Source organism: Achroia grisella, unplaced genomic scaffold (assembly GCF_030625045.1).
Source record: "Achroia grisella isolate CSIRO2021 unplaced genomic scaffold, CSIRO_AGI_Agris_v1 utg540, whole genome shotgun sequence".
Taxonomy (NCBI): Eukaryota; Metazoa; Arthropoda; class Insecta; order Lepidoptera; family Pyralidae; genus Achroia; species Achroia grisella.
Window position 1 is genome coordinate 1,936,821 of NW_026712925.1, and position 116,609 is coordinate 2,053,429.

The window sequence follows — 116,609 nt, forward strand, 5'->3', positions numbered from 1 at the left end:
TTAATTGATACGTTACGTGATGCGTGACGGTAAAAATTATCTATAGTTATCTATTATGATGGTGAAATATTTAATATTAACAATATCTAACATGAGACTATCATGTACATAAATTATACATATTGATTTGCATCTATCATATCTATTTTATCTTTTATTTTTATAATGCTTTTATAATAATATATCGTTTTCTATAAAAAATATTATATTCATTATTATCTCTTAGTAATAAACTTCCTTATTATTTTGCAAACAAATTGTTTAATACACACTATAGTTACTAATACCCACCAAGAAATGTAACTACGAGTAACCTATACATAATTTGATGTCTAATTTACAAAGTATTGAAATATTTGAAACTTTAGCGAATAATAAAAAACATACCACGTAATGTATTATATAATTATATTATATAACTATCATCTAATTGTAAAGCTTAATTTTTTTTAGTATATCGTATCATATTCTTAATTTAATCTTATTTCTCGTCTATCAGTAGGCAAAAGTTTCATACCAAAATCTATTACTTTAGGTATTCAACTGTCCAGCGAATTTAGCATCTCACCGACGTTGGCACAAGCCCCGAGTCCCTGGTGCCACCAAACGCAGAGAAGCACCATCCACAGATCCCGGCCGCTTTCCTTGTCAGCAATGTGGAAAGTTGTTCAGAAGACAAGCCTATCTGAGAAAACATCTCTTAGCCCACGAGCAGCCTGAAAACGAGCCCGAAAAGGAACCATCTGCATTTAGGCAGGTTCAGGCGGAATATTCTACTTTCCAATCGGTTAGTAATGGTAAAAAATTCTTGGCATCATTAGACCATCCTACTACTATAATCAATTCTCTATACGATAACGAACAATTTACGTGGCACGATATTTCATCATTATTACTCTATTAACTTAAGACACTGTACATATAAATATATTGTAGTGCAAATATTTGTGTTCTCTCGAATAGCCTATTGATACTCATAATACAATAGAAATTGGCAAAGTAACAAAATTAATAACTTAACGTAATATATAGCTAATTCATTAATTGGGATTTTTTTTGGGTCCAAATAATTATATTGCACAGATTTGACTTTAATACTTCCTGTTCTCTAAATAGGAACCAAATCGTGACAGCAATTTCAACACGTTTTGGAACAAGATACCACCACCTCAGCAAGAGATGAACTGGGAGGAGCTCCGCCCTCGGTGCGTATCGTCCTGTTCCTCAGAAGACTCGAGGAGTCTGGATGTAACGGGCTCGGAAGATGAAGGTGGGGGTTTAGGAGATGGGTGACGGCGCATATTGCGGCCAGTGCCGCGATTCCCCACTTATGCACCTCTCCCTAATGCTCTTTACGCCTACACATCTTCGTACACTAACGACACTCACTTGTATTTTTCTTAGAAAAATATATATGATGAGCGTTTAGTATTGTTATTATATAACAGATTTAAAAGTCGTAGCTATTAATCACATATCATGGTTAGATGTAGTATATACTGTTATAAAAAACACATTATTCGCATCAATTTTAGATTTCCACATTAAATTAATAGGTTTCTAAGCCTCGTCTCTGAGCTATTTGATTGAGTGTTATATCTATATTTTTAACCAAGTACCTTACCCTTTCACTGTCCAGAGTTGATCTACTTAAATAATTGTTTACTTAAATAAGCAGAAACATCCTAAACAATTTCTTTTAATATTTATATCTATGCATTTATTGCTATCAATTATTTTTTCTATTGACGTTTAAATATCAGGTAAATAAACCTTTATTTATTATCTTCATCTTAGCTTTTAATTCTAAGAATTATATACACACTTTGTAATATAACATGTACATATCACGTAGCTAATATATTTAGTATGTTATTACAAGGATATTTGTATTGTAAATATAACTGTGATCTCCTACAGCAACATTCCAAATTTCACTTATTTAAAGCTTGTTAAACATGGCATGTAAGTATTAGTATTAATTTTTATTATCACATTAAATTAATATTTATTAATTAAGGTATAAGTAACATATTTAATGTAAAGGTATTTGTTACAAGTACCTTTTACTTATATATTAGCTAAAACGCTTACCTATCTAGATTTTAATTAGTTCTCTTAGATCGTTTGCAACGTTGTTAACTTTTAGATAGATCACCATACCGAAGAGTACACGGGTTTATAATATTTCAATTTTTATTTATATACATAATATTAAAATCCAATCAAATCACATTTTACAAGTAATAATATCTACAGATCGAAGAAATAAATTATATAATATTTGTGATCTCTTTTCAAAAGTCATATGTTGGTACAATAAGAACAAAATGTCGAAAATTAATCTATAGATTTGGATGAAAATCAAATTTTGATCAAATTTCAAGTTATTTACGGGCACCCAGTCAATATACAATAATTAATTCAGACGTTGCTATCATCATCATCATATAGTTTCGATCCGCGACTTGTGAAAGGGTCGTCGCAATCGATGCATAGGCATATTTTTAGATGCACGCCACTCCCTCATAAAGTTTTCAGTGATAGCTGTTCATCGGAATTGAGTCCAGTCTGTATGTAAGTGGGACATCGCCTAACCACCATGCCTATTTCACTGCCTAAGTTACAAGTTCCAACAATAGACTGACATGAAAAGGTCACCTGTAACGCGGAAATAATCAAGTAATAACTCTGCTTAGTTCAGAACTATCTGGCAGATGTAGTATCTCTATGCTACAGTACTTATCTTCTCATAAACGTACGTCAATAATTTTAATTGTTTTTCGTTCTCTCTAGCCATAAAATAACAATTACCAAAGATATTCTTATATTAAAAAATTAAAAATAAAAAAAATACAAAAATATAGTCGAACTTTTCTTATACAAATAAATAGTTTATTTCGGAGAAATCTAGTCATATTTCATAAAGATACAATTTGATCTCTTTTAATAACTAGTCATTATTATTCTTTAAATATTTACCAATTTAAAATGTTAGTTTAGACAAAATCTAGTCATGTTTTATATATTAAACAGTTTGATCTCTATTCAAAACTAGTCTTAGTATAATATTTTTAATTGATACAAGGTTAATGATAAAGCTTACTGAAATTACAGCATATAAATCATATTTTGAATGGCAACGTATGAGTGGTATCATGGTTATCACACGATAATGTGATATATGTGGTGCTGTTCATGTATGTCGACGGATATCGCTTCCCATCACCTTGTTTGCCATTCCAATTACATTAAAAGGAGGCCGTTATATAATAATTTTATATAAGAACAAATATATATTATATATCATATATATTATATATAATATATATGATATATAATATATATAATATATATTTTTTCTCAGATATTCACTTTGTTTCTTTGCGAAATTTATACAGTTTTCATTACTTTTTCCTTTTGGCTAGGTAACCTTTACTGTTAACCCTGTATAACTCTTATACCAAAAACTTATGTATAAATCTAGTCAACATTTAATATAATTCAAAAATTATTATAACAATTATTTTAAATATTACCTATTTCATAGTTAATATTTAAAAAATAAGTAAAATCTAGTCAGTCTGTATAATATTTGATCTCATTTTAGTCGTTAAACTAGTCATAAAAAATAATATTATTTTTTAAATCTATAAATTAATAATAACAACAGGAGTTAGTTCTCTCTGTCCCCCAAGTTTTTATTTGTATTTTAGGTATATCCTAAAGACATTTTTTTTTAATTAATTATTAAATAATTAGTCCTTGAAATATTTGATAAAACAAAGAAAGGGATACTTCTTTTTGCAGAGTGTGGTTAAATCTAGTATAAGAGTCTAGTCATCAGTTAAGAATTGTAGTTGTCAAACTGTACCTTGTGATCGTCATAATATTTTAATCCTTCTTTTTCTAGTCATTTGTATATTATAGTCAAAATATTCTAAGTCAAATATTAATTTAAATTTCTAGTCACAAATCGATATATTATTTTTCCTGTTTTAATTAATTTACCATTTCATAAATCTTGTGTCAACTATTATTAAAAATTATGTAGTATTTAAAAATAGGTTCTATTCTCATACGTGGTTTTCAAAGAATTTATACATTAATAACTATTTAATATATTAAGCAATTTTTTGGATGTCGATAAATATATATCCTTAAAAAATAAATAATAAATAAAGTTAATCAGTTTACTTATTTTAATTGAATAATTCATCTGGTTTATGAAAGTTTTAGACAATATTTCTCGGGTACTGCAAAAATCGATTCCACTTTTCTGTACATTTAGTTTCATTACAAAATTTTATAATAATTAAATGTAGTTATAATCAGATTAATTTCTATTGACATTTTTATTAACAAACTAAAGATCTTTTTGTATCGATTGCGACGATGTCTAGTTACTCATTAATAGAGTTTATATTTATAAACACGATAGTAGAAATGATGATAATTCATTTAGAATGTATTTAATACGGTGGAAAAAATAATTAACAACGTTGCAAACTTACTTAAAATGTTTAATACAAATATCACATACTTTTACCTAATAATGTTTGTATAGATTACTATAGATAGTCAAAGACTATTGTAAAAATATATGTAGTTTCTAGTATACATTTAGTACGTACGTACACTTAGGTATTTAGTTTAAGACTCAAATTAAAAATAATCATATACCAGGAAAAATAATTAGTGAGCCCGGTTGCCCAGGTAAACTAAGTTTAGTAAACGAAATTTATATATAATACAATGTTCACGCATATTGTAATATTAACATGTTTCTTTTATGAATAATTAATTACGTTCGTAAGTGGGGAAAAAATGCATGGTATAAAATAATTCATAATCTAGTATTATAATGAATATTTTAAATATATCTATTAGTAACAGTGTATATAAACATTAAAAATGTGTCAAATAAGTAGCACACAGCTATAAGAAAATTAGATCGAGCAAAATAGAATAGAATGATCGGACAGACTTTTAAATTTTAATTCCAATACTTTCAATTGCTTGCATATAACGTAGATAATAACAATCTAATTATATGACTACTACAACCAAATCGATGATGTAAGATATAATAAATTTAACTATCCGATTATATTATAACATTTTTATAAAAATTATGCATACAACTCAAATTTTGTGCTCTAGATATCAAGAAACTAGTGTTGTTCTTCATAATATATTTACATTTCAAAATTAATTACTTAATTTATAATTATTGTAAATAAGAAAGTGTACCTATCGTAAGTTATTATTTTTAATGTACGAGGTGATAAGAGTATAAGATAAATCTCTATTGAGTGAAATCTAGTCAGTGTGTTCTTTGCAACGCGTTCCAAAATTTTGTATATAAAATGGCGCCAGATATTTTAAGTATAGCATTATTTTAGAAATAATGAGGTAATTATTATTTTCTTTCTTTTATTTAACTATATAATAATATGTTGATTTATATATTTGCTGTGTATTTCAGTATCAATGGTGGGACAATGGATTTTAAAATGGGCAACAGTCTTTTTAAAAATTAATATATTACTAATATTTTAGGTTCACTAAATATTCCGAAATTTATTTTAATATTTAAAAGAGTTTTGATAATTATTTTTCAAAATAAATTCTGAATTTTTAGGGTTACAAAACAGTAGGAAAAACTGCAACCCAGTTACCTACGACTGTAATAAATCTGTCTGTTCATTCGTACAATACCTATATCTGTAAAATAAGCGTCTTCACAATAATAAATTCAGCATCTTACAGATATAATATTTTTTATGTTAATATTATATTTCAAAGTCACTTAAATATATTTTTTATAAATAGGTAAATAATTCATTTAACATATTTTTACGGACCATTCAGATTTGACATTAATTATTTACGTAACAACCTACTATATTGTGTGTTTCTTTTATTTTATTTAAGTTAGAAAATTAATGTTTAACATATTAAATGGTATAGATTTAGAATCGTCAATATAGATGTTTATTTTCAATATGCTTACATTATACTAAATGTTTAAAATATTTATTTTATTTATATTATGTAGTATTCAAATACTTAAATTATCTTAAAATACACTTAAATATTTTATTTATTCTTATTATTATAGTATTAGAGAAGATTGCATAAAAATAATTAATAATGCATATTTTATTAGATCCCAATGTAATGAGTAGTTTGTTGAATGAGTAGTAATTATTATATTACCTATATTATATGTAGATTTTATGTTTTTGTGGTAAGTAGTTAATAGTAAAGTGTAATTACGTAGTGTCTTAAGATATTTATCACCATAGACTATTATTAAATAAATGTCCATTATAATCAGATGTTTTAATTACTTTACGATATCAGTACCTACCTATAAAATTAAGAAAATTCTATCAATTAGGTATTTATCATTAATCAAAAGTATATTTTATTATTTACATTAATTATTTTTATATTTTAATTCTAAATTGAAAACAAGTTGTTGGATAATTAAAATTTAAAATATTATGGACTGTAGATTTTGCTGATTGAACAGACAAACTTTAAACAGTATTTTTTAAAGTTTGTCTGTTATATGTCAAATAAAATATGAATGATGGTATCGGTAGTCTAGCAGTTGAGCACATCGATTTACTTCCGATTCGTCCGATCGGGTTCGATTCCTCGTTTGTTTTCATGAGTACGATTGTTAGTATTTGTCTGAGTATTTTCACATAAATATAATAATAATAATGTCACACATAACACAAGCTTTACTTATCTTCGGACTAGATTGCTCTGTGTAAATTATATTGTTATTGTAATATGTTTATATAACGGAATGAATAGCCGGTTTGAACGCAAGTTATAAATTGTCTATTATTGCCATAACAATAAAAAATCTATGCTATAAATACTTAAAATATATTTATGTTCAAACCATTTAAAACGTAGGTTTACTAAAAAAATACCGATAAATTTATTATGTATTAATAATAATAACCCCCAGGACAATTCACACAACGCCATCTTGTCCCAAGCTAAGCTGAACTTGTTTTATAAGTAAAATTCCACTAAAATAAAATGCTTAAAATACAACAACCAATCCATACTCATGAAATTAATAAATTATTGATTAATAAAATTTTAATTAGCACCAAATAGAAAGTACCGACTTTCTATTTGGTGCTAATTTACTTTGATATTCCACCTGAGATATTGACAAGTCATCAATATTATCAAGTACAGACACAAAATATAATAAGAAAGAAAAGTATACAGTAATAATATACATCAGCTGTATTAATCTAGAATAATCTAATAATTTAAGACGTAATGTAGATGTAGACGTAATATTTATCTGTCGACTTCGTAGATATTTCGGTACGTATTTCAAATTTTACGCTTTCCGAATGTAAGATAGTATATTATAAGTGAGGATGGGTGATAGAGTGTGCGATCGTAGTTGACGAATAATAAAATTTTTGTAAAAGTATATAGAAAACAAAAATATAAATAAAAGTTGTATGGACTTATTATATACGGAGTACAGGTAATAACTTAATTTAAAGTACAAGATTAGTATTACCGTATTACCTATGCATAATAAATAACTAAAGCATTGACTGAACAATCGAATACGTTGCCCTTACTATTATTCCCTTAGATTATAATCACAATAGCTCATCTAATTAGAGATGATTGCCTGACAATAATTATGCAAGATGTTCTCATAAAGTGTTAGTTACTTCTTGTCCCAACTTCAGTTTAACATCACTATTCTTGCTGTAAATATGAAGTCATTGTTTTTATTTATTCTTACAATATCAAAATGCCACATGATGAAACAGATGAGAGACGAAACATCAACGAAATTATCAACTCTAATAAAAGATGTCCCATCCAAGAATGAGGGAATACAGAGAAATAATTTGCGAATGCCACCGAAAATACCATCACAGGAAAATAGTCGAATCTATTTAGAGGATGTTTTGTTTGCTTTGAAAAATCAGAATTGGACAACTGACGAAGAGCCATGTTTAAATCAAACCCTAGTTTTAATTAAAAGTTTACAAAATTTTACTATGTGGGCAGTGTTTAGTAAGTTAATGTGTTTATTTATGTTTCTACATTTATGATTAGTTAAATAGTAAAATATTAATATATTGTATTAACTACTTAATAGATTGGGATTCTATATCGTCCCAGCCTCTTGGACTTTTGTATGGAAATCGGTATCAACTTGGCAATTTCGATGAGTGTATTAACACGCCTTGGTCTAACCTTCACCCTGAACTGAAAACACAATACTGTTTGTCAGAAATAGTCTTAGAGAGGACGGATCATTTTGTAAAGAAGAGAAATAAAAGTCACGAATGGAAGTATCCTTATGGATCTGTACTGGATTATTTGCAGGTAATCTCTTCAGTTTAATATATCATCTCTCTTATGTAAATATTCTTTATTGCACTTAAATACATTTATAAGTAAATTAATTACAGCTAATGTTAACAAAGGAGGACTTATCTCTAAAAGAGATCTCTTCCAGTCAACCCAATAGAGCGTGGCATAGGAAGTGTTGAGTGGGTTAAAATGTGCAAATTATATTTTTTATGAAAATGTCAAAATAATTAAAACTAAACATAAAAATATAATGTCCAAAATACAGATACTAATACAATATACATAAAGATAAAAAAAAATATATATATATATTAATATATAATATGTACTTGAATACCTAAACAAATAAAATTACATTTATAATAAATATATAATAACCATAAATATATACTAAATCAAACAATAAATACTACAAAGATATATATACAATGATGACACTAATCACATAGCAGTAGAAAGGTAATATGATTTTAACTTTTTCTTAAAAGAACCACTAGATGGACTTTTTTGAATCTCCAAAGGGAGATTATTCCATAGCTGAGCAGCACGAAACGAAAAGGAGTTACCCATAAACTGAGTTCTACTGTTAGGAAGTTTAAGGATCCTCGAGTGGTTTTGGCAAAGGCGTTTGGGACGGGAAGAGGGGGGTAACAATTGAAAGCGGGAACGAAGGTAGGCGGGAGCATTAGGATTATTAAGAATATTATAGAGCATGGATAGGATATGCACATTATGCCGAATACGGATTGGGAGCCATTTTAAACGAGCGCGGAAATCGGAAACGTGGTCATATTTGCGTAAACTGAAGATAAATCTTATAGCTAAATTTTGTAAGCGCTCTAGTTTATTTAAAAGCTCCTCAGTCATATCTAAGAAGCAAACGTCGGCATAGTCAAGAATGGGAAGTAAAATGGATTGCGCGAGCATAATTTTGGTGCTGAAGGGAAGAAAATATTGGAGACGTTTGAGAGAGTGATATGAAAAGTGTATTCTTCTACTAATTTCGTTGACATGGGAAATCCATGACATAGTACAATCCAAAATAAGTCCTAAATTTTTAACCTTGTCAGTGTACGCTATCTCAATGTTGTTGTATATTATTGGGGGTACCAAAGACCAATCCAACTTGTACCTTAGTCTGCTACTACCAACAATCATGGCTTGGGATTTGGACGGATTAATAATGAGACCGAAAGATCTAGCCCACGATTGAATACTCAAGAGATCACAGTTTAAAGCTTCTACTGTTTGAGTCACTTCCGACAAGGAGAAGTGACGGTATAACTGCAGATCATCTGCATACAGATGGAAGGGAGAAGTAATGACTCGAGAAATATTGTTAATAAACACTGAAAATAGTAAAGGAGAGAGTACACCGCCTTGAGGTACACCAGCAGTTAGAGAAGTCCAGTCTGAGGAACCATCACTGGTTCTAACACACTGCTGGCGACCGAAAAGAAAAGAAGAGAACCATTCTATAACAGAATTTGAAATGTTAACGGCACGGAGGGCACCAAGGAGAATATCGAAATCAACAGAGTTGAATGCACTGCTGAAGTCCAATAAAATAATGGCAGTCAATTTGGTGTCATCCATAGCCTGCCGTATATCCTCTGTAATATTAAGAAGCGCCCCAGTAGTGCTGTGGAAGGGACGGAAGCCTGACTGGAAAGGACATAACAGGTTATTGGTGGAGAGATATGTATAAAGTTGATTATGGACAACGGATTCAAGAGCTTTGGAGAGTAAAGGAAGAATAGAAATGGGACGAAATTGGGAGAGACAAGTAGGATTACTTGTTTTGGGAACTGGTATGACATAAGCCTTTTTCCATTGTGATGGAAAGACATTGTTGCTGAGTGAAAAGTTAATAATGTGAGTAAGCACTGGCAAAATGTCATCCAACACAGGAAGGATCATATCAAGGCTTATGTTGTCACTACCGATGGCTTTAGAGGAAAAAGATAGAAGGATTTTCTTAACAGCATCTACTGGTATTGCACTGAAAGTAAATGAAGGGCAATTGAGTGGAGCAAGACTTGAAAGAGTTGAAATAGAATTAGCTTTAGTGAGATTGCTAAGAGTGACAGGTGAGGAAGAGAAGTGCTTATTTAAAGCATTGAGGTCCAAGTTACTTTTAAAAGAATCAGTAGACTTGCTCACTCCTAGTGATTGAAGAAATTTCCAAATTTGAGACTGATTAAGGTTTTGTATAGTTGAATGAATGTATCGGCGTTTAGCATCCCTACACATTCTGTTGCAGATGTTGCGAAGCTTTTTATACGTTTCAAAATTAAATTGTGATCTCTCTTGTTTATACCGACTTTTAGCTCTGTCCCGCTTGGCCATAGAGTATAATAAAAATTAATATTACCTGTCTTTATTTTAATTCGGACTACACATATGACAAGTGGTTATGAAATGGCAAAGAAAATACTATCCTGACAAATAAAAATGTATAACTTTATCTCTATTTTAAAAAAATAGAGAGATGCAAGAGAGAGGCAATAATTTTATGAACTACGAGTATATAAATTAAATGTGTGATGTATACAAAACTTAATGTTAGTGCTACAGTTTTTTTATCATATTGTAACATTGCGTTGTAAAAATATAGTAACAATTTACGTTCATTATAAACATATTTTTTAATTATTATTTATATTTTTTCACCTGTAAACATACAGTTTCATTTTAAAAACTTATGTTTTTTATTATTATTTGAAAATGCGCGTGTATGTTTATGATATATTGTCTTTCTTATTGTTTTTATTTGCACCGCCTAAAATTTTTCTCTGCGTAACCTGTGGTTAACCGTTAAAAAATAATGTATAGCATTAAGTACGTCTATGTATATGCATATGTATTTTGTATATTGACGTCATATAAATAAATAAAATAAAATGACGGCCTGGTTTAGCACACTGCCTTACTTCCGATGATTCGATCGGTCGGTTCGACTCCTTGCACGGTACACGAACATTTGTGTTCACGAGTATGATAGTTTGTATCGGTTTCGGTGTTTTCTAGGTATATGATATGTATGTATTTAAGAAAAAAATATATATCTATGTATTTGTATTAGTTATCTAGTAGATACCTATAATACGAACTTTAGCTAGCTTAACTCGGGTGTGGATGACTTATTATTATTATTAAAATAAATGAATGATATTACCAGGATAATTTTTTTTATTGTAAATATGTATTACTTGTTGTTAATTTATGTATAGCACCGGCCAGCAAACACACGTGCTCTCAATGAAATAACATGGGGTGTGTGCGTTCCTGCAAATTGTGGATCGCAGTCTGTTGAACGTCTACTATCGACGATGCTCGCTCACAGCCACCTCGGAGTTGCTGGCATTCGACCAAGAATTGCAGTAGACACGCCATGCCAAAAGATAAACGACTCCAGGGAGTATGACGTACTATTCTTTTCGTTCATGTTAGTATATTTTAATTTTTATTCATATACAGTACAAATCTGATTAAACCACCCTTAATAACCAGGAATCTGTTGTAACGACTACATAAAAAAATTCTATATTGAATCAATGAAATAATTATATATATTGTTTATAAAGACTCAATGTATGGTCAGACGTAGACACATTTCATGTTTCCTTGAATGTCTTTATATACAGTTTCTATTGTACGTCGTTTTTTTTAACTTTATGTTAGTACAAATCGAGCAAAAGTTAAAAATAGCTGAAAAGATTATCATAAAAATTAATTAAAAACGAATATTATATACCTAGATTGTTTTTAAGTGAATTCACAACCGAAATTGTCTGCATTGATGGAAATTAGTCTACTGAAGATCTTCATAGCTCACCACCATATATGTACCCGTATATGCAGAGTAGTTCCATAATCAAATATTAAAAAAATCAAACAATTAAAGTTCAAAACAAACATTAGTCTCTTCAATGTCTTAGTCTACAATTTTCTTAGATAATATTTTCATTAAATTAATATCAGCCATGTCATTATAATACATGAGATATGTGTCAAAACGAGTCCGTCCGTATGAGTCATTACTATTTATCTAATATTTTGATTGTTTTTATAAGTTTAAAAATCGTCATTAATTTAATTCATTCATTATACGTAAAAATTTGATACGTGTTTTTGCTCCGTGCTCTACGAACACTTATCAATATAGATCTAATTACTAATAAATTAACTTTTTCTTTCAGGATTATCCTGACGCTTTTAGTAACAGTATGCTGCATTTGTACAATTCTAAATAACGGAAAGAAAGATAATTCTACTAGTAAGGATACTATTTTTAGTATAAATAAATAATAATATATATATACTTCATCCGCCTACGCTAACAGAATGCACTAGTGGAATACCAGGGAAGAATGATAAGATTATCATGAAATCATGTCAGTTAGCTCCTCGTGGCGAATTCATCAGGAATTAAACCCTACATTGCTAACCATGGGACTACTAATCCCGTCTTTTTAACTTGAAAGGAAAATCCTTATGGAAGATCTCCATAAGGTTTTTCCTGCCGCCCCGGAGGAGGTAAATGGGTACTGCCGGACTCCAAGCTGTTGTCTGTGTCCTTTTCTTAACCTTTTATCAGAGTCACGAGAATGTGTGAACGGAAGATTATTCTTCCGTAACCCTGAAGGCAATCCCCTCCCCCCTACATAATATATACCAAAGTTTTATAATAAAAATTATTTAATATTTTCAGTGAACAATATCATAAAGGTATTTTGTTTAAGAAAAAATGCAAAGGATTTATTGAAGGTTAATAAGGAAGGCACCGAAGTTCTATATGGCATTCGTTTCTTGACTATTTGCTTCATAGTGATGGACCATCAGATAGGCATCCAGAATGCAGGACCAATTAGTAATGGGTTGGAAGTTGATCGTGTAAGTAATAAGTTCATTAGTTCAATGTAAAATTTTATATACAGATGCAACTTTTCAAAGAATTATCTTCTAATATTATAAATAATAAGTTGGTGTCTTTAATGTGGATATAATTTATTTAATAAAGATTTTGATAATTAGTGTATATTAGTTGTTACTAAAAATTTGTTATACATAGAAATATATTTTTTAAAGGATGCTCTATCAACCACGGGGATGTTCGTGGTGCACGATGATCTGTTTGTAGACACTTACTTCTTCCTCTCAGGGTTTCTCTTAGCAACTGCTATTACAAAATTAAAGAGAATGCCAAATGTTTTTATGCTTCTACTCAAGAGATATATCAGGTAAATAATATTTTACAGATTTTTATGGAAACCTAATTGTTAATTAATAGATATGTTATATATCGCTGCTAAAAATTAATACTCAATTGAAAGGACTTAATGTATAATTTATTTGCATATTGCATTATTTTGATGATTACTATATATTTTTTGATCTGTGAATATTAAAACAAATTATCTGATCCATCGTAGAATTTTCGATTATGTCCCGTTACTATAAAATGCACTTTACAATACCTCTTAATTTTGAAGGCGATTAAAATGTTATATCTAGTTTATACAACAATAAGCAAGAAAACTTCGATGGTTAGCAATATCAACATTATCATTGTCTTGCTTTTATCCCATTATTTGGGATCACGGATGGTGAGCAATATATATAAACAGATTTATACCTTACCATTATAGTAACGAATAAAAATGTATGGAGTGGCTAATACTTTCACTGTGACAAAGTAATAACATGTTCACATTTTCTTCGATTTATTGTACTTTGTAGCTCTTCGTATGTTATTTTTCTTAGGTTGACGGTTGCGTTTGCTGTGGTTATATTTTATTTATGCGCTGTATATCCGTACACGGGGTCGGGCCCTTTGTGGAACCGAGTTATAGCTGGCGAGACAGAGAATTGCCGCCAAAACTGGTGGCTTAATCTCCTAATGGTCAACAATTACATCGATAGTGAACATATTGTGAGTACCAACAAAATTATTTTTAGTATACCGGGAGAAAAATGCGACTTTGATCTTTCATTCGTAATACCATATATTATCTGTGGTAATACCTTTCTTAGTCTTTTGGTAGTACACTTTATGTATAATAATAAAATTGATAAACTTTATACATACATATAAAGAAAAAGAGAAATTTCAGCTAAAATTTACGAACTTTAATTAGACTGTTACTGATCTGTTAAAAATGTTAAAATTAATTATGATTTCAAAAGTCTGTATCAAACTAAATCAAATCTAAATATCTTGAATTGTGTAGTTTAAATCTATTTATTACATAAACTTATGACAAGTTAAATCTACCTTTATATTAGTATATATGCAAACTAAAAACTTCATATTTCCAGTGTCTAGTCATATCTTGGTACATTCCTTGCGACTTCCACTTCTTCTTGGTGACTGTGTTGGCCTACTGGGTATACAAGAGTTCCCCCCGACTTGGTCTCGTTTGTGCGGGTGCATTAGCCGTGGCCTCTATAGTTGCCCCCGCAATACTAAACTACCTCAACAAGCTGCCCCCCGTTCAGCTTTTCAATTATGAGTGAGTATTGTAATTTTAATTACTTTATCAATAGTATCTATAAATGCAGTGAAAAGACAGTCTCACATTTCAAGTTAAGAATAAATTGTTAGATAATAGGTATAACAGATATCTATGCCTATCTTCTTGTTATAATCTATCTTCATACCAAATTTTATTAAGCCGTTTGTTTGTCAGCCGTTGATTTGTGAAAAGTTAACAGACAGACATACATTCCTATTTGTTATATTAATGAATACTCATAGTATAAAAAAGTAAGTGCCACTTATTTTAAGCGTTGTAATTACTATTTACAAGTACTGTACGTACGATTAAGTCTGGAAATATGCTATTCTACTTTAACTTTACTATCAGAAATTATAATATGTAAATGACTAAAGAGTTCCAAATGTATATAATAACATTTGGAACTCTTTAGTCATTTACATGTGTGAGATATTATTGAACTACTGAACCTCAAACTCCATTTGTTTACATAAAGTAAATTTTGCATTTAGCTATATATAGATTTCAAACGTAGGTACTTATTTCACATTCACGCTATTTGCACAACATGGAATAGAATCAGTGTTACGACGTAGAAAAAAACTATAGACACGTTTAAAATTGCATCAATAGCGATTTAATTAATTATGTAGTCTTTATGTACAGTCGCATGCAGCTAAATGATGGTAAATATTATTATGGATTATTAGATAGAGTATAATCATCGTTCTTGCCTCGCTATTATTTAAAGCCGAGTGATTAATAATGCGTAGCGATGGCAAGAAATTTGAGCATAGTTCCAATCCTTTTGGAATAATTTATTCATGTACAATATGTTCGTCATTATTGCAAGAAAAAAAATATTATTTTGCGATTGCAATTAGAAATATAAATCTTATGAGAAGAATAGTACCTACCTGTGCCCAACAGTAGAATATGAATGTATTACCAGGATATGTTAATAATAAGTAAACATACATGTAATGTTCATAAATATCTGGAACTGCATGAAATAATGATAAAAATATTTAAAAACGAATATTTATAAACTATCTATTGTAAATAAAACAAATTCATTAGCAACTTTTTTCAAATTAGTAAGGAAAGTTAGTTAAGCAAAAAATCTACTTTAGTCTATGGAAAGTTTTGAAGGTGAACGCTAATATGGATCCATTTATAATATTGATACTATTGCGTGGTGGACACCTATATAGTGTAATAAGGTGTTATAAAGAATAATTAAAGTGTTATATAAGTAGGTAGGTATCTACCAACGTTAGTAAATACTAGTGTCAATGTGAAGAAGTGCGTCAAATACACCATCATTACGACATGAGAACACGCTGTTGATTCATTGCCATGGAAATCTATGAAGTGATTCTCTATATATCCTCTGTCTACATACCTACCACGCCTTGCATAATTTCCTTGTAATTGTTTCGATCTATTGTTGACTACTTTACCATCATTAAATACGTAGCGTAAGTAAGCTTTTATTACATTAGTTGAACTGTTGACGTAGTATACTGATTACCCCTGTACGACAGGATATTTTTAAAAACAATGAAAATATATAAATCACTGTAGAAATCTAATAATTTTCCTGTTTATTCTATAAACCGAGCTGAAAATAATTACATATGTACAATACTATTATGCATTGAAATAAATAACTATATATATTTGCTCTCATCTTGAATCTCTATATAATTAATAATATTATCTCTTTTTACTACTTGTTAGTATTTTTGCGCTAAAGTTTTACTTTTTTAATGTACACTTTATAGACAACGGAATTATATTAAAGTACTATGTTTGACATTGTAAACTAAAATGTAGACTAAAAATATAGTCTTACAAATTATAACATCATGATAACATGAGTTTATTAACAGTGGAATATTAAAATTCAACAACAAGTAAAAACTATCAAACACCTCATTTAACTGTTACAATGTTTCGATTCTTTCAAATTAAGAAAAGAGCTCAATACCTAAAGAAGAGTTAACAGAGATTTTGCGTTTTTGTAAATATGGTAAAGATTTCATTAAAATTATTTATTATAAGACTGTGCCCAGTGGCATTCCTTGGGAGAGGCCTATATTCAGCAGTCGACTGCAGTGGGCTGATGATGATGATGAAGACGAGACAAGAGAGATATTATATTTCATTATGATATCTCAAATTTATTCTAAAATTGTGAATAACTATGTGCCTATAAGTAAATAAGTATTTTTTTTTTAATTATACCCACCTTTCTGCGCAGGTTTGTGTCAGATCCTCGAGCCAGTGAGCAGTTCCATGTCACGTATATCAAAAGCCACGCGAGGTATGCAGCATACATGGTTGGTTTTGTTAGTGGCTTTTTGTTTGTGCGATATGGATCTTCTGGAAACGATAACAAGATAACTAAGGTTTTTATTTATTTTCTACACTTCTTCAATACAATAACAAACTACCCCGACTTACATGCAAAGGTCGTGTGGTTCAAATGTGGGCAACACCAATAGCACTTTGTTGACCTCGGAGGTCTAGCGGTTTAGCATTTCCGATGATCGCTTAGATTTTTCTCACGATGCACACATTTGTATTCGTGACTTTAATTATTGTTATTGGTCTGGGTAGTCTATGTATATTATGAATACATTAAAAAAATATATATTATTATATTGCTGTGGAAATAGTCCAGGGTTATTATTGTTATTATTACTCGTTTTTCTGGCGCACAAGTAATGTTTGCAAGCATCGTTTATCCCAGGGATATACGAAATCACTAGGTGTATTCACTAATATCGTAAAGTGGAAAGGTTTCATAGTTTAGTTTGTAATGAAAGGGATAAAACTTGAATATAAATCCAATTATTACTATTCAATGCCTAACATAATACTAAACTGACCTTTAAGTCAACTTCGTTGGTACATTTGTCTGCTTGTTTTGTAAGATAATAATAATAACTCTTTAATCAAATAGAAAAGTACATTAAAAACATCAAGATTTGTTTTGGTTGAAGGGTGAGTGAAATTAGCAGTAAAGAAATATTACCTAAAACCTTCTTATCTGTCGAAATTGCAATGGATAACAAGCATGGTTATTTTGGTGGGATATCCATGTTGTGCTGTTTATTATAGAAAACAGTACCATCAGTTGGGCTACCGGCATATTTGCTATTCAATTACATCATAAAAGTATGTTTTCAGAAATGGTCGGTGTTTGGTGCTTTCCTGGCTATGTTAGTAATGTTGCTAGTGATGATCAACGGAGCTACATTCCTCTGGCGTGAATACAACCCCATAGAAGGCATATTGTATGCTGCTTTCAACAGGCCAATATGGGCGTGCGGTGTCTCCTTACTTGTCTTCTGTTGTAGCTGGGGTAATGTCCGTGAGTACAATATTCCTTCTATTTTAAACTAAAAAAAAATTATACGTGAAGCAAAAACTTCCGGGCACACACAATATCTCATAATATGAGAAATGACTGAACTAAACGTTAAAGTATAAATATTGCCATAGATTATGTATGTACATAGGCCCGAGAAGATATATTTTATTTATTTATTTAAATTTAATGTGTATGATACAGAAGATAATATAGTACTACATTTGGCGGACATAATCATAAATACTGCAGTTAATAATTGTTGGTGCAAATATAATAAATAATAAATAAATTATAAAGAAAACATAAAATATATAGGGTGTAATAGTATATTACAAAAGTATATTAAAAAAATTAAGTAAAACTAAACCGAGTGTAGAACAAGAAAATTGTGTATTTAATGTTATACTTTCTAGATTCTGTCACATACCTTTAGTTCGGAAACTAACGCTAATCTAAGAGTAAATCAATGAACCGCGATTATCGCAATTAGTTAGGGTTAAGGTGAACTTTTTCGTTTAATACAGTGTTACTGCCACTGTAAATATATCTGCATGAAATAAACGCAGTAGTAAAGTCATCTAATATTAGTATAGTGACTGTACCTATCTAGTGATGCTTGTGTATATTCAAGAAAAACACACAAAGTTATGTGTTTATAAATTAGTATTATTATAATAATCACTAAGTTATAATTAAGGGTATGTCAAATCAAAATAAGTTAACTGAAATATAAATAGTCATTTTTTTTCAAATAACTCTTTTAATCTGTAAATTGTAACAATAGATACATTATGCAGAACCAATATATATAACTATGAATATGATTGTTTGTATGTTCGGGGTGTTTCCGATGTATATACATAGAAAACATTTAATTTATCAAGATTAATTTTTGACGAAGTCTTTAGTGTATAAATGGACGAGCAGAGCCGGGACGGATCGCCAAATTAAAAAATTAGATTGTCCGTGCAGTCCGGAAGCGAAATTGTTGTTGACAAGTATTTAAGCGTGGCATATCGAGGTTACTTGTGACCTGAGAGCTGGTAGCTGCTATTCCCAGAGGTTAAGTATGCCCATTCAAAGTGGCAACGCTTCCAGTATCTCGAGTACCCTGCCTCGATATGCCGCGTTGGTTTACTATGACTATTTTTGTAAATGTTTATATATGAAATTATTTATTATATGAGATATAATGGTTTGAGGTAGATTGGATATTTAATTTTGTTTGTTTGCTTTGTTTTCAGCGGTGGTGAAACAATTTCTGTCGTGGTCCCCATGGGTGCCGCTCAGCCGACTTACTTACGGCATATACTTAACTCATACGTTATTTATTACACGTAACGTGTTCATAGCCAGGAATCCTCGTAATTTCGATGCATTGGACACGGTAAGAAATATATCTACTAATTGAATATCTTTTCAAATAGCTCAATAAGCCAAAAATTTGAGTAATAAAAATTATTATTATAAACAGTTTTTTCTCAATAAGTGTAGTTCAGGACTTCTGGAGCGGCTGAAAGCCAACTCCCGCCTGACGGATAAGACTTTAGTCTGAGGGCACCGCTAGGGTTTCGATTCGATCGAATTAGACGGGGGATCGATAGGAGGGGTAAATACAGATATGATAATATTATACAGTTAAATCCATGCTAATAAATGAAAATGTGTGTTTGTCTGCCTGACTGCTCACTTGTTACCTTTTCACGGCTAAATGTTGAAATTTGACATGAAGATAAATTCTATCACCAGATTGGTAAATCTCAGAAAAGCAGCGCGCAGAAAACAGCCAGTTTGATAGTTATTTTAAACTAATTGTTATGTTTTTTACATCACAGCTGAATGCTGCAGCGGGAACTATATTTTGGAGTGGCGTGAGTTCACTTCTAATTTGGTTATTGGCAGAAGCGCCAGTGAACAATTTGCTTCAGCTATGGATTAAGTCCATGTATGTATACAATATTTAAATTTATCCGTACCTCCTTAAATAAAGGTAAAATCTATTATAACTATAGTATCTCTGGACAATTCACACAACGCCATCTACTCCCAAGCTAAGCAGAGCTTATGTTATGGATACTAGACAACTGATATAAATACATTTTTTGTAAATGCTTACATAATATACATATAGTAGATAACACCCAGACCTATACAAACAATCATACTCATGAATACAAGTTTGTACCATGCGAGGAATCGAACCCGCGACCTTTGGAAATAAAGCGGCGTGCAAAACCGCTAGACCATGAAGTTATTGAAACTAATGTCAACTATTACAGTTTTCTCTCACTTTCTAAAAAAAGAATAAAAGTGTTCAATAGCTACATAGTTTATTTATTTTTTCCCTAAGTATTTCCGTTTGAAATATTAGTATATATAGTGAATATAATTCATTAAAACTTAGTTAAATATTAGTTATTTTAAACATTTAAAATATTATTTTAATAATAAACAAATATTATTGAATTTTAAAATAATTACATGAACAGAAGTGACTTTTTACAGATAAACATAATCAATAACATCTCTTTATTACGTAGGTACATCGAATAAAAACATTTTATGTTTTTATTTGATGAACCTATAGTATGTTGGAAAGTGCTAGACAAAAGTTATAAATATAGGTTATTGTTACTTGCAATCTCCTATAGACACATAAATCTAGTATATATAAATACCATACACATAGATAATGCAAAATTTTCATTTTACCTATTATCTTATTTCAGGACAAAGAACGAAAAAAAGACGATGAAAGAAGAATCTCCTGAGAGTCCAAACACAATAACAACAATTTCGACTAGCGGCTTTGATAATTTTACGCCAACTAACAAATATTTATCGAAAATTTAAAATATTAGACATTTTTTAAGAAATACTTTCTCATATTATACTCCTCTTTTTATTAGGTTTTATAATTGTATTAGGATTATATCTTTAGGGTTAATAAATATCTAAGTAAAAAATATATTACATTAATTTTTATATCTATCCATTTATCGTCCGTTGAAGCTGTAAAGGCCAACTGAAGCCAACAGCATTGGAGTAGTCCGAAAAAACCTATCAATACGCACGTGTCTAAGCTAAATCAAACGCTATATGTTATAAATCCTACGGATCCTATGCCAGTTATTAGGCACGTAATTACTGGGGAGCACCATCGATGTTAACGTCACCACCATCATCACTTTTATTAATATTCTCATTAGAAAACTTTTTTTACTGAACAATAACCTTTATTTTCATGCAGGTAAAGTTTACAAAAACTAGGAAGAAGAAAAATATTTTATTTAATAATTATATTCAATATTGAGCCTCGTTAAATATATTTCCTAAACAGAAATAGGAGTGATAGCGCTTTCGTAATATTTAAAACTAGCTGTACATGCGACTTCGTCCGCGTGGAATTTGAATTTATTTTTTTAAAATAAAAGTACCCTAAAGTCCTTATTACATTAACTACCTACCAATAAAAGTCCCGTCAAAATCGGTCCAACCATTTCAGAGATTAGCCAGAACAAACAGATAGACTGAAAAACAACGGTTATTTCAATATTACTAACACTCCAATTTTATTTATACATCTAGCAGAGCCATCTATAATAAATTCTAAGAAACGCCTGTGTGCCCAATTAGCATAATGGATTATAAAATTCTGAAAGGGACACATAGATGGCGCTAATACCCGTTTATTCTCCAGTCATTCTTTTATTTTGCTGAATATAATTTCACTATTATGAATAGCATTTGATATTCAACCTTCATTTACAAGTAAATTGAAAATGTTTCTCGTTAAAATTTCAAACGAAATGTGTGTCATTATACTATCAAAATTATTTCTTATTGCTCATCCCGAGGGTGTGGCACGCGAGATCTATGTTATATAGTAAAAAATGAAAGCAATGCCGTCGTAATCTGTTGCATTTTATTTATGTAACTTACTAATAGATGGCGCTAGTTGGTTCAAGGCGCTTTATTTTTCTTATTTAAACTTAAAACATAGGTTAGTTTCATTCCAATTACACATCAATTAGATTTCAATTAAATCAGGTATTATTATGTGGCAATCAATCCTCTTATCTGTGATTCTACTAACTAATTTAGCTTAGTTCTACCAGTATTCTAGTAGGCAAGTAATCGCTTACAATTTGTGTGAATTAGGAACCATTAGTGCATCAGTATGTAGCCTTCAAGGTAACCTATGTATAAAATGTTTTAATCCCTCCGATCGATACCCCATTCCATTCGAAATTATGACGGCCGGTGCCTAGATTCGAATTCCAACTGTGCCCTCAAATTAAAATTGTAATCTAAAAACAGGAGAGCAGTTGTGAAGGCCATAACTGTAAGTAGAATCTCCACCCATGTTTATCAGCACATATGAATAAAGTGATGAACGTTATACAGAGTTTAAGCTGCTTGATAGAATTTGAGACTGGTTATAAATACAAATGTGCATGTAAATGGTCTCAGAATAAAAAAAGCTACGAAGAATCTCAAAAATGTAGAAATTATAGCCATACGGCCAAACAAAACATGTGGCTAATGTTTAGTATTGAATAGTATTTTCTATATTATCTTATCTGTGATTGTACTATATTGACTTATTTATATTTTAATAAAGAAGCATCACTTAATTTATAATACCTTCCTCTTGAATCACTCTATCTATTAAACAAAACGTCTTCAAAATCCGTTTCGTAGTTTTAAAGATTTAAGTATACATAGGGACGGACAAACAACGACAGCGACTTTATTTTATACTACGTTATAATTATAATTATAATATTTTATAAATTATTGTTCTTTTATTTAAGTGACATTTTTCTTTTTAGTTAAAACAACTGCATCAGCTATTAGCACTTATTCAAATGCAAGCAATGACTACTTGACTACAATTAGCGTCTTTGATCACTTAAGTGGGTATACGTAAGTGTTTGAAATATTTTCCACTATAATCTCAAAATTGTCCAATTTTACATAAGAATATCAGAATAAGTAGTTCTATTTTACATTCTATTTACATTTTATTTTATATTCTACACGAACTGGCACAAAGCTAATATTTATACAACAAATGCAATTACATGAAGACCGTATATTTCTATAGGCAACTCAGAACTATGTAAGTACCTATGTAATTTACAAATACTAATCAATGAGTACTATAAAATTACCATAGAATTACCCAAAATCCCTACACAAAAAATAGATTTATTGGTATCACAATGGCAACTTCAATCTATTGGAGACAAAGTAAGATAGTGCCCGCTATTACAATTTTGTGAACTACTGTGTGTACTTAGTTTAATAAAAAAAAGAATTATAGCTATTATACACACACTTTTGTGGAAAAAATAAGTTTTGTCTCCTTATATAAACATGTTTTATTTATAACATTAATAAATTGCACCAGTACAGTATGCCAGTTATTAATATCCTGATATATTAGTGTTGACGGAAACATGTCCACAAATATGACGCAGACTGGATAAGTTTTCATTAATAACATCCTCAATAGGTATTTATCTTAGTAGGTATGACTAGGTACTTATTTTGTCTGTAAATTGCGTGACGACGTGCCACAAAAAACTTACAATGATAACATTATTAGTTGCATCTTGTTATAGCTACCTACCTAGTTACACAAATAATGTATACATAGGTATGTTGAATACTACATTAGATGTTTATGGACTAAAATCTGGATCCAGCTCCAGCGAAGCGCAACTGTGTTTGGCAACATCAGCAGCCAACTCAACGTCGTGGTACTGCCAGTATATAATGACATAATTGAGGGGGGCCTCGCGAGGTGCGGGGGACCGCGGCGCGGGACGCATGCGCGGGTTTGACGGCCAAGGTCGAGGCCGCGCGATTCTGCCGCGCGCCGCCGCGACGGCTGGTCCCTCTCGCTTGCCTTCTGGAAACTACTGAGGGATAAATGCGCAGTTGACGTCGCGAGTGATCCTGTATCCTGAGTCCAGATCATCACACTAATAAGGAACAAGAATACAGGTAATGTCACAAGTACTTGAAGATTCACGACGGAAATGAGGAAAACCATCTATTGTGTAATGTTTGTAATCATGTTTGTTATACATAGGTATGTACAGCGAGCGGTAGCCTTGTTTTTGCAGTCAAATATCTTCGCTTACAGAATTAATTTAAATTTTGGCTCACGAGTAGCTACGTATTAGGACTATGCGGATATGTATAGCTGGTTCTGCACAGTGAATAAGTTGCATGTACATAACTATGCTCATTACTCGCAAAATTGGTCACCTCACCTTGCGCACTTATTACTTACACGTCTCACGTCATCACGGACGCTAATCTTCCGAACAAACAGTTTTGTTTGTGCCACTGAAATTACAAACTTGACAATATAAGTAACAAGGGCACTACTATGACAATATTAAATATAAATTATTATGTGGTTTAGATATACATATATATAGGTATATAATTTAACTATACTGTACACAATAAAAAAAACAATGCATAATGAAGACTCCATTTGCCACGTAGAACCCAAAATTTTTACACTGTATTAGGTTATTGGTAATTACAGTTCTATGTTACGTCATCAAAAATTTTGTCTATACCTTAATATTCTTTGTTTTATTTTTCAACTGTTTATTATTTATTTGATATCATTACAAATTTATATGAACCGCAGAACGGATACTACAAAAGGATGAGTAGATGGAAATTTACTTATCTACTTTTTAAAATGTCATAATACTATGATTTCGACCAGAAACACTGAGAACTAATATAAATAAGAAAAAAAAATACAGATAAGAAACTAAATGTATTGAAAAATTTAAAAAAAACATTTCTCTCACAGATTTCCACAAAGCATATGGAATATATTTGATAATTCTACTATACATTGTTTTTAGACCTAAGTATATTATAGGTGAATTATAAATAATTTAAGTATCATTATATTAAGTGTCATCATAGTATTTCTCATTAATTTGTAGACGGAAAATATATTCGCTATTCCGGGCGCTGTATTTCTGAATAATTATTATTTACTCCGGAAAAATTGGATAGATGGCAGCCTAAGCCCTACTTAAAGTCAATACTTAGAACAGTGAGTCCTGAAAATAGCTGCATCGATTTGTACTAAAAATGGCTACCAGACGTTTTCATTATGAAATATAAATAGGTATCTACTATTCTCGCTTACAGTATATAGAGTACCGTAAAACAACGAATATTAACAAAAGACTTTGTTCAACTGTTTGGGGCTGAGTCACAAAATTAGTCAGCTTGGATAGTTCTTTTTATGTATACATATTTAGTGAGTACAACGTCTTACTTTCCTTTTATAATGAAAAAAAATTATGTAGATCAACTTTATTCCATTAACTGATATAAAAACAGGTAGGAGATGAAAAAAATATATAGTTATCAGATATATTACTAAATATAATAATTATTATAGGTTATTTAAAGAAAAATAAAAATTGTAGGTTTTATGGAATGTTTAAATAAAATAATTGCATTAGCAATTTCACAGATTGTTCATTTTCATAGTATGTATTTTTTTTGTTATAATATAAATACGTCTGTACTTGCTAAAATATTCTCTAGCTAAAATAGATGCATTCTATTATAATCCTACAGATTATATATTATATATTAATCTGTAGGATTATAATAGAATGCATCTATTTTAGCTATAGAATATTTAAGTCCGTAAACATTACTTTTTTTATACAGAAATTCATTAAGTACTTTAAAATCCAGCTTAACAGGCAAGGGGAGAGACCTAGCTCTCGATTGTATAGTATATGCATGTAGGGTTGCAATTCGTTCTAGTTTTTGCGGATTTATTAGTACGATATAAAATCTGGACGATTTTACAATTTCTATACTCTCATCAAATGCCCTCGTTTATTGATTATACAAATAGTACTCTTCTCTAAGTAATGTGTACCTATAAGTTTTCAAGGGTGTATAGTACGGAAATTACCTACAAAACTATAAAAATGAAAGGATTAAAGTGTTGAAGGATGGTAGAAAAGAGTTGAAATTTGTTTATGGAACCCCTAACATTTTTTACTTGTAAAGTTACAATTTTTTATTTAAGAGTTACAGCTAAAATTAATGAAGAGTCTTACACTAACACGTACACATTAGTACTTAATATTTTTTAATTTCTTTGTGGATAATAAAGATGAATAATGACGTACTTAATAATATTTATTGTCATTTGTCAGTAGGCAACACATGCCAGTTGTAGTTATATGCAAAATATTTTACGATAACTAAACCTGTATGCAATTTATTGCACCATTATTATCATTCAACATTTCAAGGATTTTAAGTTTTTCTGATATATTTTCTCAGTTGTAATAAAATAAATTCATAACTATATATGTCCATAACGTTATTAAATGTATAAAAATGAAATTGAATATTCTATTTAAAGAGTTCTCTTTTAAAAAGGTTGTTCTGGTCACCCTAGTTTTGCACACACATTTAAATAATTCACACTGGCCATCTAAATTAGTTGGGTAAAATGAATAGGACCCCTGTTACTGTGTATGTGTGCAATACCCGTGTGCGTGTTACCCATCCCCTTTTATATAGGTCAGGGGAAGCTGTGCGGGGGTGGCTGGGGAGTCGGGGGTGTGTGTGGGCGTCATCTTTATTGCGCCTCTATCGACCGAAGCGCGCCATCCGCCCCGTGTCAAAAAAATGGTTGTTGACGTTTTTCGTCACATTGGACCAAAGAAGTCGCTATTTCTGTTTATAGCCTTGTTTATGAAGCTCTACAGACATACAGACATAGCATCTATTTATGTTAAGATCAATAAACCTTAGCAATTATAACGGTAACTTTATTTATATATATGATTACTAAAGATACCTATTTAATGAAACGAATAATTGATATAGTAAAGCTATTTGTAGTCGATAGAATAAATATTTTGTTTTTTTATACTTAATTTTTTTATTAAAAATCTAGTATTAAATCTTTTGATCTAAATTAGGAATTTAACAATAAAAGTGTAATAAAATGAATAATTTACTTTAAAAAATATAAGAAATTAACTTTAGTATTGTAGCGATTTATTCATTTTATGTACCGTTATTACTGTAAAAAGACACGCTGATGTTGTTTACTACTCCTACTAACAATTGTGGCACGATAAAAACAAAATATATGTATTGTTAACTATACAATTATGAATGATAATTAAATTTGTCGATAAATTCAATTATTTACATTTAAATAGATTAATATTTCATCTATGAATTTATGGTGGCATTCCTATAAAAAACTATTAATTTTCTGTGTTAACACTAATGTACATATACTGTGCCTGAAGTGTATCCTAGTTTCCGACATTTTAATTTTATAAAAAGTATACAGTTTTATTACATAAATGCCTCTAGGCGTTAAGACCGCCATGTGCATCTTTATATGTGTATTTCTACATTAAAGTTTTAATAAATAAATAATACACACCCAGAAAGGAAGATAGCACTTTCGTACAGAATTATCATGCATGAAATTGTGAAGTTCATTTTTAAAACATACAACAAGCGGTTTTGGCAGCTTGTTATTTTAGTTACTTGTTTCTCGTCTTGTTTCCACCCGACCTTACAGTTAATAATGTAACCACTGTACAACTTTGTATATGTACATGATAATTATATTATATTTATTACTTGTAGAAAAATCAAAGAGTCACAACACAGTTCTGCATTATATACTAACAGAAATCATAATTATATACATATATTACTATGAAAGTATAAATGCAACAAGTAAATGACATGACAGATATATTCTAAAAGATGATCTAAAATTTCTAAGAAAATCATAGAATTCATGAAGTTGCGATGAATTGGAATGTACGAAGTAGTGTGAAGGTCATCAATAATATTTATTTCAGTACTACCACAGATCAAATAATTTTATATACATAAAGAAACTTTGTAGAACATTCAGAAAGCATACAATTAACCATAGGGTATTAGGTATATTATTTATAACATCAGTGTAATGCTGAATCCTCGATTCTTTCATAATATTGACTAATTTAGTGGCAAAGATTAAAACGCATCTGATTATAATATGTTTCTGCGCTATTTTGAAATTGTCTAATAGTGATGAATAATAATTCTAATGGACAATGAAGATAAGGAAATACAAGAGAAGAGACGCTATACCAAATGACAATACTTGAAATTATTTATGTTATTTTAAACTACTTTTACTGTATTCATAATTAGTGAAAATTAGTAAAAAAGATTATTGATCGATGAACAGATTACAAATTCTAAAAATTTTGATTAATTCTTCAAAAGGTATTTAGGAAACTTCAATACTACTCAGGAAGAAAAGAAATAATAAATTCAAGTTAAATTAAAACGCATAGTGATATGTCGTATTTTGTTCTAACTTACACAATCAAGTATAAGCAATAACTGTAAAGTATCTATATGTCGCATATGTCATACAAAATTATATATAAGTATGATACGTGACAATATATAATCAAAACAAATAACCATTGAGTAACAATGTTTACTAGGGACTGGGCGGCACAGCTGGAGCTGGCGCGCGCCTATCGATTGCCACAAGGGCAAGGCCGCGCGCCCGGCCGCCCAACCACCCGGCCGCCCGGTCGCCCGGCCGCCCGGCCCGTTCGTGAATTCTCCCGAACAACGTAGAATAAAGGATATTCCGATCTGAATAATTCCTGCAACTTCTCGAATCCTTTGAACGAACTTATTGAAGGTATTGTTGGTCGTCTACAATGTTGACTTTCTATACGATCGCAGATGTTTTAATTAATGTAATTAAATCATTTATAATCTATTCATCGCTGAATTCTTAAATTTTTTTTTCATTAATTCAAATTCAAAAATGGCGAATATAATAGTTTTATATTGCAAAATTATATAATATATATAATTAATGAAACATGTCTACTTGAAGTTTCAGTTTCATACACTTCAAATTTTACACTTCTACATTGTTATCTTATATTGTTTAATTTTTGTAAAGAATTTTAATTCTATTTGACAGATATTAAAATATAATATGATCTAATTTTCCGAAAATACTGAAAAACAGTTTTAGACTACTAATTTCTCTGGTACTACTTATTTAAGTAGGAAGGTACTACCGAAGTAATAAGTGTATGTTAAACGGTATATTTTTTAAAATAACTATACTGTAGTACATAGAATCAGAACCTCAAAGTTTGGGGACCCTAGTTATTATTATAATTATAAAACACCAATAAAGTAAGAGTTCCTACTTATTTCACTCTTCATTTTGTTGAATATAATATAACGGAAAGTATAATACACTGAAGCATATGCGATAAATTAATTCACTTTGGAATAATTAAACGTTGGCGTCAGAACTTTGATGTAGGGTGGTGTGAGACTACATACATATGTATATTACAGAATTCCGCTCCAATAGAAATTCACAGTGTAACTTTTGACCTTCGAAAATACATGAAAGCTTAACAATTTATATTACAAAAATGTAGTACGAAATTAAATATCTAACATTTATAGATAAAACCTAACAATATTTTTTATAGCATAATGAGTGATTCATAGTCAAAGGAATGTCATTATTTGATTTATCTCCTTGAGTCAACATCAATGGACGCAGACATTCATTATTAACTAGCTGTTCCCGCGACTTCGTACGTGGTTTATTTACAATAATACAATATTACTTTTAGTTCATATAGGTTTAAATAGAAAAAAAAACAAAATCCGATAGGTAAGAAAAAAGGTATGTTTCAAAATTTTATTGAATATTACCAGTTATCCTTAGTAATTTAATTTATTTGCTTTTAATGCATTTTTAAAGAATGTTAATAATAAACGTAAATAAAATTCTACTTATGTTATACAATTTTATTGTATTAGGCAGTGAACATTATAACAACTACTAACAAATAATAAATATATATTTCCTGTTTGTTCTCTGTATGGATGAATGAATGGAAAATCCATTACTAATCTATGTTGTACTTAAAAAACTATTTAACAAGATAATAAAAATACAGTCATATAGTACTTTACTTTACTTCCACTATACATTATTCACTGATTGAAATAATTTTCAATTTCCATTTATTCAATTTAATTGCTTGAATTATACACTATTTATGCCTTATATGTATATATTTTTTTACTTTTCTTGCATTTAACTCCTTGCAGCACATTTTAGGTACTTGCTCCAACTAGTCGGGGCTTGTTACATAGTGTGAATATTATGAACACAGTGTAGAATTTACAGTATGTTCAGGGTCGCTATACAGAAAATTCTTCCACATCGATTGTCGATTCAATCTTTACAATTGGCCTATTTCTATTTCAGCATTCAAATCTTTTAGGCTCTATTGATCACTTCCGTCCTCTTTGGATCTTTCCATTGAGACATTCAATAAATGGAGACAATATATTTCTTTTAATGTATGATAATGGCGTAGTGTAGCCACCTATGCAAATGGTATACTCTGGCAGGCCACCAATGGAGGATGATAGGATACGCATGATATCAAATCAGCCCAACAATCCACCTACCCACTTCCCTGCCCCCATGTAATGCCCCCATGTAATTGATTCACAATGATTCATAGGGTGATATGACTATGTACATTAAAACACTCTTTATTGCGGGGGAGGGGATTGTTAGTAAAGTGGATTAATAATGCCATTGTTAGTAATCTATGTCAGAGTGTCCTCCACGCAGTTCTCCCTGGAAATCATCATGTTAAATTTCTGGTGAATTTGCCACGGTGGACTAACTGACCTGACCTCATACTCATCTTATCATTCTCCTCTGGTGCTCCTACAGCGTATACCGTTAGCGCAAGGAATGCACATTACCCTTCCTATCCTATTACCCATTATCATTGCTTAAAAAACACTATTTATTTCTCTAGTAAATTACAATAAGCTGTGGTTATAAATAATCTGTGGGTAATTATGCAATTCGCACCTATTTCTGCTGCTGAGCGGAATGCAAATTGATATAGAACAGCAAATATATAAGGTAGGGAGGTAGTTATACCTTCCTACCTTACATATTTGCTTGGCAGGACCAAAATATTTTTATTATGATGCAACTGTATCTTATATATTATGATGCAAATAACATAAGACTATTTTTGTTCTTTAAAAACATAGTGAACATATTGCATTATGTATAATTTTATCATGCAACATGTTTATCAATTTATCTTTATTGATTATTATTTAAAAATATACGTAACATTGTCCTATGATTGATTTCTATCTAGAAATCATCAACATTTATGTTGAAATGATGAGGGTTGCCATCTCTAAAATTTGGAAACCATGATAAAACGCGTGAAACCGCCCGATTTTAGAGTCCAGAAGCATGTCCGGGATATGTCAATAGGTTTTTTTAAACATAGTCAGTGTAATAAAAAACAGTTAAAAATGGAATAAATCATCATTTTAATCGTACCTAAAAACCAATAAAACAATCTTATTACAGTCTGTTTTAATAACAATATAAATTAGTTCGATTTTTTTGTTATTAAAATAAAGCACAGATTATTAATATACTGTAATATTAAACCTAAAAAATTACGTTACTCCGGACGCTCCCCGGATGCTCTCTAAACTAGGACAAATCCGGGGAAACCCGGACGGATGGCAACCTTAAAGTGATGTTTTGTAAAACCTGAATGAATATTTAAATAGATGCAATAATGTCCTGTACTTAAAGTACACTAGATCACAAAATACACTGAAAATCTCTTTATAATATACAAACGATAATAGTGTAGACTTACTGATATATTTTTTTATTTCCTCGTTCAATCTCTTTCCCTTAATACATTATCTCCTACATAATCAAATACAAAAACTCACTCTAAATCCCAAGTTTCTTATAGGTATTATGTGGCATTATTAAGCACCGCGTAAACTGCGTAGGTGCAGAACCTCTGACGTCTGAAAATGTGGCGAATTACTGATCTGGCGCGGAGGGTTCGTGTTGGTGTGCCTGGGATGCCAGAAGCCAGATAGCGTGGCGGGCAGCGACGCAATCACGCGGGGGGCGCATGCGCGCCACCACATCGATCTCCAAACTTCACTCCCCAATCGTCCTCCCTCCCTTCCTCTCGGCCCCTCTCACCTCATGGCCATCTCCCGACACGTGTATAAAGACGCCACATAATTTGGGTATTTTATTTCGTCAGAAAACAATTGCGAGTGGGAGGATTATATGATTGACGGAAATGGCAGAAATTTGAGTAGTTAAATAATGTAATATATATTACATTCCACTTTAAAAAATTTAAAGAGTATCTATTATCGACTGTATCAAATAAACAATCAGTATAAAGATGGCGGACGCAGGTTACCAAACTCAAGAGCGACCAGTTTTTGCTCTACGATTGATATAACAATATTACATCAATGTGCTCAGAGTCGCATGCGTCACAGCCAAACGCCACGTATATAGGTACGTGCCTAGGTACTACACTACAACAGTATATCTGACTTAAATTCAGAAACAATTTAAGAGACTAGGTAATAAATCGATAGACCTGCAAGTAGATCTCTTAATTCCATGTCGCATGTGGTTCAAAAAAGACATATTTTATCAATGAAGTTAGGTATTGTTACAGATAACAGAAAAGATATATTATTTTGCGAGTTTAACATGTGCAAATCAGAACAACTTCTTTTTTGGGACAAGATTTTAATATACCTACATGATAACAAACATGAATACAGAGGCACTATACATATAAGAACACCTACGTAACTTTTCTTATATTAATAATATCCTTAATATATTATTTAATAAAATACACAACAGTAAGAAATTATGTGAAATGGGCGCCCATGGCATAGGAACAATTTTAAATAAGGAAAAAGGGTGATCGCTGATTGAGTATGGCGGGGTCTCAACGACGGAAGACTGAGTTGCGGCGCCGCGGCGGGAGGAACGGTGCAGCTGCCTGCCGCTGCCGGTGCCGGTGCATCTCCATCCCCCGGCGGGGGCCTGCGGCCGGCCCCGTCCCCCCGCGCCGGCCCATTGCCAAGTTCAATGCCAAGGTCATGCGCGACCGAGTGCGACTGCGCGCCGCAATGCAGGAGCGCCGGCGGCAGGCGGCCGGCTCGCCATCAGTGCCTCACCGACGATCGCGCTATACACCGCATTACAATTTTCCATCGCGTTCCAATGGGGCACCTGTCTAACAGTTCCGTTACAGTGTATTCATAACACTATCGAACATGGCAAGAAATATGACCGCTGTCACAGGCTTCGTTTTTTCAGGTGTCACGTTGTGAATGAAGCGGTGCGCGTGACGTGTCGAAATTTCTTCGGTGTACATACACAGCATGTGCGTTCTATGATCTACGGAAGGCGCTATGACATCAAAGAATTGAGCAAACATCTGCAGATCTACAGCTTCCTGTAAGTCAAACACATGATATAGTTACTTCATAATAGTTGCTAATGTACCTGATAATCTACAATAAATTTGTCCAAAGTAGCGAAAAACCGGTTTCTTGCATATACACTTAATAATGTCAATCATATAATGTCGTGGAATTATTATTTAACAGCGTACTGCTACATTTTTTCGATCGTTAGACTCAATGCGGTCTAGAGCATCGGATTACGTGTACCTGCGGCCATGTTTGTTCTAGACATTAGACAGTCAACATTGACTATGGAACGTGTCCTCGATGTGACTGGACTTCAGGCTTCATCGTTATCACTGTTTCTCTTAATTATTTATAACGACATCACTACTTATAATCATGATTAACCGTCATTATTATCTCTCATTGCGTACCTTAGTTTAGAATATAGCTCTTACTTTTCCATATGCCCCAATAATTTCCATGAACATATATTTCATCAGTATCACACAAAAAATATTTTACTGTATTACTATAATACTAATTACATGTTGCAGTTATAAAATTATAACATTTATTCAATTCTTAAGTCTTAGACTAAAACTCATTAGAGGCTAATTAGTGAGATGTATATATAGTTCTAAATAATAGCTATAAAATAAATATGAATATTACGATAATTATATATTTCAAATAAATTTAGTTTGGTCGTTATCATACCTATTAATTGGTATATCATATAATTAAAACTAAATAAATAAAATCTATTATTTTGGAATATCACAACGAAATAAAACAAAAATGTTTAGTTAAATATAATTCCTGTAATAATCACTGGTAATTATTAACCTTTGACAAATGATAGAAATTAATGCTTAGAACCCGGTACCAACGGAATATATGGGAGTAGAGTAAATTAAGCTGTCAATATAATTAAAAGCGATAATTACTTGTAAACAGACAATATTATTAGGACTACGTACATGAAAAAACGAAAAGGATCATTTTATATTTTGCCTCCCAACGAAACAAAATCACTTCCGCATTTAGTTATTATCTACGAGTATGTATGCTACTTGGTTATATGTACTTTGAAAGAGTTTATAAAATACATGATAAACCTTTTTATTAATTAATAATAAATGGCCTATGTCCAGCAGTGGACGTCTTCCGGGCTGCGATGATGACGATGATGAATAAATGTAGTCTCGTGAGTGTTGTTTTGAGTAGAGTAGATACAAAACTCAGAGGTTGATTAAAAAATATATCACTTGAAAATGCTTGTAAATATGTCTATTTTAATATAGATTATTCTTATCTTATCTAAACCACATTCCATATACATACATATACACAATAAAGATATTATAGGTAACTGAATAATAATATGTATGAGTAAGCATACTAATAAGATATAGAGTGAGCTATACTTATTAGTGTACATAGTTTTACTGCGTGACATTAGAAATGTAGATGTTCACAGATGCTTAGGTTCTTCTTGTTTTGATCCACTTAAATTAATATTATAAAGTGGAAACATTTAATTCTTTGTTTGTAATGGATAAACCAAAAATAATCTTAACCATTAAAAAAATATGATAATTACTAACATATGTACATTATCAGAATGACGGCAGTAAGTTTAATCGTAGACTATTGAACGATACACAAACTAGCAATAAGCCAGCCATATAGGTAAAAAATAATTGATAGGGACCAAACCCCATACCAATATAATATTCGACAGTAGACAGACAGATTAAACGCGAGCGTTCAACACAGCAATGCGTTTTTTATTTCCTACTGGCCTGACTGATCATATAAGTAATCGTTAAGCTACCATGTATTACAGTCTGACTGACTGAAATTCTTTCACTTGTTTATATGATCAAGTTTGACAAAATATAGAAATCAACGACAAAGTCAATAAAGAACTGTAATACAATTTATTTGCTTTTGTTGACATTTTTTATATTTATACAAGTTATTACATTGAAAGAAAATATTCAGTGAACGGAGAGTTATTAAATTGTGCCAGGAAATAAAGTAAAGAAAATAGTACAGAAATAGAACTGTATAAAATAATTAAATACACATAGAAATAATTATACCAATTGCAGTAAGAGGTTTTTTGAAAATATATCTAATGACAAATACAATAAAATTATTTACAGTTATATACTGTATATATGTATATTTCATCCGTGACAACTCTATGTATAGTAGAAGGAATTTGGAACGTTTAAAGTTCTGGACTAAAAAGAAATTCCAAAACGACTTCAAGTTTAGCCTTCGCAAAATTCTTAGATTCATCAAGGGCACCAACTAAAACGACTAAGGGCCCAACGCTTTGTATCCTGTTGTGGAGTCGGCAAAAAATGTCGAACGCATGAGTTCAAGGTAATCAGGTGATTCCAGCCGACGTATCGAGCTTTTTTAGGCTGCTTCAAACGAATTCTTTAGTTGAGTATTATCTAGTAACATGACACTAACTATTTAGTAATTGCTCTTGTGCCTAATAAGTGTTTCCACTTTATGAAACGTCGTTGTCAATCTACAATAAAATCCTTGTATTTACGTTAATTTCACAAACAATATAGCGTTATAAATATTTTTTAGTTATATACCATGTTCAAATTGAATAATAAATATAAGTATTGTAGTAATTATTTATATTTTAGTTTAAAAAGAGCCTATACAATGTAAATAGTAGTATACGAAGAATAGCAATGTAATTGGGTTTCTATATAGGTATGTAGTGCATAATATGTATTTATAAAAAAAATATTTGAAGTAATTCTGTCGCTTGTTTAGTACTCATTTAAACGCTTAATTTGGGAGTAGATTGCGCTGTGTGCAATGTCCTGGGTTATTGTTATTATGCACATCTGCAAAATAGGTCCTGACAACTTAATACCAAAACCGGCAGTCTTAATGATAACAATAAATAAGAACTATACGATAATGACGTTATCTATGGTAATATAAATATTTATACGACGAGTAAGTCTCGCTTCTAATGCACAATACTGACGATTGTTTTTGTACAAAATATATAAGAAAATGTGTATTTATATGTTTACTGTATTCGTCAATTATTTTTGTTATACAGAAATAAGTTCTAATAATTGCTCAACAGTTAATACTACACGATATTTTCTACCATCAATATGCTTCAGAAATTATATAATATATATAAATATGATATTAAAAACGAATATTCTGTTCAAAATCAGAAGATTTCAACGCGTTTTTTTTGCGAGACCTATATGCACAAACGTCATACTCAAACTCATAAATAAGGTAATATTACGCAAAATCTAAGTATCAAGGACAACAAGTTATGATATTTATATAATGGTGCTTCGCGGCAGATACACCATAGATCTACCATACAATAGATAAGCCTCGTCGAGCCAAAAAAATTTACAATTAAATTTCTTTTGATACTAATTCATTACACTTATTTATTTTTATTATAAGCTAGATACTACTTCCCAACATCTTTCAATTTATATAAATATCAAGTAGACTATCAACCTATATTACAACTTAAAAATCGTATATATATCATGTTTCTAAATGTGGTGAAAAACGGAGCAATATGGTAAGAAAACAAATACCTACTACCATTATCACATGTTCAGAAATCCAGAAGCTACCAAAATCTCCGAAGCCGCTATAGTTTATTTAGTTACAACATTTTCCTCCATAAATAACAATGTAGAGACAGATTAATCTTGATTGGTACGTGGCTACCGCCAATGCAGATGCAAGAAGCATAGTTGCAGTGACGTCATGAGGAACACTGTTTCTGGCCACCTTCCAAATAATTGTGAACAAAAGAATTCCCTTCGTATACATTTTTCATTCCTGATAATGTCTAATTAAACATTTATAATAGAATATGCATTTGTATACAATAATATAAAAACTCTAATTAGTGATAAAATCAGAGTTTTATACAGGGAAATTATTATACATTATGTTTTATTATGCATAAATTAGGTTTAAATTTAATGAGCATTAACTCGCATATTAATAGTTTGTTAAATTTATTATTATTTACATGTCAAAATATTATTATAATTTTAGAAAAGTTGAATATTAGAGAATGTATTTTACCAGTGAACGAGTAACCCTTGCAAATAATAAGAACTTAGTGAAGATATCGTGTATCTAGGAATAAAGGGTCGGGTGTGAGTAGGGTACCTATATGTGTAAATTTAATTTATTTCAATATTATTAATACAATGTAATCGATAAATATATCCATTTACTGTCATATAAATATAACCTTATTTACCAAGACTATAAAAGACATATTATAGTATCCAATATAGTATTTTACGATAATGGCACAAGAATAACACATTGATACACATAGAGTTTGCTTGGGGCCTCCCACATGGTAGTCTCGCCTTGAACCTGCGCCCGCGAAGCCTGAATAACAATAACCGCTTGGCTAATAATACTGAGCCAGATAGAGTACAGCTACTGTTGTCGTCACATCCATGTCGATTATATTTGATCTAATTAATTATTTATTTATCTTAGAATATAATAGCCTAAGCCCAAGTAAGTAGGTTTTAATAATTAAATAGTGTCGATGTATTAAAATAATTTTATTTGGCTGCCGGTTCAGACTTTGAGTGCTGAAGTAATAAAAAAAAATTACACCAAACCTTAATTGAATCGAATTTAAAAAAATATTTTCTTCATACAAATCTTGCCTTGCTCACTCTGTTTAGATAAATAGGTGCACCGTTTTGTATTGATATACTTGTGAACATTAGCCAATTGATTTTTATTTAAATACATGAAATTCATTCTGAAAACAAGATTTGCTTTGATTAAATTCTTTCAACCAAACATCTAGATAAATTAAATGAATCCAAATTCATGGATTATTAAAATTATATCTACAAGCACATCTCACTCTTAAAAAAATATAAAGTGTAATGAAATATGTTTGAATAGTAAAATGTGTTCTTTCCAGAAAACCTTTATTTGAAGCTTATTTATTCAATAAATTATGTATATTAATATTATAATTATTATAATACATTCAAAATTCGAAAGATTAGATAGCAAGATAGTAAAAATGCAATGTAAGTATGCTCCCGGCATTCCTGGAGGCTGTCCTAAATTCTTAAAACGATACTTTTATTGGATAGTTTTGAACTCTTTCCGAACAGATTGGCCTACCTATAATATTATAGATATATTCATTCATTTTTTTATTAATAGTTGCTATATTAATATAGTAAGTATATGTAAATATCAACAAATCTGAACGGCTTCTGATCTCACGAATTCTATTCTAATTATACGTGTACGTATATACGCGGGTAGGTACCTAAATACCATACAAATTCACCGAAACCGTGAAGGCATTGTCGGTGACTAATAGATGTTTTCTTCGTAATTCCAATATAGTGAAGAATACATTCGATTCGACGCTTGGAGCCAAAACAAACGTGTTGTTACCAAAGTCGATTTTGATTGAACGTTATTATTCTTCTGAAACTGTAGCGATCGACTTCGATTTATAAATAAACTAGCGGTCCGCCCCGGCTTCGCATTATGCGAACTCGACGTTCTACTTACAAGCCGATTTATAATTTTAAATCTGTGTATCACATGAAATATGAAATTCAATGTGTTACTGTAAATACCAATTATGATCTACATTAAATGTAAACTTTATAACATATTATTTGAATAAAAAATAATAGTGTATTTTTCGTAATATGAGGGTAGGGTATTCTAGTATTCAATAGGTATTAAGTCATTTAAAAAGAGAAAACTATCGATATAGATAATTATGGTCATATAATATTACTATTTTCATTAAATGAGGAAAATATTTTACATAGCTATACCTGTGTATTGGTCGTTATGACAAAGTTGAGTTCTTATTTATTATTCTGCAATAACTGTTTGAATTATTTGGGTGCATGTGTTAGGGGTGAAGTGTGCAGTTACATATTTTTTATGGATTTTACGATCAACCATTCTCCGGTAGTTTTCACGTACAATGGGGGCGGCCTAAAAACTCTTGCTAGTAAAGGGCGCTAGCCGTACATAGTTAATAATAGGACAACATAATTTGTATTGTTGCCATTTTTATATCGAATTCTTTTATCAAGTATAGTAATTTTATCGACTATTATGCGTAACACTTTACTAACGTTTTATCAAGTAACATTTTGATGATTCATCATCGTCATGATAACTAGAATCATTTACCTACCTGATGTAAAATAAATTTAAGTATATTTAAAGGTTTTTCTTAAGTATGTCTGTTTAAGATTATTTTACATTAAAGTAAATTTGACGCTGATTGCGTAACAAACTTATTACAAAAAAATGGAAATATTTGCCACTTGTCTAGTAGCAAATAGAAATAGTTTATTAGCAAGCGTATAGCACTATAGCGCGCCACTCGCTATCAGCTGACGGACGTCAAGCAGCCATCGCGTCACGCTGACGCTCGTCACAAACATGGCGGACAAAAATGGCCGTTTGTTTATTTACAAAATGTTACACTTGCGCGCGCAAGGCTACGCCAATCATAGACTGTTTGCTAAAATTGCATCCGCGTATATTTTTTGGCGTCAAGAAAATATCAGCAATATTTATACAGAGTATATGTAAGTCTACACGAAACTACAATGTTGTGCTCAGTAACGAATTCGCAACACGTGTTCATGGTGTGATATCAACACAATAAATAAACAATGAGGATTGCCAAAGTATTCTAGTGGATGGGCAGCATCTCGACATCGACACGTGCCGTGATTACGTAATTCGTTACATTTGCACCTTTAATAATTTAATTTATAATGCATTTGTGTATTCGCCTGTATATACTCGTAACATTCTAAATGTAGTGCTAATTAGGTATTTCCTGATTGTGCCATCTTGTCCAAGCATCCAATGGTGGATTTTGTGATTTATGAATTATGAGTAGTATTTATATTTACTAAGAGTGTCCTTGCCTACTGATTCACTATCGTTATTTAAAAGGAAAGGGCGTGAGTTCAATTAAGGCCTATATAAAAACATCGTTTACAAATCTACTGCCGTCCAGTGATGTAAAGACCAAAAATAAATCTAACTAAACTGAGTTATGACAGTGTAAGAATAATACCGAAACTTTTACATTTGTTTTTTTTTATTTGTCGAATGTTAAAGCACATAATACAAATAATAGTACATTGGGCGGACTTATACATAAAATTAAATTCTTAATTTTTATCACGTGCAATAAATAAATATACAATACAGTATTATTATTACAAATTTGTACGATATTATCTTACAATCATACGAGTCTGTACTTACATTTGTCTTGCCATGGATTTCCCATCATTACTATTTATTTCCTAGTATCAGACTCGTATATCCCCACATACACTAGTTCATTGTTATCTATGAAGTAGGTAGTAGTATAAGGATAATAGTCTTTATATATATATATATATTCATATATATATAGTCTTTATAAAGGAAATATTCTTTATTTTTCATAGATATAATGCCACATATATGTTATAGTATGACATATATTAACTTAAACAGTACAAATAGCAGTATGTGTGGAGTGCGTAGATGAATTAAATTGCAAGAACTCTTTTTTTTTTAAGTTTTATATATAGTGTATATATAAAACTTAAAAAAAAAAGAGTTATTGCACCAGTTACAGAAACTATAGTTGCATACACTGTTATATACATATATATATAAAAAGATAAAAATATAATTACGAGCAAGACATAGAGGTAAACATACGGCGGCCTTATCGTGAAAAAGAGATCTCTCTTGAAAATAAAATTAGTATCCGGCCAATATAGTACAATTAATACGATTGCAAAATCATCATCAGTGAAAAAATTGCAGAGATATCTTATAACATACCTACAATTTATAAAACAATGTAGTCGTATCAAAGAGGCACTGATAACGAATGTGTATAATATAAACTATAGTAAACAATAGTGCACATCTCAAATGTCACGTAACCAGACAGTTTCCATACTTTGCTCAAATGGAGCATTCACAATGTACCCACACATGTTCACTGTACATGTGCGCACCATCATTAATCAATTGTATTCATGTGTTTGAATTATGTATACACACACGCTCACAAATGCGTCCTTTCTATGGATTGATGTGTACATATAATGTATACATGTATAGTGTATATGTATACGGAGGGAGTAGTGTGCGTTTGGCGAATGCAGCTTGCGCGTTGCACATGCGCGGAGGAGGGGAGGACACGGCCAGGGTCGAGCAGACCTTGAACGCGCCTAGCAACAGCAACACGAATAACTTATTTTATTTCTGTTTTATACGTGAAGTCGTCTGACAGCGGGGTTGCTATGCCATAATTCCGGATTAGGGCTCACGTGTGACTGGGCAGCTTGGATACAGTATTTTCCTTATTATTAGTGACGCAATTCTGGCACATAACATACTTACACTGCACTAACCTTGCAATTATTAAGTTACTTAGTATTATATTTTAAATATAGAGGTATTATGAACGCAGTTAGATTTATAAAATGAGAATTAACATTTTCTTAAGCAGCTATTTATTAAATATAATTAAAAATTGCATGCATTTTTAGAATATACGAGCTAAACTAAAAATATACGAAAATTTCTCGACATCAAAACAATGGGTTCGGCAGTGTTCTAATAGATTGTCGGTGTCATTAGAATACCAGTTTAATTAAATTCAATTTAAGTACGATACCTTCGCAAAAATGGAGCAGTCTGAACCCTGATTCTTTCTATACATACATATGTACCTATATTATTTTGGGCTACTGAAAACAGAAAGTTTTAAAGAAAAATTAAAACAGGGTAATAATAAGATGAAATAAACGCTACATTGCAAATAATTTTGTTGCTTAATTAATAAAACGAGTAAAATCAAATCTCCTTTTATAAAAATACAAGTACTGCAAATAAAATTCTATTTCTCTTACTACAGGTCGAATATTACAAGTAAAATTGAACATTTCCCGAAGTAGAAAAGTAGTTTGCATGGGTACATTTTGGTTGGTGTTATCTATTTCAGCCGCTAAGTAGTAGTAGCTTGCTTTGTAGCATCTGTTTCGGTTGAAGAATGAGATAAGGTAGTAAAATTGTTAGCATAAGAGACTTCATCTTAGTCCGCCGAAATGGCAAGGCATGACTGGTATCAATCACATGCGCCACATGATAACGTAAAGCCGATAACTGAAAAAAAAAACAATCTTCTCCCCTTCAGTTATATGTTATAGTAGCTTTGATTCCATTAAGTACATTAGAAAGATATGTATTGATAACGTGAAATTAGTCATACAGGATAAATTCATACAACTAACCGCAGTTCACGGCCAAAATAAGGAACTTCTAATAGCAATAATTGCATTAATATTTAATGGCTATTAACGCCGTTATAATATGCGTTTTATTGAATAAATTGAATAATTGTTTCATTGTCGTTACTACAAGTAATTTATGTTATAAAGAAAAAAAATATATATTGACCGATTATTTTGGGTACCGGTCCATTTCATAATCCAGGATTAAAAAATGATTAGATATTGTTGTCAATAGTATATATTAATACACATACGTAATGCATTTTATATAGTTTTTGGCAAAATATGTGCTTCACAATGTCCGAGAAATTAAGAATCCCAAATACAGAGCCGTGATAACCCTATATATACTGACATTACGGTGGCATTAAGTTGGTATAATACGAATGGCCTTTGTATATCAGATTCCTATGTACATACTTTAAAGTACCTACACTGTTTTATCATTTTGGTTTATCTTTACGACTTGGATGCATTCTTATAAAACCGCATATTTAGGGCTATGTATAGCACTACTTTAGTATTATCAAGATTTGGTATTTTACTGGTAGGAGTAGGTAGGGCGGTTCTCAGCAGGGATGTCATCATCTCATGAAAAATATTTACAGTTTTACCGTGTTTAAAAATAGATTGAAAACATTTTTATTGGATAAGTGTTATTAGTCCGTAAATTTACTTAATTATTACAAAATGACCATAAAGATTTTATTAAAAAATCGAAATCACAAGGTAGCTGAGATTATTTTATAGTTTTTAACCCTAAAAGAAGCATATGCAGTACAGAAGACGACTTTTGCTAGAGAATTGTTATTTATTTTGTCTTCCGTCTTTGTTCATGTAGTGTCATGTAGTATCCATTATTTGAACCCATTGTAGCTTCTTGTGATCACTTTGCGATATAAAGGAGTGTTGACAAGGTACATTCCTACTCTATCATCACACGGAGAATTAATACAATAATCCTAGGAAAATTATTTGTTCTTATTTTGATTATACATTTAATAAGATCAGACTGACTCACTTGATTACAAACTTTTTAAAATATATTTCTATACTCAGCTGTGGCTAGATTAAACATTAAAGTCGATTTTTGTTTTAATTAAGTTCTGAATCATATACTACTTATTGTCATGTATCAAAATGTACTCATGACTTCATTCCTTTGTAAGTAAATGGGATGAAAACCTTTGTATAAGTCAGAGGTTGAACATTCGCGACTTTATTCCCGAAAATTATTATATTATATATTTTAACTATTTTGTTGTAGACATTTTCTAACTAAGCCGTTACTTAACAACAGAACAACTGATTTACAATACACGGTATCCGGCCACGAATAAACCTGATCCTATTATATATTAAGAATAACGCAAATCTACGGGTCAGGTTCTTATAAAATTCATGTGGGACCTCATGAAAAGTAGTTTAGAAATAAAAAATTAACTACCAATATTGGTTAATGAAGACAATCATAAACATATAAAATGGACAGTCGAATTAAAAACCCGTTCCTTTTTAATATCGGTTAAAAAGCAAGGCTTGCCAGAATAAAGAACAAAGCATGATTACAGAAATGGACTTTACTGTACAATATAATCTGTGATCTATTATGATCATGATGTTATTTATATAGGGCGATAGTTATAGATATTACTTACTTACACTTGTTTATGCTTCTCTAAGACGTAATTATTTGTATCCGCATTCCTCCCCACTGAATTATAGTATCAATGTGGATTGAATGTGAATTTTCAATATTAATAATTATAATCTGATTCTTATTTATGCATTTTGCTAGATTGCACTGAAATAACGCCCTTTGCTTCTTTTTTTTTTAGCTTGTAAAATTGTATCATTTTACAAGCTAAAAAAAAAAGAAGCAAATATATATACTATAATAAATATTATAATAAACTAAATACCACACGAATATCAAATGAAATGTTAGGTGTCTAGAAAATTAAATTTCTATAAATACAAAAACAATAAAGTATATTTTCTAAGAAATTTTCCTTCCAATTAAGTCGACAGTTATACTACTCTATAGTACAAACCTATCTTTCAATTAATCGTTCCAGTGTCTTTGAAAATAACCGCTAGCTATGTGCTGGAAGTGTAAAAAGGCTGAAAATTATTACATTGATTTTTATTCGTGGATTTCCTTCTTTTTTAATTTTCAAATATTTATATAAATTCACATTCAATTCCAACTGAAGTCTCCAATATAAAAGTCAGTCAGTCTCTACTTTCAATAGACACAATCAACAATTATCATGGAATAGGCCTCCGTTATCACATATTCTCTTATCTTACTCTATCTTTGGCTTAGTTGTACATTGGATCACGTGATTATAATACTATAGCTTATACAATAACTAAAATATTGTTAATGTATATATTGTTAGAAACTTTTGTGACACATTTAAGTTCGTATTTCTGTAACATTTTTTGGTGTCTGTACACCAAAATTTGTTAGCTAGTTCATCGTCACCTAAAAATTTTATGTCTCTATTTATAAGTAGGTATTCTTGACTCTCCGGTAATAGAAATATCAATACAAAATTAGGTTAATCAATCCTAGATTCGCCACGTGCCACGTTGAATTCAAACATGTCAAGCCTTCCGAAGGTTCTCTTTTCCAGATTATTTACGCTGTTGATCGTATATATATTTCCACGGATCATGTACCCTCTATTCAGATAAGTCCAGTTCCAGCGTCCTTTAATTAAAGACCACAAGTATCGGATTTCCAGGGTCGCGCATATTAATTACCGACAATTGACTTGCTGATTGAAATATGGTTGTATTATAACTAATTCTCTGTACCACTAGTTATTATCAATGATCCACAACTAAATAAATTTATATACTACTCCTGAAACAATAAGAGTTAGCACCTGGCAGTTAGACATTAAAGAAAATCGATCAAGCTTTGACATAGCTGTAAAATAGCATATGGATGGTTTTTTTATTTATTCATTATATTTGTAATTAAATTAAAGGAAAATAACAGTATAGCAAGACGATGGCTCATCTGATAAAATAAAAAATATGTGGAAATACAGACAGCATCATAACACTATAGTTATCATCGATTGCATTTGATGTTTTATGTTTTAACTGTTCCTTCAACCTGAGTATTGTATGTATTGAAAGTATATATTTAAAAACGAAACTTTTTCTAGTGCCAAATGGTATGGCACCAGAAAACGTTTCGTTTTTAAAAAATATATTCTGAGATGCTAGTATCTATGTTATTTTTAGTTTATGCCAATCTTATTAACAAGTATAAGAAGTATTATCTCCTTTTTCCAGATTATTCTATTTTTGATTATATAACTGGAATGAGGCAAACTTTAGCGTTGTAAATTTTGTGAAATTGGAATTAAACGGCCCGCCTGATGGAGAGCGGTAACCATCATCTGTATCCGTGAACAGCACTGTCGTCACGTTTTAATGAGACACTGTGATACCACTCATGCGGTGTCATGCCAGCATTCATTTCACTGTTTAATCGTACCATACAACCAAAGGTCATCCTACAAAGCAAACTACCTGGAACTAGCTGGAATAGTTGATATTAAGTTGCCCACCCACGCAGGCGGACTTTTTCTCTCGACAGTACTGTCTACCTCGGATATTACTGTCTCGAGATCTGTACCTATGATACCACCAAACTGACCTACTTAAAGCTCCGTTTTGGAATCATTTTTGGGAGGCTGTAAATCCTAGGCATCCAGACTTCCCAGGGAGTGCCCTTTGACATTACTTAGCGTGGGCCTCGCGCACGCGTACCATAAACTCCGCCCTCTCCTCCCCCATCCCCGAGCTGAAGCTCTACACCCCCCGGCGTGGGCAGATGACGCAAAACTTAAGGGTCCTTGCCGATCATCGCATTCTATTTTTAGAACTGAACTTGCTTACTTCATAAAATATTAAATCTATGCAAATTACCTCCAAGCATCTTTAAAGAATCCTTTCTGAAAGAGGTTATCTTTCAGTCTCCGGTATTTCAGTATATCATATACATATACCTTTAAAATGTTTTAAAATATGTATGTTACATTTATGTATTATAGTTTGATGAAATGTTACTACGTAGTTATAATTGTTAACAATGATGCGCTGATTACTAATTTCTCAGTTTGCCTTATGGTTGACTTGTAGAGAAAGCTCTTTGGTGTTGAGATCACATATAAGTACATTTATGTATTGTATTTAAGCATTAAATAAATAAATATAAAATAAAAATATATATTCTGGGCAAAGATGACATTCTACCATCAACCTCCTTCTATTCCTACTACTATTATTATTTTTCTCTTAAGTAATTAATAACAACATTTAACAGTCAACATTTACATATACTGTAATAGGTAGTTACTAAAAAAATCCTATCGGTAACATGAAATTTCGCGTAGTACCTACATACATGTACGTCTGAAAACCTACTCGACATCCAATATTTTCAAATCTTTTGAATAAATTGAACCGTTCGTTCAAGTTCATGCGGTGAGCACACAATAGCGTACGTCACCATGTGAGTCAGGCTTGTTTTCCGCACTAGAGATCACCTCAAGGATTCTCATGTCGACAAACAGATCGGCCCGCTATTATGATCACGTACTACTGTTGCCATGTTCTATGTAACTTATTCAAACATTTGCTATTTGAAAGTTTGATCAACAATAAATTTACTTTAATTTTATCAAATCCTGTTGATTATGTACAATCTAATTTGCTGCAGGTCCCTTATTCCACTACAGTAGCATACAAGTTAATGATATCTCTTGTGATGGAAAGTAACTAACCAGTAACCGTAGACTATAGAAATGAATAGCACAATACATCAATATGTCACTTTCTTTTGTAGTAGTTTTATATATATATTTTGAGAATATTTTAAACATTTTTAAATTATATATACAAAAGGAATGATAAATATTTGATTCTAAGCACACATACTGAGGTTTGTTTCATATGCTGATAGCATAAATTAATATTATAATTGTGTTTTATATAATCAAATACACCCGATTAGTCTTAGATATAAAGTTAATAAATTTTCCAAAGACGCGTAGTGTAATATAAAAAAAGTTAAGCGTTTTTATAAACTGTACGGTTGCATAATCGATTTTACATCTATTTCAACCGTAAGTAGCTTGCTTTATAAGCTATGTTTTGATTAAAAGGAATTCATTAGAATCCCATACCTCAGGCAGTGAAATTACAAAGTATGGAGGCGTCATAGTTTTCCAAAATGGCATAGAAATATTTGACCATTACAATCACATAAAAAATGTAGGTACACTTAATAACACTTCTGACTACATCTAAGATTATATTCGATTATCTGCTTTATTACAGATAAGTAAGTCTTATTCTGAAATGTGCTTGTTTTATTTCAGGTCAGTTTCAGAGGAACTAATACGATGGAATCGAAGTAAATGAAAATACACGTGCTACCTGAAACACTTATTTACTGAAAACGGTGAGTTCGTTTTTATTATATATATTTAAATACTAATTATATCTGTGTTTATAACAGTCAAGGATAAATTTTATTCTTACATCAGCTTTGCCAGCGTATATTAGCCTGTATAGGTGACGGTGATCCATCAGATTGTTATTGCCTTTGCAATAAAATAAAGGAAAATATGAAGTAAAAAATATCTTACTAACATTATATACGTGAAAATAAGTTTTATTGTTAATTCACTGGCCCTTATGGTACAATCACATATAATTTGCTATTTAGGACACTATATCTCGATCACTTAAAATACTCAGGGTGCGACTAGGAACTACTATACATATAAAAAACAATATGTTAAAAGTGGTTTAATAGACAAAATTATTATTTTTTACCATTACATCTGCCTTTTTAAAATAAAATATAGACTAAATTTGCCCTCGATACAACCTTTCTTCAGGTAAAATATAGTATTCATTCAGCCGTTATGTTATGAAAAAGTAACAAACACACATAATAAAATATGGTACCGGAGAGGAGGGGAGATTTTATTATATAAATTTATCTAACATCCTGTGTTAGAATTATTCAAATTTACAATATATATTTGTACAGTCATAGTCAGAAAGTATATATACATAAGTATAGAGTATAGATGAGTATTCTACCTACGTTAACAGAAACTCATCATAGGTAGAATACTAAGGAGAGGGGACTATTAGTAATGAGGGTTTATAACCATGGGGTCTGACTGACTCACTTGACTTCATTTGCATCCTGCCATCGTTTACCGATGCCCCACGAGCCAATATATACAATAATGTTTCTAGCCCGACATATTTACTTTATTTTTAACGTATTTTTTTCTACTAATTATATGTTATAATATATACCTACACAGATGTAGGTAGTCAATTAATATTTAGGCCACGACTTCCTCCACGTTTACATTTGTAGAAGCTTTGCATTAATGATAATCAAACTATAAATAAAAATACATAAAGCATTTTATAAGATCACTTAAAGATTGGGTATTCATATTTTATAAAAAGTAATTATTATTTATCTTTTTCCTTTTTAAAAAAAATCTCTTGTGAAATAATATTATTATTTCACAGAATATGTGAGTCCTATACTCACATATTCTGTGAAATAATAATATTAATACGTGAAGCAAAAATGTTGTACCCCTTTTTACGACAATTGCGCGAACGATGGAGTATAAATTTCGGCCACTTATAATTTATTTAGAGAAGTAAAGTAGAATGCTAATCTTTTTTTTAATTATGCATAACAAATACATTAAACCAATAAACCAAACATTATATCTACGCTCTACCATGTATTTGACACACACTCTCATAGATTCACAATAGAACCTTAACAAAGTTCAAACTTATAATTTAACATAATTGTGGCCGAATGGGCGACCACTACTTCTAATTCCTTGTGAAACGTCGCGATTTTACTACTTTTATTATTATAAACAAATAAGTTTAAAGATTATCACATTTATTTTTATTATGTAATATTGGTGACGTGAAACAGATGCCGAATGTGTATTTTTTTCTTGTTTTATCACGATGTGAAGCTGTGGTGCCGTATCACGTCGTGCTGTTAGATAGTATTAGATTAGATATATTGATATATATCGTATCTCATCGACATCGACAGTATTATGTTAATACAATTGAACTGAGGTGTATACTTACAACATTACTGGTCATACCCTGTTATACTTAACTAATATAACAGAGTAATAAAGTAATTTATATCTGTGATTATGCTTAGAAAGTGTTGAAAGTACCTGGGTATTAAGACATAAATATATATTCACATATGTAGTAACTGCTATCGATAACATATATATAAGTTTTCAAAATATAGAAAATATTCAAGAGTGAATTGTAAGTAGATTAAAGAAGAATTTTCTAAACACGGAAGTAGGTATGTAATTGCTTAAGTTGCTCACGAAATTTTAACTTTTTATTAATTATATAATATAATATAATATAATATAATATAATATAATATAATATAATATAATATAATATAATATGTATATTATATTCGCGAGCGCGCGTCATGCACTTGACTCTTGGCTGCATATGTGTGCGTCTCAAGGTCAAGGTTACCACGTGGCGGGGGTACCGCCGGGCGGGGGGTGCAACATGGGACCCTCACCCGTCTCATTCTATAATTATTATTCATATAAAATGCTTCTACGTTGTGATCAGTTTTGTGCTAAATATTCGTATTGTGATTTAGGATTACATAGGTATCTACTGGAATAAATATTTGATGCTATTAGAAAAGTCAGGTAAAATTTAATAAATCTTCAATAAGTGCGATAACAAATTTATTTTCAAAGACTCAGATTATTATAGACACATAGACAAATAACATGGTTCTCACCGTTGCTGTAATATGTAATATCTTAATATATTTTAGTTCATTGTTCTATATTATATCGAAAAATAACATACTATAAAATGTACATTCACACAAAAAATAACTCTATATTCACACATCTCTTTTGCGTCGCGTCGTGGTGAATTTCAGTACAGAGGTAACGGTTAGTCTGTTATACTATATCTTTCAGTTGGCATAACAAAAACATATTTAAATATTATTAATTTTATTTACCAAATAAAATTAATAATATTTAAAACATATAATGAAAAATACCTACCTTAATTAGAATTTTAAATGTACCTACTATTTTTTATAACTACAAACTTGAGCATACTATCATATTATATTTATAGAAAAAGGTCTTAATTACACTTTACATTATTATATATTTATTTGCTACTTTACTGTTGTTCTTCAATGTGCATTAAACGACAATGTAGAGTCCTTTATACGTGTACGTCATTTAATAATACCACAGATAATACTAAAGTATAACTTATATATTATAGATGCTTAGATATTCTATGACAATAGGTAGGTAGGTATACTTAATCTATTCATACGTTAATACTATCTCTATATTATTATCATTATTTCCACTGATATAAGCGCTTCTTTATTCGGAATTAATTATGGAAGGTCATGAAAATTTTAGTGTTTCAGTAGATCGTAAAATTTTTAATTCAATGTCATTTTTTCTTGTGCTATTCTAAAATTTCTTGCTAGCTTCGTGATTTTATTTCAGTATATAGAGTCTGTTGCTCCGTCCGTAAAGATATTACTTTGCTAGTGTATTTTAAACCCACAAAAATGTGAATCAAAACTGTTAATAGTATATATATTGTTATCTTCTATATTATTTGTAATTTGCCGTTTGACCAGTTGTCTTATATATATATTTTTATTGTAAATTTAATGTTACAAATAATGAAGATAGTCTGAAAGATATCTCTTCCAGCCAACCTAATACTGTGACAGAGGAGGTAGTTATCGGCAAGGGCATGAGTTTTGTAAAAACATAAATACAACTGATATAGACAATTCTTTTTTATAAAATATGTGTACTAAATATTTCTTAATAATTATAGCGATAGCAATTAAAAACGACGGATATAAAATTAATGAATGTGTCATCCTCTTCACTTTTTCATGAAACAGTGCCATCTGTTATTTAGTCACGTAACAGACAAGGCGAAGCGCGCGTGACTAAAGTAGCACGCGGCTACTTGCTGCAGTAAATACTAAATTTATCATATAGGTGGCTCTACTGAGCACATATATTAGAACAACATTTATTTCAATATTATTTTAATAAATAAGTAATCAGTATATATAAAAACCTATCTGGATTCAGGTATGGGATCTTAATTCACAATATACAAGAATATTATTTAATTAAAAAAATATAAAACCTCATAAACAACCTGCTTAGTCTCCGTACGGATGCAGTTGACTAATGCAACGTTATCTAGGTTTTAAAAGCATCAATAATTAACTATACACAAAGGAATATGCATTTATGTGTACCAGAGTACTATCAAATTGCTCATCTTAATTCTAAAGTTGTTCGGTAGAGATCACTTTTAATGATAGAGCTACTCATTGTGCTTACTTGTATGCACATATATAATTGACAAAAGCGCAGCTGTACTTTAATATTTCTAAACAATAAATAATATTATTCTAGGAAATGTTCTATAACGATGTCTATACTTAAATATTATACGTTTGAAGAACAAAACAAACATATAATCATCCATACATATACAAACTTTCACATTTATAACAAGTATTGATTATAACCGTGAAAGTTAATAAGTACCCAGTTACTCAATATTTGTTATTGGAAGTTTACAACAAAGACTTTTTATTCCTAATAACTAAAACCCCTACAAATCAATTTTAACTATTCTGGAAAGGAAGGGACTAAAGGGCAAAAGTACCTTTCTCTTAATAAAACACAAAAATTGCAAGTTCTATATTTGTTTTTCATCTGTATTTTTTAGGTAAAATTAGTATTCGAATTTACTATAAAATCTAAAACTTTTAAATATACTATATATTATTTGTATACTTGTATTGTAACAAAAGCCACGTAACTATAAAACATTTTTTCTGATTTGAGTAGTCACAAATTTTCTAGACTTTTATTACTTATTGTATTATATTAATGTACTTATAAAATAATTATAAAAATTGTACATGTATTACACAAACCTGTATTGCGACCTGTATTTTATTATTAATTAATTATTATGCTTCAGTAGACTTCTACTGAATAAAATAATTAATTAATCTCAATACATTATTAAAAAATCATATGTCACTCTACACTAGAATTTGTTTAAATATATGGTAATACTTGTTGATAGTGTACGAGGATTAAATCCTCAACCATGGGAAAGTGAGGCAGAGTATTTTAATGGCTACACCCTTTGTGTTCAATTCAGACAACAGATAATTTTATTAAAAGATTTATGGATTTCAAATTTTAATTAATTTTTCTAAAAAAATTCAAAAACTAATTTTGAATAACTGCAAAATACGTTACAAAATTTAATTAGTTTAAATCAATCTAGATATTAACCCATATATAATGAAATATAACTTTAAAGACTCGCGCAGACGAGGTTCATTTTGTCCGCCTAATTCTTTAAGCTTTACCTATTTACATGGCAAGTATGTACTATAAAATATAATTCTGTATTATATTACGATAAAAATGTAATATCTAGAATAATCCGTCATCTGCGCTGATCCATAAGGAGATGAATATTGGCGAAGAAGAGAAGACACCACGGACTATCGAACGACCGGGTGCCACGCTGTGCTCTCTCTGGATTTGGGGCGAGTGAACACAGCTGGTGGTATCTCAGTTGTTCCCTAGTTCTCCCACAATACGAACGAACATTTTATTACAAAAATGAAGAATTGAAGAAAGCAACCATCAGTCTTCCAAGTATAAAGAAGATTGATATAAAAACAAGATTAAGAAAGAAGATTTTAAAACCGCAAGAATATTAAGCAGATAAATTGACTTTTAAATATGATTTTTCTGTTATGTCTGTTAGAGAGGTAGGGTGTTATTTTATCTTTTTGTAACATAGCAAAAAATAATAATCATCTGATAGCAAAGCAAATAGAATTTGGAAAGTCATTTTGATATTATCGAATTAGTATAAATTCAGCTTTATGGCGTTGAATCGATTCAGTGACCTTTAAAAAGCCTTTAACCTACATTGAGCACATGATGATGTTATTTTTCTTTTCGACGGGATAAGGAAATGTCTATATAATATTTCTATGTATCTAGTCATATCATACTTAAATCTTTAGAAAGTGAATTAAAGAGAGAATGACCTGTCTCTTTAAAAACTTTACTCTTAAACAGTCCTAACTCTTAACTAATATATCTCTAAAGAAGTCGATCGAAATAATTATTCGGCAACTTTTTATCCCGGCCAATTTATGAATTCCATTGAAATCTATTAATATTTCATAAAATTGTTCGCAATTTTGTTAAGCTGTCTACTTAATATTAAGCTGTGTACTAAGTGGTTGAATTAGGTTTTGTTATTGGAGTTGTATCTTTATTTTTGGGCAGTTACAAATCATTATTACATAGTATAAAACAAAGTCGCTGTCGCTGTCTATCCCATGTATGCTTAAATTTTTAATGTATGCTTATTAGATAGAGTGATTTAAGAGGAAGGTTTATATATAAAATACAGTACCCGTGCGAAGTCGGGCGAGTAGTTAGTCAAATATCAAGGTACAATTAAATCTAGTATCGACTTATCATCCTAGTATCATTTATATTGTCCTGTATTTTTTTAATGAAGTGACTTGCTAAATATTCGTTTCTAAATTATAAAGTGTATACTTTCTTAGTTCATATAGAGCAGAGGTTCTTAAGCGGTGGTCCGCGGATTAGTGGGACATAGAAACGGCTGAAGTGGTCAACGAAACCATTTTACTAATAACCATTTTTGTTATAAAACAGACGGCGTTTTCTAATATAAAATGAAAATGATATTAATATTCAATTATTTTTGTTGGCGACAGACCTTTTTATAATTATTTGCTATTTTTGACATATTAATTACGGTTTCTACATATTTTTATTACTTTTACATTTGTTTTTATAAACAGCTAACCCAATGGCCACAAAATAAAAAGTGATTCATGGAGTGGTACAAAATTTTTACAAATGGTCTCTCATCGCTAAAAGGTTAAGAACCATCCGTGGTGGTATATATATATATATATATTTATATATAATGATGTGTAACTGAATGTGTTTGTTATTTTCGTTCTCTGTGCGTACGAGTGCTCGTCGCACGCACCGCTTGCGTGTCGCACTTTTAATTTAGCGCAAGGGAAAGTCGCTGTAACATCTCTTTACAGAGTCCACTTCGAAAACTGTACGTTATACGTGTCTACTCGATCTTGACATTTCATTCGAAAGTAATACCCATATGTAGCTGTAATTGTTTACAAGTATATGACTGTATTAATATTTTTATTTTATTGTATTTACAATTTAAAATTGAAATTCTTTGAAGTGACACTTAAAATCGTACTAGTAATAAAACGTCTATTTCCGATGTTGTAATGATGAATCATTAAATTTGAATAATTAAATATATTAACCCTTTCAGACCTGAATTTTTCTTCATCCGACGGATTTGATAAATTCCATGTGTCTAATGTAATGAGACAATAAAAAAAATTGTAGCCTTAAATTTTTAAAACAAATTAGTACTACTAAACTGAGTACTTTATAAGCGATCAAATGAATACAAATTTGCAATCGGAAATTATAAAATCGTTTTAAATTATATCTTATATCTACAACTGTGCACGCCAGTTTTGAAAGGGTTAATAAATGAATAGCGAAACAACTTTAACAGGAAAGTATTTATATCGTAAAATCATCACGCATTTACATACCTACCTAGAGATTTAATAATTAATTTTTACTGTAGGGAAAGAAACGTGATGTAGCGAATTTTATACCTGTTCCATAATTTTATTCCACCATTTACTCTTGTTAGTTACGCAAAAACAAAAAAGGGATAACAAGATATTTTACATTTTTTTTAAATATTTATACCTATTCTTATACTTATAATATACAAGTATACATTTATGCTATTGATGTTCAGTCATCAGTCTATTCTATTTAACGTCGCGTCGTGTGAAGCGGTATTTAATATGACTGATGTAGATTGCAGACTATTTTACAGAAATCAAAAATATTTTGGTCGCTCCTTGTCGTCTAATACACGTACAGCCTTACGAATTTGTCCAAGTACCTAGTTAACTGGTTGTGTTGTGAGTTAGCTATAATATGCACGTCGAACAGCTTTCACTGTAAAAGTCATTCATGACAGCTAAAATCCTGTTCTGCAAGCACATTTAGGTACTACTCGTGTTACATATATACATAATCGTTTTATATACCTAAGAGTAAAAATAAAGCAGATGTAACTTAATAATCATTTACTTTGAATTACAGATACAAATAGTTTAGTTGCATCAGTTCGTAAAAATCAATAATAGTCTATTGATGGTACATCGCGGTTCTATTAAATAAATTATATATTATTATGTCATAGTTGCGTATCTAGTTATTTAAGTTTTTTATATACATATAAAATAATCTATTCCTTGTAATATTATTATTTTATAGTACGATTTTATTAAAAATATAACCTTAAATTGAATAAGTCACACAACAATCCTTTAAATATATTTTTGTTTTGTAAAAAATAAAAGAGTTATAAATAAAAAAAAATTAAGATATAAGTACTGTACTGTGTGAATTGAAACGAAACTTACATTTTTATTATTTTTATATTAATATCTGATTAGGTAACCGATCGTTAGTTAACAAGTATTAGGTGCTTAACGCATAACGGAGGCTGCTTTAACGGCTGTTAGTTTTCTTTAAATAGTACATACTTTCGCCAGGTAGTAATCAAGAATAAGGTAACTGAACGATCCTGTAATCTGCCAGATAGTTTGTAAGTTACGGTTTCAACTTGAACTAAATAGAAATAGAAATAGAAATAATCTTTATTCAAATAAACTCATTACAAGCACTTTTGAATAGTCATATTTTGATTCTACCACTCATTCGGAATGCAGATTCATCACAAGAAGAATGAGCAAGAAACTTGTGTGTTGCTCTTTTTGATAGATGTTTTTTTATATAAATAATTACAGTGTAACAAGTAAGAGGCATGCGACAATCAACATAGAAATCGCTACGCACTCATTATTAGTGTAATCAGATAATATTGTCAGTGCTATGTATTTAAAATTTTTCTACAAAAACATTATTATCGTTAACGAATTCTTCAATTTTATAGTAAGCTTTTTTGCAAAGGAAGTGTTTTATTTGACATTTAAATCTTTTTTCTGTCAGATTTATAACAGACTCTGGTATTTTATTGTAAAACCTTACGCAATTGCCATAAAACGAATTACTAACTTTAGCCAAACGACATTTAGGTAAAATCAGTTTGTTATTGTTACGTAAGCTTTTATTAGTGCAATCACTAACTCTTTTGAAACTGTCTATATTCTTCCTGGCATACATGATGTTTTCATAAATATATTGAGAAGCAACGGTGAGGATATTTGATTCCTTAAAACACTCTCGCAAAGACTCCCTGGAACCCATGCTATAAATGGAGCGAATGGCCCTCTTTTGTAAAACAACTGATCTATGGTTTATCTATATATATATATATATATAGGACTTCCAAAAATTGTATAGATATCCCATAGGGTTTATCTATAAAATTTTTAGAAGTCCTAGATAATACATAATCACATACATAATTATGTATTACCCTTACAAATAAGTTATAAAATATATAACATACAAATATTTATATCTTGGTTTCATATTCGGAAAAAATGAAATTATGAAAGTCGGACGTTCATTGGGTGTTTTGATTTCAATCTCTTCAGTGTGGCAGATCATGGATTATTATCGTGGGTAAAAATTATTAAAAAATTGGTAAATTAAGTGTTATGCTATGAATTGTTTAAATTGTTTATATACTTACTGAACGGATATCGCATACTAAGATATGGCCATAAAATTTGGTATTATTGGAGCAGATTGATTAGGAATGCGCTAATTACTTTCTAGATCACCTCGTGTATACAGAAATGAAGGCCGATTTTTCATAAGACACAATGTATTATCGGCCTTGATTTCGCTACATACGAGGTTATCTAGGAAACCACTTATGGCACTATTGGGTTAGCCCAATTTTACCCATGGTACTGTTCCAATATTACCCCTCATTTTAGTGTCTCATGTAGGCCGTTTATGTAATTGCTTAACTGGGACATCTAAGTGGGCCAATGCCTGGTGACCTGATAGCCTCTCCCGGGAAAACCTAGTTTATGCAAGCTTTGAATGCTACAAGTACTGGCTGCATGCGACCTACCCATCGTCCGTCAATTGTTTTTATTGATCGTTACTGATTGCTAAGTATTACCACAGTATTACAAAGTCTTATTTCGCAATACTTACTGCTTATGTATATATATAACTGTGTCCATAAAATTAATTTCTATACCGTGGTAGCCTTTATGAAATGGCGTCTGCGTGGGTACCTCAGTCTCACCTAATACAGCTGTTATGCTTTGTGTATTTCGGCTAGGTGAGGTAAGGCAGTGAAATTAGAGATGCATGGCAAATTAGCCTTCTGGAAGCGATCACGCCCGTCAAAGGATAACGTGTTCTCCATAGTACCTACTGGTACTGAAAGATTGTATGGCGATGGTTAACATCATCAGATGGGCCGTCAGTTTGTTTGCCTTTCCAATTATAGAAAACATAAAAATAAACTATACCTATTATTAATTATACTAATAATAGTAACATATTGTTGTGAATATGGTATATTTATTTCTTCGTATATAACTAAGATGGGAATCACAAATTCAGCTGACGCAGCAGACATGCAACATATTCATTATCAATTACCTTCAAATTGGACATCGCTCTGTCTAAATCAACTAAAGTAGTTTTCAAGATAATAAGCGTGATCATTGATCAATATTGTAAATATGTTATGATATATTCTTATATATATCATAACATATTATTAGTTTGATATTAGATCTTTTTTTTTTAAAACGTAAGTGTTCTTATTATTTTGATAACTACTTACTCATATTATACAAACAATGTTAGTTGAAGAATTGTAAATAAAAGATTTGAATGTATTAAAGCCACCACACACTTTTGTCTAAATTAAATACACGTACCTTTATTTGCACGTGAACTTTGTAAAGATCGTATGAAGCCACTACCAAAAAAACTGACTTGACTTCTTTTCTCTCCGGTTTTATCCGGTTCCAAATAGTGGTACACGATTGAAGTAATATGGTTTCAACCTTTTAAATAGTGTTTTGATAATCAATCTTTTATGATAATAGTACAAATTTACTATCCTTCTTTTTATCATAATTTCACTGGTATAATAATATAATATAATACTAATCCTGAAATCTATAAAAAACTCTGAGTGCATACTATGTCTCTTAAGTCGTCTTCATGTGTAGTTTTGTCTTCCATACTTCAGCAACCAAGCAAGCAAGCTTACTTTGCTGTGTATGTATTTCTGTTAAAGAGAAGAAGTTTTGTTACTGGAGAACGTTGTTTCTGTTAAGAAGAAGAAGTTTGAATATGGAAATTAAATTACAGAGCATAGAATCATGAGATGTGTTTCACTATAAATATATTTTTAATACTTATGAGAGAGTTACAGCGAGATCCGACTTTAAATTGACAGTTGTAATTTTACTGTAAATTTTCGGTTCGGGAAAAATAACTGCAATTGCCGACTGAACTAAAAAAATACGTATTAGATTTTTGAAGCTAAAGGAAACATCACTTTCTTTCATTGCTTCTACTTTCACAATTTCAATTCACTATTTTGTATGTAACTGTAATTTGTGATATTTTCATAATTATGCCATTACGTCATGATGTGAGCTTACGTTTAATGTAATATTCATGAACCTGAGTTCTGTAGTCAAATAGAAAAAAATAACCTTGGAATATAGCCATAAATATATCTATAATATTTTCTTCATTAATTTCGTCATATAAAAATGTTTTTACTTGAACAATACGCAATCTGATCGAAAAGATAACAATATTTAATTTTACCTTTTTGTAGCATAATTATTGACGCATATTTAACACAGATTTATAAATTTAACACACAGATTTATAAACTCAAATGGGGCACATTTGAGTTGGAATTGACCATATTTAAGAATACCACGCCTTAAATTTTGTAACTTTTTAATAACTTTTTTGGAATTTTTAGTAACATTAAAAATTCTCAATTGTAAAGGATTAAAATTAATGGATTTTCTATGAATAATTTAAGAATTTCAGATACGAGCTAGGTTGTACGGTTCATGATTGCAACTGTTATTTGGACTATATGTAACCGGAAAATTGTAGATTATAATCCGTATAAAATATATTAATGACCTGGTGACTACTTTTACACATCCAGTAGTTGTCTGTGTATGATTGCAATACTTATATTCAAACTAGATGACCCGCAAATGTTGTATAGGCATATATATAAATTGATATCGCTATTAAAAAATAGGAGTTGATTGTAGAAGGATGAAAATTTGGGGCTGGAACACTCTAAAAAAATTGCCAAGTAATAGAAAAAGATATTAAGGGTGGACAACCCTTATCACTTTGGGGTATGAAAAATAAATAGTAGTCGATTCTCAGACCTACTAAATATACACATAAAATTTCATAATAATCGGTAAAGCCGTTTCGGTGGAGTATGGTAACTAACATTGTGACACGAGAATTTTATATATAACGTAAAAGTAAAGTGTATTATATTACGCTTAAATATAGTGATATTTAAAAAAAAATAATAAAAAAAAGTGTAAAAGAGTTTACTCTTAAAGACTTAAAAGTGTTTAAGAGTCAATTGATTGCGAACAATAATTATCCACTAGAACCGTTTGTTCCGATGACTGTTAACATCCTGCCTTACTTGATCTAAAATGTTCTGTTATGTACTCTACGCTTAACATCAAATATTATAACTACATAAATAGTTTAGTAACATTATCTATAATCAGCGTACAGGTCATCCCATAAGTTGACATTAAACCGGAACCATGACAGTTTAAATAATAAAAGTAATGAGAAAACTAAAAAAAATATTTATTTTAAAAATTATGAGTATAATATAAATGATATATATATATATATATATAATATTCTGCGATAAGGATTCCAAAATGGTATGATACTTGTAAATTTATAAGATTGCGGATATTTATCAGGACTCTTATCGGTTCTTAATTTAATTCCATAAATGAAAGAAACATTAGGATATATAATTAGGATTTCTTAAATAATGATGTCAGAGATCACCATATATTAATTCTACTTTATTCTTTATTTGTTAGTAAATTATATAAATAAGTCCAATTTTATCACACCCACTACAAGTTATACTTAAAAATAGATAAATATGAAAGAAATGTCGAACATTAACTAAAAAGGACTTAAGGAAACCAATAAAAAAATGCACATTTTCATACGAAAACGTCATATTTTTAATCAATAATGTAAATTCTATAAAAAACCATTCAAAAATGTCAGCAAAATTTTTGAAATGTTTTGCATAAAAAAATTATGGCTAAATATTAATCCATAAATTTTACTTTCTGCTAACAATAATGCGCTTTCCACTCTAACAAACCACATATAGATGTAAAATATAACCTAACAACTAACAAAATGGCCAAAATATCCTGAGAATAAATATTTTCTGTATATTTTGCCCATTTCGTTAGTTTTCTTAGATTTAATGTTAGTAAGTAAGACACAAATTACAGACATTTTTTAAAATAACAATTAATTTTAATGAAATTAAAATATATCCATTGATATTACAATTATTATTGGCTTTACAATGTAGTTCAATATTACAAGAGATAATCTTATGCCCTTGTGACATTGCCCTTTACGAGACATAGACTTGACGTCTCTATGTCAGAATGTCTTTGGCTAGATTGTATCAATCAGTAGCCAATAGTCGCATGCCAATTTACTGTCTCTGGCAAAACCCTTGATTGCATAACAGAGCAAGGGCAGGCCCAGTGTTGTAACAAACCATATTTTTATATGCATTTTTTTATGTAATTGCAATGGCAAATGTAATACCTCTCATGCATTGGCATTTTAGAAAAATCTAATGCTATCTTATATAGAAATTAAAAAAGTACTAAACATTTATTTACTTAAGCAATAAATTAAATAATTTATAACACAAAAAAATATGGTAGTCTGAAGTAAAATTACTTCAAAATGATGTGGTGTGTTATATAGATATTAGAATTAACCTTTTTCAATTCGACATATTTGTGTGTTTTATATTTTATTATATAATAATAGCTTTTCTAATACTACACTGATTTTGAAAATTTTACGTCAAGGTTATTGTTTTCTGTGTCGCTTATTAATTATATCAGGATTGAATTCCATATTTTCTATACAAAATAATATTAAATAATTTTATATTTTTCACTGTTCTATATGAATAAGAAATAAGGCATAGATGGATCTCATCTTAAAAAATAATAGCTACTCGAGCGGATAAGGATCTACGCCTTGATCAAAGATCAAAGCTAAATAATTCTTACAATTTTCCTCCAGTAAGTAGGCTGCCAACATTCATAAAGCACTACGAGTATTCTCTTAATCCGTAATCAGTAACAAATGTTTTTGTTTACTAGTTGTTACTCTCGACTACGTTGACTTTTTTTACTTAAGACATATTATTATATTTATATATTCAATATATCTTCGCTAAATTTCATATAAGATCATTCAGCGTCGTGCAAGCATACTTTTATAATCAATGTGTAGAATTTATTATAGAAAAACTACACGTAGATTTCATTATAAATTTAATTGCCTATTATTTCATAATATAGTACAAATTTATTATTAAATATATTGGCACGTTGAATATTTGAAATAGACAACCTCTTTATAACAAATCAATGTAATTTGTATCTTTTTATATTAGATATCACCACATTTGATAGTGAATATTGTTTATTCTCAAAACGTTACTGATATACCATCGTAAATTTTATCGCTTACCTACTTTTATTTTTATTTATTTCTATATTTCAAAGCAAAATAAATTAGCTCGTGTAAAAAAAATATTTATAGGTCTTAATAAAAAATATATGAAGTAATGCTTCTGTAGAGTTATAGTTATTTTCTTTACTGAATTAAAAATTATTACGAGAATTGTACGGTAAATCTAATAAAAATTTTAAAACAAAAGGTACTTAATTACTATTATGTAATAACAATAATATTAATTATGCTATCGTCTTCTCGATTGTAGTTACGCAGCATAAATTTATTCAATAGATTTCAACTTAACATAAAGTAAAACAAAGAATAAACTGCAATGCGCTTCCTTATGTGCCTCGAGATCCACCTGGAACCTTGCAGCAACAGCTGGATCGATAGAGGCACACTGCAACTCTCACATTATCATGACGACCTGCAGCCGTGACCTGGAAGGAGTGTGGGAGAGGGGGGAGGGCTTGCATCGAACGGCCGGGCTGCACTGAGCAGTTATTTTGGTGCAGCTGGATGGCCACAGTCGTTTGCCGCGCCTTCGATAGGGCGCCCGCGCCTTTAAATTTTATTGCAAAACGCCCCCGTGCACTCTGCCTTAAAAATAATATATCACTTTCAATTCAAACGTGCGTTCATTTTTATTTGTTTTCGAAATAAATGTGTCGTGTGTTTTTAAAGCACCTGTTGCGCCTTGCACTCTAGCGAGGTGAAACCGCGTGGAAAACTGTTTTTCTCGGTAGCGTCTACTTTCACCGTTCGCATTCCGCGACGACAAGCTGTTGCATTAAACCTGCCTTCGCAGTATTTTTCAATGTTTGTTACGTTCAGTTTAATGTGATCAGTATTCGTTGCGATGGATAAATTTTTAACATTAAACGTAATAAATCCAAATCCTTGAGAGGCGGTTAGGAATCGATATTGTAACAATAGATTATTCCTAAGAAATTTATTAAGTTCCTTCTGACCTAAGGGAAGACGGATTGAAGAGGTAAAATAAGAAAATTATATAAAGTAGAAGATAGCGTCTATAATTGATGTCTTGCATGAACTACATATGAATAACCAGTAAGTACGCACATATACGATATGTTCATAGATCGACATCAGGGTTCAAATGACATGCATGCAGCCAGTCACTAGTACAATGTAATAGTAAATAGCTATATTGCGTCATCTTATTCGTACTTTACTGGTTTATTCAACACATTTACGCATTAAAGATTCTGAGTAACTAAAAATTTATACCAGTATTTTCGTATATGTATCTATACAAATGAAATTTTTCGTTCAATTCATATCCATCATCTTTGATTTTTTTATGATACCTGAATTGTATGTAGAAACTGTCTTTATTTTTAGTCATGAAACTCAATAATTAGATATCACTGTGCAAATTGTCTAAATAAGATATTAAGCCATACTCACCCCATAAATCACGGTATATAAATTACCTTTTTCCAGTATATGCATATATTCATATCAGCTTTATTGATTCAGGTAATCCCGTAACGGTTTCCTGGGTTCCCTGCACAGGCTATCACTCAGAGAGAGGTCAACTATATTATTAGTCCAATATTTCATTTTACTTGTATAAATTTATTTGTTGCTGTGTCCTATATTTCAATTTAAGTCAACCAGATTGATCCAGGTTTAACAAATGTTTTAAGACTCATTTGCATAGTAACGGTGGCCCGAGCTCAATACAAGGTAACTAAGTCCACTCCACCTTACTTCTGAAAGAGACCATTTGTTTTATGATATGATAAGAGATCGAAAGTTTCTGATCAGGTCCTAAAATAACTGTTTCCAGCATTTATATATGTCGCTCTGATCGGTCTAGATTGTCTATGTTCTAAAGTTTATCCTACATCAGAAGTAATCTGTACCTACCCCAAGCTTTTCTTTTTTTAAATATTGTACCTAAATTGTAGTAAGTTACTAGAGACATTTAAATGTTCTTAATGTATTCATATTAACCCGATCGATCTTAATTATCTAGGAAGCCTAGTTAGAGTCGGGCTCAATACTGGCTATCTAGGTCCGCCCCGCCTTCTACACATAGTAGGAGGTCAAATATATTATCAGCCGACATGTATCTACGTGTACAAATTAATTTACTGCAGTGCCCTACATTCAAATGTCACCCTGATCCACGAACGATCCAGGCTTTATTAAGGACCTAGAGTATATTGCTACAGTAACGGTAACCCGGGCTCAACGCAGGCTATCTAGGTCTACCCCACCCTCTTTACTCTATAGGAGGTCAAATATATCGTCAGTCGATATATATATTTACGTATACAAGTTAAATATACTGCAGTGTCCTACATAAAAATTTATGTCGATCGATCCAGGTTTTTCAAAGGACCTAGAACTTGTTTTCATAATAACGGTGACCTGGGCTTAGCACCCGCTTCACTCAGAGATAGGTCAAATATATAACTACCAACATATAGTATTTCTCTCGGCGTTCTACATTAAACTTATGCTCTCTTTGATCGATCCAGGTCTTACAAGGGTCCTAGAGCTCGTTGCTATAGTAACGGTCCGGGCGAATAGGGGTATCAAGGTCTACCCCATCTACTTTCCTCTGAGTGGGGTCAGATTGTTATTCCAATCAATTTAAAATTACTAACTATTTAAATCCACAATAAAACTAAAAATTTGAATTTAAAAACAATATCAAAACTACTTTTGCAGTGTTCAGATTTTTTTTTGATATATGATACTACAGAGAAATGCAATAGCTGGCACCTGGCCAGAGATGCAGTTACGAAGGGCGAACTTGTGGGTGGGGTAGGCGGAAAGGTCGCATCGAGATGTGGGGAGGTCACGTCGGGATAGGGGGTGGGGAATGCAATTATTTACGAGCGCAACGCGCAGGTGCATCCGGGACATCCGGGTGAGCCAGCTATCATATCTGATCAACATAGCCAACGCACTCTGCAACGAGCTACCGATAAGGACACTCGTTTCACTTTTGAGATATCAGTGTATAATTTTCCTTAATTTGCATAAAAATTAAATTATAGTAATAATTAAATACTAGAAGGATAAGAGGGTAAGTGGTAATCTTTTTAGCTTAGATTATGTTTGCTTTACCTCCCTTACATACCCTTACTTTTACTGTGGGGAAATATTTCGTTAAATTTATTAAATGGAATATTTTAGAATTAGACCACTAAATTAGAAATAGTAATCATATTTATAATATCTATATGAAGATAGATGTTATTTCTCTTACCAAGTAATGTTTTAGAATTTGTTAACTTTTAAAGTTATTTTTAAGTAACAGTAAATCAGTTTATAAAGTATCAGTTAACAAACAGCTGATTTATTACACTGGTACATGTCACCCAACTCACAATTTCGCCTGGAGTATCATGTCATGAATAATGTACGGCTATCAACATAATACAATGTCATAGGCATATCTAATGAAGCAGTAATTATGTTGCCACACATTTTGAAAATAAACACATTGCCTATTTGATAAAACAAGTTGCAACTAATAACGTAGCAACTCGCATATTATAATTATAATAGTAATGACGCATAGTTTAAATGGTCTGAAAGTACAACTTATATAAAATATGTCTAATTTCTATTACGCTGTTATAAATACTCCAGCTCTTTATAAAGACAATAAAATTTTAAGTCAACAAAATACAGTGAGTGGCTAGACGTTTGAATTCTCACTTTCATCTCAATCTTGTTATTTATTAGCGTCGCATAGAGCTAGCTAGGGTTAATGCTTGTGTATTTCAATCATTAATTAGTAGCCTGAATTAAATAAAAATAAAAGAAAATAATAACTAAATATTATTAGTTTTTATATAATATGAGAACCTTTTACTAAAATGTTGTTATTTAAAAAAAAATACGTCACAATAATAATAATTGAAGAGTCATATTCTCATAATTTGATTGAGTAACATCTACAATTTGGCATCTTTAAAGATCCCAGTTAGTAAGATTGACTTGTGTTAAAAATTCATATCGAAGAAAGTAACAGCCCTAATCTGGCGGTTGCGAAACATTCACGCATGTAAAGGCAAGCACACACGGCACGTTCAAAAACTTTCGCTCGTGGGACCATTGACCGTGGCTCCACTTTCTAAAGCATGTCGTAACCGGTGATCGCCCGCACTCGCCCATTGTAATTCACGATACGGCTCGACGCAACACGCGATGTCATTAGTACCTTTTTTGTAATGTTTTCGCAAATCCGTAGAAAGTCAGCTGTATGCGGCTGTGACGTACTCTTTCAGATCAGTGTATACTCGTCCTTGGACTAGTAAAACGCTATCCGCAAATTTCTTGACCTGGGCGCTATGCCAAGCCGCATTATAAAAGGACAAAAAAATGTTTACTTGAAAATAATATTTTTGGCTAATGATATAACATTAGCGTATTCGAAATTTCTAACCGTGATTATAGTTTTTTTAACATTAGTGACCTTTGCCTATACCAGGCTAGATTCTAATCTGACCCTGACCGCGCGTTCTAGGCTACCTAGAAAACGCCCTTGGGCAGGCTGCCAGGTCCCCCCCTCCCCCACGCAATCCGCCCCACGCCCCTTCTCCCGGGCGGGACGCTCGCGCATGCACAGGAAGTACCCGTTATTTCATCCATTAGGCGTTCAATAATTGGACCTACCTTGTTATTGGCAATACCACTCACTTCAAGTAACAGGCACATCTTCTAATTCATTATTACTAGATCTTTCCATAGAATAATTTAAGTTTGTATTATAAGTGGCAAAATACGTGATCGTTAAGGTCACTGAATAAATAGGGATTATAGAGAATATAGCTGCAATACCATTTGTGATTAAACAATGTGATGTGACCAATTTAACCAATTAATTAATCTTTGAATGTAGATACTTCGGGCCTGTCTAAAATATACCTATATCAATTTATATCCCCTAATTTGAGTGGTCAATATTGGCACAACAAAAGATATTTTAAAAGATTGATGAAAGTGATCAAATTTCGCTACAAAATTTCGTTTTAATTTCTTATCATATTATTTTACATTATTATACTAATTTCTTTATACTGACAAAGTAGGCAGATTGCTTACTCTCACGGGCAAAACATCGTGAAGATATTATTACTTGGTATAATTTCGTTAGTTGACAGGTCGTCATAAAATTTATATTTTTATCCATTCCACTTACTACGGTTATAATATTACCTGCCTATTTCTGCAGTAAATTTAATACAGCTTTGTGTAAAAAGTCAATGACTCTACTTCAATTTTAAACGACCAATAGTATCCTCGGTCACCTGTATAAACCAGCCTACCTGTGTGCTCGTATTTGTTGCGGTGTCGTGGCCGGGTAGCCGTCGCCGTCGGCTTAAAATATACTTTGCCAGTATTGTCAGTCCCCTAAGGTTTATATATAGGTCAAATTACCTGCAATACCACATGAATTTAGTAGTAATTTCGTCGGTTCTTAAAACAAATAAAAAAACATCTAATTACTTTATCAAGTATTTCATTAAAAGAAACATATTGTTCCTGGGCTCCAATACTAAAAAAATCTTGAAAAAAGAACACAAATCTTGTGAATTAACAGGAAAGTCATATCCAACGAATTAAATTAAAAATTAGTCCGGTCACTAGAGTAACTATTCTTAACTACTACATATCAACAACATATGTTCGTGATATAAATGGTAGTCAAAACATAATGTAACAAATATTAAAAGTTGGGAACATTTACCTACTAGTAATTGATCTGGTCAAGGTGTACGACCGACCTCTCAAGGATACGTGATATTTTAAAAATGCATTTGGCTGCCGTTTATGATGCCATAATGTAATCTTGTGAGCACACGTGTCAGTGAGTCACATTCTTAGCTCGTGGACGCGCACCGTGAGTCAGCCGGCCTTGAGCTAGCATGGCGTACCACAAACCAGAGATACGTTCAAGTTAATAGTTATCTACACAGGCTTCCAGCCAGTTGTGATAATAAGTGATTCGCTGTGGACACATATGCACTTTATAAATACGAAATTTAACGCATTCGTATCGAAAATACCCACCGCTGTAAATATTTCAGATAACGTAATTTTCGCTACACGTATGTAATCCGCCTGCATTGTCTCGAAGTCCATATCAATTTAGATGTTAACGGTTACAATCATGAAATCAGTAGAAATATATTGTTGTTTTCGTTTAACCTGGATAACTTTATAAAATATATTCCGCAATGTTTTCGCATGTCGCCGTGAGTTGGCCGTCGAATTGGAGCATCTATTTGTGGCGTCCGAGGCCTGCTCGCGACAATATTGTAACCGACATACGAGACCTACGCGCCGCGGTTAACACCTATTACTGTTAAGTTTCTAATTTGCGCTTCGGACACGTGAGAATATCGAAATAGACACACACAAATACTAAACGCCTTACATGTAAATAACTACATTACAGTGCAATTATGCAAATAGATGGCAGAGTGTGCGCTGGCCTAGTTATTGGTGCATCTGACGCGAGTTCATCTGTGAACTGCAACTTGTATACGCAACTCAAATTCACACCCTCCCCATCTGCGTACGCTCTCTACGCGAAAACGCGAAAACTCATAACAATGGAGTCAGTAAAGTGGATCATGGATGCGCTAAGCATGAAAGCGAGCTCACACGCAGGCGAAAGTGATATGCGTGAAATCAGTTGATGAAATGTGGGGGGGCAGGTGGACCACGGTTGCGAGGCGAGATGGCACATCAGAACCGTCGTCGGCGAAGCGATGCGGTTGCGTCAACCGCGGCCCGCGGCCCCGATGGCAGAGCGCGTATTTCAAGCCGGCCCGCGCGCTGCACCGACCGACCGACCGCTTTGCGAAACCGTCTGTTATGCAAGGCGTGCCGTGCCGCTGCCAACTCGCGGCCGCTCGCGCACCGCCGGAAGGAAAAGTGGAACGCGCCGCAGTGGTGCGGCCGCGCGCGCCGCCTCTACACGCCCCGCGAACTCCAGTGAAGTGTCCCCCAGTGTCGTGTCAGTGTCGCTTCTAGAACGTTGGAATTGTGTTGCGCAAGTCCTACGCCTACAGCGGGATTATTTTAAACTAGATAATTAGCAGACCACGACCTCGGCCCGAGCCCGAGTTACAACCCTCTACCGACTGTACATAATACCCCCGAGCACGTGCTACACCATAAGAATTATCACGTGTACAACCTATATCCTCTGACACTAATCGCTTGCATTTATGTGCATGTGCATGTTTGTTAGTCCATATTTTAATTATCTATCTCTTCTGCTGCTTATTTTAATTTACACTTGTATATATTGTTAACTGTAAGGGTCTGCGCAGATGACGGACAGTACTTCAACCAACTTTTTTTGACAAATTTAAACACCTAGTATAGGCAACCTATGTTGCATAACGTACACCACTTTGTGGTAAGTCACCAGTGGAATAAATGGAATACTTTATCCTACACGAATAAGTCGCTCGTCTATACATGCCCTAATAGTAAACTCAGGTAGAACTTAGGATTTTCATACAATTTATATCTGAAGTGAAGTGCATAAAATGGAATTGCCGGTATCAACTCTTCCATATAGTGTGCCAAGAAATATGAAAATACCCATGTTACGCATAAACATCGGTGATCTTAACAGCTCCGGCACGTCTGACAGGGACAGCACCCGTTAAACTCGACATTATTTTCCCACTCAGAACGCGTGCTTTCATTTTAGAAACGTAATCCGGGCTACGTCACGGCACCAGCCTCGTGTTGCGAATATCGACTGCTTTTCGACTTTCAGTTACAAATCTATGTTTTAAATTGCGAATAATGTGAGTTGGATGCGTAGTTGCCTCAAGAGGGAAAGCGCTCGTTGGACCGTGGTCGCTTCCTCGAGCCTTTCGTATAACTTGAGTGTGCGCACCTATTTACGCCATCCGGCATTCACTAAATAAAAGTCTAACCACACGCATATCTACTTATTCGCAGCACTGACTGACTCTGAACCTAATCGCGTCCATTCACATTCCTACCGCCAGATGCGGTGCCTTTTAACTCGGCCCATGTATTCAAGGACATATTAATAGCGTGTAAAGGAGAATGAAGCGGACACATTTATCATGCGAGCCCCATACTCGGCGCAATTGCACAATGCAGCTTATCTAGCGCATGAGAGCCAACTATTATTTGTCCTACTTTCTTGCAGAGTCGATCTTACGATTACATCGGTGCACTTTCGAGCGATGGATTGTCGTGACATAACGTTAGCTCGCTGGAAACAAGTTACATTCACTTTTGAGTACCATATGCAGTTTAAAGGGCGCGAGGTAATTCATCTCCACGAATAATAATACTGAGAAAAACTTCATCGTTACGTATTGAATATAAAATATAAGACATGTTAATAATAGTTACGTAAAATATTATTTTATTTAATTGACGTCTTTTCCCAAAGTCTGTAGAAATTGATACAAATGTTATAGGTAATAACGTGAAATCGACCTTCAGATGGTCGCGCGTGTAATTACTACCGGTTCATTATAATATAACATAGTTGCAGTGTTCCACTCGTAAATAATAACATTAATAATAGTCACAATGGCGGAAAAATAAATACGTGTGCAATGACAATTGACACGGTTGGATTGCATGATATGTAGATGACGTCAGAGTTGCATCAGGGAAGCTGAGTGGGCGGCAGCACAATCTGCAGTCACTATTAAGAGTATTAAAGATAATAAGTGTCTAACCTTAGCAAGCATCCTACATCAATTGATAATGAATACTATCATAAAAGATATCCTATTCTAAGTTTACTGTATTACGTGAATTAATAATAAATAACATAGTTTTGAAACGGTCTAATGTCATCGTTTTTGGTATTGTACATTTATTTAGATACTTCTATTATTGCAAAAAAATATTAGTATTTTACAAAAGTTTTAATTTATACGAATATTATGATGGCATCAATTAACAACGACCAACTCTCCTGCGGATGGGGGGCATGCGCATAGACGGCGCGGGCGCAAGGCCACAACTATGACCTAATTGCGCTAGCGTTCACCTTTGTTTAACACTGCAGCACGCTAAACTGAACCGTAATGCATCTCGATAACTTGATAATTAACTAGAATCATGAACAATTTGAAAACAATAACGAAAGGGAACTTTGATTGATTGATACATCTATGTGATGGGATAATCTACCTATAGAGTCTTGTATAAAAAAATATAATATTAAAACTTCTTTTTCTCACTAACATGCACTTACTTAATATCCTAGATAATGTGCATTCACATTCAAAAGGCTACTAACACACGAATATTTTGTATATATGTATAACATTTAGCATTCTTATAGATAATTATTGAAACCTTGTTATTGACTGATAAAGATATTACATTGTTATTTATTGATTTATTAATTAATTTAGTTTAACCCTTGTGTAAATAATAATGATCTAATTAATATAATACTAACGTAATTAAGTATAATTAACCTATAAATCATTTCTATCACAAGGATATATAAGTAAAGGAAAAAAATTAAAAATAATAGAAAAGAGCGACTTTACTGATTACTACAATATCTCAATATAAATACAATTGGATCATTTACTAATACTTTTACACTATTTTTAAACAATAATCAAATAAATCATACCACAATATTAATTTCTGTAGTAAATTCACTTTACATGTTAACTTGAAATTTAATTTCAGTATAAGTCATTCGAAAAAATCTAGGTATTAATTATATAGTATCAGGCTGTTATTCAAAGAAACGAGACGGCAGAAATAATTTATTTATTGCAAACGTTTACCTTGATCTATGCCGTTGCTAGATGACGGTACAAGTACATACAACAATGTTTAAACACTGACAGATAAATATAAAGGTCGTGGAACAAAACATAATATTTTCATTATATACTAAAATCAATAATTCTTTAGTAGTGTCTGATGACCCACTTAATGCAAATACTTAAACGTTTATAGTACTGTGTATTAACACCATAAATTGACTTAATGTTAGGAATTGCATTGGATTTTAATTAATAACTAATAATCTGCGAAGCAGTATAACAAGAATACAATAACAACAATAATACAGTATTAGTATAAGAACAATACGTATTGCTTCGTAGCTTCACATAAAACTCTACCACTAATAGAATCGGCAAACTAAATATATGTTTATGTAATTTTTGTGAAGCTAAGTTGAAATTCTATATTTCGTTATCATCTGGATTATGCATTTCTATGGTATCATATAAAAATGTGAATTGAATTACAATCTGCCGTGGATCACAGTATTATTACAGTGTATCCATATTGTTGTTTTTAATTTCAGTCGACTGTTTTCATAAGGTGGGTCGCAAGGTTGTGTAAATTACTACAATAGTGATTTAGAAAGAAACTAGTAAACTTAAAATAGTAGTACAGAAATAGATGCATTATAGCTGTTCAGTATTTGCAACTAACAGAATAATTTTAAACCGCAGGTAGGTATATTATATTTTATTACCCAACATTATTCAAATGTGTCGCTTTCTCTCAGCACTTTCATTTGAAATACTTGTTTAAAAATCACACAAAGCTTTCGAATGACATCGTGGGAGATCTTAGCATAAATGGTATTAAGTTCAGTATCTTTCATGACAATCATAATATTTAATTTCAAATTTTAATATACAAAAAAATCCTTAGCCTGATCCAGAAAAATAAAAATACATGATTTCTAAAACAAAATATTCTCTGGTTCCTGGTGGTAGCTATTTATATTTTGGCAGTTTTCATTATTAAAGTGATATTCTGAGCATGGTTTTTGGAGTGAAAGTGAATATATTAAATATATTTCATAATTGGTAGAATCTCACAATCATTTCTTACTTGTAAATTATTTCCATTTTGGTAATTTATATAACTGTCACTCGCATCATGGTATAAAGTAAATAATACTCTTACGGACGTTTGCTTTGCGTCATTAATAACGTACGTAACATTCAATTCAAACATTAATGTTATTCAATGCAGTTTTCCATAGACATGATACGATATGTTATCGACTCGACCTCGTAGCCCATCAACATTCTGTCAATCAGATTTAACGACAACACACTTATTCATAGAATATCGATTAGCCTTTGCAATATTATTCATAGATGATCATATGCAGTCCATAAAACGTATTGCTACGTGCCACTCATTATTAACACTTGTATAATACTAACACAAAATGATAGTGAATGCACTAACAATGCTTTTATTTGCAAATATCCTATACTTGTATGAGCGAATTCTATGATAGATAGTATTAAATATAAATAGTGGAAAAACGGCAAAGACGTTCCGTGAACTGTGAAATAGACGGTCTAGTGATGCGCCACACATCGCCAATACTTTACGTACATCGATATCGACGTTTTGATACGCCCCGGAGTTCGTGCCAGGAGTGCGTTTACAAAGCACGCGACAAGTTTGCGTTATGGCAAAGTTGATACTGTAAATGCACTATCTGGTACGACACACCGGGGCGACATGCGACGTTCCTGACCTGCCACACCGAATACCGAAAGAATAGTTTTGTGAAATGAAACGAACAATAAGTGCTAATTCTGACACTATATTTGTCTCTATATATTGCCTACATATTTACTTATTTTTTAGTAGATATCCCCGTTATTCCGCTGTGTTTACATAATATGAGATATTTATATTTGATTCTACAAGTAATTGTACGATATAATACTTATTACAAATACGGTATTTTTTGAAATGAAAATCTCATATTATGTATAGAAATTGTTATTTTTAAATGTGCTTTATAATTTTTATTATTATACTTAAATCTACTTATTTAATACCGTACAGTTTTTTGTATCAGCTTTATTTTTGTTATCCGTATGTATATTATTGTAATTTAAGTATCTTTTTTATTATTTGAAAAATGTTTCTGTTTATTTTCTATATGTCGTGTTTTATTACAGCTGACCCTCTACACATTTATTTTGTTTTATTTTCAATTACTTTCTCTTTCTTTCCCACTTAACTGAAATTATACATTCAATATTCTTTGTTAAGCAGTAACTGTTGTCCATAGAAAAGAATAGTTAATTAGAAGCGAATACATTTCTAATGCAGAATAGGCCTGCGTACTACAAAGTGTGGTTAATTTATTACTTACACAAACCAAGACAATGATAATGGTAGGAAACAATTGTAGTAGCAGTTCCCTCATTTAGCCTTCGAATGTAATTACAGTTGCCTCTTGCCCCTCTTGTCATTGCAGTCTGTTGAGCGGGGATTTAGTAAATTAAAAGCACCTCAACTTGATGTCGACATTATGATCAATCCATAATATAGAGCCACGTGTTATATTAGTAGAATTAGTGGAAAAAATGTGCTTTAATTATTACATATTAGTTGTATCCAGAGGCTCTGTATACGACCTGTGTACCAAATATCATTCGAATCCGTCCAGCTATCTTGCGTGAAAGTGTAACAAACAATATGTTTCTCACAACACAATCCTCACAAATAATATTAGTAGGATTTCGGTAATACTTGAAAAAACGATAAAAATGATATATTTAATATAAATTAATATTGGCTAAAATTATGGGTTACCTTTTACAATGTAATATTCTCTAATCTGTAATAATAATATAACTATTTACTTTAACAAATTATTATTTTCAACTACATGACCAAATTGTTGATGTTAATGAAACAAATAGATTTACCAACGATGAGTAACCATAACTATTATTTAGTAAAAACTTCATCATAATATTTTAGAATATCTTCAGCATTAATAATAATAAATTAATTACATATTTAAATGGAGACGACGTTTTTAATGAACATTTTCACTGGTGCGAATATTGAACGAGTACGCTCTTTGACAACTGTCTGCTTTTACCACAATCCCACCTAAATAATAGGCGCGGTATAATTAGAGGCACGTTGAAATAACTACAAACAATGTTGTGTTCCAGTATTCATAGATCCACTATATTCGTGTGGCCTTGGAGATCGTACCGCGTTACTGGTACAGTCAAGCGGACCAAACTTCTAGATAATTTATCAAAATTATGTACACCTTTGTGTCACCGTAATTGCCTTGACATGATTATAATAATAGATCCACAGTTACGCACTCAAAACTATTATACACCAATCACGGTAGAAACTATCTGGGATGTTTTGTATCGAGTAAATAACATAAAAATTTGTTACGTCACTAATAAGAACTGGTAGAGATGAGTTTGAATGGAATTTAATTATCTATTACATAAACTGTTATCATGTTTAAATATTTATGCAGCAACTTTATTACATTTGAAGTACTTTGTCTTCAGGAATTTGATATAATTGGCATTTAATACACAAAAATATCATCTACTGATACCTAAAACTTTGCCCAAATTCTGTATATAAAACACTTGTATTCCTTTAATATTACAATTAACTCCCTAGCAATGGTGAAATGAATCAAATTAAATTGTGGATTTATAGATATTCTCTAGATTTTGTGACTTAAATGTCACGCACGCAATAGTTACTTGATAGTTTAACACGCCGAGCAAGTAATCACTACGTAATTCGACACTAATCTACACTTTCAATCAGGCTGTATACTAGTGTATACTTGTGCGTATCATAATAGCGTAAATATAGTTTTTATTCAGCGTGAACGACGAGTAAGCAGCTACTTGCAGTTTTCTTGAACGCTTTCAATACCAGGCATCAACGTGAATTACTGGCCCATATGACATCAAAATTTACAGTATCCAGCTATTATTTTGAATACCTTCAATCTGGAACGGGTTTGCGATTGAATTAATGTATGAAACAGAGGTAAAACTTTGATCAATGCAGATTACTTTTTATGATTATTTGGTTCTGCAGGTTAAAAGAAAATAGTAGGCAACTGCTGCTTAAAAGCAAACCACGGAAATTACAATACTGTGACTCGCGTAGTACTCATACGATTATACGTTGCCATTCTTTAGGACTAAATTAACTTAGTTTTGAATAAAAAAGATTAAAAATCTATATAAAAATAAAATCAGATAAAATTCACATACATTTCAAAGAAATGTTTTTTCACTTATTAGTACAGTTTTATTTTTTAATGACTCTATAATATTTAATTTCATTTGTTTCTTACTAGCAACGAATGCAACACATCCACAGAATCTAAAGAAACAAAATACAAATAAGAATAATAAATAGGATTTTAGGTTGTAATACAGTACTTTTAATTAATGCTTTAAAATACGCTTACAAATAAAATAAAATTATAAAAGTATATTATTTAAATTTAAGTATATTATCTAGTAATTCTAGTATTAGAGATAGAAACATAAATTTCAGATACAGTGCTTTCAAGAAAGCAGTACAACTAATTGATAAAAATTTTCACCACACAATAATAATATGCATATTACTATAGAGTTTACTAAATATATCAGTAGGTCAAGTGTGTAAGGCAACCGCACAACCTGTCCTGAAGAAGCCTTACTCAGATAAACAAACAGCCTTGCATTGTAATCTCATTTTCTTAATATGTTCACGCTTTTTATGTACAACTGTCAAGTCTGATGCAATTAGAAAAGAACTCAATTTAAAATCATAAATTTATTAACTGTCTTTTTGTTATTTTAATAAATATTATTTTGATTATTTTAATTTTTGTTTTCTTTTTTCACAAAGCAAGTTCCCATTCCTATTTATAATATTGTAATAGATCTGTGACGTTGACCCCGACGTCATTAATAATTCAATAAACGTAATCTCGACAACAACAACAGTCACTATCCTAATTATAATCGTTAATACGCAGCAATCAAAAGGATTGTTCCTTTTTTATTCTTTTAGAAATGGTTAACAAATTGATTATCCATCAAACGAAAATTTTCTTGCTGGTATTTGATCTGACATAAGTACCTAATACCACATACTATAAAGGAATCATTCAGGGTACACCGATTGGCAAGAGGTAAATAGATATCATTTATACATACTTGTATAATATGTCTAAGTGTAGATCAAATTAAAGAATTGAACGCATTCTTTGCTCAATTTACTCATTTTCTACTAAGTATTTACTACGTATTTGCTCATCATCTATTAACTGCTACGACGTGCTTACGGATGACTAATGGTAACCCCTCAATATACCACTTCTAAGAACTGAGGTGAATCTACATCCTATATCAGAGATTTTTAAACAGTGAATCTCACCTATCGGTATGTATATCATAGCCTATATAATTGTGGGGGAATAAATTAGCCAAAAAACAATATGAAGTTGGGTCAACAAGTCCATAGTAACAAATTTATCATACGAATAAGTTGATCTAACAATGTTAACACAATTAACCAACACCAAAAATCAGTCTCCTGTTTCCCCTCTTTTAAAAAGATTACATTATCTCACTGTTCAGGCAGGAATATACTGATCATATTACCATTCATTCTAAAATGCAAGAATATACTCATCGCCACATGAAATCATAAGTTAACTTAGTATAGCATGATTACAGGCTCAAAGGAGGTCGTCAAAAATATCTTTCTTCATTTACATCATACTCTTTATAATCACATTGCTAATTTATTCAAATATTACGAGTAGGTACAAAAATATATTCCATGTTCCATTTTCATTAATTTAGTACAAGCGTTAATTGAATAATTCTAAAACGCTTACGAAAACATAGTATATAGGTATTCTACGAAGTTATTGTTATTGTATGGATATAGTTCCATTAATACATTGTCATTTGGCAAACCACTATAAAAGCACTTCAGTAAACTTTACATTGTTGTTGCCAAATAATATTCAACCACCTACCTAGGGATGCTTGGCAACTATAATAATAAGGTTAAGCTCATGACGTATAGTGGGCTATTAATTAATCGACATACAAACAAACAGTATCCCTTAATTAACCAAATTAATGTGCGAGTCGAATTAATGAATACAAGCGGTTATAAAGAAAGGATGCTATAGCCGCTTAACATTAGGTAGGTACATGCATCTATGGTAATGTGTACTAAAATTATAAAATCGAATGTCTGTCTGACTGTTTGTTTCCTTTAAACGACTAAACGACTGATTTTAATGAAATTTAACGTGAAGATATACATATGACGAGGATAACTATTAAAGATGATGTTGAGGATGGATGATTTATGCAGACGATGTCACGGATAGCAGCTAAAAGATTAATAATCTTTATATAGTAAAAAGGAGGAAAAATAGTTCAAAAATAAAGTAGTACTAGTTTTACTTCGTATAGTATTTGTTATCATCAATTCATTATTCAATAGCGACAAACATATGCTTTCCGTTTCCTCAAAAAATTACAGATTCTTGTTAAGTATGTTATTCTTCTTTCTACACTGTATTTATGAATCCAGAGCCATAGGTATTAAAATAAACGGTATAAACAAATGTAATACTTATAATGGTAAATTTAATTAATCATGTAGTAGATGGTATTGTATTTGCTATTGCATAGCTTGATTACCATAAATAAATATATCTATCTACACGCGCATAAATTCGCGTTTTACCACAATTTTTTATATAAAATAATTATTTATGACATAGGTACAACTTAGGCATTAACTTTATTGATGTCAACACTAAGATTTTTCATTGGTATACTTTATGATACCTCACCTATTGCCTTAATTGCGTGGCTCGTACAAATGTAAAAAAAAAAAATTATTTATACCATTTTTAAAATACATTGATACTAATATATGGATAACTATATAATTCTGGGAAGAGATTGATATATGCTTCTATCTAGTGTTTTAGAGAAATGACAAGTGTATTTCCGATGTTATTAAAAAAATCAAATAAAGGATTCAGGCTGCAGTTATTAAATACTCGATTTTATTTATTACGTATTTAATTTACTCTCTATTTTCTACATGCTTTTATTATTTGACATTAAAATTTGTGATATAGGAACTGCTTTCCCTGCTGGAATAAACAAAACCAAGAAATTATTGTCACTCAATTTTATATAGAGACTAATAAAGATCACTAACTAACCAGGATAATTGAAATTATATATTTAATTTTGATTTATACAAAACCGGTACATATACGGTATGTACGTACGCTAAGCATAGCAGGGTCGCTCACCAATGATTAACTGTGGAAGCCTTTCTAATTATTGAAGTAATACGATATAAGGAATGCTTATAATAAATTATTTTTTTAACTCTTTTTATAAGATCAGGTACGCTCAGATATATATAAAATATAATAACTAAACTGACACGACTTTATATATGTCTCGTAATTACTTTAATTAATTTTGATCAGATTATCAATTCACATTTCGTTAATTTACACATACACTGTTAATTTTTGCTACATATTTTTGTCATATTACACTAACTTTTCGTATCTCAATCTCTACACATAATGAAAATATATCGTAGTTGACAGTTGATATATAGCCTCAGACTACCCTATATAGGACAAAAGTAGTAAAAGTATGTATGTTTTATATATATTTATAAATAAACAAAGATGTCAATATGAATCAAATCAATAACACGCCTCATACTTTGATAGAGTGAGAACTTTAGACTTTAGTAAGTAGATACTATAATCAATCTATGAATTGTATTACCTACTTGAAGGAGGAAACTGTACCAATAATAATTAGGTACACAGTTTGCATCAGGCCGTCAGAAGCTACAGATGATAATTAACAGAATTATAATGTGAATAGATATATAATTCATTCACTGAACTTATTATTACTTATAATTATTATACGAGTATAATGATCATTTCAGCCATTCATTAACTAATACGAAATATAGGTGTCCCCATTGTACTCGCAGGTTTTGACTCACTTGCTTTACTTTTTTTTATTTTTGCTTGCTTTATAAACTTAAACGAAATTATGGTTGGTTGAGTGATTTCATCCGACTATGAGCATCTACAATTTCAGTTTTGTTGCTGACCTTGGCGGAAGGAATATCCTTCCTTTTTAAATATCCTGTAAATTCAAAGTATCACTATAAGGATTGCACAGTGTCCACGGAAGGCAAAACAGTTTCGAGATAAATGCGTGAAGGACTGCCATGCATTCCGACAATCAAGAAGCAATAGTAATTTGTGATATTTTATCCAAAAGTAGAATACAGCAGCTGATATATATCCGTAAAATTGCTCAGCTTAATCTATTCTTAAAAGTACATAATGACTAGAGCATACACCTGGCAGTCCATGAATTTAAGGGAAAGAACGGATAATGGCTTACATATACGTATGTCTGCGATTCTATTATTCTATCTCTGTGAACATTTAGCAATGATAAATGATAGACTGTGCTTCGAGAATATGCTTGATTTCCTAATAGTTAGTGGCTGAAAGGGCTGGCGAATACTGCACTAGATAAACAAATCGTAGAAATACCCTTTTGTTATATCAAATGAGGTATGTCTTGAGAATGCGGAAATGGCAGAATCTACTCGTTATAAACAAATGCAACGCAAAACATGGTACTTCTGTATATATGGAAGTTCATAACAACAATAGTTACACGCGAGTTGCATTTTCATAGTCGTTTCCATAATTGAAGACCTCCCACGTTCATTTACTGTATAATAAAAAATTGTATATGGTTGTACAATTATTCTCTATTATTGTCACTAAATAGGAAGTATTTTTTTTATATATAATTACAATAGCCACCAAGGTGTTGGCCCACTTGATGGTAAATGGTAATCATCGCCTATATTCAGGAATAACCATTACTAACTTCATGTCGTCATGTACTTGATTATTTTCTTCAATCTAAGATATTCTGTGATTTTAGGAAATAATGACTTGGAACACAAACCAAGCTAATTTAGACCCAACTGTCAGACGGTGTTTTTTTTTTAAACAATGGTCTATTTGTTTGTTACGCTATGATTTCGAGATTTTTTTATTAGCCCTAAGGCCAGGATTGTATGTCAGTAGTTTTGTAGAATTTCGTTACTTGGTCTAAATGTTTTCTCTAAATCAACGTTATTTCAGATATTATGTAAGATTTACATGGATAGCAATGGCGACACATAAGAGATACTACGGGCGCCACATGATGACGTAATGTTATCGTCAGCTTCATCATGCATGGGTATTACCACTTACCACCAGATGGGCACCGGATGTCTCCATAAAAATATATTAATTAAGACAAATAAATTTCACTAAAGTGTAAAAAAACGCTTATAACCTACATGCCTAACTACTCAGGGACTCTACTCTTTGACTATAGGTACATATATACATAATTTAATAGCTTGGATTAGGCTTCGAATCCGCTTTTTTATTTGTGATTTGAATAAAACAAATTCAAAATGTTTAATGTAGGCTTATCACTTAAGTATTATATACAAATCGGTTATAACTTTTCTGAGATTAGCGCGTAGGTACAAACGCATAGACAAACAGATAATAATTCTAAATTAGTAGTATTTCTTATGTATTTCAATTCAATGGTGCATGTTAAAATCGAACTTTTTTTATTATATGTATTACGTAATATGTCATTTACGACTGATGGCGTCATTTGTCATTGTAACAATGTAAGTTATTACTATAGCGGTTGGCTAGAATTGTTACCTAGGTACTTTACATCAAATAAATTCCGCAAATTCAAATGTACAGAACCCGATGTATTCTATGTTAATGGATAGTTCTAAAAACTTAGACCTTCCAAGAAAGTGCCCATCAGTAATGGTAAAAAATTCTGTAGGTAGTATTTGTGCTATATTAATCAGTATATTATTAATGAACGTGAAAAAAGGCATTTTAAATATCTCCAATTGGAACTTCCATAACTTGATATTGATGGAATGTATATTTTAAAAAAGGTACCTATTTAAAACAGTATACTGTGAGAAACTATTAGCTATTGAGTAGGTGCAACTGGTGTGCACAGATCACTTCCCGTATTCAAAAAGGTATTATTAGCCTATATCTATTATCAGGCAAAGCAACTTGGTATACATAGTAGGTACATTGTTCAGTATTCTTACTGTCATTATTTCTTTGCCTAATTACTTTTTATATAGAAATAGAGAATATAGTAGTTAGTTTATATAGAATAGTATAGTCGTATATTTTATCCTATAACAATAAATTTGAAAAGAATCTAAATGTCCTATTTCACTTGTTTCACAGAAAGTCGACCTCTACTGTTTATTATATATATATACATTTCTCTATATAACTACGGTGTAGCGTCCACTAGCTATCAGTTTAACCACCACACAGACCAACTTAGGTACTATCGTGATAAATTCCTAATGAACTGGACACTGAACTATCTGGGCTGATTTATATATCTGTAGTGTAAAGCATTCGTGTACACTATTCCGTAACTATTAATTTAAAAAAAAATACTCGAAATACTTAACTGTGTATTTTTTACTTTCAGGTAGCCATGGATTTTTGATGTGGAGTAACCAAGTCAATGTTATGAAGAATAAAGATTCTAAGTATATTTAAATAATAAAACATATGCGACATGACTTTTATTGAATTCAATTAACCTATACACGTATAAAATCGAAGAAATATGATATGCAGCAGATACCGCCTGGGTCGCTTCTAATGGCCTGATGTGTGGCAAATCAAGGCTGATTTTAGGACAAACTATGCCCACGACTATACTGTCTCTGTTTTAATTTTAATGCGTGCAAGTCTTTAAACGCTTCAAATATTTAAAGTTTTATAGCAATCTACAGAGGTACTTCTACTGATTGTTCTTTTACGACCGTTTACTTATATGGCTGTCTGTCATATATAATACGTGCGCTGCCAGGTGTGGCACTCTTCAATTTAAACAATTAGGCAGTATCACAGCATGCCCGTAAGTTATCTATGTATAAGACATAGCTGTCGTGTCAATATTTAACTCTTATGAGAAGTGTCTCGAAATCAATGATCTTCTACATTTCCACCTGGAAACCATCATGATAAGTTCTTCTTGAATTTCTCATTATCGGCTAACTATCCTGACCTCATGCTTATCTTATCATCCTTCACTGGTGCCCCGCCAGCGTAAACCGTTAGCGCAGGCGGGTGCACTGTGCCATTATCATCCACAAAAAAATGATCTTCCACATAAACTATAATCAATCACATTGCATGTTAGAAATAAATATAATTAACGCATGTATAGACAATTGATAAGTTTTTTTTTTAATATAAGTATATATTTTCCTATTTGTCTCAGTAAAATAATCATACAGACAAATCATTAACTCAAATTAGTATTAGCAATGGAGCTCTAACAGGTTCCAGTTTCTTTTAAATGAATTAGAAGACCGAATGAGTATATAAAACCACACTAGAAATAAAAAATCCCTTATTGGTATTTACTAATATTATAAATGCTGAATTGTGTCCGTCTCTCTATCTGTCTGACTGTTTCTTGCCTTTTCACGACTAAATTGTTGAACAAATTTTAATGAAATTTAACATGTGTATTGATTGTAACATGAGTACAGCCAACGTCGCTAAATTATAATCTTAAAAAAAGATGACGATCACATTTAGTATAGATGTAGTATATCAAGAAAGAATATGCAGAAATGTTGAAGACGAAGAAGAAAGAAGACAATTGGGTAGACCGCGTTGGCAGTGTGGTTAGCTGGTTGTTTTTTTAAATACAACAGCCACTAACGCCACTGCCTCTGCGTGCGCCCGGGTTTCCACCGTCTACCACAGTTAACCAGCCAGTTTATGAATACCTACATCAACACGAAGGAAGAAGAATGAAAAAAGAAAAATGCTGTATTTCATATATCTTATAGAATATCGACCAACACATCGACCGTTGTATACCTGAATAATAGTATTTAACATAAGAGACAGTAACATTGTGGTACACCGCTATAATGTTATAATATAACTTGTGTAATTTAGGTTATTATTCAGATAGATTTCGTAAAAAAGTCCTCTGTGTATGTTCCTTAGTTTCCCCTATACTGTTTAGGTATTTTGTAACCTGTGTTTCGAAGACGTGAGATAAGGCAGGAAATTACAGGATAACGAGATCTTCATTGTTCTGTCCATGTATATAGGTGAAGGTTCCAACTCACCATCAAGTCGGCTGTCAGCTTGTTTGCAATTCCAATGACACAGGTGATGTTTTCTATAGAAACAACCGCATGGGGTTTTTAAGAAGGGTACTTTTTTAAAGATTCATGTTATTGCTGTAAAACAATTTTAGAAGCTAAGGTGGGGCATGGTTCTTGGATGTTTGGGAAACACGGTCTATCTAATATAGGGTGTACAAACTTGAATATAATTTAAAATATGTATAAATACCTTACGGTTCACTGCAGAATAAATTTAATCCAATAGCAGGTACAATTTGTGTCACGAGCATTAGAGTGACATAAAATTATGCATTGCCCACGTTCGATGCATTTAAATAGAACGTGTGCCAACTCTCGTATATAAATGTGCACGTGTAATAATAGGTATATGTATTATGTAGTGTGTACCTATAAATATTATTTTAATAATAAGTCAGTGATTTATTTTCAATGGAGTACGACGGTACCAGTAGTTATCTAAAAACTGTATACAAATTCGAATAGGTTCCATACATATTAAAAATTTCTTTAATTAAATAAGTCGATTACTTATTAAAAGAAGAATGTCAAATAGAATGTAATAATCAATCGTTGTTAAATGTATACGATTTATATGGTATTCTGTACCTAACGAACGTCGTGATTATACACAACATATAAAAAAAGATACCAATCTTTTTTTAACATCGATAAAAATATATGTCGATATAATAAATACTATCATATGAGAATGATAGTTATAAAAATATTATAGTTACAGTTATACGTAAAACATGTCTTATTGTTTTATACCGCATCGTGTTAAGTCCGCCAAACGTACTTTTACTTTTTATACTGTGTGCATTAAAGTTAGGTATATAAATAAATTAATTAAATATTTCAAAATTATTCTGTGTGTTTTATTACAATTTCTGTTACATTTAATGATTAGAGTTACCTATCCAAGAACTATGTATAGTTAAACAACGAATGCATGCGATTTGCGCTCTAGCACTATTTATCATCCTAGTAAAATAAACAAATTTCACACAGCTTTTCAATTGACGGGTTGCATGTGCAGCGCGTTTTATGTGGCGTTTTCAATACAATTTAGTGCTTAAATAAGCACTGTACGCCCTTGTACTCGTTGTGCAATGTGGCTTATATAAAAGCATATAAGGAGGCCACTAATCCAAAATAGAAAATCTTAAGATTGAAATATTATTTCATCACTTTGTACTTTCTCATACAAGAGTAAACAATTAAATATTAAAAAAAGAAAAACACTGCATAGAATACAGGAATAGTCGCAAAGGGAAGAATCTTTCTTCAAGAAATTGAACAAAGGTTATGTCAGCCAGTGTTAGCCAAATTAGAACTTCTGTCTTAGAATTACGGGTCTAAGTCAGTCAAGGTAGTTTTTCTTAGTGATAAACTACTGCTTGGATATTAATGGAACTTCCAAACTCGAAAATCAGAATAAAACAGGCTATATATTTCGATCCATAATATGCATAGTCGGCAAATATACCCATATGTTATCCCACACATTGAATCCGTGGTAAGAGATAAAACTCTTGGATTAATTCAGTTTGTAGGCGGTGTTTATGTAATATTGACGCAGGTCAAGGTTTTCCACAATACTGAACCAAATACAATTTATACATAAAATGTCCAGATCTAACAACCTATTACTTAAGGATAAAGTTTAGTACGTACGTACGTAGTAGTAGTCACACACTTAGCAGAGTTTGTAGACACTATGAGTACAAACAATTTTAATAGAAATACTTAAATACATTGTTTGTAAATATGTACATAATATACATAGAAAACACTTAAATCAACACACCTATACAATAGGTATAACTCATGAAAATATTTCATCAAATGTACAAGTATTTGATTTGAAGTGTATGATTCACATACGATGTTATACTCATAGTAGCTAATTCGTATGAAGACCTTACTTTTAGAGATTAGAACTAAGGCATGACGCCTTTGTACCCTATATTTTCACTGTATAAACCGGAATACAAGAGTGGAAGGTAGACAATAATGTCCGCTAATCGGATAGAAAATGGTAAGCGTTGTTTTGAACATGATGGCAGATTTCAACAGCACGCAGGCGTTATAGAATACATTGGTAGTTCAGTTCAAGTTCAGTAATAACTATCTACTTGTTCTAACGATGTAAAAGTAACTACAAAATAGTTTTACATCCTTACAAATTAACAATAACTAAGTGTAACTACAATTACTATCCAACTAACCAATGCAACTACAGCCACATTCAAGAAGTAATATAACAGCTGTACCTACTCATTACTTTGTACTCGGTACTATTTCCAACAGATCTATATCTTGCCCTTCAATTCTGTAGATAGACACAGGTTATATTGACCATACTGCTGAAATAGGGAAGGTAGAACTTCTATATCGTATTGGTATTTTATGGGAAAAATATTCTGCAATGTCACTAAGCACGTTAACGACCGTTGTAACGCACGTTAATACAGTTGACATTCTATGTCCACTATTATTGATTTGCTTGCCATTTGCTAGAATATTGTGAAATATTAATACTATAATAGGATTATTTATTCCTACGAGTTTTCAACGCTTTGAAAGGCTGTCACTGGTGATCGATGGAAAAAAACGTGTATTTTTGGATTGTAACTGCACAATTTCTATGACCTTGGCGGAATAGAAGAGAAATAATTTGTTGTTTACAGCGTTGCCACAATATTGACATTGTTTACCGACAAATAATACCTAAATTAATTAATAATCCTGTCATTCCATTCAAAGATAATAATTATCTTTAGGGTTATAGACAGTATTTTCTATAATTATAATTTATTACAGCGAACATTTTAACAGGTGCTTTGGTTATTCACAATTCTTTTGCCACGGTATTACCAAAACGAATAATATATATACCGGATATTGAATAGTTTCACATTTAACTGTGGCTGTGTCGACATAGTCGGTATGACTGGATTTTAGATACCTACCAATAAATATTTATTTACCACACAACTTGTTTTTACCGGGGAACTTTGATGGTATAAATAGGCACCAATTATGTTCTACTAGATACTGACCTTAGACGAACCTGTATTGATTTAAATCTATGCCTGAATTACATTGTAAACCATATATTTTCTTCTGTATACATCTACTTGCATAGTATTGTTATAATATTAAACTCAAATACCATAAATAATACCACACACAGCATAAAAAGTATGTTTTTTCCGCATCACATATTATTACCTATTGGCGATATTATTGTATAGCAGCAGAACCTTCTTCTATATCCATTCCGTCTATTCAGAGCAAAATTATTAACAAAAACCCTTTATATATCTGGTATTTTAAAAACCAATCAATATTGTATGTGCATTGACAATTACGTTACAATAAATCAGCTGATGTCATTGAACTGCGTGGAAACTTTTACTGAGCTACTGAACCATTCGTAATGATCGTAAAACATAGAAACACACGCAATGAATTATTCAAAACGTGCTAATACAAACATAAAGGCGCGTGAAAGTAAAAGTCGAACATAAGAGTCAAAATTTCTTCATGTTTATTTCATTTTTAACATCATCATGTTACACGCATTGGACATTAAACTGTGAACAATTTCAGGCATCCAAGAGGTAGCAGTTTTCTAACTTACTTCAATTAATACGAGCAACTTGTGTTGTTTATTTTGCGTTCCGCGATATGAACGGCACTGCATCGCAAGCTAGCGAGCGCAACCATTACAAATTAAACATCACCGACACCGCAATGTAAATAACACATTTTCACTCGTCAATTACACATTTTTGTTACATATATCACGTCTCGCGAACTGCTAAACACCGACACTAATATTTATAACCATCTCTATGAGCCTACTTTTTACACAGTCCAAACCATTTTCGCTTCTCCGCACTCATTGTCGGAATTGAGACGATAACAACAAATATAGTCTATGACTATAAATTAAAAAAAAATTGTTTCATGGAAAAGAGTGGGTAATCTCAATACTTACAAGATTACACCGCAATTGAGGGATTCGATACTGAAGCGTCTACAAACCTTTTTAACAATAAAGTTATAGTTATATCACAACCACACGATTCAGATAGATATCATAATTATTCCAACGACATTGGAAAATATTGTAAAATGTGAAGCAGTACTATATTTAGCTTTGCGTACCAAACTTCCAATTTGATACTTTAGGACCAATATAAATATAGGTACAATATTATAAAAAAATACAAACGACATTATAAATCACAAAACAGTTATTATTACTATTACATTAAAACTTTTGTTTCAAATATAGTAAACACTTCAGAATCGAATTTAATATATCGAACTTAATCAAATTGAAGATTTATCATTGTGTTAAAACTGGATTTTATTCCCAATTACTCATGAATTCTGTAATAACACATACAACACACATGTGTCGTTCACGAGACCTCAAACTATAATACAAGGGAGATGAACATGTTGCAGCGTCTCGGAGCTATATATCCAGAAAAATGTTTGAAGACATACGAGTAGAACTCGTATCTTAAGTGGTTCCTTAATATCAGAAACAAAATTTTAAAATTGCATTAATATAATTTGGTCATATCATTTGTAATTTTCAGTACTACTTCATTTCGGATGGTGATTAGTAGCTCCATTGCTATCAGTATACGACTTCAGGTTGACCTCTAGGAGATACCCATTGGAAAACACCGTTGTCAATTCCTGGTGTGGTGGGTAGGACATCTTATCACCTGCCACTGGTGCCCTGCGAGCTTAAACCGTTAGCGCTGGTGCATCTATTTCTGATTTCATTTATAAGCAAGGTATTCTCGTGATAAATATATGACGGCATTGACACACATACAATGGAACGTTAAGATTTTAAATACCCCAAGATATATACCATATCAGTAGAGTCACATTGCATGTGAGGTTACATTGCCCATGTCAATGAATAAGAAAGTGTAAGGCCGATGCTACATATTCAATAAATATTTTGATGTGTGATCCACGCCATATGGTGATATTTATTGAACGTATATAGTATTGATGCATCTCAATATGTATCGCACGCTATTTCAATGCCTATCATGCTAAAGATCACGATATTTAATTTACGTGTAGCTTTCGCTTAAAATCCGAGACGCTCCTCGCCGTATCTCCCTCGTCTATTCTAATAGTAACAATACAAATGATAATATACAATGACGATGTACTGATGATGCTTATCATCAAACGTGATCTGTACTCCGTATGTAACGACCTCTACAAATAATCTTAAACTAGAGTGCGATACTTACATTACGTTATTGTAATCTCCCTAAGCGCAGTCAATTCGAATCGATCTACAAAAGTACAAATAATAAATAACTAGCACAATAAAATACATACATATACATTAATTACAAATCTCCTAAAATCTATTGTATTTTGTGTATTGTTACAAAACGAAATTGCAGGTACTGCATATTGAGTTAAAGCGTATATTATCATTTACTGCGCATGCACGAGTAACATAACCCTTTCAGACCTGCGTTTTTTTTCTTTTATATTTTTTATTTTCATTCTAAATGTTGAAACCATCTTGCAGACAATCTTATTGACTCTTTTAAGAACTCACTATCATGTTAGTTTAGTTAGTTTAGGTTTAGTGCATAAAAACAGATTATCTAATGTTTCGTATCTTATGCCCGTATCGTTCAAGTCTGAAAGGGATAGCGGCTCTGTCTCTAATATTATTAATATTTACTTTTTAACATTTCAAATATTATTTTTGACATCTATGATAAATCGATAAGGTACATCTGTTCATTTAAGGCAAATATTTGACCATCCATGTATTTTATTTATAGAATTCTCTTATATTATTCTATTATTTACACAGAAACGGCTAGGACATAATTACTTAAATTTGGAATCTGTCTCTTTATAATTAAATAAATTATATGTTATCTGTGTCAAACATTGAAGAATTGGCGAGACTCATAATAATAAGTATTGTTAACAAAACTTTTTTAATTAAAGAAATAATGAAACAGGCGTAACGCCAAAAGATTGACGTTTGCAAAAAATGTTAATATAGTAAACACGTACACTTGTTTTCAACTGAAAAAATACCTTTTTCAGTTGATACCGTATGATATCGTAGATGTATCAACCCGAAACTCAGTTATATTAATATTGAAACTAATATCTATTCCAAAGGAACATAGCAGAAATACAAATTTGAATTCAAATTGTAGAGTATACCGTTTCGGCGACATGGAATGATGACCTCAGACTGATGCAAGGACTCAATGGGCGCTGATATCTCACAGAATCTTACTTCATGTCATAGTATAATATGGAAGACTTATATTCGGCAGACGATTAATAGCTTTTATGACTATGATGAGACTAGGTTCCGAGGGGAGAATTGTTCAGTTTCGAAAATCTCTGGGTTTCGAGTTGATTTTCCATTTGCGACAGCGGTATTTGTGGTATTATCAATATTCTGTATTATACACTACATATAAAAACTTCATTTTAGGATTATTTGATATGACCGCCTTATTATTATTACCTACATCATGGCGTTATCTCTAAATGTATGAAAATATGTTAGTAGCGACCTTATATAATAAACAATTTAAATAAAAATTGTTACTAAAGTATTCAAGTAGGAATAACATAGGGTTCCCCTCGAAGAAAACGATAGCTATGAAAGGACACAATAGGCGATTATTTTCTGTAAAAAATAAATCATAGTACTTAGAATAAATCACGTAACTAAAAACACGTGTTTGAACAGGCTCTTAAAAGTAAATGCGCAATTATAGATTGACGTCAAGAGATGGCGCTAAAAATTGATATAATACTTATTCCATGACAAAAACCATGGATAGCCGAGAATTGTAGTTAGATACAAAGAGTTTACAAAGTACATTTATTAAGGCCCAGCGCTTATTGCTATATTTAAATATAACATTTATAATTTTAAACATTTAAAATCTTTGGTTAACAATTATTTTAATTGTATAATATTCAATTACTAACAATTACAGTTAGGATATCATAGAAGATTTTTATTGTACGAATTATCAATAATTGAAGTTTGGACTTTAATACTTTGTAATACTATATTATTTCAGCGATTACTCAGAAATTATTACATGTAATATTCATGACTTTTATACTAAAAATATGTCGTCATGTTCATTACTAAAATAGAGCCATCTCTTAGCGTAATTATATGATTTATATCAACATATAAATTAGTTTTGGTGATCGGTAATATCTGGTAGATTCGATGAATTTCAATAACGGTTTGCAACAATAATGCTGAATATGTACTTTAGAATTTACAGTAAAAAAAATAAATAAATAGATGATTATGAACACCTAAGAATACCAATTAAATTCAATACTAAAAAACAACGCAATCAGCCATAAATAATCACATACAATTTGTCTAGGAACATAAAGCTTTTACAAAAATATGTTTATTTGGTTCTATGTCTATCTATGACACATCGGTGAAATATCATTGATAAATATATGACAACAATGTAAGTTTTTTATCGACAATTTCATTGGCTATTGAGCAATTTGAAATATGTAGTTTAGTGATAATACATGATAGTTGAAATATATTTTTAATAGTAAATCACTGCACAGGGAAATCGCGATTTTAATATATCTACATTCGGACTGTATTCGTTTTTTCATGTCATCCCTCTACGCTTCAATTAACAACATTAATATAGTAATATTTTCTAAGGGGACATACTCAAAATCCTATTTTCCACAGATAATCGGATTCATATTGAAATTTAATATGTAGGCACAATTTACCAATAGCTATCTAATTAGTATACTGTCTGTTTCTGAAAATCCTTTACTACAGAAAACACTTCAAGTTCCTCAATATGTCAATAAAAATACTCAATATGAAAATGAAAGTTACATGTAAATACAATACCTCTACAAAATAGTATGCCTGTCTCCGTTACACTTACATTAGTAATATTTATAATATAGATAAAAACGAATATTACTTTGTATATTGACAGTCGAGTTACATAATAATATTGTATAAACAATATATCTAGCCATCCTAATTAAAGCAATTAAAATATTATAAAATATGGTTTTGATCTGTGTAATATTGCTTTGAACAGGTCGCTTATATATTAAAAAAATAAATCTCGGGATATGTCATGTTAATGTATTTGATTCACTATGCGTACTGGCATCAGAAAATCATTACGGTTACATCTAACAAAAAAAAATTATATTAGTATAAAACCACTCGTACTATACGTTATGTCTAGTATATATCTAAATAAAAACATTTAACAGGTGTATGTAATTAGCATGTTTTACGATTTCCTTTCAAATTCAGTATTTATTACGATACAAGTGCTTACCACGATACAGCAATGTTGCTGGCACCATACAATAATGTTCAAAGTGAGGTGGGTCAAAAAACAGATAAGTATGATGAATAGGTTGGCCTGTTTGTTCTTCAATGCCACCCGCCTCCACACTCTCGATATAATAGTGGTTCATGAATCTGGGCCAAAATATCGACCAACTGATGTTAGGATGAAAGTTTGTGTTTATATATGCTCATGGTTGATTTAAAAAGAAAATTGGACCCGATAGGTGGCGTTGTTATTTCAGGCAGTATCTGCCGGGATAGCTAGTTCGAAACAAATCAATATTATAAATTATTATAAAAAAAACATGACAGGTAATATTGGTACAGTGAGATATCTTATCAAAATGGTGGAGAAAAGCCAAGTATGAGTCTAAATATTTTTCGGTGTTAAGGTATTGAACCTAAGTAGGTAATATAAGTCCACATCACTTCTAGCTCACTTGGAATGGGTAAGAAAGAAAGAGACGTAAACAACGTTGACATATTTCAAGGTCAAATTTATTGGCTACATTTCACAATACAGTCTCTTCTTGAAATAGTCCTTGACGCCTCAGAGCTGTCAGTGTTATGACATATTCAAATTACCGCACGCCAAGTTTTAGCCAGTCCAGAATTTTAGGGAGTACTGCACGTATCGAATTTGTTTGTGTGCCAGATTTATTGGTATTTAAACAGGAATTGTTGGCTGGCAGATATTAAAACTAATTACAATCTTTAAAATTAATACATTTAAATTTCCCAGACATTAGATAATTTCTTCCAGGACAAGGGATCGGTCGTTGGGTACAAAACTAAAATGTTAATGTAATAATATTTTGTACAATTTGTATGCACTAACACAACATATCGCGAGTAAAATGCAACTATATATCGAAATTATATCTGCTATGGCATAACACCACTTAATATTCCTTTATAACACGACACAATTTCCTTAATTAAGCTATAAGAACGAGTAAAGGCAGCACAACACCTACAATTCAACTAACAAATGATCGGAATTATTTGTAACTTGTTTATGTATGCCTTTTCTATAAATTGTTCATTAAGTAGACAATAAATAGATAGTAAAATATGAACGGATTTATTGAATACATTTTACGCAAAGACTGTTGGTACAAGCCATTTAAATGTGGTTTGAATTGCGGCGTGGTTTGTTTAAATTCAATCGGTTATCAACAAAAAAAAGTTAACCTGTGACCATTCCGAAAAATAATATAATATGTACTATGTCCAGTGTATGTCCTAATATGTCCTGCAAAGTAAGTATACAAAAACAAGCTCGATATTTCCGATCAAACAATATTATCTAAAATATCCGTCAAAATTGTACATAATTATTTAATATATACTGTAATAAAACAAAAAATATTACTGTTGTCCTAAATGTATTATTTTGAAGTACACTATTTCCTAATATTTAGTACAAGGGCCCGTACTCAATATTTCGCTGTGTTTATATTAAAGTTAACTTTCCACCATCTCGAGGATTAAACATCAGCAAGCAAACAGCTTATTAGTGAAGTTAGGTGGAAATTGTAAATTATTATTCAAATCGGTTGCCATCATAACCGGTATCAATAGCACTAAAGTAATACCAATAGAACATTGGTATTGACCTATTGGTCAATACCAATGTTCAATATTCTATTGGTACCAGCAAGGATTCAGAACTCAGACCACGTGAAATTACTACAAGTAAGCTACTTTCGTGATTATTCTTTTTATACAGAGATGTTACATAGAAAATTTGTTAAATTGAATGCAGAATTAGCAGATATTGGATAATACGTGTCTGCACTTACTCATTCTGAAAATCTTCTTCAATATATTTTTTTAAATTGTATAGCAATAAAAGGCGAAGTTAATACACACAAAGACTGGTAGGTAGTTTTGCCGTAAATAAAATATATAATGGATTAGTAATTGGATCTAATATTGTACTATAATAATTATTAGTTGTCCAAAAAACAATTATGTACAATTTCGGCAGACATCATTTCCGCATAGCCCAGTCATTTATTGCTTTAAAACATACTTACATTACTTTGTTCTTTCTGACGTACCTACTTGACAATGTGCACAAACCTGTATATAACTCTCCTTCCCACCAACATACATTACAAAAGACATGTAGTATACATGTTGTGCAAGCATCCTGTTTTATACAAGTTTGTCGTCTTTTTCTTGTATTAACATGATCATACAAGTAAACTACATGCTCTATACAAATATTGCTCTGTACATTTTGAAGCCTTTGTTGTACTGGAAACGGTAATATTGGTAGGAACGAAGTTCTATAACCTAATTTGGTTTAAAACAACCTATGTACATCACTCTCACGGCATTCCCATGCAATCTTATAATCACGAACGCACCATCCATATTGCAACCGTCTCTACAGAATCACACAAAACTTAAAGCATGAAGAAAAAAAATATTTCAACTCTTGAGACTAAAAATGTCGAATTTGTTCCTAAGTATTATATAGTACAAAGTTTAGTTTAGCTTAAAATAATTATATATATAAAATTACAATGTTATGATGGTGTGCTTGATGACGGATCCATGGGCACTGAAGTTGGAACTTGTATCTGGAACAAAAGTTATACTTTTATATTTACTCCACAACTTAGTTTTAAATTTCGGTTTTATATTCACATGCATACAGCAGAATTTTAAGAATTTAAAACTAAGTATATATGATAAATCGAAAGCCATTTTCGTGATTGTTCCCGTGTGCAATAATGAAAGAGACATTAGACATAGACAAGAGATTATCATACAGTCAATAAAGGTTTATAACACTATTCTTCTTTTGGGACTATAACAAAAAAAATTGTGAGCCACGCATATAATACCCAAATTAAACAACAAATACATTGTAACTCCCGACAAACCTCTTAGGCGTTGTCATTTATGAGAACTATGATTTATCCATACCCAATAATTTAATGTCTCTTATAATACTAGCTCTGTCTTTTCTATTTCGTAGAAATATATAATAAAAAAGTCAATATTACCGCTATTTTGGTAATTAAAGTTTTACATTATTTAGACAGGTGAAACCTTCACCTGTATCACGTTAAAGACCGCATATCTATCGTTGGGTCACTCCATAACGAAAGTAAATTTACACGTTGGGACCGGGCGATCACCCGTGAGCACTTTAATTGAAATAAATCTAGGAGTTAAATAATGTCTGCCTCAAATTATTGTACACTAAAAACATATTTAAAAAATAATATAAATAATTAACCATAAAAAAGAATGCTGGTTCCTATATGAAAATAAGATATTTCAATGCGGTCTTTTGTCGGTAAATTTCGAGATAAATGTTTATAAAGATACCTTAGTGCTAGTGGCGTTGTGCGCGTGTTGTGAGGGTCGTGTGGGGTGACCGGGGTGCGCGGTAAACACGCAGTCCGCGATGGAGTCGAGCGCGCGTTCGTCCAGTACGGCCTCCAACGCCGCCGCTAACTCCGAGCTCTCCGCGAACGGGGCCCCGCCCTCAGCTAGAACAAACGTACACATTGAAACCTGATATAAAATGTACATTCGACGGCCATGGTGATCTAGCGGTTTAGCACACCGCTTTAGTTCCGATCATTGCGGGTTCAATACAAACATTTGTATCAATAAGTATGATGGTTTGCTTGAAGCTGAGCTTGTGTTATAGGTATTAGACAACCAATATAAATATTTAGATATGTATTTTTTTGTGGATACATACAAAATAATACAAATGAAACAGCCAACAATACAAACTATCATATCAAAGTCATGAATACAAATGGTACATCGGCCGGGAATTAAACCAGCCATTAAACCAATCATCGATATAGTAAAGCAGCGTGTTACATAGTTAGACCACCGAGACCATCAAATATACGAGTATCAATCTTACTAATATTGTAAATGCGAAAGATTGTGAGTATAGATGAATGGAGATATTTGTACTCTTTTACGCAAAAACTACTGAACGAACTTTGTTGAAAATGTTTACAGTAATATAGCCTATAAATCAGAAGGGGCTATGAACACTTGTTTATAAATTTCATTTGGACACAAGTAGTCCATTTATTACAGCCTAGCTGTGCCTAAGTCGACATTACCTTGATTAAAAAACTCTGTGAATGCTTCATCTGGAATCTGGCTGAGAACGGCGGGATCCAGAATGTCGTCGTGCGGCACTTGTTCTACTTCCACTTCTAAAATTATAAAACATAATGATATAATTACGGAAGCAAGTACTTTTATATATTAACATGATAAGTAAAAAATATATTTGTTTACCTATGATTATCGTATTAAAAGACCATTTGCCTTGACTTAAATCTTATATTCCATGGCTTTTGCTTTAGGAAGATTGGCTGATTAACCGATGTAATGATACTTAACTAAATATTCATTAGCAATAATTTACGAAAAATCTCGGAGTGTGGCGTTAAATGTTCAACTGTTATTAGTGTTCTAGTGTAGTTATTAAAATTATATAATACCTAATTCATGAGAGTTGCTTGCCACGGGAATGTATTCATTCTCACTCAGTGCACCCATAGCGGCATCCTCTGAACTGTCGTACGTTGACGAGTTTGAACAAACGTTTATCTCTGAAATGTAAGAAATACCCACTTTATAAATAATCATAAAACATTCAAATGGCATAAAGATTATAGGAAATAATTAACTAGCCTTTCATTCATATGTTTGAAATCAGTACAATTCCCATCTAGATAGAATCAATATTAATTAATCGCTATATTATCTGACAGTACAAAGATTGTTTCTATATTGATTGTCGCTTAGCTAATACTGGTTAATGTGTATTCACTCATAACAATATTTATTCAAAAGAGGAACATCCAATTTTCTTGTCTTATTTAGTCTGCATTCCGAATGAGTGGTAACATAAAATAAAATATGCCTATTTAAAAGTTCTTATATTAATTGATATAAATAGGAAAAATCACCTAATCTAACAATATTTTATATATTTATATAGAGTTCCTGATATTGTAAATAAAACGTGGTAAGATCATGCGCATATATATAATATTATCTTATTATTATTAATATTATAAACGCGAAAATTTGTGAGTATGGATGTATGTTTGTTACTCTTTCACGCAAAAAGTACTAAACGGATTTTGATGAAACTTTACAGCTTATACATCAGAACAACATGAACAAACACTCCTACTATATAAAGGTATAAATAATGTTTATATGAAGTTTATGACCGGAGCGTACCTGATAGGGCGTGGTCGGGGTGGGGCGGGGCCGCGGGCGGGCCGTGCGGGGTGTGGGGCGGCGTGCGGGGCGGCGTGCGGGGCGCCGGGCCGGGCAGGGAGCCCCGGGGCCGCGCGGGCCGCCGGCGCCGCTTGGCGCGCCGCGGGGGCCTCACCGGCGCCACCCACGCTCGCTTGCGGACTGCCTTCTTCGGCCGACAATCCCGGCTTATTTTATCGTAGTTATCCTAAAATAATGCATGAAATAATAGTTTCCTATACGGCCTAGTTAGGTTGCAGAATAATGTACATACGGGCCTATTTTATTGTTTTATCCTAGTAGTAGTAGTAGAATTAGTAGTATAATTGAGTAGCCCACATATTTGTAATGAAAGTATTAAAAATTTTAGCCTAGTAAAATTAAGATCTGCATTTTATGGCTTATAAATATAACACTTTTATGCAAATAAAATCTTATTCGTGCATGCATACTTCAGATAGAACTCATTCTTGCACTTTGCCCAACTATGTACTCATTTACTTAGTTAATTCTAAGATATGAAAACGCACTCTCTTCCACGCATGTTCTGGACATAGTGGCGTCTGATCCTGCAGCGGTAACAGCGGTTGCTTGCAGCGAGCCCCTCCTGCGAACACCGCTGCACACGCTGCATATAACCGCTGTTCAGGTGCTAACGTCACATGCTTTAAGCAATACCGTCCACACGGTACTGGCTGTTCTGTACATCTCTCTTCTGCACACGTATTTCCTGCTATGTAGTCAACAGTAGCACTCTCGCCTCCAGACCATCCAGTTTCTCTATAAATATATTTTATACAAATGTTACATTTTTATGGGGTGACAGATTAAGGATTTGTTTCAGCAATCATATTAGCATGACAGAGTAACAACTCTTGTCCATGTAAGCAGAGTAACATGCTCTCATGGTCAAGAGGTAGTCAAGATTTATGAGAATCAAATAAATTTTAATAAAATACTATTAAATATTTCAAGAAAAAGGCACTTTTATTGATTATTCTGTTCTCTAATGACATACTTGTTACTCCTGATTATCATAACAATATAAAACCATAGTACATATGAGAACTAAATGTTCTAACTGACTTTCTGACAGTAGAAAATTTTATAAGTTCAAAATAATTAACTGTATATACCTGATCAAGTCCCAAAAAAATACTTAGCGTTAATATAAAAATATATGTTACCTAAGTTTCCTGCGTTCTTGCAATGACAGTAATGATGGCATGCCACGCATTGCTAACAAGTGATTGATTGTGTGAGTTGGCAGATGACTTGATGTACCCTGCTTTTTAAGTTGTTTCTGTAAACAACACATTTATTAAAGAAAACACAATAAAATATCAGAATACACCTATGTCTATTCTGTATCTGTATACTTATGTCATGTATATGAGAAGACAACCTACTGTTAGTTCAGAAAATCATTTAACTTAAAAATCACCACTAACTACTCGAACAAAGCACAAAAAGCCATGCCATATATCACAATTTTTGTTTCTTTGAAGCTATGTGTACACTGATTACTTAAGTGGCACATGTAGAATAGGTTTAGAGCTACTCACCTTGATTGAGGAAACAAGCGCTTGATGATGTGTATGGTTTGGAGTGAGATTAAGTGCGGCGCTAACACGAGCCACATGCCTACGTAGTGCACTCCTCCTCGAAGCCAGTTGCGCGCTGCGACTCTCCGCCGCAGTCTCTTCGACACATACTGGTCCCCGCCCTGGATCTACCATCACAAGTTATTATATATTAATAAGATCAGACCATTGTCCATCACAAGTAAAGATAAATTAGGTCAGACCACTGGCCTAACACAATAATAAAAATAAATAATTAAACTAAGCAGAGCATTGAATATGGCAATTAACATACTACTTTTTAAATTATTAAATTAAGCAATTTATACTATTTGTGAAGATTCAGAAATTGGCAGAGGACAATTCAATATGATCAGTAATCTGTAAAATTGTACCATTACACTTCCTAAATTAAATAAGTAAATTATTGAAATAATCTACTGATATTTGAGAATGATTATTCATCCCAATATCTAAGATGAAAATAATTCTATATACATATGTATTTTAATTATATACTTATTTAACTTCAATGCACAAAATTAAAGTGCACACGGCGGACTTAACACCTTGCGACGTTATCTACCAGTCCACCATGAGTGATGCAGAGAAAGATGTGACAAGTCAATAAACAATATCATATTTAGTTGCTTATAATATTGGAGTAAATACCAAAATCAGGCATGTAATCATCATCACTGCTACTGCTGTCCAATTGCCAGTAATATGATCTGCGGCCGTCAAGAGGGCCACATGTGAACAATTCATCTCCTGGCGCGTGCCAAGTGCCATTGGGTACGGGCACCGCTCGCTGCGGTGGTATCCGTTGCAATGCCTCATGCACCGTGGGTCCACGACCGCGCCGCGGTTTTGATTGCGACGTTTTACCTGTTATGATAATTAAATACTTTGTTAAATATTTGCACATTGAAATGCTATATGGTTTCAGCAACTTTAAAAAGAAATTTTATTAGTATGTATTTTTTTATAAATAATTTATAGTTTTTTTGGGAACCTCTATTGTAAATTCTCTGTTTTTGCAATGAATATTGAGTTTAAACAGTATTTCATGAATTATCTTTGGTGATTTTCTTAACCTGTTAACCAAGCGGGACATATAAATATGACAAACATCAAACTTTTATGTATGTGTAGGACATAATATGTATACCTACATTTTTTAAATTTCTGCTGCGCCCTGGAACCTGGAGCGGGTGGAATATTTAATATCAAAAATATATACATTAAATTATATTGTGCTGACATACTGACACATCCTAGTGAGAGACAGTGCCCATTATATGCTGCCTAATTATAAAAAGAATTACCCAGTTAACAGGTTAAAGAACACCTTTATTACACAAAATTTTATTTAATTTCATTCAGACATTTATCAAATACCTATATATATATATATATAACATATAAAACACATATTAATTTCAAAATAACAGTTTTGTGTTCTAATATATACTTAAATATATTTCTGTATACATTTTATTACAGGGGAGTATCTCTTGATTGCAAGATTATCCACTGTAAGTACTAAGACATTCAAACAATTAAGAATAATTATTTACTTTAAAAAAATATATATACCTGATTGTGTTTTCTTAACAGGAGCTGAAATTTTAGCTGCAGGTTTTGAGTCTTCAATCTTAACAACAGGAAGACCATTCTCAAGTAAACCTTGTTCTCTCTTATAAACATCCAAAAAAGTTTCATTTCCTGTCTGTTTTAGAGCAGATGCAGTCTTAACATTGTTGGAACTAACACTATTAATACTGGTTTTCACACAAGGAGTTTGTCCTGCAGTTACATTTCCACCCTTTGGGCTGTGAACACTTGGGCAGCGCACTTCACTAACTGCATTTACTCTAGGCTCTTTCATTGCCTGATTATGACTTTTAGTTTTTGGAACTTTGGTATTAGTAGTCTTACTATCTTTATAAGTAGCAGTCAAAACTGGTTTTGTAATTGATGTATAGTGACCATTAGAAACTACCTCTCTCTTTATTTCTTGTTTAATGTCACCATTTGTAAGTGTATCTATGAGATCTAATTCTTTACTCGGACTTTCTACTACTTTACTCTTAACATCAACATTATCTGAATAGACAAAAGCATCTTCTGTGTGACTTACAGTTATTTCACCTGCTATGACATCTGAGTCATGGAACGTGTAGAGTTCGTTGGGATCTATTTTAAATTTGGTATGAAAGAAATTGTCATTCAGATGAGTTATATAATTTTGCTCATCTCCTGAACTATCATGTATGAACATGTTGACATCAGCCCCTGACACGCCCTCCACTGCCATTTTATACTGCGAGGCGCAACTTGCGTCAGATATATTTTGGGGAATGCCACTGAAACTATAAAATGAATACTTAAATGAACTTATCATCTATTTCAATTATTATATCTATGTTCTTTTTTAAGATCATTTATCATCATCTCTACTGAAAAAATATTTAAATAAATGTTAATACAAGTTGTAACACATTAAAGAGAGAAATGGAATTTGGACTTTCAATCTAACTAGAAAATCATTTTTAACTTACTGTATAGTACTTAATATTATGCTTTCTTGATAAAATAAGTATATACTTCCATGATGCATATTTATAGCAAGAGTTACAGTGAAACATTGGGAAAGTTAATACTAAGCTAAACATATTTTATCATACAATAATAAGAAATTGTAAGATATTTCTACAATTTTATACAAATCAAACAACACATTGTTGTTGATAATATATTTTTTTTAATCCTTTCATATGGCATACCTCTTTACTCTAAGAGTGAATCAAATAAATGTTAAGTAGAATACTGACTAATAACAAAATATCTTAACACTATAATTTGTTTACGCAGTTACTCACCCCACATTTTCCGATGTACTCAAATAAGACATACTGTGTTCATTTTACAACTTGTAGGTAACAAAAATTCTGCTAAGAGTTAATATTGCAAAATCAATTTGAGCTATCTGTATCATACTGAAATAATTAATTATTTCCTTTATTCACAAATAACTAACTTCTTAATTACATTTGAAAACAAAAATATAAATATTTTCCTTTGGAGTGAGAAATATTAATAAGGTAGGTACCAAGGTATTACAATGACAAATAGTGACATCTGTCAAATGAGTAATAATTCATACTTTTTTTGTTTTTACTGCATGTCTCGGGTAACAGGGGACCACCATGTATATTTAAACAAGATACGTGTATGATAATTCAATTAATACTTTACAAAATCATTCACAATAAAACATTGATGTTGTTTAATTCTTACATGATAATTTATATAATTTCCAGCACATTTTAACTTTTTATTTAATAGAAACTATTTTTAAATGTAAATATTACGAATAGAAACTTATTTTGTACATAAATTGGCCTGAAAATGCTAAAACAAAATAATTTTATTCCAATAACATTAAAAGAATGACAGATGAAAGCAAATGGCAGCCAAAATGCGGTTGCGTTCAGAAATAAACTTGACAGAAATTTAAAAATTGTTTCAATTGTAATACATTTATCACACACACACTTATCTAATAGCCAGTTTTAAACACAATTTATTTTCCTATACGAAGTTTAAGACATGACAATAAAATTACTGGGTATTATGACTTTACCATTTATTTCGATTTGATTTAAAAAGACGACTTAAGGTGAAAGTTATGGCAAAATGAAAATATTCCATAAAATTTTGAAAAATACAATTCTCTATTTATTTGAAATATTGAGAATGAGGAAACTGTTATGATAGTAATTAACACAAATATATGATTTTTATAAAAAAAAAATCTAATTCGCAGTTACCATTTTCCATTAAAAGCAATATTTGTTATTACTTCAGCTGATGATAATAATGAATGAGTCTTGGCAGTACACTGATATACATAGAAAATAAAAAAAAAATGTATCTGAATCACTAACTTTACCGAGTATGTAATCACTATGTCTTTACAGAATTGTACTGTCAATGCCACTACATCATGTATGTTTCTGAACGTTAGTAGAAAGTAAGTATCGTGTAGTTAGCCTACCTACTAAAAATTTGTTATGATTAACATTATTATTTATAGTATATTCCTTGTGCTTTGTAAATATATAAATCCATTGATTTATCTGTCTTATTATATGGATAGAATAATCGTATGGAGATTTAGAGGACTAAAATTTGTTTAGTAACATAGTGATTTTTTAACAAATTCAGTGCAATTTAAAATAGGCGCCCTTTTTGTTCAATTTGAAAACCCCATTTTCGAAGCGTTGTTGTGAATCCAATATGGCGATATTTGATGTTACACTATTTTGAAGGTACGTCATTTTGACGATTGTATAATGCTAATTCCGGTAAATATCTATTTTTTTTAATATGTACTAATAACGATTAGGAATGCAATTATTTATATTGTATTTCTGAATGTTTTTGTGTGTGTAGTGAAAGGCGTACAAGTTGTATTGTTTTGTTTGTGATTTTCGATAATTTAGTGATAATTCCATTGTTGCAATAAATATCATTATTTATTTACATAAATGTGTTAAAATTCAGGTAGTATTCTTCTGAATCATTGACTACAGGTGACGTTTTATCATTATTGTGTCGTTATGGATACTTATTAAATAAAACAAGATCGAATGTAATTACCGTAATTAGGATTGTGAATAAGAATTCGGTGTGATCATATGAAATAAATTTTAGTTTCAGAAGTGCATATGATTTTATACAAATGGGAGTTAAATAATCTATTATTCGGGTGCAATAGATTAGCGCCTTGATAATTGATTCAATTGTTGAATATACTCGTTAGAGCGCTGACTATCATGACAGACACGAAACGAAGGGTAAAGCTTTACGCTCTGAACGCTGACCGACAATGGGATGACAGAGGAACGGGACACGTTACGTCGTGTTGTGTGGAAAGATTGAAGGGTACTGCCCTGCTGGTGAGGGCAGAATCTGATGGTTCCCTTTTGCTGGAAAGCAAAATACAACAGGATACAGCATACCAAAAACAACAAGACACACTTATAGTTTGGTCAGAAGGTGACAACTTTGATTTAGCACTAAGTTTTCAAGAAAAAGCAGGCTGTGATGAAGTTTGGGAAAAGATATGTCAGGTGATTACTTAATTCTTTAAAATCCATATTTATACTTTTAACTGCACTTACAATTTATTCATTTAATGTACCTAATTTATATTTAAGTGAAATATAAATATTATTCTTTCACAAACTGTACTATGAAACATTCACAATTTTCAAAAGGATAAATATCTTTTTATCTATTATTTGTTAATTGTATATGCAACTTATCTTTCTCCTATTATTATTTATGTAATAAGTTAATAAATGATTAACATTTGCTACTACATATTTTTCTATTACTACATTTTGAGGTTATTACATTCTGATAGAAATGTGGTGTAGAAGAAATGAGTTTGCTAATAATCTTAAAGTTGAATTCCCTTAATTCAACTTTAAGATTATTAGCAAACTACTTGTTGATTTTATACACTACAGTGAATTTTTACCTGAATATTATATTTGTAATTATAAATATGAATTGCATTATTAATATACAAACAAAATCTTAAAATTTTAGGTGCAAGGGAAAGATCCATCAGTTGAAATCACACAAGATATTGTTGAAGAATCAGAAGATGAGAGATTTGATGAAATGTCAGATAATGTACAGCCAGTAGAGTTGCCAACATGTGAGATGGGACGTCTAGAAGACATCAGTGAACTTGTCAACAGTTGCTTGGTGTCACCTGCACGCAAAGACAAACTTGCAGCTGCATTAGAAAGCCAGCATTATATAAAAAAATTACTTAATCTATTTCATATGTGTGAAGATATAGAAAATATTGAAGGATTGCATCATCTTTATGAAATTTTCAAAAGTATATTTCTTCTAAATAAAAATGTGCTTTTTGACACAATGTTTGCTGATGACACTATATTTGATGTGGTCGGCTGTTTAGAGTATGACCCGAGTTTGCCACAACCTAAAAAGCACAGAGAATATCTTCGGGAACTAGCAAAGTTTCGTGAGGCAATCCCTATTAAGAATCAAGATTTGTTAGCGAAGATACATCAAACATACAGAGTACAGTATATTCAAGATATTGTCTTGCCTACACCAACAGTTTTTGAGGATAATTTGCTTAGCACATTATCTAGTTTTATATTTTTCAATAAGGTAGAAATAGTGAAGCTTATAGAAGAAGATGAGAAATTTTTAACTGATTTGTTTAAACTTCTTATGGATGACAAAACTCCAGACACAAAGAGACGTGACTTAGTTTTATTTTTAAAGGAATTTTGCAATTTTTCACAAAATCTACAACCTCAAGATAAGGATACATTTTATAAAACCCTAGTTTCACTAGGCATTCTGCCAGCATTAGAGATAACTCTAAGTATAGATGATCAGAAGACGAAGACTGCATCTATAGATATTTTAACTTATATAGTGGAGTTTTCACCCTCTGTTGTGAGGGATTATACATTACAACATGCTAACAACACAGAAGAGGTCAGTATTCGAATTTTATTTGATTATCAATTGTATCCTACTGCTTGGTCTAAAAATATTTCTCCTAGTTGTAAATCTGTAATAATGAGAGAGACAATAATTTTTATTTTGGAAAATCTATTTATATTTACAATCAAGATTGTATATTAATCTGCTTGGCCATAGTGATAAATGTAGTAGTAGGCTCGAGATAAACCCTTATGAGACCAAGGGTTTATCTCCATAAGTAAATAAACCTTTATTCTCTTGAGAGGTTTATTTTCATATAATAATAATATTACTATTATTTAAGCATAATTTATAACCTTAAAAACTTTAGGAAACTATGTAGTCTTTAAAAAAATAAAAAAAAAAATGTGCATTTATTCAAGAATGAGAATGTATTTAAAATAAAAAGAATAATTTTTGGTCTATGAACAAACCATACAATTATATAATTGGTATTTTTTATGGACTAGAAAAAAATAAGAATGGGTTTTTTCATAATTATAGACGGATATTATTAAATGATACAATATATGTTTTCAGGAACATATGCTGCTAAACATAGTAATAGAGCAAATGCTTCGGGACCGTGACCCTGAACTTGGAGGTGCAGTACAACTGATGGGGGTGTTACGTATTCTCCTTGATCCTGAAAGTATGCTTGCATCTGTTAACAAGAGTGAAAAGGCAGATTTTCTTAATTTCTTCTATAAACACAGTATACAGACCCTTATAGGTAAGGTTATTACTAATTTAGAACTTTAGAATGTAATAACAAATTGTAGTTGTTTGTAATACATAAATATATAAGAGTGTGTATGTACCATCTTTTAAAAACATTATTTGAGAAATGATAGAATATTTGTTGTATCTACATTGTGTAAGTATTAATTTATTTAGATTTCATCAAAGACATAAAAATAAATGAATATTTAGAACTCTAATGTTTCTTGTGGTTATGCATGCTTTGACATATTATATTATATATTCTCTTTACTTCAATATAACATAAAGGACATGTTAGCTAATATTTGGACTAAAAATTATGTACATGTAAAACATTTTATTATGTTTATATTAGGCTTGTTATTTAATTTGCTTCTTAAATTTTATGAAAACTTTCCAATCTTCTGTCAGTCTACTCTATAATTAATTTTTATTTATTTACTCCTCATTTAAATGAATTGCAATTTAATGCACCAGTTTGGTATGAGTATATAGATTGTGATATGAAAGGTAGGAATATACTTTGTACTTTGCACTGAAGAAAATTTTACTCCTAACTTACAACAACTCAACAAATAAGTATTTTAGTAGTTGTGTAGTTTCCGGCATAAATTAAGTGTTATTTCACATTTGCAGTTGCAAACCATACAAGTGTACATCTGCGACTCTCAAATGGTTTATATATACTCGCTAACCCATTTATTATAATCTGTTGAAATTCAGAACTGTCAAAAACAATAGGTTAATAAGACTGGTTTCCATGGAGATAATAATGAAAAACCTTGAAATACCGCTAGTAATCAATACAAACTATTCACTTAGACATTATATATATTTTTATAGCTCCATTACTAGAAAATACGACAGGAGATAAACCATTGAGGGAAGATTATCACACCGTACAACTATTGGGACTTGTCTTGGAATTACTATCTTTTTGTGTTGAACATCATACATACCATATCAAGACCTGCATATTGAATAAGGTATACATTTATATATTTTATTATATGACACTATTCCGAAGAACTAAAATGTTATGCTCCTATGCAATGATTGCACAAATTATTTTAATTTCTTTTCTATTTTCAAATGTTGTCTAATGGTAAATAAGCTATTGGCCCAAGTGATGGAAAATTGCAATTGTCATCTATCGTCCTCCACGTGAACACCATGGACATACAATTAACAGAAGTAACACTTATTTAATAAATTAAACCTTATTCATTGATTTAAAAAAATTACCTTCCTATGACACAACATTTTGTTAGTGTATTTGTTACTAAACATTATATAACATAAGAACTTTACTATTAGATTAGAAAAAAAACAAATAGGCCATTGTTTCCATAATAAATATATTTATTACCAGCTGTACCCGCGACTTCGTCCGCGTGGAATTTAACAAAAAAGTAAAACAGATAAGTTTTCTAAAATAAAAGTAGCCTAAATTACTCCTTATCACATCAGCTACCTGCCAATAAAAGTCCCGTCACAATCGGTCCAGCCATTTCAGAGATTACCCAGAACAAACAGACCGACAGACACAGACAAAATTGTACAAAATATTATTTTGGTGTATGTACCGTATTTATACTCATATGCATGTAGTAAATGACGGTTATTTCAATATTACAAACAGACACTCCAATTTTATTTATATGTATAGATTATTATTAAAATTATTATACTTTACAAATTTCAGGATCTTCTACGCCGCATACTTGTGCTCATGCGATCCACGCACACATTCCTGGTGCTGGGCGCGCTTAGGTTTATGAGGAAAATAATTGCGCTCAAAGATGAATATTATAACAGGTACATCATAAAAGGAAATCTTTTTGCACCCGTTGTTGATGCATTTCTGCGGAACAATGGCAGGTTAGTTACTTTTTATTAGTTTTTATCTAAATTAACACATTTACATTGTACTAACTTTTAATAACCCAATATGTTTCTACTGTTGATTTTTATTTATTAAAAATAGTGTTCTCACTATGAAATTTGTATAGACTTGGAGTTGACTTATTTTGAATATAACCAAACAATAAAAAAAGGAGTGACTTATGGTATTGTGGAAAAAATCTCTGTTAATCTGATAATGGATATACAAATAGTTGTCATGATTCCAGAGCCTTGCGTATGTGTATATGTGGTATTTTATTTATATAACTGTATATATTATATTTATATGACTTTTTTATATTGCAGATATAATTTACTGGACTCTGCTGTATTAGAATTATTTGAATTTATCAAGTTAGAAGACATCAAGTCACTTTGTTCGCATGTTGTGGAAAATTATGGGAAAATCTTAGAAGATGTGGAATACGTACAGACATTCAGAAGTTTAAAGATGCGGTATGATCAGCACCAGGACAAATTAACGAAAGAGAGAGAAAGAGGTTTGTATGGCGTTATCACCAATTATTAAAAAAAAAGCTAAATTCGATATACATACAGTAAAATCGATATACATGACTTCACAATAAATATACTTACTCTTAGAAAAATATTAACGATAGAAATGAAGAAACTCTGTACAGTGAGATTTTGCAAATATTTGACAAAATACTTAAATATAGTTTGAGTCTCAAACCATCATATAAGCAGTTGCATATTGCTTAATGTACACAGTATAGACATCAATAAAGTGTTTACATTTGTTTATTGATTCATAAACGATTATAATGCTCTGCACTAGAAAGACTAAAGTAAATGGTTTGTATTTAAATTACTCTAGTTTTAGAGTCAAACAAAAACGATGACGAAAAATAACGAAACTTGTACGCTTATTATATTGTAAGTCCTCTTATAACTTACAAATTTTTAGCAATTAAATTTGAATATGATGAACCTGTTGTAAATGCTTGTTGATATACTTCACAATGTTGATGGATTATATGTATGTTGCCATCCAGTTAGCGGCAGTGTGGGTGTGGCGGAGGCGGTGGTGCCGTCATTGCTGCGTACGCGGTATAGGCGCGAGGCGCGCGCGCCCGACGACGAGGAGGAGATGTGGTTCAATGACGAGGACGAGTTGGACGACGAAGCGCCGCTCGACGCCGCCCAACCGCACGCGCATGCGCACGCTCACACGCACCACTCCCTAGACGCCATCGGTGATTATTGCCTTTTTTATTTATTTATTTCAGACAATTTAATATTGTTATATAACAATATTGCCCGTTATTATATATACATTAAGGACTAACTTATATAGAAAATAATATTATATTAATATAGACTTTGTGGTCCTTACAATCACTATGGAAATCTGCCACGATAGTGGGTATACAAAACTCCCTTCGGTCTGTAGTCTTCCTTCATGCATGCATAGCATGTTGCAACCTTTATTTTACTGTTCACAAGGAATTTTAAAATGTACATAAGTTACCTTTCAATTTATTCCTTATGAGAATCTGAATGAACTAGGTCAAAATATGTACTACAGATCTCTCTACAGGCTCCGGGACCTTACTATATAATACATCTTAAATAATCTTAAATAATATAAAATATAATGCTCATTGTAGCATCTAGCGTTGTACTTCTGTCCTATTCCGTATTCTTGAGTATGATTTTATCGATCTTGGTGTTCTCTATTTATAATATGTATGTATTTTTATCAGTTGTAGTAATTATACCTCAAGCCCTGCTTAGCTTGGGACTAACTAAACTACTAACTTGGGATGGGGTGTGAATTGTCCTGAGATATTTTGTTACTATTACATATGTACATCTATGAACTAAATATATGAAAAAATGTAATAATAGCCATTTGTAGCCCAAAATAGTTCACAGGTAATTACTGATTATTTGTATTTTCTCACTATAAACAAGATATTTATAAACATAGAAAGTTTATTAGTTTGAGAAATTTGCTTATTAAACCGCAACATTTCAATGTTATTTCAGGGAAAATTGTGGAAAAGAAAGTGTGCTCAAGTCCAGAAAACGCAAACGGTCCGAGCAGAGTGTTACTGAGCACGACTGCAGCCAGCAAGCCTACGCACACTGATGTTCAGGTATCTTCGCCCAGATTACTCAATAAGGTAAACTTTGATTTCCCTCACATCCTCTGTACCTGCTTTGCTGGGATACATCAATATAAAATGAACATAATATATTTATGTCTAATGTATTATCAGGGATTGTGAACATTTTATAATTAGATACGATTTTAGACTATAATATACTGCATTTATATATGTTATATAAATTATTTTATTGCCAATTTAGTATCATATACATATATTTATATTTGGTTTATATTTAATAACTGTTACTGATATTTTTATGTTATTTTCGTAACTGAACTATATTTTACTAAACTAAATGACGTTATAGGCATATTTAATTTATTATCCATCATATTATTTATATTGTAATTTATTTTATGAATAATAAAGTATATAATTACTTTGGTGTATATGATACCTCTTGCATGCCTCTGTTCGTATCATTATAATTATAACTTTATGTAAAAAAGGCTTATTACATGTGACTAAAAAAGGGCTTAATGAAATCTACCGATATATTGGGTGTGGTGGAGTAACACAATTAAAATGTAAAGTACATTTTCATCCTTGTACTCCACAATACTGTGAATTAATCTTAAATTAGGCAGTTTCATCAATGAGGTATTGGTTATGAGCAACCTATTCAGTTATGACATTTTATTATCTCTAAGATGTAATGTTCTAAAATAAATTATAATATTGACATATCAGTACTTACTACAATGCACATCCGATATCTTATATAGTTATTAACGGTGGTAAGCTGTAATATTGTCTATTTGCAGATTTAATAAAACATGTTTTATTCTTTTCAATGATATATTTCTAATTAAAATAAGACCAAAAAAATGTATTTAGGTAGATATTTCTTTAGCTTTGCTATAATTTAATAGACAGTTATTACTTTAAATTGTCGTTACTTCAAGACTTTTCTTTGGGCATAATTTTCATTGCAATTAAGAGAATAGTATGTTCAAATAAATAAGCATATTACGGATTTAATACACATATGGCTTTGTTAAGTCTGAACCATAGTGCAAAAATATTTTTTTGGACATATTTATTTGGAAATATTACTTAAGAGTTTAAATAGATATAATAAACCAGTTATTGATTATTATTTGTAATTTTACACATTACTCTCTGAGTCAACATATCCTGTCCATGTCAGTTTATCATGAATGGCCAAAATATAATTCCTGGTATTGACTATTTGAGTGCACCGAACTGTATATTTAGTTCTGGTTTTCTATAATTGTTTGTTGTGACAGGGTCTGGTGGATTACGACGGGGACTCTGATGAGGAGGAGGAAGGCGGCGGGGGCGGAGGTGGCGGCGGCGGTGGCGGCGGCGGCAGCGGCGAAGAGCGCGACGCCAAGCGACCGCGCCTGGCGTAGTGCTCGCGTGCATTCCGCTCTCCCTGCATACTAGTTTCAAGGAATATAACTGAGCTCTCCGCCCCGCCTCGCTACTGTGCATTACCCAGTGACGCGAAGGAATACCGTAAGAAAACGTTGTGGTATTCCAGGAATAGGGCGTGTTAACGAGATGACAACACGGTTTGACTGAGCTATATAAACAAACATTGAATTTTCTTCATATGATGTTGTGAGAGAAGTCATTCTTGTTTTGTATCAAAACGTGATGTCGAGTCCGTGGATCAGATTATATGGATTTTTATTTTGTATCTAGAAATATTGAGACAAAACTAGCATTAAATATGTGTTAAATATAATATCTGGTGAGCCATATAGACGGATCCATCTCGACTTATCATCTCTTTAAAATACCCTCGAACAGGGATGCAAGGTTGTGTTAACTAAAGATAAAAATTCTAATGAAATTAATTTCATATGTGAATTTTTATTTTTCTATTTTTGGTAATTTATTATTACATTTATTTATTATTCAAAATGTGTATGGTGTAATTGGAGACCAAAAATTTACATGTAATAGTCAATTTTATGTGTGAAATCTGAGAAATTAGTTACTTGAAAAAAAAATACTTTAGAATTGTTTTAGTACGTTTGATACAAAGCTAGCATTTTCGAACATCATTGAACATATGAAGTTAATGCAACATTGAGAGTCCTACACGAATAGCTGCTAGACTGTACTTTTAGTCGGGTTACGTCCATTTTATGTAAATAAAACTGAAGTGTCCACTTCGACAGTTAGTAAACGTATGAAGTTCTTCATACATAGTATAATTACTTTAAATGGTAACAGAATGTAGAACAAAATATTGATTATGATATATTTAAATGTGAAATAATTTAACGATTAGGTTACTTTGCCGGCAAATCATAATCACAAAAGTACAAAGATAAAATGTGAGTGAAAACTACACATATAATAATAATACAAAGTGGCGAATGCGAATGTATAAAAAATAATTTCGTTTTACTATATGACAAGACCAATCGTTTTTACTATGAATTCAACAATATTGTAATCATTGCTGTGGAATTGCTACTCACTAATGTGTTATATATGAATAAAAGAAATAAATAATATTTTCTCAATAATACCATGGAATTTAGTTAGATTTCCGGTAGTGGAACCTTAAATAAGATTAGGCGATCACATCAAGTTTTGTAATACAATTTTATTATTTCTACCAATTATCCTTTATTTATTATTTACTCATTACATTGGCAACAAAGTATAAAGTGCATGAAAAATTTGTTTAGTCTGAAGTAGAATTATCATTTATAATTATAATATATATAGGTGTATTATTTTATTAAAACTTGATGTGATAATGGAAAAAAATGGCAACACTGCTAATTTCAGTGTTTTCATTCAATCAGATATAAATTCGTAATATTTCTTATCTAGAGTGTACCTTGCGTTCTTGATGTGATGAAAATCTGGGATTTCTTTACATTTCTAATGAAACAATTCTGTAAAAACCGTAAGAATGTCAGCCTTATATTTGAACAATGGTAAAATTGGGACACAAATCGTATGAGCACTTTCATTTCTAGTTTCTTTGTTTGCTGCTATTTTTTCATGGGAGCTGTATGAAGATTATTATCAACAGCGCTATTTTATTTCTGTAGTATCAATAAATAAGTAGTTAGTGTTTTGCTATTCTTTGCATTTTAAAAATGTAGCAAATATTGGAACAGAATGTATGCAATTTAGTTTACTGTCATAGCACAAATGGGTAATATTAAAAATACACATTCAAGTTCTGCCAACTTAAAATGTACATTAGTGCATTAGTAATGATACAGAAGTTAAAGCTTGCTCCACTAACAGCTGTAATAAACTCTGTGGTTGCTACGGAATGGATGTGTATGATAGATGCCTGTTGGGATGTATTGCTATCATCATAGAATGTGTTGTGTTGTTTTCGTTTAAGTTGATATTTTATTTGAAATATCATAGCTTCTGATCGTAAAACTTGTTTTTCATGATTTGCATTCCTTAAAATCTTGAACAATGAGCTTTCTTCAGATATAAAGCCATTATATTTTATGATGTGAATTTGAGTATATGTATGTCTCCATTTTGAGGATGTAATATTTACCAAATGGCACATACTGTAGAAAAATGATACAGATAGATAATGCATAAATTTAAAATCACATAATTATTACTTACTGTTAATGGAAGCGGAATATTACGATAACGAGCATGTCTCACCTATATCCTGGTGTATATGTGGCTTTATATATTGAAAACAAGTCGTATTTAGATTCTATTTATCTGTCGGAAGCTCATAATTTGTTGAAAGTAGAGATTCTTAATTTGCCTTAGCAAAATATTGAATATTATCTACATATTTATCTGGATCTTAAAATTATATATTGATATTTTGTACAGAGGTTTACAACATAGTTAATTTTAAGTTAAAACTGTATTTTCTTATATTTTAGTTTCTAACTCACGTATGTTGTGTGCGGAGTATAATTTTAATTCTTTCTTGTTCTAGTCAAATGACCTTATTGCGTGTCAGTATCGATATTGATTCTGTTGACTTCAATTCATCTTGATTCACCTGACACAGAATTGACTAGATTAATTAAGAATTAAAATCTGACAGTATTTTATTGGATCCAGATTCTTATGTTCGGATATATTTAATGGCATCTGTTTATACAGAAGAATTATAAATTGGTAGATTTTGTGCAGTTTCCTTCATTAGCTTACGTTTGTAAATAATATTATTTACACTTCACCAAACTCACCATTATTTTATGCCTTAAATGTATTATTATTTATGTTAATACTTTAATATTGTCATATTTCGTGCAATGTGACGCTAGGCATTTGTTGTAGTGTTCATCAATGATCTATCAGAATTAAGAATAAGATGTCTTAAATATTGTATCAATATTCCACTAATTTCTTCAATATTACCATTACTATGCGGTCCTATTGTTATTAAAACAAAATAAAGATTAACAAGCTAAGTGGTTAATATGATAATATAACCTATTTTTATACAGTACATTGTTAATCGTCTGAGATTAGTAGTGAGCATGAGAATAGCATGTCGTAGCAGTTGAAAGATTTTTTCTGCTTGTACTTAGAATGAGTATGCCAGTATTAGTTTCTTTACTTTCAACAAATCGAAATGTCTCGTCAGTCTATGATTGTGGCTTTTATACACTGCAAAAGTAATGTGTATGTGATAAACTTATCTGATTAAGATTCATTTTATTACTGTTAACCTCTAGTTTTATAGTATGTTGTAAATAATATTAGATTTTGTAAAATATATTTAA

At 31.3% G+C, this 116,609-nt stretch overlaps 4 protein-coding genes and 1 long non-coding RNA gene across 7 annotated transcripts in view; 4 read left to right on the forward strand and 1 right to left on the reverse strand.

The window, feature by feature from the left end:
• LOC131847724 (zinc finger protein 652-like) overlaps positions 1-1,711 on the forward strand; it is a 7,634-nt gene extending 5,923 nt beyond the window's left edge. The window contains exons 4-5 of the mRNA XM_059197364.1: positions 536-787; positions 1,117-1,711. Of these exons, the coding sequence (XP_059053347.1) occupies positions 536-787; positions 1,117-1,293 (429 nt within the window). The 3' untranslated portion in view covers positions 1,294-1,711. The remainder of the gene's footprint in view (positions 1-535; positions 788-1,116) is intronic.
• Positions 1,712-7,778: 6,067 nt separating this feature from the next.
• Positions 7,779-21,123, forward strand: LOC131847752 (nose resistant to fluoxetine protein 6-like). The gene is made up of 13 exons (XM_059197401.1): positions 7,779-8,085; positions 8,171-8,400; positions 11,622-11,836; positions 12,591-12,667; positions 13,103-13,284; positions 13,480-13,631; positions 14,155-14,323; positions 14,710-14,903; positions 17,155-17,302; positions 18,087-18,270; positions 19,515-19,657; positions 20,106-20,215; positions 21,000-21,123. The coding sequence occupies exons 1-13, from the start codon at positions 7,779-7,781 to the stop codon at positions 21,121-21,123; spliced, it is 2,235 nt and encodes a 744-aa protein (XP_059053384.1).
• Positions 21,124-33,455: 12,332 nt separating this feature from the next.
• Positions 33,456-83,697, forward strand: LOC131847630 (uncharacterized). The gene is made up of 3 exons (XR_009357724.1): positions 33,456-33,733; positions 48,476-48,558; positions 83,608-83,697. It is a non-coding gene; the product is annotated as an uncharacterized LOC131847630 (long non-coding RNA).
• Positions 83,698-95,879: 12,182 nt separating this feature from the next.
• Positions 95,880-103,947, reverse strand: LOC131847655 (uncharacterized). The gene is made up of 12 exons (XM_059197276.1): positions 103,880-103,947; positions 103,462-103,578; positions 102,176-102,951; positions 101,249-101,464; positions 100,559-100,725; positions 100,181-100,296; positions 99,524-99,773; positions 98,976-99,201; positions 98,225-98,335; positions 97,838-97,933; positions 97,074-97,237; positions 95,880-96,316 (listed from the first exon to the last, which is right to left on the reverse strand). Exons 2-12 carry the CDS (start codon positions 103,491-103,493, stop codon positions 96,263-96,265), a joined length of 2,208 nt encoding a protein of 735 aa, XP_059053259.1. The 5' UTR covers positions 103,494-103,578; positions 103,880-103,947; the 3' UTR covers positions 95,880-96,262.
• A 905-nt stretch (positions 103,948-104,852) lies between these two features.
• Positions 104,853-114,019, forward strand: LOC131847799 (serine/threonine-protein phosphatase 4 regulatory subunit 3). Of its 3 annotated transcripts, none has more exons than XM_059197452.1 (10): positions 104,853-104,913; positions 105,299-105,717; positions 106,202-107,137; positions 107,666-107,858; positions 108,692-108,834; positions 109,554-109,729; positions 110,060-110,253; positions 110,770-110,970; positions 111,767-111,903; positions 113,142-114,019. In XM_059197452.1, the coding sequence occupies exons 2-10, from the start codon at positions 105,421-105,423 to the stop codon at positions 113,265-113,267; spliced, it is 2,403 nt and encodes an 800-aa protein (XP_059053435.1). In that variant the 5' UTR covers positions 104,853-104,913; positions 105,299-105,420; the 3' UTR covers positions 113,268-114,019. The 3 variants fall into 3 exon arrangements, with proteins under 3 accessions (XP_059053435.1, XP_059053433.1, XP_059053436.1); XM_059197450.1 differs by having other exon boundaries at positions 104,890-104,949; XM_059197453.1 differs by having other exon boundaries at positions 104,890-104,949; positions 111,767-111,876.
• Positions 114,020-116,609: the final 2,590 nt, after the last annotated feature.

Coding starts and splice junctions, on each gene's coding strand:
- LOC131847799 (XM_059197452.1), top strand. CDS start 105,421: ATGACAGACACGAAACGAAGGGTAAAGCTTTACGCTCTGAACGCTGAC. Junction 107,138..107,665: donor ATGCTAACAACACAGAAGAG/GTCAGTATTCGA, acceptor ATATGTTTTCAG/GAACATATGCTGCTAAACAT. Junction 111,904..113,141: donor CGCCCAGATTACTCAATAAG/GTAAACTTTGAT, acceptor TTGTTGTGACAG/GGTCTGGTGGATTACGACGG.
- LOC131847655 (XM_059197276.1), bottom strand. CDS start 103,493: ATGTCTTATTTGAGTACATCGGAAAATGTGGG. Junction 100,726..101,248: donor TGATTACATGCCTGATTTTG/GTATTTACTCCA, acceptor TTGTGATGGTAG/ATCCAGGGCGGGGACCAGTA. Junction 96,317..97,073: donor ACAACGCCACTAGCACTAAG/GTATCTTTATAA, acceptor CTTTTGTTCCAG/ATACAAGTTCCAACTTCAGT.
- LOC131847752 (XM_059197401.1), top strand. CDS start 7,779: ATGAAGTCATTGTTTTTATTTATTCTTACAATATCAAAATGCCACATG. Junction 8,401..11,621: donor CTGTACTGGATTATTTGCAG/GTAATCTCTTCA, acceptor ATTTATGTATAG/CACCGGCCAGCAAACACACG. Junction 14,324..14,709: donor ACATCGATAGTGAACATATT/GTGAGTACCAAC, acceptor TCATATTTCCAG/TGTCTAGTCATATCTTGGTA.